We start from the raw sequence: 144,179 nt of genomic DNA, 5'->3' as shown, positions 1-144,179 counted from the left end.
TACCGAGAGGGTGCCCTGTTCTGTGTTGTATTGCACTGCATTTTTTTTTGGCAAGCTTAAATTCAAAGTTTTGTATTTTTAGATTTGGACAGGTGGGTCATCTTGTGCTCAGCTCAACTTGTAGGCGGTCGGGCAGGTTCAGATGTGATTTTTTGTTATTCCTACACTATAGTATATTTACTTCATGCTGTCATTTACAAAGGAGTAATGGCCCAAGTAGCCCTTGTCTTGTGGAAGGTTTGTAACATTTCTCTGCACCTACTTGTTTTAGCTTGAATTCTTTTCAGTTGATCATTTTAAAGAGAAAAACAAAGACAGCATATTTGGTACTTGCTTACATCCATACTATGCATTCATCTCTTTAGTAACCCCACTTTCTCAAAAATAATTATATTAATAATAATTACCACCATTCTCATTAGCATAATGGACAGGAAAATTTTTTGGAAGTGATGTGATCAAACTATGTTTAGTTTTCACATGTAAAATAAAAAAACAAAGTTTATATTAAAAGCATAAATATATTGTGTGTTGATTTTACAATTTTTCTGTTATGTATTACCCAAAAATATGAGTGTTATAAAAATGAAAACTAACGATTCAGCTGCTGTCAAGTATTGGATGCCTGATACTGTTAGTGCATATTTTTCGTACGCCTGGAGGTTAATGCTGATTTGAGTCAAATATGAAGCATAAATCTGAGCACAGGATTTCTTGAAGTAATGTGTCTGGGTTCATAACTGGTATGTATTTAATTGGTTATGTGAAATCAATTCATGTAATCTCTATTAAAAAATCCCTCTGAAGAAATTATTACTAGGATTCTGGTGAAGAGCGCCTGTGTTGAGACTACTGTTATTTCCCAGGCACTGCTTAGAGTTTCAAATATTTGTCTTTAGGCTGCAGAACAGCAAACGTGTTTAAATAACACGAAGCTCTAGAAGGATCAATTGCATTCAGCAACTGATATACATAGTTGAGCCATGAAACACTGAAAATTGTGCAAAAGTAACTTGTTTTGTTTGTGCCACACGAGGTTGCCTGATACAATAAGCGTTTAAGTGATCCTTTGAAAATCTGTTTTTTTCCTTGGTGTATTTTTCCGATTTACCTTAATCATCTTTTTCGGGATACTTTGCCGACCTCCCCGGTAACAATTGTCTTCTATTTCCACTTTAAGCACCTTAAAATTCCTTTTTTTTTTTTTTGCGAGTTTCAATTTGCCTGACCCCCATCTCCGTCCCTTGCGATAGACTAACGTGTTGTTTGTGTTTTCAGCCTGCTCGATTTGGTATCGTTAGCCGCTGTCTTCTCTTTTTGATTCCCCTGTCTGCTTTATCAGAATTTTCATGCCGGGCTTTTTTTTTACTCTTTGATCTCCCTGCTCATTCGTCTTCTACCCAAGCTTTCCACTCTCCTCTGTGCCAATCATTGCCCCTTACGTTCTCTCGTTCCCCTGTTTCTGCCCCATCCGACCCGCCTTGTAACCGATTACCAGTGATGATCGTGTCGTTAGGCGCTCAGCAGCTGACTGACCTACTTTCGCGAAGCATTTCTGTGGCTCTCAGTGAGATTGTCTACTACAGCGAGGACAGTCGATCCATATGGAGATATAAGCGAAATCCTCAAAATGCACAAGGGGAATAAAGCCGGATACTGAACAACCCAATCTGCGGTATTACTACTTTCATTATTACTATGATTACTATATTAGCCCGCGACCAAATCATCTAAACCGAGTCATCAGCGACCGAAGCAGTTTATCAGTTTATGACACTGGGAGAAGAAACGTTGGCTTGAACATCAGGCAGAAAGCTGCGGGCTGTCATATATGCAGTGCCTCACTCACAGTAAGTGTCCCGCTTCTTACAGCTCCTGATCAGAAGGGGCGATCTGCCAGCGGCGGTCACTTCGGAGGTCTGTCACTGACTTTAATTGTGGAACACGGAATTTGTTATCTGTGCATTACAGTTATATGTAATGTCTGTTGCAGTCAAATTAATAAGATGTATTACATTTTGCGTTAATTAATTGTTTATCTTATTGGAGATTATTTTTGCTGTTGCTTGTATTAAGAATCATATACTTGGCTAAATTAGCAGTTTTTAGAGCTGATTATACTGTATTATGTACTGTGGGTTTGATAGGATTCAGGCTGAAGTCTCTGGATGTGATCAGCTTTGATGTGTTGATATACGATTCTTAATAAAATATACTATATTGTTCTTGTGAATCAAAATAATCACATTTTTTTTCTGGTTGTAAGTTGTAACTAAAATTCTTAGAAAAATGCTTCAGTACGATATGCTGTATATATTTACAGTATATATTTGCTTAGCACACATATATAGCAGAACATTCACACACCTATACTGTATAAACACATATTGTATAAACTACAGATAGAGACATACTGCACATATACTGTATGCATATGTATATTGTGCATGTACTTAAATATATTGTACGTATATATTTACACGTACATATACTGTACACTTTATAATTAGTTTATGTATATATGCATATATATTATTTATAGGCAGAAGCAGAAGTGTTACACAATGAACACTATCCCAAATGTGCAATTAAAATAATTTAACCTTCTGAAAACTTTCTCAAAATGCTGCGTATCATATATTCTTTTCTTCAAAAGCAGTGTGTGTTAAAATTTTAAAATGTGTTTCCCAACGGCATTTTTTTGCATTTGTTGTAATGTGAAAGATAATTTTCTTCTTTGCTGTTCCCATAATCTTGTTACTTTTTCCTCATTTGTCCTCACTTGGATCATTTTCAGCAGTGCAGATATTTGAATGAGACAGTGAGAGAGTCTCTGTAGTGTAATTTTGTATGCAAAGGCAGCCTACTTATTGAATGGAGCAAACTTCTGCGTCCTTTGCTTCAATTTAAAACTGCGCCTAGACAACTGGAGATCAGTCCTGATCGGATATTAACTGTGGGCCAGTTTTAAACGGGAGAGTCTCAATCAGCGTAGAATAGGAGTATTCCAGCTTCACATCAGTTTAGGAGATAGTAGCTTTAATATTGGTTGAACTGTATACAGAAGTATGATAAGATATAAGTATCAATTTAATTATTTAAGATAAGGCACATAAACAAATCTTTACACCAGTTGAAAATCATCTTAACAGTATTGCAGTGGTAAGTCTAAAGGCTTTGATCTTTAGTCATTCAAGAGACATGCAATGATTCCTTTCATTTACTGCTCCTTATTAGTTGATCCATTTATTTCCTCTGCCCACTTACCCCGTACAGTGTGGTGGGCAGCCAGAGCCTTGTCCCTTCATCAAGATTAAAGCAGACCATTGATGGGATGCCAGCGATCAATATCTCTTAAACACATAATATTTTCAAACCGGTTTCATCTGATTCAGAGCCGTTGGGGGGGAAAAAGGCAGAAAAAAGGCCCTGGACAGAGTAGAAGTCCTCACAGGGCCCATGCTCACACACTCACTGGCCCACACTTGTACTCACACAGGGTTAATCATGAAATTGCTATTTAAATAACCAGCATGTCTTTGGGAATTTGAGCAGAAAAACTTTAGCAGACATGGAGACAACATGCAAACTCCACATGAACAGTGAGTGCACACGGGATCAGAACCCATTTATCCTTTGCAAATTTTCACATTTTTATTGAGTCCATAATCTGAATTATTTAATTGTAGTTTATTGCCATAAACAGCATAATACTGAATATATCCACTCGAAAAAAATTATACATAGAAGTCAGTTAATTAACTAATTCCTTAAGTTTCCTCAAGTTGTGTGTGAATTTTGATTAACAGCCATTTTCAGTTCTTGACACTTACTTGTGAAACAAATGATCTGTGGACTTTAACTTTTAAAGTCACTTTGTTCTGTTTTATATCTTTATTCTGCTCCATTATGAACCATTTCAGATCTTTCTGGTCTAATGAAGAAACCCCCTAGATTTCTCAGTATCTTTTGACTGAATTTGACCTTTTAAGTTTTTAAGTCTTCCAAGTCCTACACAAACATGCATTCCCATAACATTATGCTACCTGCCACCAACCTGATTCAAGATGGGAATATGTGGTGTAAGGACAAAGTGTGCTGTTACACTTCTGTCAAGTCTAGTGTTTGTCACTTCTGCCACTTAATGTCAAAGTCTCCCACAAGTCAAATTTACTTGAAAAGTGAATGAAGATTTTTCAGACCTTATAAAAACCAGTGCATAAAGCATCTGGATTATCATCATGATCATAGTTGGTCTCATCAGAGAAATGGAAGACTGCAATTAGCTAAGAAGCAACCATACATTTCTTTGTTTCCTCTCTGACTAATCACCTGTATTATTTTTTTCGATGGCACAGATTAACTTTACTGTTTTTGGAAGAATTGTCAATACCTTGGACATCTTCTTCTACTTTTGCTTACTCTCACTCATTATCAGGAACCTCGAGCTCCTACATATCTTGATTTGGTGCATTTGGCAATTTGGTGCATGTTGAACTGGAGATGGATCTCAAATTTGTATAACACTCAGACTTTTGTGCCAGTTAGGATCATTTTTCCACTCTGAGACGCTTAATAAATACAGGCCTTGGTGACCTTCTTTGGCACCTTCTTCTGTTGGGACATCCAGTCCTTTTTCAGAAAGAGAGAACATGATTTGAGAAGCCCGAAAAGTTCCTCATCCTTTCCCTGAGGGATCTCCTAGGCTCCTGACTTGGACTTTGTGTAAGGGCTGAGCAAACTGTAAATGAATTTCCTGCTTAAATTATATTATAATATTCTAATTAACTCTGGTAATCTCAAGCAGTTTTCTTCATAAGGAGAAAACAGGAGAATTTCTGGGACTTCTCCTCCTAATTAATGTTAAGATGTATCAATTAAACATATGTTCACAAAACCTCTGTTTGTAATAGTAAATGCCCACAAAAACAATATGCTGTATATGTTGGATACACTACAGATTTATGATATACGTAAACCAGGATACTCTTGTGTACATTAGAAAAACAACAGAACTTGAAGGACCTAAATTAATTTAGAGAAGTATTTTTGTTCTTTTTCAGGACTCCTCATAAGAATAGTCAACATCTTGGGAAAGATCTGAACATAGTGATCAGCATGTAACCTTACATTAAATCCAAAATGTTATTCGCTATTATAAGTCATAGTGAATTAAAACATTCAAAAAGTAAGACTTGTGAAATAAAAGTGACAATAACTCTAATACTGAGTAAAAGTAAGAAAATCTAACAAAACATATTAGCAAATATGCCAGTGGACTCCTGACAGTTAATCATTTATGCACACTGTAGATATTTTATTGTTATTAATATTATAATACGACATTCTCATTCCGGCTTAATCCGAGGAACTGGAGCTTATCAATGTGCATCAGGATCAATTCAGGAACCAACCTGAACAGAGCACCATTCTGTCACAGGGTCTACACTCACACAGAGCCAAATAACCTAACCTTCATGTCACTAACAATGTCCATCCATCCTTTATCCAACCTGCTATATCCTAACTACAGGGTCACGGGGGTCTGCTGGAGCAAATCCCAGCCAACACAGGGTGCAAGGCAAGAAACAAACTCCAGGCAGGGCGCCAGCCCACCGTAGGTCACTGACAATGTGTGAGTGAAAATGGACAACCTGGACTGGAGGAAAAATCATGCAGACGATGGGGGTCATGTAAAGACTCTAGTGACTTTGACTAACCAGGTTTAGGATCTAAGCCATCCCTGAGGATCCTTAAGAGACAGCAGCACTAACCATTGTGCCACCTTGTTTATTATTATTCTCTTTCTATTATTAATTGCTCTTTTTTATTTTACTTTTGTGTATGTTTACTTCACAGACCTAGCTAAACATGTTGACCTTTTACCTTTTTCTACTTAAAGAAACATAAAATGGTTATTGCATTTAGACTGGGCATGTAATGAATGGTTTCTCTTTGCTTTGGTCAAAGACAGCTATTCTCTTTGTATATTTTGTAATGAATTATATGAGACCATTTTTATTTTGAAACTCTCTGTGTGTGAGCCATAATGTATGTAGTTCTGCTAATGTGTGATACAGTGACACTGGGCCTCCTTGTGTTCTCAATGCCAGCTGTGTTATTGAGCATACTGATACTGTAATAGTAACTCTTCTGTTTTTAAAACATTGTCATACCAAGGACATTACACATTTGACTGTAACTTTAATTAAAGGGTTTACTAGGTTATTTTGATGCAGACTAATAATTAGTAACAACTGCGTCAAAAGCTATCAAAAGCTTTTAAACATTTACAAAACAGAGTTTTTAATTTATGAGACATGGACCCATATTTCTGGCATTTGGTGCATTCATTTAGAAATTGTAGCTACGTGGAAGAGGATATCCTAAAATGGATGCCTATTACTTAGTTAACACACGCTTTTCTGTTCTGTTTTCACCAGTACTTTAGTAAAATTTACAATAATTCATGATAGATAGATAGATAGATAGATAGATAGATAGATAGATAGATAGATAGATAGATAGATAGATAGATAGATAGATAATGTCACCAAATCTGACAGACACAGGTGCAAATGCTGGAATACCTGCCTGGTAATCCCTGATAATTTTGAGAACAAAAAAGAAAATAAAGTTACTATCAAACAGAATAGTAGTTACCACTATGTTCTCTTGCATTTCACAAATGAGCTGGAGCAGAGGAGTTCCATCTCTCTCTCAAGTAGGTTCTACTATGAACACCCATTTTTTTCACAGTCCGAATAAACAGGAATGCATGAGGCTTCTGGAAAGCTTCAGAGTATAGTCACCTCTTTGCACTTGCCCTATGAAACTGTGGAGGAAAAGGAACAGGTAGTTAGTGACAGTGCCCCCCTCTCATTCCAGGGTAGTATTGCATACTTCAGCAGATCCTTGAAGATGCCTCCTATGTGTATGTGTGTAAGATAGATAGATAGATAGATAGATAGATAGATAGATAGATAGATAGATCTTTAGTATTTAGTAAATATGGAAGCCGATATTCATAGACAGATAGATAAATAATACTTTAGTAGACAGAGAGAGGAGGTTGGGAGCATGCAGTGATTACAGCACATTGCTGCACCCACCACTTGATGAACCATCTGGACTGGGACCTGAGTACAGCGGGTGACACCTCAACACCACACTGAAACAGTGTGAGGTTTTTACATCTAACTGAAGTGCCAATCCTGCCACCAACCTCTAAGTGTTCCCTGTAAATCAGAGGACCTGCTTGCAGGACTAAATGCAGATTAATGTCATACCCAGGACGAAGCAAGTGCAGGTTAAGGGCTTTGCTCAGGGGCTCAAGAGTCACTTCTGGTGTTTACAGGATTCAACCTGGCAACTTTCTGATTGCCGGCGCAGATCCCTAGCCTTACAGCCATGACTCTGACACTTTAAAAATAACTTTATGGAGATTTCAAATGTGAAGCTAGAATTTAAATGAAAATCAATTTCAATGTATTAATCTGTTTGTCCAAAGTGATCTAATAAATTAATGATACAGCTAAAAGTGAAAAGTAATGAAGCTCAAATCATTTTATTGCTTTCAAAGCTTAACATTTTATAAAGCCAGCTTCAGAGAGCGCATTCTTTTTTGCAATAGGAAGAACTCATAAACTGTAACATGTAATTCAATTGCAGTGAATTGATTAATATATCAGTTTTATTTTCATTTCACAATACACTTTTTGTTCTCTTTTTTGCATTTTTGACTTTGTTAAAAGGTGTGCAGTTTAGTTTTTAGCAGTGCATAATATTTCAGTGTAATTGACATAAATGAAATCCAGTGGTGTGGTGGTGGCACAGTTACATTTTGGTTCTGTTCCAAGCTTGATTGCTGTTTATCTGGTATTTGCACTTTCTGCTCGTGCCACACTAGCATCTGTAAATTGAAAAATTGAATAACTGTCACTTTGTGTGTGTGTGTGTATGTGTGTGTTCCTGACTTGGGACAAATGCTGCTGAGTTTTAGTAATGGATTAGTGGGTTCAGGAAAAGGATGGGTGTGTGGGTGTATATCTTTAATTTGAAAGTTAAATTGAAAATATGCTCATGTATTTAAATTTCACTTTAAAATTCTAAAAAGTTAAAGCAAAATTACATATTTTTAAAATATAATATATCATGATGTATGTTACAGCCATATCTTTACAAATGTATAATTCTTTTTCTTCTAAGTTATTTTTAACATGGGTATCCTTAATTTCTGTATGGTCATTTGCTGGCACATTCTAAAAGGTTGAACTATTAAATTGTTATTAAGTATTAAAGTTTGGAGAAAAAACTTTCATAACCAATTAAAATGTTTTTAAGTCAGGGTCACATTCTTTTGGAAGATTTAGTGAATGATGGGTAGCTAAATTGTACTGAAGCAGACCCTGGTTTACCAAATTATTAACACTTTTTATAATTAGAGGGAATTTTTAAAAAGTATTGACAAGACACTCCTTATACTGGGATTGAGGGCATGGGGCAGTGGAGCACAATGAAACCCTTTCCTTAGTTTAATATTAAGATCTCATAAACCACTGTAGTGAATAAATAAAGACATGACCGTGACCATGAACAAATCCTTTAAAAACAAGAAGAAGGTTAATCAGAATGCCAAATGACAAAAGCACTACATCAAGTAGAGGAATGGCTGGCAAGCAAAAATGCAAGCTTTTTCGAGGTGAACACAGTGTGTTTACAGTGGCACTACAGTTATGGCAAAACTTTAAATGGAAAATAATTCTAATGTTCCCACAGCCATGTTTGTCTATTCCTGATTAATCCATCAGTTTGTAGCTTGGCCCTGACCTATGCCAGTCTGCAGACATTCTGTGCATCACACTTGTGTCATATTGTTGTTCAGAGGGGTCTGTCGTACATGTACTGTATCTAACTCATCTGTTTACAACCTGTTGCTGAAGATGGGTGGTCCAATGATCCTGTAGTAAGCTCTACTATCTCTCAGCACCAGGGATCTGTGTTCAGTTTCATTCCTGGTCACTGCCAAGTGGAATTTGTGTGTTCTGCAGATGGCCATATGAGTTGTCTCCAGGCACCTGAGCTTCCTCCAACATCTAAAGGTGGTTGTGTTGACCACATTTTTAAGTTAAAATGATCCTTCTCTGCATTGGTGTGTGTGTGAGACTTATGATGGACATTGGAATAGACCCTAGGTTTAGCTCCTTGTCTCCATGTAATGGAACAAATCAGTTCAGAAAATGGATGGATGCCTATCAGCTGTCTTCTTTTTCATAGGATAGAGAGCAGACACAGAGTTTATTTCAGTCCAGTGGAGGTTCACCCAGTTGATTTAATGTTCATATCACTATCACATCACAGCTCCAAGTCTCCTGAGGTTCAAATGCTGTGCCTGGGCACTATAGGTGCGGAATTGCAACATTGACTTGGTTAGTTTGTCCTCCAGAAGTTTGGGTTTTCCTTCCCTGTTTTCAAAGATGTGGGTGTTGAGTTAGGTGAGAACTCTACATTTGTCCTGTTTGAAAGAGTGAATGTGGGAGAGTACAAGAGTGTGCCATGAGGTGGTCTGGCTACCCTTGCACTGAGGACTGTTCAAAAAGCATCTGCAGCCCATGGCCTGGTTTAAATAACTGATGGATGATTCTTTAAAAACGTACTTCTACTTATAAGATACTGTAATCGTGTTATGCAGTTTTCTAAATAAAGCAATAAAATTAAAAAGTGCATACATCTCACACAAAAAGTACAATGTGAACACAAAGCAAATGTAGAAATTCACTGAAGACCCTGTCGTCTCTGCACCCTGAATAAGTAATGTTTCCTTGGGGTGCATTGATTCTTATTCAGTTCATTTATATTACAAATACTATATAGCTGCCTGTGCCTATAAGAAGTTTTCATGCCATTAGACATTTTCACATTATATTGTTATACAACATTGAATCACAGTGGATTTAATTTGGCAAAAGAAAAAAAACTCTTTAATGTCAAAATGAAAACAGATCTCCGCAAAGTGATCTAAATTAATTACAAACATAAAACACAAAATTATTACTTGCATAAGTGTTCTCGTCCCTTAATTTGACACCAATATCATCTCTCGTGCAGCCAATTGGTTTTAAAAGTCACATAATTAGTCCAATGGACATCACCTGACTGGGGTTTCAATTGATTGTTCTATAAATGAAGTTGTAACTAGAAAGTCCAACTTGTGGTGAGTCAGTATGGTTGACTAATCTACACAATGAAGACAAAAGAGCACTCCAAACAAGTCCATCAAAAAGTGGGTGAATAGCACAAGTCAAGGGATGGAGACAAGGAAATATCCAAGTCAATGAATATCCCTTGACCCCCAGTTAAATCAGTCATTAAGAAATGGGCAGTGTGGCACAGGTGCCTAGTGCAGGCTGCCTACAAAAACTGATTGCGCAAGACAAATAGGGAGGCCATGAGAGGCCTGCGACAACTCCGAAGGAGTCGTAAGCTACAGTGGCTGAGATTGGAGAGACTTGGCAGACAATTGCTCCCCAGGTGCATCACTAGTCACAGCTTTATGAAAGAATGGCAAAGAGAAAGAAACACATCCCAGCAGAGAGTTTGTCGCAAGGCCATGGGACAACCCGAAGTCAGCTGGAAGGAATTTCAATGGTCTAATCACAGCAAAGGTGATATTTTTGGCTATCAAACTAAACACCATATTTGGCATAAGCTCAACACTGCACATTATCAAAAACACATGATTCCCACTGTGAAGCATGATTGTGGCTGCATTGTGCCATGGGCGCAAGAAGGCTTGTGAGGGTTAAATGAATGCAACAAAATATAGGAAATCCTGGAAGAAAACCTGTTGCAGTCTGCAAGAAACCTGCACTTTGACTGGAGATTTATTGTACAACAGAACAACAACCCCAATCATAAAGCCAAAGCTTTGCAGAATGATTTTAAAACAAAAGTGTTCATACCTTGAATTGGCCAAGTCAGAGTCCAAATCTTAATCCACTAAAGAATTTGTGACTGCACTTGAAAAAGGCTGTTCACTCACGATTTCCTTCAAGCTAACAGTGCATGAGCAGTTTTGCAAAGATGAATAGGGAAAAATCACAATATTTAGGTGTGCAACGCTGATAGAGACCTTTGCACACAAACTCATAACTATCATGGCTGCCAAAGGTGCATCTACTAAATGCCTACTTACTTATGCAATCACTTATTTTGTGCTTTACGCTTGTAATTAATGCAGGGATCTGTTGTCACGTTGACATTAACGGATATTTTTCTGCTTATCAATGTCAAATAAGCCAAGTCAAATCTTCTGTGATTTATTGTTGTATAACAACAAAATCTGAAAACTTTCAAGGGGATGCCACTGTACATCATGGCCAAGATAAATGACATCACACACACATAAACTGACATAAACAGATACAGTTTTCATGGCATGGAAACCAATCATTTTCTTTCTCTTCATCTGAAACAAGCTGTTGTGGCCAGAGTTGCAGAGTTATTCTCCTACTTCACTTCATCATGGTCAGTGGTGGCTGGTCACCTGGCAGTAAAGGATTAATGGAAATGCTGAGGATATTTATGGAGAGGGGAGAGAATATACATGAAGGGTGTTTTGATTTTTTATGGCATGCTGTCATTGGGACAATTTAGTGGATAAAGTTGTTAAAATAATCTTTATTTTATATAGCTTCCTCAACCTTGGAGTTCAAAATGGCTGAATTAAACTGTTGTTAATTAATATGGTGATGACAAGTGTTGCAAGGGCCTTTATCTTTTCATGTGATAAATGGTAGATTATGGTTTCAAGGTCTGTGTAGTGTCTGCAAGAATGAGATAACAAACAAATATGGGAGGACCTCTGAACCACTGGTTCTCCAGATCGAGAGGGGTCATTTGAAGTAGTCTGGGAATGTTGATAGGATGCTGTCTGGGTGCCTCTTACAGAAGGTCTACCTGACATGACCCACTGTGTGAAGATCCATGGGAAGACCCAACATAACCTCAAAGGCTTTCTTCTGTCAACTAGCCTATGAATATCTAGGATTCCCCAAGAGGAGATGGAAGAATTTATTGACAGAGGGTTGTCCGGTTTGTCCAGCTGTGCAGGTTGTCACCTAACTCCTCAGCAAGATAAGGAGTAAAACACTCATCACTATTTATAAAGGTGTGAATAATTCTAATTAGGTTTGCCTATTCACACTCTGGGCCCATGCAGGCTGTTACAGTAAGAGGATATCTGTAACGATTTAAAATTATATCAATATGAAACGTTGAGCCCAGCAAGGTTTTTGATGCAATAAACCCTGAATCACTAAACCCCAGTGAATCAATAAATCTGCTGTCTTTCTAGTTACACAGTTACAGGTTTGTGCTTTATGTAAAGACTTTGGGTGGAAAGACGCCATATTAAACCAAACCATCAGACTTTGCTGTGTTCCTCTAAACACTATCATCCCCTTTTTTCTAACTAGTAGTTTTCATAACCAGAACCCCACTGCAAAGTGTTTTACAAAGAAAACAAAGTTGCAATAAGTTACAACCAAGAGTTTAAGAAGCTATTATAAATCTGGTAATGTGAATGAGGACCTATTTTGTGGAATAATTAGAGAGCAATGCAGGTATGCACCCTGAAGCCAATGTTTATTACACTCACTAGTGCCTGTCAAGTGACGAAAGCATCTGAACAATTATGCTCGACCAATGAGTAGGAATACTGTATACCAGGGTGCGGACAGTCCTGGAGCAAGTGATTTAGTCAGATGTTGTGAGGACTGAACCTGGAAGGAGATTACAGAATATGGTCTGGGTGAATGATTTGCCTTCATGATCTAATCATGATAGCTACTTGAGATCGCATCACCTTCTGTCAAGTTCATCTCACTCCTCCTGGAATCCTTCGTGAAAAATGAAACAGAAATACTCAAATTGTCCCTGTTAGTTTCTGTAGAAAAGTGCTTTGTTTTAAATCGGAGAGAAGACACAAATTCACTGTGAGCAGATGACAGAAATCTGTAAATCTGACCTGAGAAGAGAAATATATTTTAGTAGATCACATATTATACTTTTATTATTCTACTAGGGAGCTCCCCCCGCTCACTTCGCTTGCCAGCCACTTCGCAACTCTGCCACTCGCGTTGTGAAGAGGGGGGCTGAACGCACCCCAAGGAGAGCCGGTTGCTCCTTCGAAACCCCCTCTTAAATGGAGATACAATGGGAAACAAATAGTTTGTTTTTAACCTCCTCTTTGCTTGATCAACTGCTGCTGTTGCCGTACCACGTGATTTGCATCTTTATTTTAGGCATTTTAAAGCCTGTACAGCAGCTGTCCTACTGCTTGTGTTTTATTTCCGGCCCCAGGCGTGGTTAAATCGCTTGGCACAAAGTCCCGTATCGCATGATGTGAGTTCTTGAAATTTTTTGGTTTATAATTTAAAAATGGAATGAGAATATGGAAATCTAACAACATCACAATAAAGTTTGATAAATTATGAAAGGAATGATACCAAACATATATATGGAGGTTTTAAAATAAGCCCGATTTAAAGCGTGACAAAAAAAGTGACATGAAAACATCACCGTTGCACTTTTAGGCTTGGGATTTTATATTTAGAGAGTAGATAAATTTGACAGAAGTGCTTTAAGTATGGGAAAGGTGCTATAAAAATAAAATACAGTATTAATATAATTATTATTATTATATTTACAGCTGGAGCAAAGGCAGGTTAAATGACTTTTTCAGGGTTGTGCAACAAGTCATACATCTGAATTCAACCTTGTGGTTTAAAGTCAATTGCCTTAGGTGCTACATCTCACCAAAAGCTGCTATAGAAACCGATTTCTTTGAAACAAAGTTAATCATGATTAGCAGTTCATATTTAAATGTCCATTCTCCAACTCAATTGATGAGTTTTCCTTGCAGAGTTCTTTTCACAGTAAGCATTGTCACAAAGTACCATAGAAAGAAAGGATGCAGGTTGCCACCCATGAGGCAAGTGATCAGAGTACATTATTCTATACTATACTTATTCATCAAGAAAAGTTTCAATAATAATTTTAGCCCAAACTATAGAGTTTTATTCTCCACTGGGAGTCCTAATGGCTGTTAATACATAGTGATGCCCATGGCTCCACTCATCCCTCCATCATTATATGTGAGAGCACTTCTTACAGAATCCTTCTAATTGTGAATGATGGTCACCATTAACTTGTGAGTGTGCAAGTGGTTATTTACACTCAGGTAGAAGGTAGCCTAATAGACATTACCGTTCATGTCAAAGATATGCATAAGGTATCATTTTGAGGAAAGGAGTATTTCATGCCTACCACTTTCACAAAGTGCTTTGCAAGAAATATACACTATATACTTTATGACTATCTTTTTAGTTTTAAGCGTGACCTACCTTTCAACTATTTTTCTTTCATTCATTTAGCCTCTTTGCATCTCAGGTGCTATGCGTCTCACTTAGACAGAAAAAACAAATTCATGGTGAGCTAATGACAGAAATCTGTAAATCTGACCTGCAATCTTCACTCCTGTGCTGCTTCAGAGTTGTCTGGGAGTCACATTCTCTAAGTTTGTGTTTGATTTTTCTCCTTTGCATATCCCACAGTTGTTTAGATTAGTTCTTCGGCATCTTTAAATTGGCCTGGTGTAAGTGACTGTGAATGTTTGTGAAAGGACTGGCACTGTTTCCAGGAATAGTTGCATCATCTCAGTGGTCTTTGCCTTCATTTTGATATTTTCTCATGACATGGTTTAAAAGAAGTGTTACAGGACAGAGGACTAAGGTTATGTCCTTCTATAAATGATATCAAAATAATATATAGTCATTATTTTCAACATGCAAGAAAAACAAATTATCTGGAACACTGTATTAATCTGCAAGGTGAAATTGTCTTTTCACATGACCTTTGGGGGTCAGAGTGCAGTGTCAGACCTGGAGCAATTCTCAGGTTAAGGGCCTTGCTCAAGGGCCCATCAGAGTAGGATCCCTTCTGTCAATAAAGGGATTTGAACTGACATCCTTCCAGAATCCAGCACAGATCCTTAGCGTCAGAGCCACCACTATTACAAATAACCTTTTAGCATCCTTAAGATAATGCCAAAGCTATCAATATATGTTATAAATGATGAGATGTGCTCTCAAGCCATTTCAAACAAGAATGAATATAAAAGAGGCTATAGTACTAAAAATAAAATTAAATGTTGTGAACCTTACATTTTGGCCTACCAGGTTCTGGTTCTGAAATTATGTTTTCCATTTAATTGGCTTTTCAATATGTTATTTGTTTAGTGCTGTTTTTGTGACATCACTCTGGCGCCATTTTGTACTGAACTATGGGTTGCAGCCACCACCTTTTTAATTTTTTCTGCATCACTGTGGAGCTTTTTCTTAATGGGAGCAATTAATGGTTACTTCCATCTAACGATTGACAAGTAACATTAGTGTTTGTGTCCAAGTTTCTGAATATCAAAACAGATCTTTGTAGTGTGTGTAGTAATTTCAGAAATACTTTATAGAGAATTATGATATTTAACAATTATTTCCTGTTGGCATCTGTCTCCTTGGGGCGTGTTCTGTAACTTAGACTGTATTTTCGTCATTTTAACTTGTTTGTTTTGCTATTTTTGTTATTAATTATTTTGTTATTCTTCTTCTGAATATGTTTTAGTTCCATTATTTAATATTTAACTTTCCATTTTTTTAATGAATATAATCTTAGCTGCACTACCTGTCAAAGACAAGATAGAAAAATAGAATAGATTAAAAATATTTGGTACTTGATATCACGTGTAACCTCAGTGTCCCTCCTGCTCCTTTCTTCCATATACTCGTGTGTTTGAACCCCTCTGGTCTGGTACATCCATTGTCAGTGACATTCCTGTAAAGTCTTTAACTACCACTCGTGGTAGACGGCTCCCATTATCCACTGTGAAAATATCATTTGTATTCTCGAAAATAATTCCAGTGTTTGAAGGTGACTTTCAGCCTTCCTCCTACACTTTTTCACAGTCCCAATCAGATTGCTTGGAGGGACTGGACACTCACACACACACACCAATGCTAGGGTTTTATTATGTAAGAGGTTGTTAGGCCTGATAATTTAGTTTGTTACCTATTAATTCATTGCCCATGTGTTTTATATGTTGAGTCCCAATGGGGCAGGGCCCCCCCAACAATGTACCCATGGTGACTAGCTGCTGCTTGTGTTGCTTGGCACCTCTTCCTTGGATGCTCCTTTTGTAACCTCTAGTATGGTTTGTTTAGGTTTTTTGAAATCTGCTCCTGTTTGATTTTATATATTAGTTTATTAGATTTGGCTTTGTTAGTATCGAGTCTCCTTTCTTTTGTACTTGTTGCATTATTTCTTTAAATGTTTTTAAGTTTTGTAATATTCAGTTTATTTTGACTTTTGGTTTGTTTTTGGTCTACTTTTTTATTAAATCCTTTACAAAAGAAGCATTGTTTCAATTCTTTAGACCAGGAGATTTTATGGGCCAAGTTTTTTTTTCTGTTTCATTTTAACTTCTAGCTTTTGTTCCCCTTCATATTTATAAGCTTAAATTGTTCTTTCATTTACTGGTCCTGCTCTTCTTGCAGTTTGCCTTTATACTCCAGATATGTAATAAATATAATATGGATCTTATAATATATTACATATAATATGGGTTGCAGACTTTCTTATTTTGGGACTTTTTAGACTTGTTTTTGTATTTATTTATATTTTCGTTGTTTTCTGATTATACCATTATGTGCTTTCTTTTTTTAAATAGCCACAGCTATATTTTAACTATTTTTGCATGGCTTCACGTCCGTTGCCGACAACATGATCTGTGTGTCATCTGTAATATCACATCCTGCCTCTATAAGATGGTAGCACACAGTTTCTAGCATCTAAGAATTTGGATTTGCAAATTAAAACTAACATTACATATAGTGCAAGTTAGGGACAATAAATACAAGTTAGCGTTAGGATCTTTGAAAAGTTATTCTGATTATAATTCAGGTTTACTCTTTCTGAATTCTGACTATAATCAACTTATAAAAGACAGCAACATACTCAAAGGCAAAAGTAGTAAAAATGTGACCAGAAGACGAAAAAGGTTTTGTTTTTGGGAGGTAACAGAGACATAGTCAGTCGTAATACCAATGATAAGGTCAACATACTGAGAAGAAGTCGCAATACCAATGGTAAGAAATCAAAGAAGTATCATTCAACATCAAGGACCAAAACAAAGCTATAAGTTCAAAGAAACAGAAGATGTGTAAATTACAAAAAAATGCTCTAAGCACTACAATTGTTTTCAATGTGAAAATTGTTAACATCTTACTGCAAAGCCATCTTAAATATCTGTGATATGGTGACATCACAAGCAGCAAAGCAAGTCACACACCACTGCTGCTGCCCAAGAGTAGTGCAAATGAGAGTACAAAATGGTGACCTTATGATGTCACCGTAATAATGTTACAAATAATCAAGACATAAAAAATAAATTTGTATATAAGAAAAAAGAGCAGTGAGTTGCATACATAATCCTAGCATTGATATTTGCTTTTTTATGTCTTTTTTGCCATTCTGACCCCTGCTGTTTAAAGACTACATTCCTTGCCTGATCCTGTTGATCTAATTCTTTCATGCCCTGTTCATTGTCCCTCACTTGCTAACTCTCTAGACACCTGTCTTGTATAAGTGTTCATAACCATGCAGGTTTTTGTTGGGTGGGGTGCCTTACATACTAGCCCACCTAACACAATTAAGCCTTCCTTTATGATAACTGTGGCTTTCTTTTGATCATTCCGACTTCTTTTCCTCTGTCCATTCAGACTTTTGTCTAAGTTCATGCAGCTAAAACTCCACCAAGTTGTCCCAGGTTTCACTTGTACACATGCCTGATTATCCCTGTGCTGCCTACCCACCATAATAGGAACAATGGGTAGTAGGAAATTGTACGATATTCAGGGGCTCAGTTCTGTCTCTTGTCATAAACTGATGGTACCTATATATTAACGTATCCATATTGGTGGAACTGGACCTATTACCTCTGCCAAATGAACCCTTTGCCAATGCACTTTATGGTCAAACTCATATCCTCTACTGCTTTGTCTTTCTTGCTGTCTCAATCCTCACTGGATCCTGTTCAAAAATATTATCCTCAATGCATGCCAAAATGCAAATTATATGAATAGTGTAGTTTGCTAATGTATGTAATTAAACTGTTTAATGGCTATCCTTTCTCTTGACATCGGGCAGTTGAAGAGTTCTTTACTTATTGTATAACAAATCTACTGGAGATATACAGTATCATAAAGAATGAATGTGACAGAACTAAAAAATATAACAATGTGATCTCATGAATAAAAGAAGGCACTCAAAGTGAGCAGGAGTAGATATCAGTATGTCGTTACTAATTGTAGTACACATCTGATTCAAAACTTGCATGCACCTTCACCCTGGCAAACAATTGTTTAATTTATTTTTCCATCTTACATAAATATATTTTTATGGTTGGGTTCTAAAACACACTTTAGTGCAGTACATTTATCCAATTCAATCATCTCTCCTCTCAGATGAAATTGAAAGGAAAGCAAAGTGGATGGATGCACAGAAATACCTGAGAATATATAAGTAAGGAACCCAACTAGAGACCTGAAAGCTCTTGTGAACGATGAACATATAACACACTGTAGGCGTGTTGATCGAGGATGGTGTTGATAAGAGGCCGACAAATCCTGAAACAACTGGAGCAGTACCGTCCTATGTAAATCTGAATTTCTTTATCTAATTTTAAAATGTACAGTTACTCTTGTTTTAAATGTAAAATTGCAGATGGATTAAGGTATTTTCCAATATATTATGATAAGATCACAAGTAAGTATGGCAACATAGGTTGTCATGATCATATCACAATAATCATAAACAAGTAATAGATTTCCATCTGTTATTTAAAAATAGATGGCAATTAAACATGCAGTTGAACAAATCTCACCAATCCTATTCACCTAATTTCCAAAAAATAACATCAAGTAAAGTTTTGAAGATAATTTATTCCATGTAACTATGGTTTTCCAGTTGACCCAAAAGGTGTCGACACAGTCGAAACATGGGATGCAGTCTCTGGAAAAATATATCTCATTTGTAGAGTTATATCCTGGGTAGTGTTTGACTGAAATGAGAGAGGTGTGGTTGATGTTCAGTTTTGACCTGAATTAATACATACTGTATATGGCACAAATTGTCTTTAATTTTATGTAAAGCTAATATTTACTTAATTTCTGAAACCTGATTGTTAGATTCTGTTCTGCACTTTGTTTTATGTTATCCACATATATGTTTTAATGGAAGTATTAGTACAGTTATTTCATTTATCAGTGGTCTGGTTTTGCAGAAATATTGTTGTAACCAATAAAGAAGGACAGATCACAAATCCTCATAGGATTGTATGTAAATACAATTAATCCGTTCCGGGCCATACAAGCTGTATGTAAATATATATTTTTTAAAAGATTTTTAAGCACAAAAATAGTTAATTATACCATAGAATGCACAGTGTAATAGTAAACTAAATGTAAAAACATTGAATAACACTGAGAAAACCTTGAACAGAGAAAACTAACCTTGCAGTCTCTTTAAAAACAAGCCCGGTGCATTCTTTAACTGCCTTATTGGCCTTACTTCCTTCTTTAACTGCCTTCTCATGCTCTCTCTCTCTCTCTCTCTCTCGCTCTCTCTCTCTCTCTCTCTCTCTCTCTCTCTCTCTCGCTCGCTCTCTCACGCTCTCTCTCTCTGGTTGTAACATGACCAAGCTGTGCGCTGAGCTTACTCTTGAGCATGCAACTTACAGTTGGCCATGTGTACAGTAATCTTGTCTCAAATCTCACAGCTTGGATTGCTGCTGTCATAATCGGTTTGAGTTTCATGGTTTGTTTCAATTATGACAGTATTTGCAGGATTTGTTGTATTCAAGTGACATTTAGCATCTGTCAAGCGTTGTAAGCACACAACCGGTTTCATTGATAAAATCACATCCAGCTTTTGAGAGTTTAAACATTCATAAACATCAAAGTGTCCACTACTGAAATCGTCACCTGTGAATCTAAGATGTTTAAGAGGCATTGGCGGTTGTCGAAAGGTGTAAAATATTTGGCCATTTCGGTACACTTGAAAGCGACAACCGAACAATTCAGCGGCAGCCATCAACTCACATGCAGAACCATAGGTGAAGGGCTTAAGCTTTTCACTCTTATAGTGCTCCTGTGTAGTATAATTATCTCCTGTACCGTCATCAGTCCACACCTTGAACCTGTCCCAGTCATTCAATACATAAGACACAATGTTCCTCCGGATATCAAGAGTGAGCCTGATATGGCCATGCAATATGTAACAAAGAGAATGGAAAAGGTAGGTGGTATCTCCGGGCATGGAAACCACTCAGTAAGTGATAGTTCTTTGATCGATAGTGATCATCTCGATAGACATGGTAATGGGGGATTGAATGATAAAGGAAATGGGTACCTGAGCAATGTAAAGTAAGTGTAAAATACCTATACAATAACTATAATTGTAATAAACAAACAATAAAACAGCGGAGAAGCTGTGGATTAAACAAAAAGGCTGTAGTTATCAGTAGGGAGACGTGAATCCACATGGTGAAGCAAGGAAGTGAATGTAGAGATTGGAGCGACGGATGGCCTTATATAGGCAGGCAGTCAACAACGTGGGAGGCGTTGGGATGGGGGACCCAACGCCGCCTCACACGGTGACCGAGCTGCAGGCTATGGACGTATATATGTACGTAAGTAGGATTCAGTTAGCGTTGGGAACCCGTGTACCAAATTTCTTGAAGATGGGCCCATAAGTAACAAAGACTGTTGAAAAGTTCAATATGGCGGCCGACAGTGGCATCATACCACCGAAATAAGTACGTACATTGGTTTCGGTTAGTGCAGGGAAGCCGCCTACCAAATTTCGAGAAGATGGGGCCATAAATAAGAAAGTTCAACATGGCGGACATTGTTGACCGTTATGACCATTACGCGTAGAATTTCGAAATGAAACCTGCTTAACTTTTGTAAGTAAGCTGTAAGGAATGAGCCTGCCAAATTTCAGCCTTCTACCTATACAGGAAGTTGGAGAATTAGTGATGTTGGAAAATTCAATATGGCGGCTGACAGTGGTGTCATACCACCGAAATAAGTATGTACATTGGTTTCAGTTAGCTCAGGGAAACCACCTACCAAATTTCGTGAAGATGGGGCCGTAAATAAGAAAGTTCAACTTGGCGGACGTTGTTGACCATTATGACCATTACGCGTAGAATTTCGAAAATGAAACCTGCTTAATTGTTGTAAGTAAGCTGTAAAGAATGGGCCTGCCAAATTTCAGCCTTCTACCTACACGGGAAGTTGGAGAATTAGTGATGTTGGAAAGTTCAATATCGGGGCTGACAGTGGTGTCATACCAACAAAATAAGTATGGACATCGGTTTCCGTTAAAAGTTCAATATGGCGGCTGACAGTGGCATCATACCACCGAAATAAGTACCAAATTTCCTTTGCCTTTTATTATTATAGATTATGACACAAAGGCTATCTGATAGGCATTCAAAGATTTTTGTCCAAAACAATGTTAATTTGGTGCAGGCGCAAAACAAGTCACCCAATGAGGCTGGAACTAGATTGCAATGTTCACAGGTTGAATCTTGCCCTGGAAACATTTTGCATACTTTTAATCAAGATGAATGTGCTCAACAGAAAAGTTTGAGTTGAATAATTGAGTGCTTTGCGCATTTGGAGCTAGAGTGTGTTTTGTGCATGGCTGTCTTCCACTCCTTTTCTGAAATGTTAAGTGAAAGGGAGGGACTTTAAAATGTTTTTATAAGATGTGGAGATGCTATCTGAGTCTAGTCTGAAAGTAGTGGAAAGACTGTGTTGATGAGAAGTTAAATTTGAAGCTTAATTGTTCATAGGATGCAAAAACATTATCGATGTACAAGTCTCTAAATGTTTTAATCCCAGACATTTTCCAAGTATTAAATACTGTGTATGTTTGATAGGGTGAAGAAGAGTGGTTGTTGCGTAGAGGTGCAACAGATAAAAGCTTTTCTGTCTTAAAGTGCTTCCTACATTCTTTCCATATTCTGGGCGAATGAAAGTCAATTGGATTATTTGTGTATTGATGATAATTTGTATTTACTGGGCCACAGAGCAGGGAATATAAAGAAATACTGAAATATTTTATTTCTATTGCAGACCAAAGCTTGTGAATATTCATTGATTTGTGCTGATATCCAGGTCTTTATAGCCTGTATATTTGTCGGCACAGTAATAAAACTGAAAGTTAGGTAAAGCCATGACCCCTAGCCCCTTTGGATGTGTGGATGTTTAGAATCCAAATAAATAAGGTTATTATTGAATCTAATTTCTTAAAAAGATTTGTTAAGGTATATGGGGATGGCTTGAAATAGGAAAAGAAGCTTGGGAAGGATGTTTATCTTAACTTTGTTGATTCTACCTGCTAAAGTGAGATGGAGGGTGGACCATCTGTTCACATCTTGTTTAATTTTTTCCATGCAGACAGGAAAATTTTGTTGAAAAAGGGCTTTATATTTACTTGTAATATTTACACCTAGATGTTTAAACTGAGCTGCTAAGATAAATGGGAAGGTGTTCTTTTTAATATTGTTTGCTACAGAATTCATTGGAAAAGCACACTTTTATTCAAATTAATTTTGAGTCCAGATATCTTATGAAAATCTACTAGTGCTTTTAGGACTGCTGGCATGGAATTTTATGTGTCAGATATATATATAGTACCATTTCATCTGCAGATAATGATATTTTCTGTTCAAGGCCTTCTCTGAAAATCCCCTTTACCTCTGATGTGCAAAATAATGTTGTTAATACGAACTGAGGCTTCTGGGCTAGTATAAAGTAGTTTGATCCATGCACATATGGATAAACCTAAATTTGTGCAATGTGGTGAATAGGAAGTCCAATTAGACCATATCAAATGCTTTTTCTGTTTCCAAAGATAGTAAGATCTCTGGGATGTTAGATTTAATGGGTGAATATATTATATTAAACAAACTTTGAAGATTAGAAGCTAAGTGTCTGCCTTTAATAAATCCAGTTTGGTCCTATGATATTACAGAAGGAAGCACTATCTGAATCCTTCTAGCTAGAACTTTGGAGAGTATCTTAACATCATTATTCAGGAGTGAGATTGGTCTGTATGATGCACATTGTAGTAAGTCTTTCTTTTTCTTAAGAAAGATGGAAATTAAGACTTGGCAAAAAGTTTGAGGTTGAATTTTGTTATTTTTCACTTCTGCAAAAGTATTTGAAATTTATTTGTAAAATTCTATTGAATAGCCATCAAGATTGGCTGCCTTCCCACTTTGAAGTGAGTTTATAGCATCTAGTAATTCTGTGAGTGTCAGAGGTTTATCCAGTTCCACAAGATTTAATAGTACCTAGCTGTGGTATCTGTAATGAGTCAAAGCACTCATTAGATTGTGTCTTATCTTCTTTAGACTGAATGGAAGGATTTACAGTACTCTCTAAATGTATTTTTATGGTCTATGATTTTATCTCTGTCTGTGTTGGTAATTGCTGTTAATGCATTGCAGATTCCCCGATTGTGGATTTGTTGGGCTAAAATCTTATTGGCCTTCTCTCCGTGTTCATAATAATGTTGCAATTTAAAGATGAGCTGTTCCATTTCTTTAGTAGTCAAAAGGTTCAATTCTGACTGCTAAACTTGTCTTTTCCTTTAAAGTGCCACATTTGGAGACATGGTGTATTCTAGATCTATTTTAGTAACTTCAATAATTAGTTCAGATGCCTTCTGGGTTTCCAATTTATTTTTGTGACAAAAATATTAAATAATCTGTCCTCTTAAAAAATGCCTTCGGAGTTTCCCGAAATATACCTGGAGAGACCTCTGAGGATGCATTTTTCTCCAAAAAATAATCAGTTTGCTTGGATATGAATTCTGCCTAGAATTAAACTCCATGATCAGAGGGGCTTGGTCTGAGATAACAATAGCATTGTACTTGCATGATTTGATAATGGGCAAAAAATTATTGTGTATGAAGAAATAAGCAATACTTGAGTAAGAATGATGAATTTGTGAGAAGAAGGAATATGCTCTAAGGTTAGGATTTAAAAACCTCCATTGGTCTGATAAGTTCGGATTCATTAAAAACTATGTCATTATTTTTGCAGTATTATGTTATCACCACTGTAGTTGAAGACCTATCTAGGTCTGGATTTTAAACACACTTAATGTCTCTGGTCATTATCATTTTATGAGTGTTTGAATTAGGAATGGATGAAATCTTTATTATCCATGATAGGTGCATAAATATTTATCAGAAAAACTTTAGTGTTAAATAAATTGCCCATCACCATGACATATCGCTCTTCAGGATAATATATTACATCTGACGCTAGAAATGGAATAGTTCTGTTTATTAAGATTCCCACACTACTAGTTTTCTTTGTATAGCTGGAGCGAAAAATCTGGCCAATCCAGTCCCTTTGCAAATGAAACTGGTCCTTACTTATTATGTGAATCTCCCATAAAAATGCCAACTTGGCATTTAAACCTGTTAAATGAGTGAATGCTTTCTTTCTCTTTAGTTCATGATTGAGAAATTTGACATTCCAACTCATAAAGATCACTGTTTGGCCATAAAAAACATTGCTTGGAACTTTTGTTGACAGTTTGTAGCCTTAAGTTAAGGTAGTACATTTTAACATAGGATATCTTAGACCTAGATTTCATATTATTGCCAGGTTATGGCTATGAAGCCTATTGTTGTGTTGGGGTTTTCATTCTTGACTGGCCCTCCCAATCTATAACCATACCACCCCCATCCCCACCATTACTATACCGATCTGTAGTGGTGAAGAAGGAGCTGAGTCAGAAAGTGAAGCTCTCAGTTTACCAGTCAATTCACGTCCCTACCTTCACCTATGGTCATGAGCTTTGGGTACTGACCGAAAGACTAAATTCATAAGTAGAAATGACCGAAATGAGCTTTCTCTGTCATTGACACACCTCAATCTGACTGTCCATTGTCAGCAGTCATTCATGTTGCATTAACATGCTGTTGTACTCACTCATTAAAGCACACTGATGGATAACAATCAGCTTTCAAAGTCAATGGACAGTGTGAACAACATTATTGATGCCTTAGGACATTCAAAACTGTGAGTAATTTGGAATGCATGACCACAGAACCACAGGAAGAGGAGTGCTCAAATTTACTCTCCAGTTATGATGATGCTTGTAAAAGCCTTTTATCACGGACTGTCACAGGGGATGGAATATTAACTGACAGACAGACAGACAGATAGATAGATAGATAGATAGATTATGTGTATGCTTCAGTAGGTATTATCAGTAACATTCGTGAGAGGACTCTTCATCCAGCACATCATAATGCATAGACCTCCGATGATAGGGAAGAGTCATTCTGGTATTGCCATCCAGGACATTTTCACCATGTAGTTGCTAATTTCTTACTCTCAATTGCACAGGATTTTTTTGGGATGTAATTTTGGAGTTAAGAAAATACTGTAATAATAAAAGCCTAGTACATGAAATGTTGGATTTGAAATTAGAAACACAATGGTTTTGTTGCTTAGACAGGGCTCAAAGTCTTGGCAACCTCCTATCCTTCTCAGGCTTTCTTTATGTACTGTGAGGGGGTGGAAGTTAAGTGGCTGTCAGGTGCTGTCTGCATGCCGAAATATTCACACATAACAAAAGGTCTTTTGAGAAGCATTTCCTCTGTGTTAGTGCAAAATTACTCCATTCTTCTGGAAAATATAGTTCAACCTCTGGCACATTTAGAAAGAATTATTAATGGATAGAAGTATTTCCTTGGATATTAAGCTGGAGTTATATTTATTCTTTGACTAATGCTTTGCATGTAGGCTTATAAAATATGCATATGTTTTTAACATATCAGAACAGACTCTTTTTTAGTGAATTCCATCTATTGATCAGCCATCATGCTTCTTTGCAGTTATGTTTTCTTTCAATTATGTTTTGAAAGCTTCATCAAGTCTGCTCTACTCTGCCAAATCTGCATTTTCATAACTTTATCCAAGAACTGTTTTTAGAAAACCTTGGTTCTTCATGATAGTATTTCCTTTTGAATACATACAGTATGTTCTAGCTTTAGAGGAGCAAGGTAAAATTACAGAGTCCATTTTATCTCATTTTGGAACAAATTTCATGTTTTGGGGGTATCAATCCACATAGGTTTCAATTTAGTTCAGTTTAATTTATCATCACTAAATGTGATATGATAAATGGTCGGAGAGTTAAGTGGAGATGAACCAAAGATGATCCATACTTTATTGGAGACAGCTGCAGTTATGAAAGACAATCATTAGGGGTTCCAGATCTCATGTACTTACCAGAGGAAGGACCAATGATTATGGAGAGATGAGTTGGGAGGCACTAGAAAAATGTCCATCAGTCTTAGAAGGCCATGGGGTGTGGAAGCTTATAGACTGCCCAAGAAGTAATTATTCCAGTGGCATTAACCTATTTCATAGATAATTGGGAGAGTTCCACAAATGACCAGATGACAGCCAGAGTGCCCGTGTAGTATAAGTGCAGCTTTTTGCCCTACTATGGTGAACAGGCAATGCCAAGAACACTGAATTGAATCTGGTCTTTTGAGTAGATTTTGGCACTCAAGATCTGGCCAAACTGGGCCCACCAAAGGGAGCTGTAGGATGAAGGCCACTGGATTTTTGAGGGGTATCCCTGACCTCAGAAGTGGTTCCAGGCATTGCTATGAAAGTATGAGGTATAAAGCCATTACTTAGCCAAAGGCCCTTTAAAATTAAAGTCAAAAGGTGGACCAAATCAGGTACAGTAAGACATCTGGAGGTGAGTAAGAACTCGTGTGATGATTGCACTATGCTGTTTTGGGTAGTGGACAAGCAGACAAGCCATCCCACCTTATAGTTATAGTCTGGAGTCTGTATAGCCAAACGGGAGCAGACAGCTAGGCTTTACATTCTATCGGTTTTTTGTTACTGTATGCCTTTTCCATATTTTGTCCTTTTTTTATAAAAAAATAGTTTTTGGAAATATTAGATCCTGATAGAAGATTTCAGTTCTGTGAATCAGAAATGTGTTCACTCTTCTAGGTCCCAAACGCAACAGCTAGGCAACTGAAATGGGTCACATTCAATGCCCAGCATGCAGTGCATCCAAGGCTCAGCTCTCTGCCATTCTTAACGTGCATTAAATGGATCTGAACATTTAACCAACTGGTCTACAATATTACTGACAGAGTGAAACAGATGGGCTTTTCCACACTGGATAATTGTTTTCACACACTGACCAATTTATTACTCCATATAGATTTATGCTGCCATTGCAAATAAATGATAAATACATCTAAATGAAAGGATTTAATATAATCTGAAAAGTTCAGGAGGTCTTAGCACTTGTATTTCTTGTAGAAGCCAGGCTTTCAGTTATGAAGCATGGCACTTATGAACTTCAAAAACCTATTTATTCGTTAATTTGTATTTTATTAAAGTTGGCTTACAACATTTGAGATACAACTGGTTACATTTTTATTTATTTTCTTGGCAGACACTTTTATCCAAAGCAACGTACAAAAGAGGTAAGCATAATCAAGTAACATTAGACTAGGGCGTGTTTGTTCAGCAAGTGTAACAGGACAGATAACTAAAGTTGATTGCCACAAGTGAAGAGATGTAATAACTAATAATTTACTATCAATACCACAATCAAACTTAAACAACAACTTAAACACAAATTAACTGACAGATATTCACAGAACTTCAATTACTTCTTAAATAAATTGAGGGAGACAGCAGTTCAGATGGAGGGGGGCAGACCATTCCACCAACTAGGAACCTCACAGGAGAAGAGTCTGGATTGAAACTTGATACCATGCAGAGAGGACATCATTAGGTGCTGTTTCCTGGCAGACCTGAGTAGGCGGGCAGGTGTATCGCACTTCATCAGTGTCTCTATATACATAGGTGCTGACCCATTGACTACTCTGCAGGCAAGCATCAGGGATTTAAACTCAATGCGTTCTACTAGAGGGAGGCAGCATAGTGCCTGAATAAAGGAGAGACATGTGCCCATCTCGGCTGGTTAAATACAAGACAGGCTGCTGCATTCTGGATCATCAGTAGCAGTTTGATAGCACAGGTGGATACTCCTGACAGGAGCGAGTTGCAGTAGTCCAGACATGACAAGACCAAAGCCTGGACCACACATTTTGTTGTATGCTCTGTCAGATCAGGTCTGATCTTGTGGGTATTGTACAGCATGAACCTGTATGAATGAGAAAAAGTAGACATGTGGTCAGGAGAAGATAGCTGTTTATAAATCACCACACCAAGGTAGCATACTGACCTAGCAGGTGTTAATGACAGTGAGCCAAGCTGCACAGACATGACGAGTTGACAAGACTGGTTTGCCAAGATCACAAGAAGCTCTGTTCTTGCCAGGACGGTAGTCCTTCATCCAGGTTTAGATATCAGTAATACAAGCAGAGACTCTAGCCGATATCATGTTGTCCTCCGGAGGGAACAACAGGTACAGCTGTGTATCATCAGCATAGCACTGATGAGAGAAATCATGGAGTTGGATGACAGACCCCAGCGAGGTGGTGTACAGAGAGAAAAGTAGAGGACCCAGCACTGATGCTTGGGGCACCAATGTGCATTTCTGATGCGCCTTTGACAACTCTCCTCACCAAGACACACTGTAGGATCTGCCTGAGATGTAGGGCTCCAAACATCTGAGAGCAGTCCCAGTGATGCCAGTTTTAAAGAGTGTTGTGGTTGACCATGTCAGAAGCAGAAGAGAGATCTATCAGGATCTGGACTGATGACATGTTGGTAGCTCTAGCAAGTTGTAGCTGGTCAACCACAGTCAGTAGCACGGTCTTGATCAAGTAGTTCCTCTTGAAGCTGGACTGGTTGGTATCAAGCAATCCATTCTGTACAAGGAAGGTACAGTCATGGTTAAAAACAGCGTGTTCAAGTGTTTTGGAGAAAGAGGAAAGTAGAGTGACAGGCCTGTAATGTTACATTTCTTTTGTCTTTTCAAATGGAGCCTGGGCAGGTGAAGTGACTTGTTCATGTTCACACAGGGTCACTAGCAGGATCTGAACCCACAACCTTAGAGGCCTTAACCACTATGCCACACCATGTAATTATGCAACATTTTTTAAGGTTGTTGCTGTATTTCCAAAACAAAAAAGGCATCTTTAAAAATGTGATATATTTTATATTTTGGTTTTATTATTTTTACTTTCATTAATAATGTTGTCCAATAAAACAAGGTTATTCTTCAGGTCATTTTAGAGTACATTTAGTTTCATGTACAGTATTTCTTTAGCTTATTTATATTACGAATAATCAGTGATATTTTTGGCAATAAAATTCTAGGGGACCACACAAGCACAGGACTAAATCACCACTGCTTTGTGGCATTTCTTCAATGTAGGAAAGTTATTAATAAAATAAACTGAAAGTCCTCTGTACTGACAAAAGAGAAAATGTATTTATTTACTGATTTTTTTTTTATTGTCAGTTTATAAGTTAGTTAGAATTGAAGGAAAAGTTGCATGATAATTTTTTGATTTTTCTTTTATGTTTGTCTCTGCTATTTTTGTGGCTTTGAATTATGTTGTGTGAAACTGTAAAGTGAACAGTCAATAATTACTAAAGGCTGGCTTTAGGGATTGCTCAGAAAAATTGTTATTTGTTCCCTGCATGCTCAGCCCAGCAGGTGTTCATGATTGGTTAAAGCAGTTTTTGAAAATCAAAGCTACATGAATGGTCACACACTTCACACAGGTACATCAGAAAAGTCCACATTTAAACTTCTATCAGGAATTGAGCTTCCCGCACCTTTTTCATGTATGTTTTATTAACATCATGATATTAGAAAATAAAAAGCTGCATGTTATTCTAGAAAAATCTTTACTGTTTTGCTCCTGCCAGGGGAAATAACACAGACAGCAAAACGTAAATGTACTGACCTAGATAAAAAATATCAGCCACTATGTTGATTGAAATGATATTTGAAAATGTTGAGTCGATGTAATTACCTACAGTCAGATTTAGTCTTTTCAGGGAGATGAAAAAAAAATGAAATATCTTAATTTTAGCAGTCAAGAAGGAGAAGAAATGGGATCCTGCTGTAGTGAGTATCACAAAGGGCAAATTGTGGCTATGTACATTTTATAGTGCCATTAATTATTGGTCACAATGGCTCTGTGCTTCAGAGATCAAGGTGGAGTTCCATCTCACACTTACGGACATTTTATCCTGGTGCTTAGTTTGGTTCTCATAATTGTATGATGCAAAATTCTAAATTGTGCTGATATGAGTTAATATGGATGTGTAAGTAAACCCCTGCCTAATGTCGACCATTCCCAGAGTTGCCTCCAGCTCCCTGCAACCAACCACTTGATAAGAAATTGTTCAGAATTGCTTAGTAAATGAACAGAATGTTGAAGAGGATTATGAAACAGATACAAAGACATCTAATAAGTGTCCAGCTATTGTCAACAGCTCAAGACTCATTTAATATTTAAGAGGCAGCATCTAGATGAGCTGTTTGACAAAAAATATGACCGATATAAAGGTGCAAAGAAATAGAGTAGGCAAAATGTATTATTGAAATGAATGAAAAAAATAAAGAGTTTAACTTAAGTAGACAAAAGAGTGACAAAGTTCCTGGCATCATTAAGGAAGAAATATATTTGAAAAGAGACTTTAAAAGTTAAGAAATGTATTTCAAAAAGAGTCTCCCTGAAAATACTTATGTAGAAAATGAAGGTGATGGAAGGTGAGTCTTTCACAGTCTCGGTGCAGAGATGTTTCAGATTGGTGTCCAGTCTGCGGAGGTCCTTGTCAATTTCTTTGGGCTTTTCTCCTCCTCGGCTCTCCTTTCTTTTCTCTCTCCTCCACTGATCTGCCTTCCTGATCTGCCCAGCATGTACCCAAACTTAAAGGCCTAACTTCACGTTTAATTAACTCTGATTACAAGATTAATCAATCAGTGTTTGCCTTTCTCTGGCTGTTTGTCCTTTCAGATTCTAATTGCCCCAAGTCTAATAAATTAACAGTTTGTTGGAGGTTTTAAAAGAATGCCCTAAAACTACAAGTCTGAAGTCAGTAAAGATACAGAATTAAAAATCAGTCTATAGCAGTTTTTTTTTAATATACACAGAGTGTGTTTAACATGGGATAAAAGAGTCCAGAATTAAAAAGTCCAAGGAGTTCAAATAAAGTCAAAAGGAGCAAGTTTTCTCATTTCTGTCTGTTTGCTCAGGTATCCTTATTGCTGGCTGGTTAATCGGTGTTAGCTCACAACAGTTCACATTTCAAGTTCTTTTTTTCAGTCCATTTTCTTGTTTTATATATTGATATTTTTTGATTTCTTCAGTGAAAATGTGAAGCATTGGCCATCTTAAAAAGGAACTGAAATGCAGTTTCCATGTCATACTCAGTACATCTGAGGTTTAATATGTTTGTCATGTTAACACACATTATAATAATGTCTCAGTGATATGAATTATTATAATTCATATCACAGAGCCATTATTATATTACATTATAATTATAATATGTGTGAGTCATCATTTAGCTGATATGACTGCATTTCCCTATTTGATCAAGGGTCTTGTTATTTTCCAATTTTTCTGAAATGTTGCATATTCATGGGTCAGAGTTGCTGTAAATGTACGCATGTTCCCCTGTCGAGTTTTCTTTTATAAATCCTAGCATTTGCAGGGGAAGTTGCCTGTCTTTGTGAATATGCAGGCTTTATAAATGAGGTCGCTGAAGTGGCTTCAGGCTTTCATTCCAACTAATTCTTTGATTTGTGGCCTATCGTTGTAATGTGATCGCTGATCTCAAGTATGTGTAACAACCTTAGAAATTCAATAATGATTTTTATTTCACATTCAAATTAAGAAAGAATATTATTGTTGAGATTCCACCTGGCCCTGTTGACATCACTTCTGGGTCCGAGCCTACGGAGGAAGACCTTGTCGGCTCCGGACCCTTTGATGTCTCGTCCGGGCTCGAGCCTATGGCTGAAGACCCTTATGAGCCCGCCTCCTCTGACTTCACTTCCTGTCTTCCCCTTTAAAAGCCTCCACCTTTTCCTTATTCCCTCAGTTCTGTTTTGGACTCGGTTTTGTGCACATCAGTGCTGTATAACATTTTGCGACTTTGTAGCCAGGACACCTAATATACGGGTAGCTGCCCAAAACCTTGCTATGACTCTGTGTGGAGATTCTGACAAGGTGATACACCCATCCTCCTTAAAATGTAGTGTTAAACATTATGAAGGACAAGAAGTATATAATTTTTTGAATCAACTAATTTATATATTCCTTAGTGCAAATCTTATGACTCATACATTAGTTTTGCTTCCTACTTTATTATCAATTCAAAAGAAAAAACTTAAAAGTGATTACTAGATCCTTTTATATTATGAGACTCAAGTTTGTTTTAAAATGTGTAGGAACTAATTTCTTATTTCTTATTGATACATTAAAATACTCTGGTGGCATGTGATGAACAGATGCCTGCACTCACAACTGATAAGATTTGAATTCGGGACATCACAGGTTAATCATCCTGCTCCCTCCCCTCCACTAGCAATCAGAGTACTTAGGAGGAGGAGTACTTTACCCCTAAGAACAAAGCCACAGAGACAAGAAACGTTTTAGAAAAAGCTGTTAAATAATATATATTTTATGTATAAAGGCACATCTGTGTGATTCTTCGTTCACACAAGCATTCTGATCTCAACACCTTAAAAGAATCAAGCATTGAGTGAAACAGCATGGATTTAAGTTTTGATTGACATTTTTGCCAGGAGGGACAGGGGGTACTGAATCAGATACAACACCTGCAGCAAACCGTCACTTTTATTAAGTTCCAAGTCATGAAGTAGACTATGCGCATTCTCGTTTTGGAAGTGAGGAAGGAGGTGTACCTCATGATTGACTGGGTAGCATTGACTATTCCCATTGGCTAGAAGAATGATGACTCACCCATACCTTGCTGCTTTTGCTCTCATAATTTTGGCAGTAATGTAACTCACCCTTGTAAAATGTGCTCAAAATGTAACTTGCGCTTACAAAATATGATTAAAATGTAATCAAATTATAACTCGTGCTTACATAATGCACTCAAAATGTAACTCTTACTTGTAAAATGTGCTCAAAATGTAATTGTACTTACAAAATGAGTGGTACTCAGACACAGGATTTTGGTAGTAATCTTAACTCCATACTATGTTCACCAGTTAAACTAACATGGATGTTTGAGAAAGGAAATGTAATGAGAGAAGATAGTAATGATAACACATCCAGACAAGGCAGTGAATGGGTTGGAATTTGAACCCGTTATTCAGAAACTATAAGGTAGTAGTGCTAATCATCACATCATCTCATCTCCTTATGATTTATTTATTACCAATACGGTCAAATGTGCCCTGAAAGGTTTAGCATGACTCAAAAAGAGTAACACTGCTCCAGCACTCCAGTCACTTTGCAATTTAGCCTAGCAGATGCAGAAATGGGGATCTTCTCTGTCACCTTCATTTGTTCTCCTGTATAATGTCACTTTTCATTAGCAGGAGAGGTTTGAAAAAGAATGCCATATGACTCTTCTTGCTCTCTTATGTCTTGCATTTTTTCTTTAGGTTCTGGTTGGGTTTGTACAGCACCACCCTGAGTGCATCCCAAAGGAGGAGGAGGATTTCAACTTTAGGCCTTTGAGTGAGTTGAAAGCAAGGTGCCTGAATGGGAAAAATAGGACGAGAGAGAGGGCTCAGACGGGTGTGGGAGTGAGAATGGACAACCTGGCAGAGTTGGGGAGCCACAGCCTGGCCAGCAGGAGGGATTGGGAGTAAGTTGAAAACTGTGACTCTGCTTCATGTTATTACTATTTCCTGGACTGGCAGCATATCTGTCTTCTATGTATCTGTTACTACTAATATTGATGTTGTGAATGGTGGTACAGTATGTCTTTTGTGAGAGCATTCACCTTGGGTCACTGGCCTTGTTTCCACAGTAACAGGCGCAAGCTCTGTTTTTCTCTTTTTTACTACTTAACAAATTCTAACAGCCATTTCAGTTTTCAGGTGCATTACTATTATATTGTAAAAGAAAAGCTTCACTGGTAGTCACTCATGTCTGTCAAATTATATCAAAAAATGATCCGTCACATATTTTGTTGACTGTTAAAGTTACCACTGTTTGCTTGGGTTTGGTTTATTTTTCTGCCACCAGCAAGCTGATAAACAGTAGGTCTGTTAAATTAACCTAATGTGTGGGACCCTGCGTGACATCTAGTCTAGATCCATCCATCCTTGCAGACTAGAGTAGCTGTTTATAGGACTGCTTTCTTAATAGGCAGAGCCTAAATTAGCCATTGCACACATAATGCTAAATATGGCCTCTGGAGAGCTCTAATCTGTGTAAATAAAGCATAGTCTTTAGCAGAGCAGCTTACCATTGTGCCAATAAAGAAAGGTCAGGGGACAGACTGAACTACATCCATTTTAGGTCAGGTCCTTAAGGCTGATGTTTTTTTGTTTTTTTCTTTTGAAAGCAGCACTTGTGTTGAAGATCTTTTGGATGAAGATGAGAAGGACAGAGCAAAAAGGTATTGTGCACCTTTACATGGGGAGTCTTCATTGCTAAATTTATACCTGAGGACAATTAAAGATCTATCTATCTATCTATCTATCTATCTATCTATCTATCTATCTATCTATCTATCTATCTATCTATCTATCTATCTATCTATCTATCTATCTATCTATCTATCCACAGCACATATTAGATGTTCTTTCAGTACATTTGGGTCATAGCCATCAAGCACTGGTCCAAATGAGTATAATCATTTTTACTTGCTGGCCTTTACCGACTCCCACTTCAATAATTATATCATAAATTCTGCTTTTCTTTTTAAGAGGGTTAAGTAACAGCAAATAAAAGAGAAGACAGAGAGAAGGGGTATGATTAACCCTCAGCAAATTGCTTTATTTTACGAAATCAGCTATTTAGAACAGGGACCAGTTCAAATGAAAAGAGCCATGTTCGTTTACAGACGCCCAATTATGTGTCCTTCTGAAGCAGAGCAGCCATTGTTTAAAGAAATGAACTTAACACTGTGTCTCATAATATGATTCAGTTGTCTTGGGGTGATTACTTTTTCAAATGCAGGTAATGATTCCTTTTCATATACTTTTTTGTTTTCTCCCCCTTGCATAAGGTGGCAAATTGCCCTCTTTGCACTCATTTACTTTTTCTTTTAATTTCATGTTTTAAAAAGGGCTTCACGCAATAAATCAGAGAAGAAGAGAAGAGACCAGTTCAACATTCTTATTAAGGAGCTATGTACTATGCTGCAAGGGCACGGCCATCCCCGGAAAATGGACAAGTCCACCATACTACAGAGGACAATCGACTTCTTGCAGAAGCAGAAAGGTACCCTGCATAAAACTTGAGTTCTAGTTGGAGATGCTGTTGTTGTAATGTCTTATTCACTCTTAATGAATTAAACAGACCTTGTTCCACTTGGTGACCAGCGCATCACCCGTAGTTTAAATACAGGGTGTAATACTTACCCACTGTACTTGTGATAATACTGCTACCTCTACTAATAGTGTTACTGCTACTATACTCCAGGCAATGGCAGGTGCTATGATTTGCTCAGAGTCGTGCAATAAAACAAGATAGAAATATTGTGGTCCAAAATGGTAGCTCAGTGTTATTGTATTGGTGAAGGGTTACGCATGGGTGAACACTGTTTCCTTATAGTCCCAGTGCTTTGGGTTCAAGTCACAACAGTGTATGGGTCTTTCAACAGGGTTCTGCTTTTCCTCTGATATTCCAAAGATGTACATATTTAGTAAGCTGATGACTCCAATTTGACTAAGTGTGAGTGTGCATTTGAGTGTGATCTGGCACCCCTTGCAGGGCTGAAGTCTGCCTTATGACTTATGTTGCTGGGATAGGCTCCTCTTCCCAGAGATTCTAGAATTAGATTAAGTGGGTACAGAAAATTGTTGGATAAACTGGATAATGTGAAAGCTGACTATGCACTCTCTGTTACATCCCGATATGCACGTCACTCACTGCTCTTTGCATCTTTTTACATCACCTTGAGCCATATGGATTTTGTAAAACTTCCTTTAATTAAGGCTTAAATGGCCCAGTGCTCCATTGAGTACCTCAATCTTAAATCTTAATTTAATTTTTTTCATTTTACCTATTAGCTGACTTGCCAGCTGCTAACTTCTGTACTCTCAAAATGAACTTGTCTGTTCCGATGAAAAGCAACAAAAAGGAATGACAGTTTGAGGCAGGGCAGCGAGTGCAGTTGAGCTCAAAGGAGCCAGCATGCACACCAAAGAAAAATCAATGTGCATTTGTCCATCATGACTGCGAAGACCCCCACATCTTCATTCATGCTACAGTAATATAATTCTTTTATAAAACAAAATGAGCTATATTTTTTTCTGCTGTAACATCAGAAGGTCCCATTAGAATACAGATTGCTTAGAAGTGGTCTTCATCATCAAGAAAAACAATCCCTAAAATGTGTACTTTTTTTTGAGATATTAAATATTAAATTAGCCCTTTACTATACCAGATATGTAGTTTTGAGTTACAGGCAATTGGAGCCTCTTCCAGCTAATCTGCTTTCAATGCAGGAGCTTAACACCAGGGGCCTCATGCATAACGCTGTGTGTAGAACTCACACTATAACATGGCGTAAGGACAAAAGCAGAAATGTTCGTACGCACAAAAAAATCCAGATGCATAAATCTGTGCATTTGCCAAATTCCACGTTCTTCCGCTCCATAAATCCCGGTCAGCGTGAAAAGTAATGCTCGTGCATGCACCTGCTTCCACTCCCCAAACTCCTCCCATAATTATGCCTCTTTGAATATGCAAATCAATATACAGTAAATAGCCCTTAAGCTCAGCGTTCTGTAAAAAGGCAATGGCAAGAGCACGGGGGGAAATAAAGGAATTTCAGCGAATACCGAGTGGAAGCAAGGAAAACCGTACGATTTTTTGGTTTAAACAGTGGTATAAACAACAAAAGGAAGTTGATTAAGTGACATAGAGTGTCGGTGAAACTCGAAAGCTCAAGTTCACAAGTGCCCGAAATAAAAAGAAGTTGTCAGATATCAAAGTAGCTGTGAAAAGGTGAGTCGTAGCCCACCATCTGAGTGTCATATGAAAGCTTATTAGGGTACAGAGAAAAGAAAAAAAAATAGGGACACAGTGAGAAAAAAAATCGAAATGTCAACTTCAATCTATCTCGAAATTTTCACTTTAATCACGTAGTTTATTTTGTCATTAAAGTAAACTTCATCTTAAAACTAGTTTCTTAAATCCCATCGTAACTAAAGTAGCAAGTTAAATGTTTTGTTTTGTATTTAATCTTCTCTGTGCTCTGTGTGTGTGAATCACTACGTGCTTCCGGGCTTTCTCTTCCTCTGAAAGGACACAGAATCCATTACACTTGTGATATTACAGTGGTCTGAATAACTAAAATACTGAGATGTATACTTGAAATCATTTTCATAATGATAGGAGTTAAAGCATGTTATTAAACATGGGAACACAGTGGCGCAGTGATTGTTCCTGCCTCACACAAGATGATTGATGCGCGACCTTCGATGAAATAATTTATTGCAGCAGTACTGTCTCTTTCAAACGTACTAACCTCCAATTCCTGTCCTTACTTTTCTTTCTCCAAATACCCAGTCGCCACACAATCAGCTCTGTAGTAGACATTAAGCCATCTGTAAGCTTAGAACGCCGATTCTTCAAAACTTTTAAGAAATATTGAAATATCTTCGTAGTACATGTTTAATTATTCTATCCATTTATCCTTCCAGTGTCATGCCAGCCCCAGCAAGAATACAGCGCGAGGCAGGAACAATCTGTGGACAGAGTGCCAGCTCATCGCTAGCGCTGTGACACCGTGTCCTTACATGTTTAATCATTAACAATATAGATTATTTAAATGAAGTCAAAGTTTTATCTGTATAATATAATAAACATATTTTGCTGCATTTCATCTTAAAAATGATATCGTCATCATATGTAAATATGTTGTGCAATATTATAACTGTATCGCAAGTTTACAGTAAGGTGATAGTACTTATAAGTACAAACAGTACTACAAGGAGCACTTGATGGACTGATTGATTGCGTTTATAGTTCTTGGGATCAGATTGTTTTTGAACCACAATGTCCCTACAGGAAAGGCTCTGAAGCGTTTGCCGTATGAGAGCAGTTCAATAGACAGCATGGCTGAGGCAGCGTGTGCTAAATGCTGTATACCGATAATTCTCTTTCTGATCAGCTGCTGTATAGCTGTCATTCCCCACTCAAATACAGTGATATAAATACTCCGAGTGGTGCAGTGAGAGTAATACGGAAAAAGATGATCCGCTGTGACAACCCCTAACGGGAGCAGCTGAAAGAAGGAGAAGAAGGTGTAGTGAGAGTAACAACGCTAAAGCAGCTATAGTATTTAGAATAGTTTGACCATTCCGTGGACCTTTATATTGTGTGGCCCCCGGCCGGGGCTGGAGCCCCGCCGGGACGCCCAGGAGGACATGAGGAGGGCTTGTGCCTCCTCCAGACCGCGAGGGGGCGTCCGTCCTGGTTCTATTGGGAGCCACGGGTCGAGGGCATGGAAGCCCTACCCTGTAGGGGCCCGTGGTTGCCGCCAGGCGGCGCCCCGATGCCGGTTGATCCCATGCAGTCGCCGGCGGAGCTGGAGCCCGGCCGGGCGCTTGGAGGACGAGAGGAGGGCTTGTGCCTCCTCCACACCGCAGGGCGTCCGTCCTGGTTCTGTTGGGGGCCACGGGTTGAGGGCATGGAAGCCCTTCCCTGTAGGGGCCCGTGGCCAGGCGGCGCCCCTGTGCCTAATTATCCCGGGAGCCCGGCACTTCCGCCACCCCAGGAAGTGCGGGGGAAGACTTTATGTGGCGCCCGGAGAGCTGCCAGGAAGGCAGCCAGCACTTCCGCCACGCTGGGGCGTGGCCAAGGAACAGGTGCCGGAAACACCTGGGGCTCATCCGGGAGCCTTATTTAAGGGGCCGCCTCCCTCCAGTCGGTGGTGGAAGTCGGGAGGCAGAAGGACTGAGCTGGAGAGCGGACAGGAGGCGGCCAGGAAGAAAGGCACAGAGACTGTGGGCCCTGGACTTTGGGGGATTCGGTGCAAGAGGCACTGGGGTTCGTGAGTGCACGTGACTTTGTATATTTGATAATATTGTAAATAAACGGTGTGTGGGGAGCAAAATATGATGTCCGTCTGTCTGTGCCGGGGCCAGCGTTCACAATTGTTACAGGTTAATTACAATCAGATTCATTAAACTAATAAACAATATGCGGTTCATTTCAGTGTATTTATAAAGCCACGTCATGGATGTGGATCTAAAAAAGAAAGGGAAACAACACTGGAACAGTAACACTGCTTTGATGCTGGGTGCTGCCAGTTTACAAAACCGAGCGGAGAACTTGCGTACACCAGGGTTTTAGCTAGCGTGAAAATGTGCGTAGCTTTGCAGCAAGTTTAGGTTTTATACATCCAGATTTGAGCGTGTAAACGGGCTTACGCAGCATTTTTGTTCATATGCACCATTTATATATGAAGGCCCAGGTGGAACGCTCTCTCCTTGCTAGACACAAGCCAAACACATATTTGGCCAAAATAGACGTCACACCTCTAGCTACAAAGTAATGAATTAGAAGGTGTTGTTGCTTCAAATAACCTCACCAAAGACACCAGCAATCTCTATGGTGGCCATGAAGATTACGTACAATCTTCAGCCACCCAAAGCTCATGTGCCAATTAGTGTTAGATTGTAAAGCTATTATAATGTGCTAACTGTCAGACCATCACAGTTAATGCGATTCACATTCCTGCCCTCCAAAGACCTGGAATCTGTAGATGTTCATTAGCACATTTTCTTTAAATTACTATAAAGAAATAGTGACAAGCATTAAAATTAAGTTTACGAAAAAAATCAGTGGATTTCAGCTTTAGGCCAAATGTAATATATATTCCTAATTCACCCATCAAAAAGTGTTCACAGATAGGCTACATTATATAACCACAGGATCTGAACCCAAGTATCCAGATCAGTCGTGTGCAGAGATAGCATGACATCAGAATAATTAATCCTAGGATGATGCCAGGATATTACTGGAGTACGCACGCACACACACACACATCTGGATCTTTAAGATCAACCAATTTAATCTAACTTCCATGTCTTAGAGATGTGAGAGGATGCCAAATTAACAGAAAATTGACACAACAAAGAAACATGTGCAAATTTACCACAGACAGTTAAAAAGGAATTTGAGGAAGTTCCTGGAACTGTGAGGCAGTAGCGTTCCACCTTGTGCTGTCACACTTCCCTACCTTTTAAGCTGATAATCATATATCTCAACTAGGGGGTTCGCCCCCTGCTTGCTTCACTCGCCAACCAACCTGCACTATGCACCAGCCACTTCATGTCTCTTCCGCTCGTGTTGTGCTGAACGCACCCCAAGGAGAGGCAGTCGCTCCTCCCAAACCCCCTCTTAAATGGTGATACAATGGGAAACAAATACAGTTTTTTTTACCTCCTCTTTGCTCAATCAGCTGCTGGCTTGCTGCTGCTGCCGTGCCGTGTAAGCTTTATCTTGCATGTCACTTTGAACATTTAAAAGCCTGTACAGCAGCTATCCTACTCTTTATCCTTTGCTTCTAGCCCCGGGTGTGGTTAAATCTCTTGGTACAAAGTCTCATCTCACAGGACGTGAGTTCTTGATATTTTTAAGTTTATAATTTAAAACGGAATAAGAATCTGAAAATCTAACAACCTCACATTAAAGTTCAAAAAATTCTGAAAGGAATGATACCAAAAATATATATAGGTTTTAAAATAAGCCCCATTTAAAGCGTGACAAAAAAACATGGCATAAAAACGTCACATAAAATTGTTGCACAAAAATCTTGCACTTTTAATCTTAGGATTTTATATAGAGAGAGTAGATTACATTTTTGCTAGCAGCATCATGAGATAAAGTAGACCAGAATTTAAATCTACTATATTTATAGCATTTGATGAAACTCTTTGTCCATTGTGTCTGATCAATACATAGAAATACCAAGGCTGTAGATTAGGAACATTGTAGAGGTTCTTTAGCTTTTCTGCAAGTGTAGCCTATTATTACCAGAAATGTCTCTGGATAATCTGACACAGTAGACTAATTCAAAGAAAATTATCTTTATCACGGAGAGAAAAGTTAAAAGCTCTCGTGAGGCTGAAACTAGAGATCATTTTTAGTTAAGGAAAACAGAAATTTCAATGGAAGGTAATATTCAAAGTAATATTCATTAATCATGGTACCAGAGAGTGGATACATGTTGTATGTTGGTTAGCACATGTCATATGAATTTCACTGTACTCTGCGCATAAGACAATAATGACCCTAAAACACAAGTACCTACAGACAAAGTGTTCAGAAAATGGATATGATAATCAAAGGTGCCTTTACATCATTTGGCATCCTATCAAGGATTGGAGTCTAATTTTCACCCATTCCACCAGTCTCCCTTTGGCCCTTGTACTGCATAAAAAAGTCCTTGTTAGACAACCTACTTATGGTTCTTTCTATGACCATGCATTAAATACCAAATTTGTTAAAGAAAGGTGTGAAAATTATAAGATAAACTTCTCTGCTCACCATTTAGGCTATTCCCTATTATTCAAGCCTTCCTGTCTGTGCACTAAAATAGGTGGAGTATGTGAATCTTTTCCATGAAGGCTATATTTAAAAATGAAAACATCTTACATTTGAATCATTTGTATCATGGTAAATTGAAAACTCTGCCTTCTATTTAATATAGTCAAAAATGTATGATATTATTTTATTTATTTCAAGATAATATACAAAGTAATACTCAATATCTTAATCTAATTCAAGGTTGCAGGGGTCCAGAGCCAATCCAATTTAAAAAGAAAAATTCTGTAGTATAAAATTAGTACATTGAATAGGAAATCTATTAGCTAGAAATGATTTTGAAGTCTGTAATGAAATAATTTATGATGCCAGATCTGTATTATACATATGAGTTGTTGCTATAGAGAGTGTTTACATGTTGGCACATTGAATCAAGTATTAAGTATGAAGACAATAGCCTCTGTTCAATTTGGAGCAGAGTATCAGTGGATTCCCAGAATGTCCCGTGCACTGACAGATCTGACATTCTGACTACCTGCAAGATCCTATGCACTGCCATGGATGACAAGGAAAATGAGCTATTATCAGCCATTGTCCACTTCAAAAATGAATAAGGCAGCCCAACTACAAAGGGATTTACTTTATGTGAAAGGGGATATGTGGAATTGTGTTGTTTTCCCACTGTCCTATTGTTCCATCATCATCAATGGTACACAATCCTGAAAATACCGATCAATGACTGCTTTAGCCTGACACAACTCAAGATACAATTCCCAAAAGTGAAATACCACTGGTGAATGCTGTGAATGAAGTGTCATCTGTTGAAGTCATCAGCCAGTGCATTAAGGTGTTGCCCAGTGGTCCAAAGATGAGGTCTCATCTCTCAGATGGTGCAAATCATCGATACAGGAACTGTTGTGTTATCTGCTAATGTTGCCATAGGGCTCTTAGATCCTTTCCAATAGACATGAGGGCCTTCCAGCAGTTTCCTTCCAGCATTCAAGCAACAAATATCAGAATAACTACCCAGCCTCATAAAGATCTACAGTTCACTCTAGTTAAACTCACTTAGTTATTTGTGTAACTAACTTGTTGTTAAAGGCAACTGTCTAAAGGTTGCAATAAGTGTACTTCATCTGGATCCCACCCAACACATACTGTATGCTGTAGTGGTGGCTGTGCTACTAACTGCCACATTTATATATTCAAAGATGTATAACATTTAGATAATTACAAAATAATTAGTTTTAGATTAGATGAAATGATGAATTTAATTACGCATATTTTTTGGTTCTTAAATAGTATATTCTGACAACTTTTGTAAATGGAGGCTCTAATTGGCTATTATTCCAGAAATAACTGCACAGACACAATCATGTGAGACCAGACAGGACTGGAAGCCATCATTTCTCAGCAATGAGGAGTTCACACAGCTAATGTTAGAGGTAAGGCCCACTACTTCTTTCAGAAAAGTGCTAGACATTCTTCTCAGTAGGCTCTTGAACCCAATCTCTTGCTTGATGTTTTACAGGCTCTGGATGGTTTTCTCATCGTTCTCTCCATAGATGGAAACATCAACTACGTATCAGACAGTGTTGCTCCTCTCATTGGCCATTTACCGGTAAGGAAAAGTCTATCTGACATAAAATCTTTTGACCACAACCTCAAAGCAAAGCAGAACAATGTCATTCATTTTGCATTTTTAAGGAAGGTTTTTTGATTAAGATCTCTTAAGGGTCCATCTTTTTGCTGTAACTCATGTTTGAGTCTTTTAATCCACATGTACTACTGTATTGGTTTGGAGTTAACTCACTGTTATGTCCATGCCGTATCTTAGATACCAGCCAGACCTTCCACATGAATGCTTGTTTGCTCTCTTTTTCAATTTAGTTTTCTGGGAATCAGAATTATTTTGGTGTATATATTCAGTGCTTTTATTACATTACTTGTATTTTGTGCCTGTCACACTTCTTAAAAGTGATTAAATTAATAATCTAGTGCTCATTTTCAATAAGAATTGTGTTCCACTAAATAAAATGCTTTTCTGGCACAGTTAAGTAAATACACTCTGCATATGGTGCATTGGCTTATTACCAGTCACGGTGACTACAAAACATGTTATTAACTTTTATCAAATAGTCGTTAACAACCAATTTACAGTACACTATAATGCTTGTTTACATCTTTGCAAAACACTTATTCATTAATTTTTGCAATGCTTAAAGCTGAAACTGTTCATCAACAGTAAAGGTTTATTAATAAAAGTAATGAAATTTGCTCTTCCATCCTAAAATTGTATCAACATGAAATACTGTGGCATGGAAGAACGAAATCCTGTACACAGTGAGTTCAGAAATGTATCATTACACACTCATTACATGTTCTAGTGACTGGATGCTTACTATTCTTCAGCTCTCTGGTCATCATACATGGTTGTATACAGTAACAGCTCAGTGGTCATTGGATGGCTATTCTTTTCCAGATTATGATTTATGGTTTGTTGCAGTTGTAAGGTTAATGAGTATAGTTAGAGCCAATAACCGTGCTTTCAATTATTCATAATACAACATTCTCAAATCCACTTGATCCAGCAACAGGCACAATTATAGTTATTATAGTTATTATTATTTGGTGGCTTTATCCAAGTTCACTTAGAGTGCCTTCAAAAAGTATTCACCCCTTTAGAAGTATTGACTCTACTGGCCATGCTCTTTGTTTGCTCTGTTGTAGTTCAGAGCAATAAATCTCATTAGATCCTGACTCTTACAATCATTGAAGGGCTGTTGGGACCTGAATAGGCGGCAAATCTATGTGGTGATTTTCTTCATCATTCAATGCATTGTCTTAATGACCTAGTTATTCAGAGAAATCCAGTTTCAAAAATGTTATGTATTATGTTCTTTTGGTTAGGAAAATGAAGATAGTGGTCTCTGAGGAACCTGGTTAACACTTGCATTATAGATAGGGCCCACCTGCCTTTTTAGTTCTGACCTTACTGAAATGCCTGCTGACAAAAAGGGAATGTGATCAACCATGAGGATGACATTAACTAAACCAGGAGATGTACTTCCATTCAAGCAATTTCTAAAACTCAGAAAGGGCTCTGCAAAAAATTGAAGAGTTAAACTATAAATGAAGTCAAAGAAGAATTGCTAGGAATTTCTAATTAGAAGACATATTGTCACCAAAACTGAAATACAAAAGTCATAAATAAAAAACGAGAATAGAAATGCTTTGAGGCATAAAGAAGAAGACACAAATACTAAGAGCACAAAGTCTGAAGCTGTTATAGAGATCTATCCTTAAACCAGAGAAAATGTAGGCAAAATTGAAGTACAAAGCTGTATTTAATGCAAAAGAAAACTATAAGAAATCAACAATCAGAAGGCATACTGCCATCAAAATTCCAGGCTTGAAACTGTACAATAATCTGAAGGTGGGCTGCCACAAAAGTCTAGACTCAAAAATAACATGAACGCAAGCTGTCACAGAAATCTAATCACAAACCTATGACAGAAGCTGATAGAAGAATTGCTGTGATTCAGCAATCAAAGAAGGCATTTGCACTTGGGGACTTAGCAGAACGTTTTTGACTTCTGCATCCAGAATTTCGGACACCTCATTGAATGCTGTTATATAGGCATAGTAGTATGTTTGAGAATGCTTGTGAGCAGAGGAAGACCAATAGAAGATAAAGAGGCTGAAAGATAAGGTCAAAGCCAAGAAGCCAGTCATAACTGAATGAATTCAACCAAAGGGCAATGACAGAAATAAACAGAATCACAGCTTCGTTCAAAACCAAATTCCTCACTCTAGGACCTGCTTGGTAAAGAAATTACCTACCACTAAATCTTTTTGTTATAAAACAACAGAAGTTATATCAAACCTGACCACACCACCATATTTATAGTGGTGATAACATTGACATCACCAATCCAAAATTCAATGAGAACGCTAATAAGAATGCAACAATGCACAGACCAAATGGAGACTAATAAACAGAACAACTAGATGCAATAATGGAAAACAAAATCTTTAAAACAAGCAAAAAAAATTAATAATTTTCAATTAGGAAAAATAATGGCAAAATACTGCAAATGCTGTGTGAAATCAGGGTTGGTTTATACTTCACGCTCAGAATGCGTACACACACATCATGGCTGCCACACGTTCCCAACATTCATTTGATGTGTCGTCTGAGCACATCTTCAGAAATTAGCAGTGTGATCAAGTAGGAATGTGACATCAGAGTCTCTGTTTACTATCTGCATGTGGCAGAAAGCCGTTATGTGGATTCTCCGGTATCGATGTGCATACTTCAATGTTTTAGGAATGGTTCGATGTGGTGAAGCAAAATGCCCACATACAAATGCATTTGTGGTGCTGTTATATTCAAGCGTCGCATATTCCCTAATGTAATGACAAGATACATTTTAAAGGTTTCACATACCATCCTCTGTGCCATCTTTTTTTTTTTACACCTTCACAACAGCATCAGAATGTACAGCAGCATATTTGAGCCAGAGAGAACAAAATTAAGGACATAGTGAAAAGGTATATTTTGTGATTAAAGTGGAAATTTTGGCTTTAATCTTGAAATGTCCACTTTAATCTCATAGTTTATCATTAAAGTAGGCCGTCGTAAATGTCATCTTAAAACTGACCAAGGTGTTAATCTCTACTTGCTTCTGGGTCTTCCTCCTGAACTGACAGCAGCGGCAAGCAGCAATTGCCACACAGAATACAGTAAATTTAAGATATTCCAGCTTTCTGCACATTTAGAATCCTTAGATTTATAGTTGATATACCTTTCATGATGAAATGCATTAAAGTATGTTTATTATATTGTACAGATAAGTCATTAACTTCATTTAAATAATGAATACTTTTAATAATTACACATATGGGGTGACACAGTGGCAGAGCAGTAGCGCTGCTGCCTCGCAGGGAGTCACGTCCCTGGTGTTCCCTGCCTGGAGTTTGCATGTTTTCCTGGTGGGTTTCCACATTGTGCTCTGGTTTCCTTCCAAAGACTTAAACGTTTGGGGATTTGGTGGTGCTAAAATGCAAGCATAAACAGTACAACGTTTCCATAGCAGTATCATCCACAGATACACGCATCGCTTTGTGTGAAGTATAAACCCAGTCATAATGCAAACCAACCATAGTGAGGTGCATAGTGCCTACTGGAAGGCAGCACATCCTAGTTAAACAGTCACAAAATGCCATGACACAAAATGTCACCATGATGTACTTTAAATTAAATTATCATAGAATTTTCACTTATTCATAAGTACATTATACATACAAAGTACATATGTATTCATTAAGCTATGAAACCTTCAAGAATGCACAACAAAGCAGCAAAAACAAATTTTAAGAAGCAAAAACAATTAGGAGCAAACCGATTGAATCACTGGTGGGCGAGGAGATGGTAGAGAAGGAGGATGCTAATGGTGGAATAGGTTGGGACCTCCTATAGTACAGTGTGAAACAGGCATCTTAAAAGCAATAAATGTGAACATTTTTGGAAAAAAAAATGAAAATAATAATCGAGCATTAAAGAGTGTTCTTTTGTATCAGTCAGATATGGTGGACCAAAACATATTGAATTTTCTCCCTGAAAGAGAACATGGAGAAGTCTACAAGCTTCTTTCCTCACACATGCTCCTCACTGATTCTGTCTCTGCAGATTTCCTAGAAAGTGAGTACTGAATTTCTTTTTACTAGTCATGTAATTTATGTTTTGAAAAGCAGTAAAGCCAAGCCTACAGCTGTTCTTGGGATGGAAAATTTTTTGAAATTAGAAGTGGAAAAGGTGCCCACATGTAATATAACATAACTTTTCCAAGTCCATTTAATTCAGTTTAGAGTTAAAGGAGACCAGAGCCTGGTCTGGCATAATTGGATAAGGTATGAATCAGCCCTGGGCGATGTACCTGTCCATCGGAGGGTTCACTCATATGCCTACACTTACAGAGGGACAGTATTAAACCACAAAGTAGACTAATATGCACATCTTCTGAGATATAGAAGGGAAATGGGGCAAATCAGAAATCCATAAAGACAATAAATATTCCTTGTACACCTCTTGACTGTGTGGCCAGACATAGCTCCGACTACATCATTACATTTGCTATGACACCATCATCATATGCCTGATCACCAGCAATGATAAGCACCTAACAGATAAGAGGTCTGCTTAATGACTCATTGGTGCCAGGACAACAATCTCACCCTTAATGTAGATAAAACCCAGGAGATGGTCATAGATTTCAGTATGCAGAATGCATGCCACACATCCTTCTGCATTGAAGAAAATACTATTGGATAGTGAGAAGTTTTAAAGTTCTGGGATTGACTAACATTGATGAAGTGAAGTGGGCACAACACATTTAGACTCTTGTCAAGAAAGGGTCACCAGTGCCTCTAATTACTTATGTGATTAATTATGTGAAGACAGCTCACATTTCTCCATCTCTTCACATAAACTTCTACCAGTGCAGAGTGGAGTTTGTCCTCATTGGCTGCATCACATTCTGGTACAGCATTTGTTTAATTCAAGGATATAAAACACTACAGAGGGTGGTAAAAGGAGCCATATAATATTACCAGCACCCAGTTGTCTTCTACTCAAGATACATAACACTCACTGCCTTCAAAAGACAAACAGTATAATTAAACACCTAGTTGTCGTGCACTGCAGGACTTTGGCATTTGTACAAGTAAATTTAGGGAAATACAAATCAGTATGTGCAGATCCTCTCAAGCTCTGACACGTCAGATGGAGGCCATCAGTGGATAGCTATTTTCAGGTCTCTCCTGAGATGTTTGGTTGGGTTCAATTCTAGGCTATGGGTTAGCCACTCGAGAACATTCACAGTGTTGTCTCTAAGCCACTGCTGTGTTATCTGTGCTTTATGCTTAGGGTCATTGTCCTGTTGGAAGGTCCAATCTAAAGTCCACAGTTCTCTAGAGCAAGTTTCCATTAATGAAACTCTGCACTTTGCTCTGTTTAGCTTTCTCTCGACACTGACTAGTTTCCCAGACCCTGCCACTGAAAAACAACCCCACAGCCTGATGTTGCCACCACCATACTTCACGTGTGGAAGGTAACAAGAGCTGCCTGGTTTCCTCCAGCCATAACGTTTAGCACTGATGCAAAATAGTCCAATCTTGTTTTCATCAGACCAGAGTATCTTGTTTCTTATAGCCTGTGAGTCTTATAGGTGTCTTTTTGCAAACTCCAAGAGGAGTTTCATTTGTTGTCCAGCCATTGTGTCATAAAATGACACTGTTGGTTGTCCTTATTGTGGAAGTGGCATGTTCCAGTGGTAGTTGTCCTTCAGGAAGTTTCTCCAATCTCCACACAGATTATCTGGAGTTTAGTGAACGTGTCCATTGAGTCCTTGGTCACCCCTCTTACCAAGGCCTTTTTTCCCCAATTGCTTAGCTTGTCCAGGCAGCCAGCTCTAGGAAAACTCAGGGTTGTTCTAAACTTGCTACATTTAATCATTATGGAGGCCACAGTGCTTATCAGAACCTTCAATTCTAATGCTATAGCCTTCCTCAGATCTGCGCCTCAAAACAATCCTGTCTCTTAGTTCTGCAAGCAATTCCTTCAGCCTCAAGGCTTGTTTTTCCTCAGCTGGGTGACCTTATATATAGAAATGTGTGCCTATCTTAGTTATTTCCAATCAACTGAATTGACAATAGGTGGACTCCAAACAAGATGTTGAAACATCTCTTGATGATAATCAATAGAATTAAATGCACCTTAACTAAATTTCAAAAGTCTGAATACTTGTTTCAATGTGATATTTAACAATTTTTAAAAATAAAATGAAATGGGCTGAATTTGCTGGGCAGGCGAGAGTACTGGACAGATTAGCAGTTATTTGAAACCTATGCCACTTGTAGATAATTTTTCTTACTGTGGAATGATTTTAAAATGCTCAACCTTCTCACTGAGGGTCTTAGAGAGCTCTTCTGACTTTCACATGATGGCACCACACACAACAGTACAAAGAGGATTCCAGACCCTAGATATCTGTGGTTTAAATAAGACAGGTACTTCCTCCATACTCCTTAAGGACATTCTAATCATTGACACCAAATCCAGAATATCTGATTCTGATTTTATAGATTTTAAGTGGTGATAAATGCAGGGATATACTTTCTTTCTTTCTGCATTTGTGTTAATTTAGATTATGAGAATGAATACATCATGTTAGTTTTATATGTCATTTGTTTATGTGTATCACTTTTATATGTAGACACAGATGGCATAAAGATCTAATGTTTGCCTGTTCAAATATATTGAAAAAGTACATGATGTGTACTTACTGTACTTTTTATCATGACTGTATATGAAACTGGAATACATTTTGTAGGAAAGTTAAGATGGAGGGAACAAGCCAAATTCACACAGAAGACTGCCCAGTTCAAAACTGAACCCAAGACATACTGTACTTTTTAATTTACATCTCTGTTCTGTCTGCTATAACTCATAGCATTCATTTCACCCATTTTTTCAATGTAAAAGTCAATTGGAAATGGTGCCTGTCCTTAGCAGACCAACTTTATGCACACAACCACAATTACATTCATCAATTAAACTCACAAACTGAGCTTTTGAATGTATTCCGATAACTGGACGGAAGGGGGAGACACTGTACTACCAACCCACCAAGGTCACAACATAATAATAATTTTTAGCTTTTAAGTAAATGTCTGCGAATCAGGTGAAGAGGGTGACCTCCATATAGAACTGACATGTTTATCGTGTCCACAATACAAGAAAGGAATTGCACTGACCTTTTGTGGACTCCTTGATCTCTGTTTATGGCAGTTCCAGTCATGGATGTTTAGTTGTCATATTGAAAAAAGTGCCATTTATGAAACGACTCTTTCTCCATTTGTCTGATCTCATTATTAATATCATGCAATTTTTAATTGTGCCATGACAAAAGAAGTATCGAGTTGTTAGATGTCTGGGAAAACCAAACAAGGGAGCCTTTGATAGTCACAACCGCATCTAAGAGAAGTTCTAAGGAAGAGGAACATTTTGTTCATCGTGTGATTTCATTGAACCCACATCTGAGGCAGTGAGAGCTATTAGTGGTACTGAAGCATCTTAAGATTGTATCTATCATTCTGTTATTAAGTCTGTTGAATCTGTTTCAAAGTTTTGAAGGCCAAAGCCTATTTCTGCAGCAACTGGCATGAAGCAGAAACTAAATCTCTGCAGAGATCCTGTTTAAAAATTCAATACATTAATATTCTGACTGTCTAAAAATGTCTTCCACACCTGTGATGATGGTAAATGCGCAAAAACTGACAGTTACACTCACAGGACTTGTTGACACCAAATGTGGAAACTTCTAGTAAATGACCACCCAAGTATAGCAACTGGTCAGACAAATTCATTTACACCAAGATTTTTGCCAAATACAAATTTAAAAAAGTGTCTGTTAGATGATTGGCTACTTACATAGCCAGTGCAGTCATTACATGCTGCCTAAAGGAACTGAGCTGTATGTTGCTGTTTTGTCTTGGTAGAGTAATATTTTACTCTACTTTCCCCTTTTGTATTATTAATATGTAGCCTTTATCAGAATGCCACAAATCTCACAGACTTACCACTGTTTATAAAGTATTGTACCATATAACTTCTTCCCACCCTCTCCCTTCTACATTTATAATCTCAGGCAATTAGGTGTAGTAAAAGACAAGCAGGAGTTAAGTTACAATTTAAATAATGTATTACCGATAATATTCATAAATAGTAACAATATACAAAGTACAAGTGAACACTGTAGCGGTCAGGTGCCACTAAGATTCACACCGTCAACATGATGGTGATTTATTTATTTTTTATAGTGGATTCCAGGGACGTTCACAGCCTTGGCTCAACCTGCACACACTCACAACAGAGACAAAAATACAGCACACTGGGGAATAACAATAATTAAAGAATGTAATGAAATTAAATCATATAAATGAAACTAATAATACCACCTCAGAACCCCTACGGTGATATTACATTAAACATATAAACACAAACAACTCCACACAGCAAAGTCAATTGAAACAGCACCAGATGAAATGAAAGATGATGATAGTGAGTCCAAAAATTTGCACGCTGCAAGGGAATGAAAAACAGTTCTACCGGTAGCCACTGTAAGGGTGAAGAATGGATGGATGGTTCAGGAGTGCTTGCTCCTTTTCTTGCGTGAAAGCCAATGAATCCATAATCAGTCCTCAGGACACAGGTAGACAGAAGATAATCGAGACCCCAACAACAAATACAATCCAGGACACAAAACTAATAACGGCTTAAACAACAGAAGACAGTCTCACAGGTAAACGGAACCAAAATACAACAACAAAACACCCCTTTTTGCTTTGGTCGCCTGTCCTCCTTTTAAACTACTCTGACCACTTTTGACCCCAACAGCCCCTGCGGGAACTGCTGGGAGATGCAGTTCTCACTAATAGTAGCACTGTTACAACACTGGCAACCATACAACCTGATAAATGCTGATGAGTAGTATCAGGAGGCACACAAACTTGTTAGTTATTTAAAATGTCTCTAGTTAAGGCATCATTTGTGGTCAGCTTTCTTCAGAACAGGCCACATGCCTGTCTCAATATGGCTGCCGAGTTGTGCTCTTCATTGTGTTGTCCTTTTCAGTTCATGGTGTGTGAAATGCCCATTCATCAGTTGGTAAGAGAAAGAAGAGAGAGGAAGAGGTAAAGCAAGCAAGTTTATAGATTCTTTGTCCAAACCCTACAGCCAATAGGGCGTTGTGGTACTTAAAGGCTTCTGATGCAAGCCAATTCCAAACAGCGATACTTTAGATCAATGGGGCACAGAATACCTTCAGACCTGCCCCTAAAACCATGTGTTGAGCTGATGTTTGCCAGCTAGGCAGTCTGGCTTTCCTATGGGGGTTGACTGAGAGAGCCCTGCAGAGAATCACTTGCCATACTGGTTTGAGGTACTTCCCCCAACTTTGTCGTAAAATTACAAAGAGACTTAGTCCTAAAAGGGGGTAGGGGTACTTAACCATACAAATAAAGATATACAAAATATTTATCAACTTATATGCAAAATTTCACACCACAACACTCGCCACCATTTTTGTGATTATGAGCTGACATAACCTACATTGTCACTGTGCAGCATGTTGTGCTGTGGGACTTGCTGTGTTTGCTTTCTGTTATGTTACCAGTATGGGATGTAGTTCAGCATGCAGAATACTCACAGGGATAGCAGCATGTAGTTCTTTTCCTCTTTAGCAAGGTAACAACATTTAGAACATCACCAATTTCACAAAGAGCAATAGGCCATAAATGCCTGAGGTTTGTCTGGTTAGTTTATACAATAAAATACAATACAATACAGTTTATTTTTGTATAGCCCAAAATCATACAGGAAGTGCCACAATGGGCTTTAACAGGCCCTGCCTCTTGACAACCCCCCAGCCTTGACTCTCTGAGAAGACAAGAATAAAAAAAGGAAGAAACCTCGGGAAAGGCAGTTCTAAGACAGACAGACCCCTTTCCAGGTAGGTTGGGCGTGCAGTGGGTGTCAAAAGAAGGGGGTCAATACAATACAATACAATACAATACACAGAACAGAACAAATCCTCAATACAGCATAAAAATAAAACTTTTAGAAGTACGGAGCAAAATTTAACAGTAGATGATATCATATAATAAGATTTGGATATTTTTAGAGTCCTGGAGACCTCATCCATCAAGCTGTCTCCCCCATTTGGCCATTCCACGGCTAAAGATGGCAAAGATGTGCAGATGTTTTGTCCAGTTTGATAGCCATTAACTACTGGACTCAGGATTCATTGCTGCTACTACTTTTTAAGAAGAGCAAGTTACCAGATTCAATTGTGAATGTTTTCTAATGTAATTTCCACTAGTGTCCTCAAGTGCATGATTCGCTGAAAGAAAGGATTCTGCCAAACCAACTTTATAAAAAACTATGAGAATTAAAATAAACTAGAATTAGGCAGACACATATAATGATGTTCTGTACCTTTAGTCTGATGGAGCAGAGGATATCATTCAGTCAAGGAATTTTGGTGGTTATTCATAGCTTCACAGTTTCTACGCTGCTACACCAGAACTGTACACTGTATTTTTGATACAACCCAATCAAGTTTATTGTTGGGTTTGAGTAGACCTTCTGTTGATTTGCAGTCAACAGTTTTTAAAAATAGACCCCAACATTTTTATTAGCTGTTTTGATCACATCTACACATTACATCTAGGATGAGAATCCTGCATTAATGTATACTGTCAATATTTTAGAGTTTCTTTCTTCTGAATCAACATCAACAATAATGTATTATTGACATTTTGTTTCAACAGCATAGAGCAATTTGCACATATTTGTCATGTAAAAGTGTTTTTTAAAAGGTACATTTTACCTTTGTGGTTAATTTATATTAGTGGGCAAGTTAATACTGGAAATTCCTACATTATTAACCGTTATTTACATGCACACACCACCTCTTTAACATTCACTTATCACTGACAGCAGTGGCCAAGACTGGTTACCTCAGCTTCAATGTCTCAGCGAAGGCCTTGTCTGACTACTTCTTGCAAAGCCCAAGAGTCACTTCAGGAGCTGCTCTTCTGTCGAAATTCATGGATTTACAGATCACAACCTCTGAAAGGGCTACACAAATCCATCCCACTAATTTGGAACCCTTATAAGACCACCAAATGCTTGTCTGCATCTTCTCTCACCATCCCCTGATAGCATGATATCATATATCATATATCATACAATGCTTGTCAGCATTGCCCAAAATCTTTTTACTATTCCCTTGTTTACATACACACAATTAAAAGTAATGCTAGTTTTTCCCTTAATCTCGGTAATATTCTTATAGTCTTGGTCACACAGTTTATTCACTTAAAATCTACATCATATCTAAATTAATCTAAAATGAAACTCACAAGGTAAATTTGATGAATTTTATTTAATAAACTGAAAAACATACATTTTTATCTTCCATGACACATGTATTTATATAACATTTTGAAAGATTGCTCCAATTTTAAAGATAATTCAGGATTACTTGTATTGCTTCTGCTGACTTCTCCGTCACTGCTTTCCCACTCATCTTGATGCCATCTGGAGGTTTGCTCAGTATTTCTGAATCTATTAGTATAAGCAGGAGCAGAGACCAGTAGACAGCTTGAATTACTTTGCTCCAAGTGTTGCAGTCTATTCTTCCTCACACTCTTTGTCTCCTGCCTGTTAACCAACCTGATATCCACTTTGATATGTTGCTGCTGATGCCAATTATGGACACCAGGGGGCACACCAGCTCCCCAACCTGATACAGACAGACACAGACACAAGTTCCAGCACAACACAGGCTTTTATTTTTCTCCCACTCAGTAAGCACAGTACAATAAAGTAGCAGGCACAATAATAAAGTAGCACACATCCCTTTCTTCACCTTCTTCTCTCTGTCTCTGTTTCTGTCTCCTTCTTCTGCCTCCACTCCTCCACCAGCAAGCTTTGTCCTCTACCTCCCGACTCTGGCTCCCGGAGTAGTGGCAGGCAGCTACTTTTAAGTAATCCCCAAAAGTATTTCCGGTGTCCCAAAGGCTTGGCCCTGGAGCATTTCCAGGTAAGGGTGGAGGCCTGTGTGTGTGTTTTGCATATTTTACAGTTGGTTCTTGAAGGTGATGTGCTGGAAGTAGGACAAATGGGCAAGCGTTAAGGATCTGAGTGACTTTGACAATGGAAAAATTGTGATGACTAGAGAACTGCGTTTCCAAAACCACAGGCCTTGTGGGGTGTTCCCAGTATGCAGTGGTCAGTACCTACAAAAGGTGTTCCAATGTAGGACAACTGGTGACCTGGCAAAGGGGCATGAACATCCAAGGCTCATTTGATGCATGTGGGGAGCAAAGGCTGTCCCACCTGATCTGATTCCACAGAAGAGCTACTGTAGCTAAAATTGCTGAAAAACATACTGCTGCCCGTGAGGAAAAGGAGTAGGAAAAATAGTATTTCTTTGAATTTTAACAGTTAAACTGACTTTTACTAAGTTGGCTTTGTCTTACGTTCCTCTTAATTGGCTGTGCCACATCCATATCTTTCACACATTGGCTATGCCAATGAGACTTCATAGCACTCCAATGCAGAATGCATGTCTCTCGATAAACTAATAGATATATTGTTAGATATTAACACACTAGCAAGCCGCCATACTAAACGATACACAAAGATACAGGCAGGAAGTGAACTAAGACATCAGTCTGAATGAACAGACTTTCAACAAATTTGAGCCATTAGTCTCACTAAGGGTAGCATGTAATGAAAAGCATTGGAAGATCAGTTAGCAGAGATTCCCATCAGCTCATGAGTGGGCAGTGTGGTGCCATGGCTAAAGATTTAGATCATAGGAGTACGTTACTTGTTTGTAAGTTCATTTTCCAATGCTGATTCAATGTGTGACTTTATGAATGAACCCATTGTAAAACAAATGTATGTAGAAAATTATACTCCATCTTTACATTGGGGGTATGGAGCGGATTGGTGGCTCTGAGGCTAGAGATCGGTTGCCAGTTCTAATCCTATAAAACGGCAGTAGTGACTCTACTTTGTTGGGCCCTTGAGCAAGGCCATTAACCTGCAATTGTTCCGTCCTGGGTGTGACGTTAATCCACATCCAGCCCTGCAAGCAGGGCCTATATCAATCAATCAATCAATCAATCAACATTTATTTATATAGCACATATTCATACAAAAAAAATGTAGCTCAAAGTGCTTTACAAAATGAATAGAAAAATAGAAGACACAATAAAAGATAAGCATAAGTCAACATTAATTAACATAGAATAAGAGTAAGGTCCGATGGCCAGGGTGGACAGAAAAACAAAAAACTCCAAAGGCTGGAGAAAAAATAAAATCTGTAGGGGTTCCAGACCAAGAGACCGCCCAGTCCCCTCTGGGCAATCTACCTAACATTAGTCAAACAGTCCTCTTTGTATTTAGGGTTTTAATGGAAGGACCTGATGATGATGGTCACGTAAACTTCTGGCTTTCAGTCCATCAATGTTGGTGCATCATGATGCTTTGAGTAGGTGGTTGGGGCACAGGCCGCCACCACAAAGAAACCGGAAAAAGAAACAGAAGAGAGAGTTGGGGTCAGTATGGATTTTGGAGCCACTATGAATAGTTATTATGATGAATTGAACATACAGAGTATCAGGATTAAGTTAAAGTGAAGTTATAAGAAGGCCATGTTAAAGTAATGTGTTTTCAGCAGTGTTTTAAAGTGCTCTACTGTATTTGCCTGGCGAATTCCTATTGGCAGGCTATTCCAGATTTTAGGTGCAGATACTTGCAGGGTTGGTGGCAGGATTGGCACTCCATCCACTGTCAAAAACCTCAAACTGTTCACTGCTGAGGTGTCACCCATTGCATGGCTGCACTTGGATCTCAATCCGGGCGGTTTGCCGTGTGGTGGGTGCAGCAACGTGTTGAAATCAGTGCCTGCTCCCAACCTCTTACATTGGTAAGTTACCTTGGATAAATGCTTTACAAGTTAAAAACCCATACATACAGTAAATAACATTAAAGAAATATAAACTAAAACCACTTCAAATGATAAAGGCAGTCAGACAAAAAATATCCCTAGAAACAAGCAGTATCACATCCTTTTAGCCAAAGACTTTTAAACAAATACGCTTTTACCAGACACTTAAAATTGTCTACAGTGTCTACACATCACAGGGTCAGTGGAAGAGCAATGCAGAGGTTTGGTACAACAGCCTTAAAAGCTCAATCATCACAGGTCTTTAACTTAGTGTGTGGTGACAGTTAAAAGATCCTGACCAGAGGACCTAAGGGACCAATTCACAGAATGTGGTTGAAGTAGGTCCACAATATGTTCAGGACCCTGGCCATGCAGGGCTCTATATGTTAAAACCAGGATTTTAAAATGGACTCTAAAAGAAATGGGGAGCCAGTAGGCCAGTGAGGCTTAATAGGGGGCCTTCTTTAGGACTTTGGCATTTTGGGCAGTTTGCGATTGGTACAGCGATGCCTTGCTGGGACAAGTAAAAAAAAGTGCATTATAGTAGTCTATTCAACAATAAATAAAAGCCTAAATAAGCATTTCTATCTCATACTTAGAAAGAAGAGATGATGTCTATTCTGCCAAATAAGCAAAAATTGTTGATAAATTAGCTGTGTAAATTAGACTATGGCAAGAGTTATTTTCGTTTTGTTCAAGTATCTGGGTGGTAGACACTGTGTCTCATCTTGCAATTCAAATAGGCTTGCTACTTTCTTGCTCTCTAATTATTTAAAATTACCTGACATGAGTTAATTTTAAAGTCACGATTCAATCTTTTATACTTTTGTTGTTTTATTCATAATCAGCTTATAGGATATCAAATTTAGGATCAATCACATAATAACATCTTCTTTTAAAAAGCCAATTGAACAGAGAAGGTTTATTTTTGGGATGTTCTGTTCCAGAGTACCTAATGAGCTTCCGTGTATTTGACTCCATTGTTAGCAAGCTAATCTGTGGTGTGAATAAGGACAGTGGGGCAGCGTTGCTATTTCTGCCTATGCTGTTACATATCATGTTATAACACGTTCAACTGTGACCTTAATCCCCCAAGCAGAGAGGCTCCCACTCCGCTGTGAGATGTTTCTCCATTTAGCTGTTGGTGACAGAGCTTAGTATCAGTGAATTCCTTCTTTCCATGTGGCCAGTGGTCAGAAAGTCACTCATTGTGGCACATTTGGCAGACTGTTTAGAGAGAAAGGAGTCGTGTCTAAGCCTCGGAGTTAAGAGGATCATTAGCAATGTGCAGGTCTGAAGACAAACAGATTGTACAAGACTGTAATGTTTATGTATTAGTCTGAGGCATAAGGCTTAGCCAGAAATCTATTGGCTTCAGATTTTGGTCTAAGCAGTTTTATTAAGAACCTTCTGTTGAGAACAGAGTAGCTTCACTAAATCAGACTGCAGTGCGCTGACCACTCACTACTTCGGTAATACAAATTTAACAGGACATGGCCATTTACAACTATGGTTTTTGAGTGACATGCAACTTTAATTTGAAAACTGCACATGTATATCGTGACTGAGGAACTGACTGAGGGAAACAAAATAGAAATGTTGGGGCACCAACTGGTCTACCTTTTTGTACGGGCTCATACAAAACAACAAAAACAGTGCCCAGGGCTCAAATAAGTTAGACTCTTCTTGGCCATATTTCAAAAAGTAACATCAATGGGATGATACTTTGGGTTCAAATGAACAGGTGGAGTTAGGTGGAGTTAGTGACAGCGCCCACTCTCGTCCTGGAGTGGTATTACTTGTTATGACTGGGAGTTCCCAAAAACACACGACCCAAAAAGCACTTCCAATAATGCTCTCTAGGGGAGATTTACAGTTAAACCCTGGCTAGACACAAACAGGGACTGTATTTTAACAAAAATGCTCTGCAGCACAAGAAGCTGTGTAGAGCACATAAAGGAGGTAAGGCAATCCAAGGCAAACACACTGCCAATACAGAATTCAAAAACAGAGTACAAGTCCAAAAAAACAGTAATCACAAAAGGTACAAAGCACAGCCCAACACAAGTAAACACTCCACTCCCTGGCATATTTGAAATGAACCACTAGGAACGATGGAAGTCTCTCCCATGTTTATACAGAGGAGGGCAGTTCCTGGTGGTGACTGGCAGGTAGTCTCATCTCTTGGAGAACCACCCTCAAAACAAAAGGAACATAACACAGGCATTGGCAACAAAGCTGATGATAAACAAATGTAACATTAACATTAACATAGATAGATAGCACAAAAATGGACAAAAAAGACAAGAAACCCTGGCATAAACATGATATAACTTGTCATGAGCCATGAAGGTGGTCCCCAGGCACAAATGTGCGATGATACACTTATTAAAATGACAAACGTATAATCTAAAACAGCCGGTTTTGATTTTATAATGTACTTCAGCAGTAGTCAGCCAGCATACCGAGACTCCATTTGCCTTGGTAACACTTTTCCATGTTGGAAATATGATTGACTGCCCCAAGGTTTTCAAGGAAAAAGTCAAAATGAGTGTCCAAGAAATTAATCTTCTTTGTTTGGTATGACTTGAGAAGGTCACTCATTATTTCTGAATAGTTTTCAGTCTTATGAGTCTTCAAAAATTTTGTGAAGACATTTTTTAAACTTTGCCAAGGGCATCCCAAGCTTCATTGAGTTCCTCTTTAAATCTCTCATCTTTTAACACATCTCCAATCTGAGGCCTTCATTCATCTTAGCATCACTGATCCAGAGAAAATTTTACTTCTCAAGTACATGAATCCCATTTGTGTTTCAATAATTGCTTTAACAAAATTGTTCTTAAGTCCAAGTTTGATAAACAGAGGAGGAAGGCAAACTTTCTCAGGGTCACATCAGCACATTTTTTTTCCTGAAACAAGTGAGGAACATTGTGGGCGCTCTTTCCTAGTATGGTGGATCTTCTTGTCTTTATTGTCGTACTCACACACAAAAAAAACAAAATTAAGTATAATCACCTTTAGATCTCTTCAGATTTTCCACTTCTACTTCTGATATTGAATGTTTTCTAAAAGTACCCTTGTGTTCACATTTTATGTTAGTAGAATGTGCTATAAGTACAGAAGGAAATTCATTTCTGATATGGAGTAGGACAGCTTTCAAGCTTACATTGAAGGGCTCAATGAATAGGCACCGCTCATTCATGTTGTGTTCTTGGCCAGGAGTCTGAATAAGTGAACTAAACAACTGGTTTTTTTAATCTAATAGTGTTTAATATTTCAAAATATATATGCTTACTTATTAATATTTTTATCCTACAGTGACACAAAATAATGAAAATATGAAGGTGATGTCACAAGAAAACTAAGCCTGATAGAAAAATATATTACTTCATATTTGGATCCAGCTTTATAAAGTATGCTTAGAACATCTGTCAGAATATTAGGGACAAAATTTTTGTTGACCAGTAAATAATATCAAATAATTATTAGATGTTATTACACAATGGTGGTGTTGAGGCGTCCTAAAACTTATGGGAGTTCGTATGGAGTTTGGTGTTATATTGGACTCATCAATAATGTCTAGTGTTGGACAGAATACTCTGAACAGGTATTTAGATACTGAATACCAAAAATAAAGTCCTTAACATATTCAGATTTGTATTCTGATTGAAAAAGCAAACTTGTGTAACATATTGTGAATACTTTATGAATATGTTTTGAATACTTTCAGGAATTGATATTGTGCCCAAAATTTATATAAAAGTTAAACATGTTTAAATTAAATTGTGACGTGAAAAAGCAGTTCAATCTCACATTAAACAGAAAAGTTGTTTTAACTTTTCATCAAAAACAAGGTAAACCAACTGTTTCAGTAAACCTTTATTAATAAAATTTGAATATTTGAAAAGAAAAAATAAAGACTAGCACAGAGTGTGTTTCAGCCATTTAACATTCTTGAGTTATTCTTTTTTAAGAAACAAACTTAACAAGCTTTCATTAAAAAAACAAAATCAGGTTATGTATTTTTCACATGACATACACATTACGAATCTGCCAACTTACAGTAATTCACTAAAATATACATTTTTGCATATAACCTACACATATCCTCACATATATCCATCCATCCATTATCCAACCCGCTAAATCCTAACACAGGGTCACGGGGGTCTGCTGGATCCAATCCCAGCCAACACAGGGCACAAGGCAGGAAACAAACCCCAGGCAGGCTGCCAGCCCCCTGCAGTCCTCACATATACTTTACATCAAATCAAACGACACACCACTTTTCAAAAGATGTAAGATTTTTATTTTCTCATCAAGAGATAGCACTTTACACTTCCTCTTAGCCTTTTTTCACACACACAAAAAAGAACCAAGTACATGTAACCCCTCTTTTAAATGGTCCTTCAATTAATGGCATCTTCCGTAATAAGAGGCGAACACATCTGTGTGTGAACTGTAGATGGCAAGCTCTGCGTTGTGTGACTATGTCTTATCTGGTCAAATTAAGTCAACCAGAGATCCCTGTAGAAATCCTCATTTAACTACATGGCCTGTTTCAAGCTGCAATTAGACTGAAGAGACTAAAAAGCAAACACAATAGCCAGAATCAGCAGGGTGTCACAAACCATTTTACATTTCCTCTGCATCTATACCTCTGCTACTCAAAACATCAAATAATTACTTAACCGCTACTCGTTAAACCAAAAAATATATACAGCAACAACAAAAACTACTTGGTGCATGGCAAATTTAGGTTCTGCTTTTTGAAACTTTCTGGATTTTTTTTTATAGTTTTGATAATACAGTTGATTGAATTTGCAGAAACAGAGGGTAAAGTGTACGTGATTTTTTTTTTAGGAGATACAATTTAAAAGTATTCAGTATTAAATTTAATAAAAATAACTGTATTTTGGAATACATCTTTAGAAATTTGACACAAGTGAAATCCTGAATACTTCCTTTTGTATTCTGAATACGTAATGGCAGCTCTTGTATTCCGGTACAGTCCAATCCTATCAATGTCTACATCTAGACAGCATACAACAGCAATTAAAAACTAAGTTACATAACACAATATGTTTTCTTCTTCCTCTTCATCTTTTCCCAGTTCTATATGTGGTCAATGTTGCTGATCAAACCTCTCCATTCTGCACCTCCTCCTCAGTCAAACCTTTTCCTTCAAATTTTCCTTCACTTTATCCATCCACCTCCACTTTGGCCTCCCATAGTTTCTCTTCTCCTGTGCTTCCATTTCCATCACTGTTTTGCCCATATATCTACTGTCTCTCCTCATCACATGTCCATACCACTTCAGCCTACTTTCCTGCACTTTCTTAGATATCCCTCCCATATTTGTGTACCTCTGATTGTCTCATTTCGTATTCTGTCTTTTTTGTAACTCCATGATTCCATCTCAGCATTCTCATTTGTGCCACATCCAACTTCTTTTCTCGTTCTCCCTTTACCACACACATCTCTGTTCCATACAACATTATTGTTCTTACGACTGTATTAAATACCTTACCTTTACCTTTGCCTTAATTGTTTGATCACAGAATACTCCTAATCCATTCTTCCAATTGTTCCATCCACACTGCACTCTGTGGGTTATCTCTGCATCTAATTCTCCATCTTGGCCTACCTCTGATCCTAGATATTTAAACATATCCTCTCTTTTCAATAGCTCTCCCTGAAGGCTAATTTCTGAATCCTGATCATCATTAAACCTCATATATTCTGTCTTCTTCCTATTTGTCTTTAGTCGTCTATCTTCCAAAGCTCTTCTCCATTATTCCAGTTTCCTCTCCACTTCCTCATTTTGGTCCTACACAACAATGTCATCTGCAAAAATCATGTACCAGGGGAACTGAGCTTTTATTGCATGACTCTACACATCCATAACCATATCAAAGAGGTTAGAACTTAAAGAAGATCCCTGGAACAAACCGACTTTAACTGAGATCTTGTCTGTTATTTCAACACTGCTTTTAACCCAAGTCCTCACTTATTCACACATATCCGGGATAATCCTTATGTGCTACTTTGGTACTACTTTCTTTGTCATGCACCTCCAGACCTTTGGATATTAAACACTATCATAAGCCTTCTCCAAATCAGTAAACACCATATACAAACCTTTCTGTTTTTCCTCAGTGCTTCTGTGTGAGTGGTCTTAAATGCAAAGACCGCATCAGTTGTTCCTCTCCCTGGTATAAAAACAAATTTCTCCTCCCCTATGGTAGTCTTTTCCCTAAGCCTTTCCCTTGTAACCTTTTCCCAATTTTTCATTGTGTGTGACATCTGCTTTATCCCTGTATATGTTTATATGATCCTGAATATTACCCTGTTCCTTATAAATGCATATGATCACAATGTTCCTGTGCTCCTCTGTTATTCTCTCCTGCATTAGATCCCACAACACATGTACTCCCTCTTCCCCTAAACACTTCCACACTTCTGCTGGTATTTCATGTGTTCCTGTTGCCTTTCTGTTTTTCATTCTTTTCAGTGCCTCCTTTACTTCTTGATACTAGCCCATCTTTTGGGACTTGATCCCCAAATACTGCCTTTAGGTTTTCCTCATTCAACAGATTTTCAATGTACCTCTTCCATCTATTCTTGATCCAGTCATGCTCACCAGAGAACCTGTGTGGAGATGGAAAAATCTTTCAGAAGTACATCCATCACTGCAACACTCCACTAATGTGGGTTTTATGGCAGAGTGGCCAGATTACTTATGAAATCCCACTTGGATTTGCAAACAGGTACCTAAAGGACTCTTAGACCATGAGAAAAAAGATTCTCTGGTCTGTTGAAGCCAATATTGAATTGTTTAGCCTCAATTCTAAGCATCACATCTGGAGAAACCCTCTCACCACTCCTCACCTGTGGAATGGCATTCCATCAGTGAAACATGGTAGTGGCCGCATCAGTAAAACTAATTAGGATTGAATGAAAGCTGACCAGAGCCAAGAACAGAAATATGCTTAATGAAAACCTCTGACTGGGCCAATGGTTCACATTCCAACAGCGCAATGACCCTAAACACAAAACAAAGATGACTTTGGGTCAACTCTGAGAATGTTCTTGAGTGGCCCAGCCAGATCTAGGATTAACACCAAATCAAACATGTCTAGAGAGATCTGAAAATAGCTGTCTACCACTGCTCTTCATCCAGCCTGACAGAGTCTGAGAGGATCTGCAGAGAAGAATGGCAGTAAATCCCTAAACCCAGGTGTGTGAAGCTTATTGCATCATGATCAAGACAATTCCTGGCCATAATCACTTCCAAACGTGCTTCAACTAAGTGCTGAGGAAGTATGATATTTCAGTTTTTTATTATTAATACATTTGCCAAAATTCCAAAAAATCTGAAAGTGAAATGCAAACATTCTTCATAAGTTAAACTCTGACTTATCCATCTCATGTTTACTCAGGGCTTGTTGGCAGTAATACTTACAGAGTAATGGTGTAGGATTAGGCCACAAGAAAGAAAAACAGTGTGGGAATTGTTGTGGCTTTGAAGATTTGTTCTTTCATTCTTGTTTGGATTTATTCCCAGTTTCATCTTCAGTATGTTATATTGTGGCAAGCATATGGCTGTTAGGCTATATCTGTACAGAGCAACTCAAGTTCATGCTTGTTTTAGAAACAAAATAATGCCATTCATTAATGAACAGGGAGATTACACAAGTGACTGCTGAGACACATGGCAATATATAACTGTAACATTTTCAAAAATCAAAATACCAAGAAATTAATCCCTTTGCCTTCTCTTCCAAGCATAGAGAATCATTCATGTTCTCTCCTTTTAATTAAAGTTAAATAGAAAGCCTTCTTCTCCATCAACAGCTAGAAAAGAGTGTGCCTTTTGTCTTTTCCCACATTCTCTTTAATGTCACTCTGTAAAAGGTCTGCGCCCTACCCAGCAGCTTTTAAATAGAGATATTTTACCTTCTTCCAACATCTTACACTATCTTTCAAGTTTAAAAAGTATGTAGACCTGACAAAGATATTTATTAATTGCATCAGCAATGATACATTAATGACGGGCAATATTCACTAATACGTGTATATTTTTTGGCTGCTCTCTAAGTTATTGTAAAATACTGTAGAATATCTCAAAATATGGGACTCAATCAGTGTCAATACTCATCTGTCTGGTCTTTGTCATTTTTTCATCATGTCAGATGAAATTTTTAATTTTGACATCCAAGAAGCAAGGTACAGCAGGACAGTTTATATAATGGACAACCTTCTATTAATTTTTTTTCTTTAAGCTTTTTAGAAGTCTACACTGTCATGCACAGATGATGTTGGAGCTTCAAGTAACTCCCTTTGAAAATCATAAATCCTTCTTTGACCATCTAAGAAAAGCGTGCATTTTGCACATAGTGTGCCTCCTCTTTTGTGTATGACATTTTGTTTTGGTCTTGGACAGGATACTACTGGACACAAGCTGGTGTAACTCGGCACAGTGTTCTCCTGTTTCAGTAATCTGTCATCTCCAGAGAAATGCTCTGCAGAAATGCTTACTCCTCTTTCGTCAGCTTAGCTTCACAGTAAAAAAATGTAAATGCCCTCCGCACCAAGCTTTAAGAAGAGCAAAACATCAATTCTGCTCATCATCATATAGATCTGTCCATAAAGGGTACAGAGAATCTTTGTTTACAACTATTTTTACTTTTACTTTTCTGTTCTGGGCACCACGATTTTCTATGTAAATTTGCAGGGCTTTGTCTGTGTTGTCTATGGTTGTTGTGCCTATAGAGATGACATGACATGGAGATTGAGCACAGGACAGGAAGCAGTATTAGTGAGAGCTATGGGTCTATGGTTAGTTATGGTTAGTTTAATTTGCTAACAAATTTCTGGTGTGGATGCCACAGAGGACAGACATCTGGATAAAATGGAAGGTGCCAGGCGATGGAGAAGTACAAGCTGGTGGCCAGGAGCAGTTCCATCCTCCATGCATTAGGTGGCAGTGGTCCACAGAAGGATACCCACAGGGGTTCTTGGGACCTGAAGTGCAGCCCTGTCAGATATCCTGGGTTTCGCAAAGGGGACTACCCTGGTTCCCAACCAACCACGAAGTATTCCCCACAAGTCATGCCAAGTCACCAGAAGCTGTTCCCTGTCCAGCATTAAACAGCCCAATGCCTTACCTCGGATAGTAAGAGTTGGGAGGCAGCGAGCAACACTCAGCCGGAGGCAGAAGTAGAGGATACAGTTTCTTTATTTGTATGGTTATTGGTTGTGTTTCAGTGTATGGTATTTAGTGCTTGTTGGATTTAAAAATCCATTATTTGAACCCATGACTGGATTGGACATTGTTGAGTCTGGTGTGTTATCCTGGTTGAAAGTCTTTGCTTTGTGACATACTTGTTCTGATTTATTGACTATGGTTCTCACTACATGTTTTGGCTTAGATCTTAATTTTTATTTGATTCTCCAGCTTTGTCTCTTCTTATGGCTATTTTTCCTACTAAAGTTACTAGCAATCCATCTTTACCATTTATATAATTTGCAGCTTTTAAGTCTTTACTATTCCATTTTGTGGCATCTTCATGTACATATTTTTACAAGCCATTCAAAACACAATTTATGAATCCTTGTTTTAGCATTTGTGACCATTCATCATTTGTGATGTCATTTTTTTGTGTCCAGAGCTTTGGTGCACTTCCTGTAGTCCTAAGAGACTCTGTTGTTCCTAAGAGGCTGTCTGCAAGGTTGTGAAGTCATTAATTTCATGTGTTGTGTGTTTCTGAACACATTTGGCCAATCTGTTGTTATTTGTATAAGGTCCATCTAATTGACTGGGATTGTGTGGTTCCAGTTTGATGGCATGTTTTTGGTGTCTGACTCTGGTTATACTTCCTTTTTTCCCCTAAAGTTTTCCATTTTCCCTTCACTCTAAAAAGGTTCCCAATGGTCACCACTACACCATAAGGGACATTCTACTCTGGTGTTTATTGATTGAAAGTGGTGGAGGCAGCGACTTAAGCTAACACCAGGCAGGGTTGGGCATTCAAATATCACATCAATCTTCCAGACTAAAGAAGTAAAGCAAATGTTACTCAAAAAGTAATCAAAAAGGTCCAAAAATTCCTTAGGAAAAAGAAATTGTTCTGAAATTGATATCTTCACTAAGTTGTGGTGCAGTCACCCAATAATGATATTTTTCTCCAATGAGAACATCAATATCAACAAAGACTGCTGCACCTAATAATAAACAAAATAGTTTAATTAAAGATGACAATACAAAATATGGCTACACATCTGCAGAATTTGACAAGGAAAGAATATGTTTAGGTCTACCTGAATTTGAGAATGTATCACCTTATTTCCATTAAATAACCCCTTATCAGATTTAAGTTGTGTAAACATTGGTAATGGAGCTAAGTGGCAGCTGGGCTTAGACTGTGGTAATCCAAAGGTTGTGTCTTTCAGAACAGGATGGCATCTTTAGACAAAGACATTGCCAGCTCTGCACTTAACTTTACAAGTGCCTCAATATTGAAATGCTGGACTAGAAAGAATATTTTTGTAGCTACTGAACCCTGTTTATCTTTTGGTAGGTGAGAATCACATTGAATTCTGTTGTCATTTGGCAAGAGGAAGCATAAACCTCAGTGAGCCTCCTGTATATGAATGTGTGAAATTTACAGGAGATTTCAAATTTTATAACCATGGTAAGTGTGAAACCCAGCTAACACTGGTGGTGCTTTTCTCATGTGACTCATTTGGCCTTAATTGCCGTGTTATGAATTTGTTTCATGTCTTTTTCATTTTTAGAAATTTATAATCTTGTTTTATTCTTTGGATTCAGTGCCTACATCATCTTGCAATGGCTTTGAGTCAGCTTTGCCAAGAGCAATCCATCCAGCTAGTGAGGAACAGCTATGCCTCGTAGCTACTGTACGGTTGACTACACCACAGTTTTTAAAGGTAAGTAAAAATGTTGCCTCTTCATAGCATGGAATTCTCTTTACAATTCTGTCCGTAATAAGTTTGTAACGATTTGATCCACTACACTTTAATAAATTTAATTGAAGATTGCAGGCCAACCTCACCCTGCCTTTAACCCCTTCATACAACGCCGAAAGGTGATTTATAATAATAAAACGATATTAAAAAATCCACACAGAGAAAAGAAAATGCAAAAACAAAAAAACTATAATTAATACACTTTTAAAACACCCTCACTTCCAATATACACTATGAACACAAAACATGAAACTATAATTCCCAGGCTTTCCCCTCCGTCCTTTTGATTTAGTGTTTTTCTCGTTTTACTATTTCTCCATAGTCCAGTTCATCAGGCATGCCAATCCCAGAATAAAAAGATTTACCGCTCACACTGTTTCGATCCTTTTCCTGGTATCCTCAGTGTATCCTGAAAACTTCGAGGTGGCCACCCCAGACTGCAGTTGACTTGTGGTGCTCCCCGAAAAACAAATCTTTGTCCTGGACTTAGAATGGTCATGACCTTTCCCTCCTTTGCCATAAAACTCCGGCTGTCTTTTCCTTTTTTTCTCTCTCTCCCTTCTGCCTTTTCCCGCCTCTATTTAAATAGTGCGTCAGTTTCCATGGCAACCCGCGGAAATTGTAAAGAACAACCCTGTACCTCCCAAAAGGTCTTCTCTATTTAACCCGCCTATCTTCCGATATATATATATTTTTTTTTTTTGACAATGGGATTTTCCATAGAGAAAAGAAGAAAAGAAAAATATATACTTTATGTGGCAGTGCTACAAGTTTAAAGTACATTATGATTGTATTGTTATTAACTCTTCCATATCACAAGTAGATAAGTAAGTCATAATGTCCTTATATACTTGTTAAACCTCCACTGCGTATTTTTTTATTCTTACCTAACTAATTAACATCCTTATACTATATGTTCAAATATATCTGTAAGTGGATCAGACTTTCTTGAACATGGTATTTTTGATATTAACCCATATCCATGTCAAGTGCCAAAGAGCTGGTACTGATATAGCACCACAGTAAAGTATACTGTATTAAGAAGAACTAACATTTATTGTGGCTAGTCATGTCTTAGCACTTGCCACATTGTATGACTTGCCGCCACTGTAATGAACTGTATGTGATGCTGTGTGAGTGTGAGTGGTTCCACATGGCCTGGGGCCACAGCCAGGGTTAGCTCCTGTCTGAATACGACCCAGCTCTCTTTAGCTTTGAATTAGGTTTTGTGAATGTTTTGTTATGTATGCCATGTTGGGTGTTCTACATGTTATGATTTAGTGCACAAAAAAAAATCAAAAGGGTGCAAGTCCTTCAAAATACCTACAAAATCAGGCTAAAGTCTTCACTGATCTGCCAGAATTTAGGCCTCAACCCAGGCAACCTGAGCCCTAACTCTACTAGCACCCTTTAGCCTGTCCAGGCCCTAAAAATGGGAAACAGGCTTTTAAAGCTAAAATTATTGTTCATGTCCCAAAAATATAACAAAATGTGTCTCAATGGAAAAGAAAACAGCAGAAATGTTTAAGCAAACAGGGCCATAAAGAATCTTTATAAAAAGGAATTTATTAGAAAAATCTAAAGAACAACATTTATTTCAGTAGCATATTTGCATACAAATGATGTGGCTCAAAGTGCTTTACAAGACGTAAAAGAAGTAATTACATCCAAAGAAGATAAAAATAATACCTAAACAGTATATAAAAATAATTTTCACTTACATAAGACTGATATATAATTAAGAAAAATCCATCCATTATCCAACCTGCTATATCCTAACTACAGGGTCACGGGGGTCTGCTGGAGCCAATCCCAGCCAACACAGGGCGCAAGGCAGGAAACAAACCCTGGGCAGGGCACCAGTCCACTGCAGGGCACACACAGGACAATTTAGGACCACCAATGCACCTAACCTACATGTCTTTGGAAGGAAACCCCGCAGACACGGGGAGAACATGCAAACTCCACACAGGGAGGACCAGGGAAGTGAACCCGGGTCTCCTAACTGCGAGGCAGCAGCGCTACCACTGCGCCACCGTGCTGCCCATTAAGAAAAATAGACTCCTTAAATAAAGAATTGTACAAAAAATGGCAAAAAAATGCAATCCATAGTAAAGAAGTCTTTATCCGCAGTCCCAAAAAGAAGCAAAAAATCCATAAACCAGAAAACGGCTACTCACAATCGATTGCACAACACAAATAACTATAAACCATTAAAGCATCCGCTCCCTAGCCACATATTTACATAGGATGAGGGAGGTCCTTCAGTCGTGATGTCAGAGTGGCCCCGCCTCTTGGCATTCTACCCAAAAAAGCACAAGGAAAACTAGTCACACATAGGTAATAAATAATAAAGAGAAAATATTAACACAAAATGCATAAATACTTAAGAAATAATACTTTACAACAAACAAAGAAGATGTAGAAAAGAAAAATAGGCATAAGCCAGGGAACACACCCTGGCTAAACATGACACTTCATTTATTTTCTGTTGTTTACAATACTAAAGAATGAATGCGATATGAAACTCCAAGTGATATTTTCCATCCTTTCCAGCTGAAGTAAGTACATACGAGTAAATGGCACTTTCACACAGCCGTTTTTGTACCTGCCTCTTAAAAATAAATAAATGTTTCATTGTCACTGATGAGTGTTCACATTTATAATTTTTTTTTTTTTACTTTTCTTTTAGGATATGTGTATCATTGAAGAACCCTGTGATGAATTTACATCACGGCATAGTTTAGAGTGGAAATTTTTATTTTTAGACCACAGGTAAGAATCCTGTTACTTTTTAAATCGTGTCTGTAGCGGCCTTAATCATTCGGGTAGTGAGGCGTAATGATGCTTTAAGGTTATCGTCAATCACCCGTATTTACTTTTGACTGTACTTTCTGAGTATAAACAGTAATTTGCTTGTTTCATATAAAATGTTTAGTCTTGTGGTGATCTACTGCTGTGATCAGCTGACTGTAGATATGCATAATATTGACAAACTGAAGTGCAAATCTAACAATCATCCTAAATGTCATGTTTTGGGGCTGATAAGGGTTAGTCGGTTAAAATCCGAAGAGAGAACAAAGTGGTTCTGCCTTAGTGTTACTGGGATCCAGAACAAATAAAAATTAGACAAATAAAATCAGTTTGGTACTGGTAGATACAAAGCTTATTTTTTATTTGTGAAATGTGTGTCTTGTTCTTTTTGCACCTTTTAAACATGCACATCTTGGTGTGTTCTTGTTTTACAGTGTTATGGGCTCTCTTTGAGCAGTGTTGGGGGTAACACATTAAAATTAATGTGCATTACATAATCAGATTACTTTTTAAAGTAATGCGCAATCTAGCACAATACTTACTTTACTGTAGTGAAAATACCTGCATTACTTAAAAAAACAGTTATGCATAATTGTGTTACTACGGAAGTGTATTCCCAACACTGCAAAAAAAAAAATCAATAAATAGTGAGTTATTTTGCAGTAGTATTGTGTTTTTTCACAAAGACGTTGCCTGCTGATATTGGTAACTTATTGCACATTCATACTGTTGGCCATCTGATGACAGGTAGTGAGGAAGAGGTTAAGCACAAGCGTAGCATGCAGTCAAGTAAAAAGAACTGGGCAAAAGTTATGAGTATACCGTTAATGCTGCATTTGCTGAGAAGTAAATTTAATTTTGTAGATTAAGGTCACAGGAAGACAACAATCATTGCAGCACCACTGGGTCTAAAGCCAGAAACAAATGTAGCAGACGGTATGCTGGTCCTTGGCAGGGCTCAATCACACAGCCAATCAGAAAAGAGTCTGCTGTGTACAGTCTTGTAACAGAAACATATTAATAAAGCATCAGTTTAGTTTTCATTTAGATACAGTACCTGCTATAGATATGTGGAAACAGTGTGATCTGGTGGCTCAGCGGCCAGTGTTCATAAAGCAGATCTTCAGGGAATTGCTTTGGCATGAAGGAATGAACATACGGGTACTTATAAAACACTTGGAAATAATCAAATTTGCCTGTGTTTGTGGTCATGAAGGTTCATACGAGGTGTGGCAGAAAAGTAATGAGACTGGCAACACTGCAAGCGATCTGGCAACGCTGCGCTGTTGTCCTTGATAGAGCATGTGTATCAGTACCCTCCCATAGCTCAGTGCGAGTTTCAACTCCTTCCGTTAACTACATGATTTTTGTGACTGCTATTAGCGAAGTTGTGTTTTGGTTGTGCGTCACGCAAAATGGAACAGCAGAATTTGGAGCAACGTTGTGCCATTAAATTTTGTGTTAAGTTTGGAGAATTTTTATAAAGACGTCCTTGGAAGGCTCAGAAAAAGGGTCATTCGCGTGAGACCAGACATTGCAGACAAATGGATGCTCCATCATGACAACGCCCCATGTCACACTGCCCTCTCCATAACAGAATTTTTGACCTCAAAAGGCATTCCTGTGGTTCCCCAGCCCCCTTATTCACCTGAGCTCGGTCCGTGTCCTCAAAGGACGTCATTTCGGGACTTTAGAAAACATCCAAAAGAGTGTAACGGACATGCTGAAGACCATACCGGTTGAAGACTTCCAGTGCTGCTACCAACAGTGGGAACAACGTCTCCATCGGTGTGTAGCTGCCCAAGGGAACTACTTTGAAGGGGATAACATTGATGTTTGAAAAAAGTAAAAACTTTGGTAAATAAAAAATCAGTCTCATTACTTTTCTGCCACACCTCGTATATGAGCTTAGGATTTAATAAATGCTGCCCAGTGAAATGTGCCATTTTTCATACAAAAGAAGATAAAGTCATGTGAAAGTAACACATTACTTTGTTATAATAAGTACCTATCTAAGGTTTGTAGTTACTTTTTTGTAAGTAATGTGTAATGTAACACTGTCTCTGAGCTAGTTGATGTACTTAGATCTTCATTTCTAATAATATTGGATCAAATGAGCAAAGCAAGCCATTATGAATTCTACCTTAAGGGCTCTATCATTACTTTTTCCACAGTCTTGCAACAGGGATGTGCTTTTTATTCCTGGTGTCTCTGGTTTGTTTAATTAATTTAGTTTTATTTTTGCGTATGATTAGTTGGATTAACTGTGTTTAGTGTATAGAGGAACTGATGTTTGCAGGCCATGTCTAGCAGAATGGACAGAAAGTCTACTGTAACATAAGTTCAACCAAAAGGTGTATATTTGTAGCCCACCGTCTCTTCTAATGTATTGACTGTACCTAGATGGTATATATTGTGACACCAATCTATCTTGCATCATGATTTGCCTTCTCGGCCATATTTTGACAATAGCATTAATCTGTTCAGTTATTTTCAGACTGATGTAGGCACAGAAAGAGGGGATGTAAGCCAATCAATAAATACCAAAGCAGCATGCTGCCCACTTCTTTCCTACTTAGGATTTTCATTAATAACTGGCTAGATACCTGAAATATGATCCATATTATCACTATATTAGAGCCAGTCAATCCATTAAGTGACGTTGGTGGCTGAGGTGGGGCACCATTTATGAAAGTTAAGGGGCATGCACTCCACACACAATGGGAGAGCACCCCCCTTTACCATCCCACCCCCCCAAACCACTGGACATAGAAGTATGTTATTAATGTCTGCAGCATGTATACAAATAGATGCCATTTGTGTTTCTGAACTCCAGGGGGATATACACCACCTGATCCTCAAACTATGATTATAAAGAGTGGGACCCCACCCGTTCATCGAATTCTGATGAAACTGAGAGGGTGCTGTTAAAAGTACAAACACTGCAAAATTCAAGGGGCGTAGTCCTTAAAGTGCACTGTCTATGCACAAAGGGGCACCATTTGTATTATTGAAGGGTCACACTGTCTGGACACTGAGGGATACCCCCCTCCCCAACCTCGTCAGGCTCTAATAATACAGACTAGCTGCTATGGACGATGAGGGACGATGTCTGTCAACCCCACCTAAAGCTCCAAAATGGGTTTCAACCAGCGGTGCTCTAACTCTTCTCACTTTACTCTGCCAGTTAATGCATCTGTCACTTTCTGTTCAGTCTCAAATGATCAGTGGCTGTGATTCTGCACATGTCTGCTGTGTGAAGCACACATAACGCCATTTATGCATTTTTCCACAGTGACCTGTTGACATGAATTTACTAGTGTGTATGCTATGCCCAACAGAGCACATCAACACACAGTTAACTGTTGTAACTGTGCCACATAATATACAAATAGACACACTTGATGGGGTACAGGGTCCACATACCCATGTACCCACACTCACACTTACAAAATCCCAATGTGAAATTGCCAGTTAGCCAAACCAGCACATATTTGGAAATGTGGATGAGTTACCAGAGTATCTAAGAAAATCCCATGAGCGCATTGAGAATAGGTGTAAATGCCTCATGGACAGAGTAAGGGATTTAATGAATGAGGTAGGCACATTACCCACTGCACCACCACGCCACCCATATCTGTACATATAAATGACTCCCTTTTATTTCTGCAGAGCCTCCCCTATTATTGGCTACTTACCATTTGAGGTCCTGGGAACATCAGGCTATGATTATTATCACGTTGATGACTTGGAGCTTCTTGCCAAGTGCCACGAACAGTGTGAGTATGTTAAAATGCATCCTTAACACACACTTAAGATCTGAAGAGGTTTACTGGAGCATAAATCACACTTGCCTCACCAGATATAGTGAAGACATGACTTGGTAAAGCCCAGCTACAGCAAACATACTATGTATTTATTAACATATGTCTCTCTAAGGCTTGTGAATGAGTTAAGAAAACGTAATGTTATATAGTTATATAGTAAGCCACAATGAGAATAGGGAACACAGGAATCAGTAATGGTTATTGACTGGCTTTAGCTTTGTTGTTGTCGCCCTAACCATCTCCACAACTGATGAGTATGTTCAAGAATACATTGCACTTTATACAAATATATCCTGTGAATCAATATGCTGCACCAATGCTAAAGATGACTTCAGTCAGTAATATTCATTTAATGTTCTCAATGATGTTTCATGTTGATCGATTTCCAGCATCACGTCATTTATGGTATTCACAGCAGTTAACGTTCTGTTTGGTAAAGTTTATCTTAACTAATTTATCTTGAGCTCATATATTTTTTTCACCCATGTTTTCCCGTAGTAATGCAGTTTGGAAAAGGGAAGTCCTGTTGTTATCGATTCCTCACAAAAGGTCAGCAGTGGCTTTGGCTCCAGACTCATTATTACATCACATACCACCAGTGGAACTCCAAGCCTGAATTCATTGTCTGCACCCACACTGTGGTCAGGTAAAAGCAATTTTTATTGCATAACATTTCTTTTCTCTTACTTAACGTTTATTTAAAAAAATGGATAATCCGGAAATTGTAAAGTAACATAATGACTGTGATATGTTAATGTCTGTCAAAACATGCATTTCAGTGACAGGAATATATTCACCCTGGTGGCATGAAATCAGGAGGTGACTTTGCTGAATAAAATATTTTTAAAATGTTCATAGTGTCCACTACTTATACCACCTTATATGCAAAGGTAAATCAAAAAAGTAAAGGCAATTTGAAAATTATGCAGTAACTGCAACAGATAGAAGCTAACGCAATACAATACATTTGCAATGACTTATGGGTAGTTTGAACACACATGGCACAGCACTGTGCCATTACCCTAGTTAAAAGGTCAAATGAGTATGGATGCTTCGCTGTGGGATTGCACCATTGTTGAACAATGCGCTGTAGTGAGATTTCATTGGGCAGAGGGGGTGAAACCTGCTGAAATTCATTGACGGATGTTAGCTTGTAAAGATCGGGAAGCTATTTGAGTGCCCATCTTGCACAAACTTTACGGCACCCCAAGTCATCATGCACTATAGAATGTGAAGATCCATAGCTGATATCCAAATGTGTAGCCAAAGCACCTACAATATCTTGGTCAGGGAAAAAGTACTGATTGCATCAATTGTACTGAAAATAGGCAACTGCCTATAAGATTTAATGTGTGTGTGAAAGTAGGGCCACCTGTCCACTGACACCTCCCACCTTTACACGGCCATGACAACCCTTTCCCTAATCTCAGTCACCATGATTGTATAGAACCTGTCAAAAGGATCTGTTACAAGCCATCTTGGCCTAAAAGAATGTTCTTATCGATTCTTAAGTCTTCGACTTTTCCACACAATACAGGTCCTGGAAAACTCAAGATCCTAGATAAAGGTCCCAAAAGAGTGACAATATATAGGAGGTACAGCACAAACTTCTACCACTCTGTTCAAAATTCCATATTAGAACAAGCTAGATGAGAACAAGCCATTCACCCCAGCAAAACTCGCCAGTCCTATCCACTCAATTCCTCTAAAATAACATCAAATCTAGTTTTGAAAGTCCCTAAAGTCCTACTGTCTACCACACTACTTGGTAACTTATTCCAAGTGTTTGTAGTTCTCTGTGTAAAGAAAAAACTCCTACTGTTTGTGTGAAATTTACCCTTAACAAATTTACAATTGTGTCCCCGTGTTCTTGATGAACTCATTTTAAAGTAGCAGTCTAGATCCACTGAACTAATTCCTTTAATAATTTTAAACACTACAATCGTGTCTTCTCTTAATCTTCTTTTGCTTAAACTGAAAAGGCTCAGCTGTTTTAATCTTTCCTCATAATTTCTCCCCTATAGTCCTGGAATCTGCCTAGTCGCTCCTCTCTGGACATTTTCTAGCACTGCTATGTCCTTTTTGGAGCCTGGAGACCAAAACTATACACAGTACTCCAGATGAGGCCTCACCAGTGTGTTACAAAGCTTGAGTAGAACCTCCTTGGACTTGTACTCCACACATCAGGGTGCTACATAATCCACCATTCTGTTAGCCTTTTTAATGGCTTCTCAATACTGTCTGGTAATTGACAGTGTCGAGAAAGTCTTTCTCATTGGGTGTACTTCTGATTTTCAGACCTCCCATTTTGTATTCACACATAATATTTTTACTTCCTATGTGTAACACTTTACATTTGCTTACATTAAATATCATCTGCCACAAATTTACCCAAGCCTGTATATAATTTACACAATGCTTCTCTTTAGTTACTCTGAGGTCCAGGCCGAGCGAAGGCGTGAACTTGGTGTGGAGGAGAACTCTTCAGAAATGGCTTCTTCCACTATCAAGGTATTTATAATCCTAAAATATTAAATTGTTTACTCTTTCTGAAAAAAATTGAATTAGAATGAGGGTTTTAAATATGACCAAAACTGCAATTATTTCGTATTCTGCTTCTCTTATCTCTAAGACTTTGCTCTGGATAAGCAGGTTTGGAAAATAGATGGTTGAATGTTTCTCCTATTAGCAAATAATATACTCAGTTCATGCAAAATATGAAGAGCAGCTGGTTATATTTGATTTTTGGACTTATCATATTTTAGTTGAATCATAGGCAAGATTTTTTCCTTTGCCACTTGTGGATTTTCCATCCATCGTGTCTGTTTGAAATGGCTTGCAGAGATGTCATCCTAACTTTGATGTCACCATCCATTTGGATAGACAGAATATCATTATTTAATGATAAATCAGTGACATATTCAATGACACAAGCTGAGGAAATGGAAGATTTGTTGAGCATATTTAGGAGTACAGTTTGGCTTAATATCAAGGCCACCGGATCTTCAGATCCAAGGCCACTCGTTCAAATCCACATTGAAGAGGAAAGCTTGACAGTTCTTAAAATATATCCAATGCAAGTGAGCCATTAGCTTACCAAAACATTACCATGGAAAAAATGTTATCCTTTAATTAGTGCTTGTCTCAGACTTACTTTGTGACTTTGAGCCTGTCTGTGTTTTCTTCAGCTTTAAAATGTACACATGTACAGTAAATGAAAAATGAGATAACTGCTTACACAGGTTATCCTAACAAAATGTTAGTCAATGTTATTTTTTGTATAATGAACTGCATTGCAGGAATATGACACCATTGTTTCATCAGAAATGCTATTATTGGCAACTTTTTGATTTATGTTCCATAAATGCTCAGCCAGGCTCTTAATGAATGAATGGTCTTAATATTTACAAGCCATAGATAAATGTATGTAAAATGTGCTTTTTACTTATTTGTATTCCTTTATTCCCAAAGAGTCATGAGGTCTACTTGGACATGAGGCATCACAGCAAAGCTGAGGAGAGCAGTGGGAGAGAACAAGTGAATGACACACAGAACCGCTCCGTGTCCCTTCCCAGCTCTCGCAAGTCGTCTTACACGGCCCTCTCCGACTCTGCCTGTAAGTGATTCTGATCTTTTACAAAAGCCACTAAGGAGATGAGCTACAAGTCCTATGTCTTGAATGTTTTTTTCTTATTTTATTTTAATATTCCTTTCAAATTTCAGAATGCTAAATCTGGGCATACTCCTGAAAAATATGAGCTTTGAAAGTGCTTTTCACTGAGGATCGAGCTATTGCACAAATTTACAAATGTAATAAACAAATAACAGAAACATTCAAAGCCATACCTCATTTACAGACTTTATTAAAGGAATAGTAATGGAGATTTATTGTGTTAGGCCTTATCAATACAACTTCACTATATTTTTTCATATTACTGAATAAAATGAGATAATAATAAATCTGACATTTATAAATAAGTAAGTTCTTAGTAATATTGAATGAGTACCAGACATCTTGTCAAAACAATTATGATTTATGATCAATGCAGTACAAATCAGAAGAGATAAAAATGTGAAATTAGAATAAATAAAACATTATTATTATTGTTATTGTAGGGCAATGAGCTGGTGACCCATTTAGGCCTGGTTACTGCCAAGTACCTGGTCTTGTCAAAATCAGCCCCAGTTCCCGTGACTCTACTGGTTTTCTTTGCTTGTTTTATGACCTCTCACTTCACACACAGCTAGCTTCCATTCAGTGCTATTAAATTTTTTTTATCTATATTGCTAGTTTTTCACTAAGATTATTATCAACTCAGTAAGCATACCTACCTCATATGTACTGTAAGTCCAAGGTTCCCGACCATTTGTATGCCCCAAACTCCTACAAAATGTTTGCAGCCCATACAAAAATAAAATCACATTTGAAGATAAAGAAGTCAGTTTCAATGTGGGTGAACAAATAAAAAAAAAACTTTTCAAAATTAAAATATAAATTGAGCATTTTTATCTTTATAAATTTCAATAATCGTCTAAAGGTTTCCCCTGTGAAGCGTAGACACTCAATTGAAGACCCAGTGGTTGGGGCATCCCTCAAAGCATCAATCGCCAAAAGGAAATGACACATAACCAACAATCAAGGGGTTTGAGAGATTTGAGACCCTCATGAAGCACTGTGTGCTGGCGCGCTGCTAAACAGTGAAACACAGTCGATGAGCTTTGTCTTCCGATAACACCTACACTACAGTTCACAGTTAAAATTGCTGTGCTACTGCCAGGACCACCAGTAGTAGAGATGGTATGAGTGTAAGAAGCAGGCGTTGCATCTCAGTAATGTTTTCAGAATCAGGGCTTGCACAGAAACCTCACCCTTCTCTTCAGATTATTGTTTTTTCCAAATTCCATTCTCTAAAAAAAAATCATTTGCCTTTACGAACGCTCCAACCGCAGCAAGGAACTCTCAGGAATGTGCATTTGTACGGCTCATTCAATGAGTGCACAATGCTTGATTCTTTTCATATCATAGAACAGGAGCACAAACTAAAATATGACCTACAAATGACAGCACACTGCAAGACACTGACTGCACCACAATGAATTCAAACAACATACTTTGCTCAATATGGGCTAATTGCAATGCAGCCTTCCTCTTTGTCTCATCTCCTGAAATGCCATCTCAGGCACCCCAGGCTGAGAATCCCAGCTATAAACTAAAAAGGCCCCAGTGTGAAATGACATGCTATTTGGAAATTTACTTATTTGTGAAAATGTAACAAGCCCTATGGCTTGTCATGCTGATGTTCATGTATCCCATACAAGCTGAGGTCCTGTTCATATCAGGACAGCTAACCTGATCATAGGACCCCAAAAAGAGAAAGAGAGTTACAATGATTGCCTCGTCTATTAAAAAGGCATATGAACAGCCTTACGAGCAGCTCTAATGCTCACATGATGGCTCTTCTGGCTTCAACTGGACAGACAGACCATTCCAGAGGAGCTAAAGGCATATCACATTATCAGCACCCAAACTGATTTATTTAAGAGCTATCTTATTGATTACAGTCGAAACCATGTGGAGTTTTAAATTTAGAATCTCAGTTCTGTCTTTAAATATGAAAAGCAGCTGATTTTTATTTTTGTTCTTCTGGCAGCAAATTCCTCCATCATCTTTGCAGAAACGAGTAACCCTTCCCGCCAGTCGGTGCCTCTAGGACCAGAGAAGCCCTCATCCAGACAGTCGCAGGTGACTAATCGTTCATAGATATCACCCAGACACCATCACTTCATGTAAGCTGTAAACTAACTTCTACCTGTTTTTTTTTTTAGCCCCTCATGCCGTCCCAGACACCTGCAGAGCTCTTGTCCCAGTCACATCTCTCCCCGTCCTCAACTTCCAGCCAGCATTCAGTCATGGTATGTCATGCGAGTTAAATATATTTTACAAACTGGCAAAGGCCAGGCTTATTTGGTTAACACAAATCGGTCTCAATATGTCAGCTATGTTTTTGTTCCTAATTTTATGTTATTTTTTTCACTGTGCAGTAAACCTTTACATTATTGTTTTCACCTTGCCAATCTGTCAGTTAAAAATAATATTCATCAATCAAAAAAAGAAGGAGCATTTCATATATGGAGGTATTGTTTTTCATGAGGGTTTTAATGGACTAACGTGTTTTTATATCCATAGGACAGAATTTTTAGAAATATGCATGTCCGTGTGTTTGCTGTAAAAATTCTGTGGACACTTTGACTCGAGCTTGAACAGACCAATTCTTATTAAATATTGTGGATAAATTACGTTTGTTTTTCTAAAGCGCTGATTAAGGTTTGGAGTGAATTCCAAAATTTAATCAGGTGTCAGTTGACCAAGTTTAAAGTTTTAAAAGCCAATACCAACAACCGCCATATAACTGTACAAACATTTTTTTAAATATGGCATACACATTTAGGAGTCTGAAAGAAACAATTATTAGTTCATTCTAAAGTTAAAATTTTTTAAATACAGTTATCTTTGCAGCTAAATTATAATTAAAAAGAAAGATTCACTGCACTTTGTGCCTTTATTTAATTACTACAGGTTCTGTTCGTGGCTTTTTTTTTTTTCCTTAAAAAATTCCTGTCTGCCTCTGTCACCAGCAGGGGGTGCTTGCTTCCTGGAATTATGTTCTTTATTGAAATGCAGGACACACTTAAACCTGCATATATGCCCCTTCAGTAACCATGGTGGAAATAATCAGACAAGAGAGATATGGAACAAAAAGATATACTGTATTCTGCAAAAAAAAAGTAAAGGAACACTTTCTAATCAGAGTGTAGCATCAAGTCAATGAAACTTATGGAATATTAATCTGGTCAGTTAAGTAGCAGAGGGGGTTGTTAATCAGTTTCAGCTGCTGTGGTGTTAATGAAATTAACAGCAGATGCACTAGAGGGGCAACAATGAGATGACCCCCAAAACAGGAATAAATGGTTTAACAGGTGGAGGCCACTGACATTTTTCCCTCCTCATCTTTTCTGACTGTTCCTTCACTAGTTTTGCATTTGGCTACAGTCAGTGTCACTACTGGTAGCATGAGGCGATACCTGGACCCTACAGAGGTTGCACAGGTAGTCCAACTTCTCCAGGATGGCACATCAATACGTGTCATTGCCAGAAGGTTTGCTGTGTCTCCCTGCACAGTCTCAAGGGCATGGAGGAGATTCTAGGAGACAAGCAGTTACTCTAGGAGAGCTGGAGAGGGCCATAGAAGGTCCATAACCCATCAGCAGGACCAGTATCTGCTCCTTTGGGCAAGGAAGAACAGGATGAGCACTGCCAGAGCCCTACAAAATGACCTCCATCACGCCACTGGTGTGAATGTCTGTGACGAAACAATCAGAAACAGACTTCAAGAGGGTGGCCTGAGGGCCTGACGTCCTCTAGTGAGCCCTGTGCTCACTGCCCGGCACCATGGAGCTCGATTGGCATTTGCCATAGAATACCAGAATTGGCAGGTCCACCACTGGCGCCCTGTGCTTTCACAGATGAAAGCAGGTTCACCCAGAGCAAATGTGACAGACATGAAAGGGTCTGGAGAAGCTGTGGAGAACGTTATGCTGCCTGTAACATCGTTCAGCATAACTGGTTTGGTGGTGGGTCAGTGATGGTCTGGGGAGGCATATCATGGAGCAATGCACAGACCTTTACAGGCTAGACAACGGCACCTTGACTGCCATTAGGTATTGGGATGAAATCCTTGGACCCATTGTCAGACCCTTTGCTGCCTCATGTGGCGAGAGTATGCAGGCAGTTCCTGGAGGATAAAAAAATTGATACCATTGATTGACCCCCACTCTCGCCTAACCTAAATCTAATAGAACACCTCTGGGACATTTTGTTTCAGTCCATCTGACACTGCCAGGTTGCACCTCAGACTGTCCAGGAGATCCCCCAGGACACCATGTGTCATCTCATTAGGAGCATGCCCCCCCGATGCTGTCAGCCATGCATACAAGCACATGGAGGCCATACAAACTACTGAGTACAATTTTGATTTGCTGCAATGAAGTTTTGGAAAAACGGACTAGCCTGCCACATCATTTTTTTCACTTTCATTGTTGGGGTGTCTTTGCATTCAGCCCTATGTTGGTTGATAATTTTCATTTCTATCAAACGATGTGGCATCCTTTCATTCCTAACACATGACCCAGTCCATATCAGTATAGATATCCAGCAGGATTTCTTTCCCCATTGAGATCTGATGTGTTTTTTAAAGTGTTCCTTTAATTGTTTTGAGCAGTGTATATATATATAACTTACTTTAAAATGCAGCTTTTACTTACAATATAGTATAATTATTTATACATAAATATATCCAGGCCAAAGGAAGCCATTGGAACAGTACAATCATCATCCAGTTCTTCAGTGGCAAATTCTGATGAATGTACGTCCAGTTTGGTGGAGAGGAAGGAGGCATATTTCTTGCAGACGTCTTCTAGGTTCTAGATGGTTCCTCTCCGTTATAAATACTCACACATTTTGCATATTCAGTGACCTTTATGAAACTTGCCAGGTATGAGTAATTACCATCTGAGCTATGTTATTTGGGGACTGTGCTCCTGCCTGACAGAACTACCCCTTGGGATTTGTTCAGAGGGAGAACTCTAAATAGCAGACAAATGCACCAGTCCATATACTTTTAAATGGCATGCCTGAGTCATCTTTCTGTTGTTTCTTCCAATCTCTCTGTCAGTTTCTTTCTGTCAGCTGATTTGCGTGATTTGAGCTGTATTTATTTATGGCCTCAATTACCCATAAAATAATGTTTTGAAATAAACCTCACAGGTCACAGGCCACTTTGGCTACAGCATCGCAAGTTAGTTCATTTGTTTTGGGAATGTTCTACTGTCAAACTATTTTGGCCTTGAACCTAAGCACTTCTATTCACTTTAGCAGTATTTGGAGTAATAGCCTGCCAGGAAACAGCACCACAGATGCAATGTTTGCTCTGAGAGTGTTGATAGAGAAGTACAGAGAAGGCTAGAAACAGTTGCATTGCATCTTTGTGGACCTGGAGAAAGCATATGACAGCGAGGAGTTGTGGTATTTGTATGAGGAAGTCAGGAGTGGCAGAGAAGTATGTAAGAATTGTACAGGATATTTACGAGGGAAGTGTAACAGTGGTAAGGTCTGCGATAGGAGTGACGGATGCATTCAACGTGGAGGTGGGATTGCATCAGGGATCGGCTCTGAGCCCTTCCTTATTTGCCATGGTGTTGGACAGGTTGACAGACAAGATTAGACAGAAGTCCCCGTGGACTATGATGTTTGCTGATGACTTTGTGATCTGTAGCGAGAGTAGGGAGCAGGTCGAGGAGACCCTGGGGAGGTGGAGATATGCTCCTCTAGAGAGGAGAGGAATGAAGGTCAGTAAGAACAAGACAGAATATGTATGTGTAAGTGAGAGGGAGGTCAGAGGAATGGTGAGGATGCAGGGAGTAAAATTGGCGAAGGTGGATGAGTTTAAATCAAATCAAATCAAATCAAAATCTTTATTGTCATTGTAGCAATGATACATTAAATACTTGGGATCAGCAGTACAGAGTAACAGGTATTATGGAAGAGAGGTGAAGAAGAGAGTACAGGAAGGGTGGAATGGGTGGAGAAGAGTGTCAGGAGTAATTTGTGACAGACGGGTATCAGCAAGAGTGAAAGGGAAGGTCTACAGGACGGTAGTGAGACCAGCTATGTTTATAACATTTAACATCCTAAAAGAAACAAACAATGAGTAAAGGGATTAGCTGAATAATCCATAAACTACAGGTGAATCAATTCATTTATGAACTATTCAAATAAAGGCTCATGTATCTAAGTCTATTTCGTATTTTAGTTACTTATAAAAGTATACATTTATTTCTTTAAATAGTAAACTTCAGTGGTATTGTATTTTTCATATCAATTTAGGGAACATCATGTACTGGCCACATAAGAGTAAAAAACTACAAGTTTTCATTGATTTAAGACAGATTAATTGTAGTCAGAGTGGTGGCGCTGAGGCTAAGGATCAGCACTGGCAATCGGAAGGTTTTCGGTTCAAATCCCGTAAATACCAAAAGGGACTCAGCTTTGTTGGGCCCTTGAGCAAGACCCTTAACCTGCAGTTGCTGAGCGCTTTGAGTAGTGAGAAAAGCGCTATATAAATGCAAAGAATTTTAAGACCAGCCTCTAGATTGAACTGGCCGGTGATGAAAACCATTCAGAATGAGGGAGTAGTGACCACCATAACCCCACCTGAAAAAAAGAAAGGACAGTAAATACAACTTCAACAGCAAACAAACAAAAACAAATGGCAAATTTATGAAACTGTTAATGGATAGTTACAATTTATTAGATAAACTAAAAAAATAAAAGAGCAAATGTGACATTTGGACTCCCTTCAGTTGTAATGTCTTAGAACTCATTAGGTCCTTAGTCTGGTCAGGCTTAGCACTTTAGGTGTTCATTGGTCAGGAATTGTCATTTGGATACAAGCCTAATACATTCTTTGATTCTTCAAACATTGTGCAAGACGCAACAGCCAGAAGCCCTTCTAAGCAACTGACTATGGAGCTGAAAATTAAACTAACTGGCACCTACAAAGCGGAAGGTTATAAAAAAACAAAGCATTTTCAGCCAGCAATTTCCACAGTCCGAAATGTCATTAAGAAGTGGAGAACTGTGGAGGTCAAGATAAGATCAGGAAGACCATGTGGGTACCACCAGGGGGTGCTGCAGCTACAGCTGAACCCTTTGGGGCACCACTTCCACCGCACCCGGAAGTGCAACCAGAAGAAGGCCAAGAAACACCTGGAGCAATTCCGGGTGTACAATAAAAGGAGCTGCCTTACCACCAGCCAAAGAGGCAGGATCTGGTGGAGGTGGACAAATCTTACAGGAGAAAGAGTAGAGAATTAAGAAGAGAGAAAAAGAGAGAAGGAAGAAAGGATTGTGATATATTAGTTGGTGCTTTGTTTACTGTGTTGTGAAGTGGGGAGCAAGAGAAAGACGCTTCCCCACTTTAATAAAACGTGTGCTGTGTTGAACTTGTGTCTTAGCCTGAGGTTGAGGGAGCTGTATGCCATCTGGTGGACCACAAATGACTGAGCCACCCAGCTGTCTTGTGTTTTCTCCAGTGATCACATACTTAGAGTCTTAGCAAAAGTGCATGCACCACTTGTAATTCTAGATGGTTGGGATAAAACTATTGAATATGTGCTTCTCATGTCTTAGTGGTCTAACCTGAAGTGGTCGATTAACCCAAAAACTGGTTCAAAAACCTCTCGGTTAAAGTCAAAAAGTGGTCAATGTCCTTCAACAGCCTCAAAAGTTCCTCACTATCTCTTTATGATTTCTAGCAGCCAATGTACCAGTTCCCGGCCCAATTGGGAGTCATGCATCAGTTAAAAGAGCAGCTGGAAGAACGAACTCGCATCCTACAGGCTGACATTAAGACGCAGCAGCAGGAACTGCATGAAATCAAAGAGCAGCTACAGCTTGTGCAAGACTCCAACCTGCAGGTAACGTACAGGCTTATGTGAAAGGTCTCCTATCTCACAGTAATCACTGACGGCAGTGCAGTGCTATATCTTAAACTGCATGATTCAGAGGGTCGTGTGTGAGGCGTCTACAGATACTAAGTATTTACTTGCATCAAAGCATGAATACGCTCTAAACTGCTGGTTATAAAGGTCCACATGTAAGAGAACTACGTCTCCAAATAACCAGGGATGTAATGATTTTCAGTTTACTTGAAACTGTAGGGTAAAGTAGGCCATCAGTGTCAATGGTAGTTTGTACCCTAAACTGCCTCATGTCAGGCCCTAAAATTAATTTAAAATAATGGTATACTGCATGTAAAGGCAGCCTACGGCAGGACACTTGTAAGTGGTCTCCTCTTATATAATAATCACAGTGGTTAATAATAGACTGTACCCGTGCTTAAGACAGGCCAAATGTAACAATTTCCTGCCCACAAAATAATGCTGTGTGTTAATGCTAACGTGTACCCTAATCTCCAGATTTAGTAGCGACCCAGGATCCGAGAGACTCTGTCAACAAATCTTTATTTTGGCACTTTTATACCACACCATCTCAAGTCAAATGACAAAGCAATAACACTACACAATAAAGTAACAAGATAAAATTACACCGTAAAATCATAAATCAGATCAATTTACATTTACTTAATTGGCTAATGCCTTCACCCAAGGCGACTTACATTTATGATACAATCGGTCCCATTTCTTTTGGTTTTCCAATTGGAGCACAGACAGGTCAAGCGACTTGCCCCGCGTCACACAGTGTAAGTAGTGCCATTTGAACCCACCACCTCTGGGTTTGAAGTTCAAAGCCCCTCATCGACTGCACCACACTGCCTGCCTATAAATTAGAGACTAGTAAACTTTACAGAATCTATACAACTGAAGATAAACTTCTATTATTATCTTCATCACTGGTTTAAAGGCTATTTTCTTTTTTTCTCCATTCTCAGCAGTGATGGGGTGAGATCCATTCTTTTCATATCACCCTTCACCACCTCCAACCACATTTTCTTAGGCCTTCCTCTTGCCTTCATGTCTTCACATCAATCATGAAGCACCTCTTTACCTACTTTACATCCTTTACCTTTTACTCTGCAAGCCCCAACTGCTTTAGTCTCTTTCTCTTCAACACAACAGCTATTGCCACTACACCAAGTTGTTCCTCTTAGCCTTACATTCATCTTCCCTTCACTCTGCAACACTAGACACATCCATCTGGTCATTGCTCTCTCCGTTCTTTTCAGCTTTTCCTCAAGTCGCTCTTTCATCATCTACTGTATGTCTCACATCCATAGAACATACTCCTCCTCCTCCACCTTTCATAAATATTTCCTTTCACTGGCAGTGAGGCAGCTTTATAAGTGAGAATGGGAAACAACAGCCAGAAGTTCTTTGCTGTTCCTCTCACCCTGGCTACACCTGTTGTACCAACACCTCTGTTTGCATTCACCAAGTTGACTCAAGTTGAAGAACTTCCATACCTTCTTCAAATCAACTTCACTGCTGATATTTAAATACACTTACTATACCAGCGTTCTGTTCCCCTCTCTCACACTTTCCACAAATGAAGGTTGCACTTTTCACCTACAGACTATATTTCACACCACTACAACTTTTTTCTCCCGACATCCCATGTATTGGACTGAGTTTTTCCCAACACCCTCAACACACATACCATGTTCCTATGTACCTCATCAATGCCTTTTGCTTCTTTGCCTCCATCCATCACCTTGGTCTTTCCTGGATTTACCTTGAGGCCTTTTACATTCAGACTAGATTTCCATTTACAGTAATCCCTTGCTATATCACACTTCGACTTTCGCGGCTTCACTCCATCGTGGATTTTAAATGTATATCTAAATATATATCGCAGATTTTTCGCTGGTTCACGGATTTCTGCGGACAATGTGTCTTTTAATTTATGGTACATGCTTCCTCAGTTTGTTTGCCCAGTTGATTTCATACAAGGGACGCTATTGGCGGATGGCTGAGAAGCTACCCAATCAGAGCATGTATTACATATTAAATAAAACTCCTCAATGATATACGATATGCTTCCTGCGTGGTGCTTCGCACACTTAAACGCTCTAACAGTCTGTATTGATTTTTGATTGTTTGCTTTTCTCTTTCCCTGTCACTCTGACATTCTCTGCTCCTGACGTGCACTCCTTTGAAGAGGAAGATATGTTTGCATTCTTTTAATTGTGAGAAAGAACTGCCATCTCTGTCTTGTCATGGAGCACAGTTTAAACTTTTGACTAAAGGGTGTTATTTCATGTCTAGAGGGCTCTAATAATGTTAAAAAACGTATTTAGAAGGTCGAAAACAGGTTTTCTATGCTCTAACTGCAAAAATATTCGATTTATAAATAAAGAATCCTACTTCGCAGAAATGCATTTATCGTGGTAGAGTCTGGAACGGATTAACCGCGATAAACGAGGGTTTACTGTATAATCTTCTTTCACAGCATGGCAACAAATTGACAACATAAATTTAAAAATAAACAGGACCAGATTCTGTTCAGAAGTTACAGAAGGGTCTGAGGAAACAGTTCAAGGTATAGCCAGTTTAAATTTCTGATGGAGCTTTACACACAGAGAGCAGCAGTCATACGGCCACATGAGTGTTCACCAAATTTAGTCCTTGGGAAAGTGAATAGACCAGGACCTTTTGGACAGGGATCTGACAAGACAATATGAGACATGCATCGATAACAGGTGGTCTGGGGCCTGAAATGAACAAGTCTGTATGTCTCCAGATGGACTGTATACTGTAGATGAAGTGTAGTCAGCCATTTGAGAAATGACATGTTCATCGCACTTGGTCCATATCTTGATTTTGGCAATAACATTATGAATTTGTTATCTTTTAATATTTATTTAGATTAAACTATTGAAAAAAAATTATAGTATTTCCAACAAGAAATTATAGACATGTGATAAAGTATTTAAACATTAAAAAGGAGAGACAGGATCTGAATCTAGTAGTGTTTGATAGGAAGTAGAACATTAGAACATTACAAAAATGTTGACAAAGACAACCCATTTAACCCAACAAAGCTTGCCAGTCTTTTAGATTGCAAAGATGGTAGAGAGACTTTTGACTGCTTTAAGGAGTGCTGGTAAACTTGGTGATGGAACAATATCAGTAAACCAAGATCTTGTGGGAAAACATCCCATTTTTGAGAGGAGCTGAAGATCCTAGTAGAATCAGTCTGGTGTTATTTCTGTTAGGCTCTGGAAAGTTAAGTCATTCATGAAGTGTGGTCAGTGACTCCGCCAGTGAGTTTGTCTAGAGCTGAAGTGTATCTAGGAGAACTTAAATGGAGATAAGTGTCATCTCTTTGAAGTGAAGCAAGCAGGCAGAACCTGCAAAATATATCACTGAGTTCAATACTCCATACTATTGTAACAGCAAGGTAAGTATGAAAGTCAGATTGTCATGCAGCCAAAGCAACGGGCACAATGGTAATCAACAAGAAAGAATATGAAAGTTAGACAGTTTGTGTTGTTGACACGACCTGTCCCTGATTTTAAAATCAGGTATGAAAATGTTAACAAATAAATGTGAGACATTCTTCCCTAGTAAATCTCAGTGTACGGCTATTTAAGTCAACTGCTATGTTTGCTGGGTTACCATTAATGAACTTACTGAACAACTGAATGACTACGTTTATTTGGAATCATTTGTAGAGCTCTGTCATCAAATGTCAGTTTGAAGCATTTCAACTATTTCTGCATTTTTATTTTAGATGATGTTACAGCCCATCCCCTTGAGTTACAGCACAGGACAACACAAAGGTCTGAGTCGGTCCACTCAGCCATCACTGTCATCTGGGAGCCTTCAGTCAGCCACTGGCCTATCGAAGCAGACCCAGACCTTGTGCCCCTCAGAGCAGTACTGCGCGTCATCACATGTCCTGTTGAGGGAACCCCAGGTAAAGAGTTTGTGGGTTGCACAAAGTGACAAAGAAACACATGACTGCACTAACTCTTCGGGCTTGCTTTCTTTCTTTCTTTCTTTCTTTCTTTCTTTCTTTCTTTCTGTCTTTGATGTATTTTCTAAAAAGGAATAATTCCAAATGTGCCAAATAATAATAATAATGAAGAAGAAGACATATGCTATTTATGGGAAATGGACAAGGTGATTATTGTGCCCGTTGTTGTCATCCCACCTAAACTACACAAAAGCCGACAGACATTAGATATAAACCAATAGCATACACTTAAGTACAGATAGCAGCCATTTTAAATAGATAGATAGATAGATAGATAGATAGATAGATAGATAGATAGATAGATAGATAGATACTTTATTAATCCCAAGGGGAAATTCACATACTCCAGCAGCAGCATACTGACAAAATACATGTCAAGTAGTGAGGAGATTCCTCAACACAAACACAATCCCCTAAAACAAGGGTCTCCAACTCCAATCCTGGAGAGCTACTGTGGCTGCAAGTTTTCTTCTTAACTCTTTTCTTAATTAGTGGCCAGTTTTTGCTGTTAATTAACAATTTCTCTTTATTTTAATTGACTGTGACTGCTGAATTGATTCGTTTTTCCTTAAACGGCACCTAAACATAAATTTGATGTGAAGTGAGCCAACAGATGACCAACTAAGTTGGGGCCTCAAACTCCAACCTTCATTCAGTTTCTTAATTTGAAGCCAATTCTCTTTGCTAATTAAACCCGTTATTTAATTCCATGGCGCTTATTCTGCCATGGCAGACATTGCTAAAGCTGTTGATTTTCTCTTTTAACAGCTCTGTCAAAATGTTTTGTGTGACCTGAGCAGATCAACATTAATGAGGCCTTCACCTTTCTTTATTTTCAGTTATTATGTGATGGACGCAGATTGTTGTTTATGTGTTGGTTCATTTTGTGTCTTAATATTGTTTGGCGGCTAATTTAGGAAAAAAAGAAATAATTAAGGGGCCTGAGTCTTAAGTTGTGCATTATTTAAAATTAAGGCAAAGAGTTAATTAGCAGCAAACTAAAGTCATTAATTAAGAAAAGGGTTAGAATGAAAACCAGCAGCCACAGTAGCTCTCCAGAAGTGGAGTTGGAGACCCCTGCCCTAAAACATACACATGTCTACACTCCATGTCTTGGCCCCTTGTCCAATACAGGCAGTAGCAACAGAACTATCACAGGATATACTGAATAATAATAACAATGAGAGGAGAAGAAAAACAAAACGCTGCGCTAGCTTAAGGCCTGCCTTCACAGGATATGGACCCCTGGCCTGCCAGGTGAGGTGGATGGCCCAGTTGCCCACGTTTTCAGCTCTCTTTTTTGCCTACTGTTATGATCCTTTTGCACTTCTTTGGTATATTCACAGTTTAATGGATTAAAAAGAAGTGTATCAACATTTTGTTGTTAAACAGTTCCTTGTCAGTATTCATTGTCATTCATGTTATAATTGTAAAGCAGGTTCTCTGATGGTTCAGGGGCACAATTATTAATTTGTCCATGTAATTATTTTGATTATTTCTTTAAACATTTTTTAACGGATCCTTCTAGCTCTGGTCATCCAAAGGGATTTTGGATGTTTTCAGCTGTATGCTGTATGTAGCCTTTGTTAATTGTTTCTGCTTTGTGGTAGTATATAGATGGTTTTGAATCACATCTTATTTTAAATACATCTCTTTCTTCATCTTCTATCTTTGTTTGACCTCAGATAGTAGATGTTAGGTATATTTTAAGAATGAGTAGATCTGTCCTTTTCCTGCTACCAACAAGCCTCGGAGTTGACTTTGGTCCAACTCTAACCTCAATTTACCATCTTTTAATTGTAGCTTGGTAACTTCCAGCAATGCACTGGGCAAACAAGTAACAAATACTTCATAAACACATGAATTACAATTGAGAATGAAATCCAAACCTTCTGACCTGACTAGTAAAAAACGAGAAGTTACAGTGAGGCATTATAAAGGTGTATTGCCATTGGTTTTCAGGAGCCCCAATAGGGTTTCTTTACACACTTCATTTTGCTGCCTAAAAGTGCTCAGTGTTAATGTATCAGATAAAGGATGTGTAGCGTTGTTCATAAATGGCACGCAGTTTTGTTTTAATCCTCCCCTTTGCTACTCCCTCCAGGGGTGCATCCCATAACTGAGCCTGTCCTTTTAATTAGCTTGTTGATTTGTTGGGCCTTGGTTGAAGTGCTGTTATCAGCCCAAGATACCACAGTGTAGAAAATCGCACGGGCAATCGTAGAGTTGTAGAAGATGTGAAGGTTGTCACTTCTCACTTTAAAGGAGCACAGTATGCTAAGGAAAAACAGTACGCTGTGCCCTTTCTTATATTGTTCCTCAGTGTCATTAAGGTGGACTCCCAAGTACTTGTAGCGGTGCACCGTCTCCACATTCATTATTCCTGAATAGTGACTCGACATAGAAGCTCTTTGGTGAAGCAACAGTCAATAACCAGTTCCGTGCTAGTATTAAGTTGCAGACAATTCTCTTTGCACAAAGAATTGTCTACCTACACTGATTCTGATTATTCCTCCCCATTAGTGAGGAATCATCTAAGAATTTCTGCAAGTGACACGACCTGGTGTTATTTTTATAGTCTGAGATGTACAAAGCAAAGGAGACAGGACTGTTCCTTGTGGTGCTCCAGTGTTGCTCACAACTTCTCCAACGGTGGTCTGCCTGACAGATAGTCCAGGACACCATAGGCTCATCTACCTGCATATCTCTGAGTTTACCCCTTAACAGGGATGGCTGGATGGTTTTGAAGGCATTGGAGAAACCAAAAAACATCATCCTTATAGCGTTGCCAGCTTTGCTCAGGTAGGAATTAAACTTGTTTAGCAAAAGGATAACTGTATCCAGCATTCCAGTCTTCCATGTGGGTCCAAGTGGAGTTTCACAAGTGGACTCATCGTCCAGGATGAGGGACGTAAGCACCACCAGTCAACAAAACTTTTCCACGCTGTGACACTTTTTGGAGCCTTAGTGACAAACTGAACAGGTGACAGAGGATTCCACTGTTATGTGTCCTAAGTGGCCACTGTACGTCTATTTTTGTTGGTGCTCTCCATGTTTTTTTTCTTCCTTGGGGTGCCCCTGCCACTTGGATTCTGTTTCTTTTCTTTTGGATCAATCAACAGATTTGAACTACTGTACATCTCTTTATTACAAGAACAAGGTGATACTTCTCTTTCTCATAATACACAATACTTATTATCTTTGCCTTGACTTCTTTTCATCTGGAAAATGCCCGTATAACATGACATGTTCCACGTAACATGGACAATGCGGTTATTTTTTGATTTATGAATGAATGCCTCTGTATTTCAGAGACACCTATTGGTTTTGCCACAGCTGAAGTCAATGGCTGGTAGTTTTCTTTATCTGCACAGCTAGGTGAGGAGCTGAACATTGCGGATTTATGCCATCCAAGATGTATTCAATAATGGCCGTTTCCCATAGCAACTTGCGACATCAGGCCTTTTTATTCATTTGATTTCTGGTCGCATTTCCATGGCAGCTGTCAGTCTGAATCACCTTCATAAGTATGTTAATTAAAGAAATAAAACACCTGGCTCTAATAAAAAATAAGTGTCAGCCATAGTAAGCAATCAATTTGCCCCCTGAAGAGATTTTTAATTGCACTAGTCTTCTAGGTGCCATTTCTTGTAGTTAGATAAGAACAAACTCTTATTTTTAGATGGGGACATCCTTTTAATGAAAAGAAGCTGATGTCTAGAAGCCTGTAAGACAATCTTTGTAAAATGCCACTGTCTCAGGAAATTGCATTTCCAGGGTCATGTATCACGTAAGTAAGGCTGCTGGGAAGACTGCACTCGCCTGCGTGCTACTAGTGACGCACTTTGGGGACTGATGTAATTATCCTTTTAATTTTCAGTGCTGAAAGTTCAGCTGATTTGTTTTTCCTTTGAACATCCACAAAAAGTGAGAAAAAGAAGCCATTTATCACTGAAATGCTTTCAAGCAATAAACCCTCATACGTTAAAGCATTTTTCACTGTGTGCTCATTTAGAAGATGCTTGTCAAAGAAGGGTGTCAGGGTGTTTCCACTTGAGGACATAAATGCAACCAAAGTGCCAAGAATGGAACAACATTTAATGTGAACTTCCTTAACGTAATGGAGCTGGGGCAGATACTGACCACCAGGGGGCAGCAGCACAATTCTGTGCAGTAGAGTAGGATTGAACTTTAAGGTTACTCCTGCCTGCTTTCTTCAAAGATTTCTTGTCACTTCTGCCTGCTCCTTCAGAGAGCCAGCCTCATGAGGGGTATGGCTGGAGCCCCAGAGACCATCCTCCTTGTAGTCCTCACTTAGCATGGCTCTCTTGGTACAGCAGCACACTGTCTGCGAATGTGTCACACAGGCTATGATTTTCAGAATTGACATGAATATGATATTTACACAATATAACCATTGTGAGGGACGGCCGGCAGTGTAGTCCGGCTGGGATGTCCCTGAAGGAAAAGAAGGAGGAAGAGCAAGCTTTTCAGGGCACTGCATCCCCCGGGACGCTAGGTGGCAGCTCCCCTGGACGGCAACGGTTCCCCGGATTCCCGTAAAGCATCCTGGGACGTGGAGTCCGTTTCCTCAGCCCTGTTGGGTGCCGTGGGTGCCACCAGGGGGAGCTCACAAAGAACCTGGGAACTCCTACTATTACAACAACCCTGAAGTACTTTGGAGTCACGAGGTCGGAAGTCCACAGTACTTCCAGGATACTTAAGAACTGGACTGGTCAAGAACCAGCCAGGAGAGCCGGAGTTGGGTGGTAGAGTGACGGAGCTGCTGGGTGGAGGGGAGGATATTGATTATTGTTTGTTATTATTATTGATTGGAGAATTGTGGAGTGTGCCCTTTATTTATGAGAATTATTAAAGTTATTCTTGGTGCTTTTTATAATTGTGTCTTAGACGTCTGTCTGGTGGGTTCAACGTGGCAACAGCGCCTCTAGCGTCCACACCGTATAACCTACTACTGACTTAATTATCTTCAAAATAGAAAATCATTGCTAGTATTACATAAATAAAATCATTAATGGCATCACAAATAGTAGGGTGCAATGTCAATGAGTTAGCTATAGCAGTGGAGCTACAAACGAGCAAGAAATGTATCCTTACTCATGAAAAACACGACAAAAATCTCTGATCACATCTGCTATTCCTAGTTTACTTTTATTGTCTCAAGCATGCATCAGAAACACAGAAGGCATGATTTCTTAAATCAAAACCTTTGTTACTTCAAAATGAACATGCTGTATATGGTAAGTTTATAAAGAACAAGAATGAGCTAGTTATTTTGTAAAATGTATAAAATATCCTTCACTTTAGAACACAATTTCATGTGGCAAACTGACTGTGAAGAAATAACTTTGACTTCAAAAATACTGAACTCATCCTTTAAGTATCCTTTGAAGTGCATGCCTAAGATGTACATGGGGAAGGAACACGGGCTCAAGAGAAATGTGCTGCAGCAAAAAGCAGCTTTAGGCCCACAATAGTGGAAATGCCCGGCTAGTAGTAGAGTCTGCTGGGCTACAGAATATCTGCATTGCTGAAGGTTCAAAGATACTTATAGAGACATCCTTCCATTTACAGAATATACCTTTATGGCAGCAGCATCACTGAGTGCGGTTCTGGCCCGGACACCATTCTGTTACATTGCACAGTCACTCACACCACACCAGTTTTAAATAAAAAATAATGTTTGAAAATAAAACCATTTTTATGTTTTTATAACATGCAGACTTTTCAGGAATTTTTAACCTGTAATATGAAAAGTTGAGAAGAACAGGTCATGCTCATTTCACCCTCCCTGATTGTGTCTCACCCAAGTTATTGATGCACCTCTGTACTCTGAAAGGACTGTCAAAAGGTTTACTTACCTCAGCAGCACCATTCATGTCTCTGGTGACTCTTCCTATGAAGTCAGTAGATGGATTAGAAGAGCATGGGGGGTTATGAGGTCACTGGAGAGAGGTGTGTGGTGCTACTGATGTCTTTGCAAAAGGATGAAGGTCCAAGTGCTTCCTGTCTAGTTGTGAGACATGGACGCTATCCAGTGACCTGAGATGAAAACCTTTGGTACTGTGTCTCTCCAGAATATCCTTGGGTACCACCGGTTTGATTTTGTGTCGAACAAGCAGTTGCTCACAGAGTCCTGAATGAGACACATTACCTTCAGCTACTATGGCCATGTAGCTCAATTCCTCAAGGGTGATCTGGCTTGCAGGATCCTTATTATTGAGGACCCAAGTGGCTGGACCAGGCCAAAGGGACGCCCATGTAACAACTGGCTGTGGCAGATAGATGGTTATTTCCAGAGGGTGGGAGTGGACCGCGTGTCTGCCTGGGGGGTTGCTAACCAAGATTCTGTTTTTTGTCAAGTGGTAGGTATGGCAATGTGTTGTACCAGTGCATGCTCCCCAATGTCACCTGACCTTGCCTGTCATCTCTACATGGTGTCATCAAAATGAATGCAAATACCCTTAAATCACAGTCGGAAATGTTTATTTTAACAATGTCTGAATTGTCTAATTTGTTTTTTCAAACTGTAGAGCAAAAGAGTAAAATACAAAAAAGTTTGTTTGTCCTAAACATTATGGATGGCACTGTACCTTATTGGCAAGCCAAGTTAATATTATAATCAGGAGGTGATACTGTTGGTGTATTGGCTGAGACCAGAGCAAGGATGAGCCGCTCAGCAAAGCTATCTTTGGGTCATTATGTTTGTGTTTTTGCTTTTGTCAGTGCTCCTCCATTCATAGAAGTATTTATCTGCTGTCAACTGTAGGTTTTATTTGTCAGAGTTCATAAGTGGTGGCTGATGTTATCAATTACCTTTCAATATGAGTGAGCTATGAACAACAATTTACAATATCAAAGTGAATAATCTCCTTTTCTTTCTCTGTTCTCCACAGATCCAACAAAGAACAATGATTGGGACCCCTCTGCAGACCAGCAGCTTACCTACACAGACTCAAACCAGCGTCTCAGTGCCTCTCTACAGCAGTCCTGTCATGTTCTCCCAAACCAATCCTCAGATTCCAGCAACCCAGGCTGTAACTCAGAGACATCCAGAGAATGACTTCAGTCAAGACCGACAGTTACGGTACCGTATGCAGTCAACCTACCTTTTAATACTCACTTTTTACAGAGGTATCTTCTTTATGAAGAAAATGTTTCATTTCAAATTGACAAAACAACTAAATGAACATTTTGGCAAACTGAAGATTATGAAAATGTTGTCATGTTCAGGCTAGTAGTGACGTGAATGATAAGGAAGCTATATGGCATTTTTTAATAAGGCACACTTTTGCTATCGGCGCCACCTCTAAATTTTGAACCTTGTTAGGTTTGAGTCGATTCTCCTAATCAACATGCAATATGCATTGCTATACAGGATACATAATAAAATACTCCCACAATGCAGTTTACCATCAGAATAATGAGCAAAATAATAAATGAACACTCTTATTTTTGGAAAATAATGAACAAATTAAAAAAATAGCTTAAAATAAATATAAGACACAAAATAAGCATTATAAACAATGTAAATGTATTAATTCTTCACTGCTTCTGTTGGACCGAAATATGTGTTTTTATTCAGTTTTATGTTTAGAAAATTGAATGCCAGGTCTCTTCAGAGATATTCAATTGGGTTCAAGTCTGGGCTCTTGCAAGGCAACTCAAGAACATTCACATAGTCGTCCATAAGCCACTCCTGTGCGGTTTTTGCTCTGTGCTTAGGGGAAGTCAAGCAAAATCAAGGCAACTCAGGTGTAACATCTTGCCTAAAGATTGGACCCGAGTCTCCTCGAAAGCTTGCATGTTGTAATCTTTTTAGTTGGCCAATAAAAGGTGTCATTTTACTTGACTTCTCATTACGTCCATAATGGCTAATATGGTACAAGACCCTACTACTTTGTGCTTAGGATCATTGTTCTGTGAGAAGGTGAACCTTAGGCACAGTCTCAGGTGCAGGATGTTATAGAGCAGGTTTTTATTACGGATATCTCTTTATTTCACTCCATTCAGCTTTTCCTCAACCCTGTCTAGCCTCCCAGTCCCTGCCACTGAAGAACAATCCCACACCATGGTGCCACCACCACCACATTTCACCATAACTTTGGTATTGCACAGATAATGAGCAGTGACTGGTTTCCTCCAGACATGATGTTTAGAACTGAGGCCGAACAGTTCAATGTTGGCTCCATCAGATGAGAGACTCTTGTTTCTTATAGTCTGAGAGTCTTTTAGGTGCCTTTTTGCAAATTCCCAGATGGTGGAATGTTGTGGTAGTGGTTGTCCTCTCCATCTCCACAACAGGTTCTCTGGAGCTCAGCTACTGTATAGTGATCATCAAGTTCTTGGTCAATACTCTCTTACCATGGCCCTTCTCCCCCAACTGCTCTGTTTGGCCAGACACCAAGCTCAAGGAAGAGTCGTGGTTGATCCTAACATTTTCCATTTTAAGAATTGTGAAGGCCATTTTGCTTTCTGGTAACCTGCAGAATTTTTTTGTAACCTTCCCCTGATCTGTCCCTTGACATTATCCTTTCTCTAAACTCTGCAAGCAATTCCTTCAACCTCATGGCTTTGTTTTTGCTCTGCTACACATTGTCCCCTGTAGGACCTTCTATAGATAGTTGTGTGCCTCACCTAATCGTGTGCAATCAGTTGAATTGACTATAGGTGGACTCCAAACAAGGTATAGAAGCATCTGAACGATGATCAATAGAATGGGACGCACCTGAACCACATTTCTAGTGACTTAGCAAAAGGTCTGAACACTTGCATCAGTATTATATTTCAGTTTTTTATTTTTAATACATTTGAAAAAATTCCTAGAATCCTGTATGTGCTTTGCCATTGAGGTACTGTATATAGAGTGTTATTTGAATGATATAACACTCTATATACAGTACCTCAATGTTCTATATATAGTATAAATGAATTTAGCATAAGGGTCCAACATAAGAAAGTGCTGAAAAAGTGAAGGGATCTAAATAATTATATACTGTATATATATGATAATATTTATGAAAGTTTACTAGATGATTAAATATGTATGTAAGTTTGCTACAGGTCGCCCTTTTCACACTGATGCTTACAGTTGCTTTATATTTCACAGATTAACAATAAAAATGCCTTAAAACATTTATATTTATGTCTGTGTGCATTTGTGGAATCTGTAAGACGATAAAGTTCAGTGCAACCGGAAAAGAAAACTATAATACTGAGCTAAAAAAGCCTCTGCCAAGCCATTATTTGCATGCTTGTCCCTAGTGATAAATCCAGTGTCTCGCTGAAGCTCTTATTTGCTTTCAAGCAATACATATCCTCAGATTCAATCTATTGTGTTTGGCTTTCTGATTTGTTGTTGTGAAAGACAGAGTACTATGAAAAAGATTTTATACATTTTCACTTTCATATAACAAATCCGATATTTATTGATGTTGCCCATAGTGATGCACCTCCAGTGGCAGCCACCAGTAAAGCTTCCTCCCTGTAATTGTTGCCATTTCAGCTCCATTGGTATTCCAGTGGATGTATAAAATGGTGAAGGTTCTGTTTCCTGCACCCAGAAATAAGACACGGAGAGTGGGGCATCCACGTGTGTTACGTTTGAGTTTTATTTAATGTAAAAGGCATAGTGCCTCATCATTTTTCTGGGCTGAGTAGGCACAGTTAAAGGGGCACCATGGTTAGTGATGCCACCTCAAACTTGCAAGAGACTGGGTTCAAAACCAGGCTTTGCCACTGTCCTTGTAGAGCTTGCTAATTCTCGCTGCCTGGTGTTGATTTTTCTCCATGTACTATGGTTTTTCTCAGACATGTTAAAGACACTGGTGTTGGTTTAACTGGTGACTCTAAGCTTGTCCTGCATACCTTAGGTGAGTGTAGTTGAAGGTGTCCATTGGTGTACTGGTTGTCTTCTGCCTTGCTCCAAGTCCAGTCAAGCCAGGCAATGTCTTCTGATAGATTACAAGAGCTCATTAAATGGGTTAGTGGGAAACACTGTTAACAATGTCTGAACATAGTTATCAAAGTTGGGAATACAGACCTAGCTGCTGGCATAAGGAAGGAATCCTCTTTCAAAGGTATATGACGAATATGATATTTTCATCCTAATCAAAGAAAATGACAAACACTACTACAATTGATTACAAGATCTGTCCATATACTCCTTCCAAAGCTATCAAAAACACCATTCAAACCCTTTCGGTCTCCCAAACATTAATTGAAATAACTCATTCAATGTGACCCAGAAATATATTGATAGATATTGAGGTTCTCTGTTCAAACTGTACTTTCTAAACAACATGTTACTTAGTCAGCTCCTCCCTGATTGCAGAAATGAGCAGAAGTGCGAATTCATCCTTATGCTGCAAAGTACAAAGCAACTAAACTCAAACCCCGAGGATGTAGGTCCTCCTCAAGGACTGTGTCCCTCCTGCCTCACTGCATTCTCTCCATTAAGGCCTCTGAGAGACTCTGTTAGTGGTTAGGATTTCTTATTTACTTCTACAATGTGATTAAACTCTGAGAATGTATGTTGTATGTTTGTGATCAGTTTTTTTATTTAATCAAAAACAAATACTTTTACAGGAAATGTTTTATAACCTTGTGTCAGGATTTGAATCTCAGAAATTTAGAATATCAAACCCACAGCTGCTTATTTAAGGGTTGTTTGACATACAATGATTTACAAGGCCAGAGCTGCCTTATGGAGTTTCTTTTATGATTATAGCTAAGAGGTTAATAATAATTGCCTACAGTGTGAGCCCAAACTGAACCTATACTTGCTATTTTATAGTTGGCCTCTTTCTAAACTACACTTGGGACTTAACCAAATTCAACTTAAAGTATAAGTTCATCATTTTTCAAGTCAAACTGACTTGTTCAGAACTGCATACATTAATTTATCACATAAGATTGCATTCTATAGTTAAGTTTATTGTGTGAATTTTAAAACATACTTTGACTGCTGTTGTATTTTACAATGGAAGTAAGCAGGACCAAGGTACCAATAATAATAAGAAAAAACATTAAACCTTACTGAATGTATCCACTTTGAGGCATTGAAGATTTCAATGTAAGAACACGTGCTTTCCGTGTTTCTAAGGCATTCTTTTGAAAACCAAAGTTAACTGGAGATATTAAATTTGATCCCAGATTCTTGGTACTGTTTTCTCGATGTTAAAGATATGTTTCTTGCTCAGTTACCTGCTCGCACCAGCAGCCCCCTTTTCAGCCTTTGCCAAGCTACAGGGAGATTCACTTGAAAGAGGCCCTGAATATTCTGTTGCAACTCCTGTTAGGATGAAGATAGATAGATAGATAGATAGATAGATAGATAGATAGATAGATAGATAGATAGATAGATAGATAGATAGATAGATACTTTATTAATCTCAAGGGGAAATTCCCTTACTCCAGTAGCAGCATACTGATAAAAACCAATATTAATTTAAAGAGTGATAAAGCAATCTGAACCAAAAAATACACTATATACCTTGACGTATGTGTAATCGATTGCATTACATGCGATGCTGGAAGTGGTTTCCATTTTCTGGCAGACACATTTCAACACGGCGCTCCATGTTTCTGAACGTATTGGCAAGCGTCTCAGGGGGAATAGCAGAAATTTCACATTGGATGTTTTACTTTAAATCTTCCATAGTGCGAGGCTTGTTCCGATAGACTTTTCCTTTGAGCATACCCCAAAGGAAGAAGTCTGGTGGTGTCAGATCTGCCGACTCTGGTGGTCAAAGCCCCTTTGAAATTACGCTGTTGGTAAAAAAGGACTTAATTTCTGCCATGCTCCTTGATGATGTGTGACACGTTGCTCCATCTTGCTGGAAGTAACCTTCCGTTAACTCACGATCATCCAGTTGATTCTGACATCGCTTAAACGAATTGGTGACCCAATAGGTTCGCACCATGAAGACGCGCTTCTCAATACTGTACAACAACATCCTGATGAGAAGTTGAGTGACTGAGTGAAAGGATATGGCTGGTATGCACCCAGATGTTGCAAGCAGAGGTTAAATGTCGCAACAGCTGTTTGGCGCATACCTCATCGCTCTGACACAGGGGCATCCCAACTTGTTCAAAGCTCCATATACTGAGGAGCACATTGTACGTTGTTTTGTTGAGATTGCTTTTTCCTAGCGAGAGTTATTACAAAATATCCGGGGCCTATTTCGAGTGAATCTCCCTTTATTATCCTACTGTGCTTCTGCAGTTCTGTTTCTTCAGCAGTTATGTTCTGCCATGACTTGTAACAACAGATAGATGCACACTGAAATTATACTATTTTTTTTTCCTTTAACTACACCTGCTTTTCACCAGTTACAGTGCTTGATAGTTTGTGAAGCCTTTAGAATTTTTTATATTTCTGCATAAATATGACCTAAAGCATCATTAGATTTTCACTCAAGTCCTAAAAGTAGAAAAAAGAAACCAGTTAAACAAATGAGACAAAAATATTATACTTGGTAATTTTATTTATTAAGGAAAATGATCGAATATTACATATTTGTGTGTGGCAAAAGTATGTGAACCTTTGCTTCCAGTATCTGGTGTGACCAACCCCCCCCCATGCAGCAATAACTACAACTAAACACTTCCGGTAACTTTTGATCTTTCCTGCACACCAGCTTGGAGGAATTTTAGCCCATTCCTCCGTACAGAACTGCTTCAACTCTGGGATGTTGGTGGGATTCCTCACATTAACTACTCGCTTCAGGTCCTTCCAGAACATTTCGATTGGATTAAGGTCAGGACTTTGACTTGGCCATTTCAAAACATTAACTTTATTCTTCTTTAACCATTCTTTGGTAGAACGACTTGTGTGCTTAGGGTCGTTGTCTTGCTGCATGACCCACCTTCTCTTGAGATTCAGTTCATGGACAGATGTCCTGACATTTTCCTTTAGAATTCTCTGATATAATTAAGAATTCATTGTTCCATCAGTGAAGGCAAGCCATCCTGGTCCAGATGCAGCAAAACCACCATGTTTCACAGATGGGATAAGGTTCTTATGCTGGAATGCAGTGTTTTCCTTTCTCCAAACATAACGCTTTTCATTTAAACCAAAAAGTTCTATTTTGGTCTCATCCGTCCACAAAACATTCTTTCAATAGCCTTCTGGTATGTCCATGTGATTTTTAGCAAACTGCAGACGACAAGCAATGTTTTTTTTTGGAGAGCAGTGGCTTTCTCCTTGCATCCCTGCCATGCACACCATTGTTGTTCAGTTTTCTCCAGATGGTGGACTCATGAACATGAACATTAGCCAATGTGAGAGAGGCCTTCAGTTGCTTAGAAGTTACCCTGGGGTCCTTTGTGACCTCGCCAACTATTACACGCTTTGCTCTTGGAGTGATCTTTGTTGGTCGACCACTCCTGGGGAGGGTAACAATGGTCTTGAATTTCCTTCATTTGTACACAATCTGTCTGACTGTGGATTGGTGGAGTCCAAACCCTTTAGAGATGGTTGTGTAACCTTTTCCAGCCTGATGAGCAGCAACAACTCAGAAATCTCCTTTGCTCGTGCCATGATACACTTCCACAAACATGTGTTGTGAAGAGCAGACTTTGATAGATCCTGTTCTTTAAATAACACAGGGTGCCCACTCACACCTGATTGTCATCCCATTGATTGAAAACACCTGACTCGAATTTCACCTTCAAACTAACTGCTAATCCTAGAGGTTCACATACTTTTGCCACTCACAAATATGTAATATTTGATAATTTTCCTCAATAAATAAATGACCAAGTATACTATTTTTGTCTCATTTGTTTAACTGGTTTCTCTTTATCTACTTTTATGACTTGAGTGAAAATCTGATGATGTTTTAGGTCATATTTATGCAGAAATATAGAAAATTCTAAAGGGTTCACAAACTTTCAAGTACCACTGTACATTCTGTGATGTCAATTTACAAAGAATACATGCCAAGTCACAACATAGTGAACATAAAAGCGCAGAAGAGTTGTATTGTACTATCCACATAACAATAAAACTGACCAGAACTGATTACACTGCATTGTATTTTAATACAAGCCGTACACTTCTGAAAGAGACAAGCCACCTGCACATTGCACTTACCATGACCAGTCATTCGTACGCACGATAAACAAAATCCTTCAAAAATGAAATCAATTTTGTGATGGAGCTCAACTACGATGAAACCAATTGAAGCGCCACATTCCAAATATCAAATTTTGTAACGCATGTTCTGTTGACCTTGCTGAGGATATGATAATAAAAAAAACTGAGGGCATTGTTTTTGAGTAAATACTCACTGACACTCACTAATACTAATCAATCCATTAATACACAGGGAGTACATGCAAACTCTGTGCTGGTGCTGTGAGGCAGGAATAACAGCTCTGCACTACCACTCTGCCTATGCTAAAACATCTGTATTTGACTTTACTAAACGTCAACCTGAATTCAACTTTATATATTCTTATAATGTCCTTTCAATTCTTGTCACTTGAGTGCAGTCTTTCTCTTGTTGGCCACTGAAGCACATTTGTAAATTTTCATACAGGCATCAGCAGGCAATTTCTTTGCGAAATAATGAAATAAGTTTCCATGAAGTGAAAGAATTTGAGAGATTATAATTGAGTAATTTTTTTCAGTTATTATTGCCTGGTTGTCTATAGAACAGAGACAGTAATTTACATCTGCGCATCAACACTGAATAATGTCAATAATAAGCTTGACGATTACATAAATCTACACTCCAAGGGCCACAGCGAAGTGAAACACACAGCTAGTTTCCTTTAAAATGGTTAAATCTCACAAACATGGATCAATAACTCAGTAACATTTTTCGCGTGAAAAATTGATGTATTCAATAAGTTTAAATGCTTTTTTTCACATTTGGACCCCGGTACCCATTAGCTACATTATTAAAGGCAAGAACAGGGTAGTTTTTTTTTTAGTTTATGAAATAGGCTTTACTTTAAAAAACAATTTTATGAGGCAAATTACAATACGAGGGGGGACCCAAAAATAACCAGAAATATTTTTAAAACGTGTTTAATTTAATTTTCTGTACAAACTGCAATTAGTCTCCTTCAAAGTACTCTCCATTGGCGGAAATACACTTATCTAACCATTTGTTCCATTATTCAAAACATTTTTTAAATTCGTCTGAAGTAATGCCCATTAATGCTCTGGTCGTTTCTTGTTTGACCTCTTCGATGTCAGCAAAACGCCTTCCTTTCAAGTCTTTTTTCATCCGAGGGAACAAAAAGAAATCACACGGAGCTAAATCCGGTGAGTAGGGTGGGTGGTTCAGGGTTGTCATACCGTTACAATAACAATAGTTTCTGCAACACTTTTTTCAAGAAGAAAACAAAATTTCACTGCCGCGCGCTGCTCACGATAATCGGCCATCGTAAAAAAAACGATGCTTGCACAAAACTACTTTTACAAAATTCACTGATCACAAGCACAACCTTCCAGACTGATGGCACTTGGCAGATTGACTTGTGAGGAGTGTAACTAGATCGCCCTAGCGGCCCAACCACGTACTACAAGTACCAGCCTAACAACAACACAATTCCGGTTATTTTTGGGTCCCCCTTCGTATACCATGAGTAACTGACTTGAAAAATACTAAACTTGTCTATATAGAATCGTGAATCAGTATTAGTAGTGATGAAAGTGCAGCCCATGATTTGTGCCCTTCATTGTATATTAAAAGTGTACAGTAATATGAGTGGTAAATGGCTTCTGATCAGTGTGTTCTTACCCTGTAACGCCACTCACAAAAGAGCCAGAGTGTAGAATATTCTGTTTCATTTGGACGATCGCAGCCCATTTGAGTCCATCTGTCGGTAACTTGGCACCATTCTTCTACCGTGAAGTTAGGAAATTGTACTTGATATATGACCACACAGTGTGTGAAGGATATAAAAATAAGAGATAGTCACTGACCCCTTGTTTGTGTGGCTGTGCTATAGCACTAACTGCTATTACTAACTGATATGTAACGCTGAACATAGAAGGTTAGGTTTTCTTGTTATCTATGTATTTTTTTATTTTATATTTGCTATGTTTGTTGGTCTTTTATATAATACTAGCCAACCCGTGGCGTACCATACGCCGCATAATCAAGCCGGTTTTTTAGTGATTTTTAAGCACAGGGAGAAAATTAACATTTGAAAAATCGGTAATGTAATAAATCAGCAAGAAAAGCAACATTGTAATAATGCACGGAACGAACCAACACACAATCGTCCGTGACTGAAAACTGGCGGCCCGCCATCGCTCATGTGCCCACCACCAACTCGTCACTTGAGTCGTTGTCGTCTTTGCACAGCCCAGATGCACCTGTGACTCATGTAGACTTTCCGTGTTCCTGCAGGAGCATCTAAGAAGACGCACGTTTGTCGTGGATGCGAATTGCTGTATGTAGCGTGTAAAACAGTTTGCTGTGGTGCCCGCGGTCGTGCATCGTAACCGAAAACTCGGTTTTTAAAGACTGCTTACTTCATTGTGTTTTAACCTCAGTTATAAAGGATTGTTTTAAGGATCCCATGAGATACCCCTCGCAAACCATTTTACACGCTGCATATGGCGATTCACCTCCGCGAGAAACATGCCTCTATGAACAGTCAACGTAGCTCGGAGGTGCCAGGAGTTGGTGGCCGTGGCTCCTTCCTGCATGCGCCATCGGTGTCTTACTTGTCAGTGGCTCAGTGAATCCACGCCCCTTCCAGCGTGCTTTCCATGGTTGTCTTGCCTTAGTGAATTATATATATAGATATACAGATAACATTGTTATTAGTTTTTGTGTTGGTCAGCTCTGCATATAATGCTATTTAGTGCTTTTGGTTCTTCTGTTTGAAAATGCAGAAGCAGTAAATCATGGTTTTGCCTTTTTTAAGAATCATAAATTTGATGTATTGTCCCATTTAAAAATGATTTCTGTAACAAAACACAAATAAGCTATTTGTCCATTTATAAATAACTGTTCTTGAAGATATTTCTTAAATGTTCTTAGTAAATGTCTACCTAAACTGTTTAATGTCTTTTAATTTCATGTGGCTCACACACCTGAAGCTGATTTGGCCAGAGATGCCTTATGGAGTTTCTCCCAGCCTTTAAGATCTTTTCTGATTATAACTAGGAGGTTGATAAATAGTGTGTACAGTATATTCTCAGCCTGAGCCAATATTTGCTGTGTTATAGTTGGCTGGACTTTATCACGTGTTCATACTTGGCAGCAGGAGAGTTACAATCAGTTGTGTCCCTCATTCATTTCTCCTTTGTCTCTTCAGATATGTGCCATCTCAACAAGTGATGACGTCCTCACTGCCCATTCAGTCCATGAACTGCAGTGCTGTCATCGTCCCGTCACCAGTCTTCACATCCCCCATCATGATCCCTCAGAGCAGCTTCAGCACACATACGGCGCCACCCGTTTACCACCAGGCTCTGCAGCCTTCCCAGCACTCCATGCAACTCCAGCCACAGCACCACTTCTTTCAGGTATTTCTTTGTGAGAAAAGAGTGTGAGATAATAGGAAAAAAAGAAAAAACAATCTGCATCACTCTCTGTCATTATATTATACTACATTAAATTATATTATAGTCATGTAGTGTTTAGTACTGTTTGAGAGGCTGTCATGAGTTTGACTCTGAGCCCACATGATTGTCTAGGAGACCAAAAGATATAAAAGTATAATAATACAAAGGAATTTACTCATGGAGACCTAAAAAGAATCAAACACAAAAGGAAACAATAAACCTGTCACCCCCCTGTACCTAATAACACATGATATTAAACAACTAACCTATTTGGGTAAATAATACAACACCAAAATACACCCAGTGCTCTCTCTTATCGTTTCTCCAACCTTCTTAGAACCCCTGGCTTCTCCTCCTCTGCAAGTGCTTGTCATCTATTCCCTCAACTCCATCGTTCCGGTAATGCTGGCCTGACAGGGCTTTTAATTCTTGAACACATGCAGCAATACTGTGACATACAGGCCCTGCAGAAGCCTTGGGCCTTACATTTAGGGTTCTCTGCGGTGGCCCCAGGTGCTGCTCCACTTCTGAGCCTTATTACAAGGCCAGTCAAGACCCCAGTTGGCTGACCTTATCCGTAGGTCAGGGGAACATGCATAGCTCACAGTGACACAGAGTCATACCTTCTAAGTGATATAGTTTTTTATTTAATCAAACACAAGTTAACAGGAAATGTTGTATAACAATAAACAACAATGAAAGAAAGAACCCAATAGAGCTGCTTGTCCTTTCGTCCCTTCCTGTATGCTGCCCAACTAATGCCTTACCTGCGGTCAGAGGCATCCCATATGCCACACTATTCTCCAGGCTCTCTGTAAGCCAACCCAAGTCCAGGGTACAGTCTGAGGTTCACTTGCAGTGACCCATCTGAGCCAATGGGCTTCAGCAGCTGGGAGACACATGCGATCAAAGTGCTCTTCTACGTGCTATGTCCGCCAGTAATGCTGCTTATGGGCTACTTAATAGCTGGTTACTCCAGGTATTCACGCCCCCTCAGACAGTCCAAAGATGGATGAGTTTAAATACTTGGGATCAACAGTACCAAGTAATGGGGATTGTGGAAGAGAAGTGAAGAAGAGAGTGCAGGCAGGGTGGAGTGGGTAGAGAAGAGTGTCAGGAGTAATTTGTGACAGATGGGTATCAGCAAGAGTGAAAGGGAAGGTCTACAGGACGGTAGTAAGACCAGCTATGTTATATGGGTTGGAGACGGTGGCACTGACCAGAAAGCAGGAGACAGAGCAGGAGGTGGCAGAGTTAAAGATGCTAAGATTTGCATTGGGGGTGACGAGGGTGGATAGAATTAGAAATGAGTACATTAGAGGGTCAACTCAAGATGGACGGTTGGGAGACAAAGTCAGAGAGGCGCGATTGAATTGGTTTGGACATGTGCAGAGGAGAGATGCTGAGTATACAGTTTATATATATTTTTTTTTTTTGAGTAATCATTTTCCTCCTTACTTTCTTCAGATATCTCAGCCTGGAACATTACAGGGAACACAGACCCAAACTCTCCTCCATTCCCCTCATGTCCCAGTGCAAACCAACATGGGATACATCCAAACACAACAGCAACACCAGCATTGCCATTCCCAAACCCCAAGCAGCAGCTTGTCAGATGTGCACAGCATGCAGCCACCTCGATAACATGGACTTTAATGGCTGTGATCTGTAACTGTGTCAAAGCTTGGGGCAACTGGACCAGAGAGGCCTGTGAAAAGAAGCTAAGCTGTTGGCCATGGCTGCTGAACTCTGCCTGGAAAGCTCAGAAGATGGGAAAAGAGTCTGCTGGCCTTACAACTTGTGGAGAGGTTTCTGCCTTTTATTTTCAATGCACTTTTTAAATTTTTTTACAGAACATCATGAGTACCAGGCAGAAAAGATGACACTTCAGCAGGGCCCTGCAGCTTGGCCTATGTTTTGTAATGCAGCTACTGTATTCAAATAGTCAGACAGACATATAAAATGAATTTGGGTCCCAGAAATACATTGACTAGTCCAATATAATCGCAAACTTTGACGCAATCACATTCATCCATAAATCTTTTTTACTGTGTGCATGCCAACGTATGAGGAAAATGCAATGTCACCCTCCGCTCAAGGCAGGTAGAATTGTGAAACTTGCAGTGTGGAGACCTCAGGGATTGCACAAGTCACTAATTTCATTAGTCAAATCTGTCTGTGGCTTATTTATTTGTAAATGACAGAAGAAGGTATTGCTGAGGCAATGTCTAGACCAACTGACTAGCACAGAAATTGCAGGTTGGACAAAGAAATCAGTGCTTATGGCACTGTAATATGTTATTTTGTGGACTGATGTGTGTTGTAAAGGGAAAGTAATGTGGAGGTTACACAGGTATGAAAGATTTGCACGCAGCTCAACACAAGTCCTAACCCTAATTAGAGTCAGGTATCAAAATATTGGCCACCAGTATTACATTCTATTAACATTTTACACTGACTGACACAACACCTAGTCCACTCGCATATGAACGCCTCTGCTTGCTGATTTTGCACATTGCGGTTACACTTGATGGCCACTGGCTTGGGTTTGAATACCAGTGTGGCCTCTCAAGTGTGACCAAATAATTATTTGATTTATAGGCATGTGAAAAAGTAAGTACAGTACATCCCATGGAAATTCATGACGTTTTCAACATATTTGAACAAGGAAGCATTGCCTACAAGTAAAGGTGATATACTTGAATAAAAACAGAAGAAAAATTTGCCTTTTCAATCATTTATTCAAGAAAAAGATCAATAGATGTAATGGTCTACTGAGGAAAAAGTAAGTTCACCCTTGGCTTCAGAAGCTGTTATTGTCCCCTTTAGCAAAAATGGCATCTTATAAGTGTTTTGCATTACTGACCACCAGTATCTGACATCAACTCAGTGAATTTTTTGTCCACTCTCCATGCAAAATCCCTTCCTTCCTTTGACTAGGCCAATCCATGACCATCCATTTCTTCTTTCTAAGCATTCCTTTATTGGCTTGCTAGTGTGTTTCGAATCATTATCGTGTTGAATGCATACGCTTGGGCACCAAGTGCTACAAGAGTTACCTGAAGATCCTGCAATGAAATTTTGGAGTTGTTGTAAGACTTCTTTTAATATCAAATAGTCAGCTCTTGGGATGAATTTGCTGGGCAGGCCAGTCCAGGACAAATTAGTAGTCATTTGAAATCTACTCCACTTGTAAAAGATTTTCGTTACAGTGGAATGATTGATTTGAAATAATTTGGCTTTTTCAACCCCTTGCCAGACTCATAGGCATCCACTGACTTCTTTCTGAGGGTCTTAGAGAGCTCTTTTGACCTTGGCATGATGTTACCACACACGTCAATAGCAATGTGAAAACCAGACCCTAGATATTAGTGATGGGTCGTTCTTGAACGATTCGTTCATTTTGAACGAATCTTTAATGTGACTCGGGAAGAACGAGTCGTCTTGTGGGAGTGATTCGTTCAGTCACGCATGCGCATTTGCGCAACTTCCTATAGTTTCTATATTGGAATTGATTCACCTGTTTCGAGTCTTCGGGTTTTTCGAGTCGTTCGTTCATCACGTGACAGCACCATAAGCTTAACCAACTCAGTCTGAGCCAGAAACAGAATTGATTAGTTCATCTCTCGAGTCTTCGGGTTCGAGTCGTTCGTTCATCACGTGACAGCCCCATAAGCTTAACCTATGCAGTCTGAGCCGGAAAGAGAATTGAACGAAATGACTCGAAAAATGATTCGTTCATTTTGCTGAACGAGACTCAAAGATCCGAGTCAGTAAAATGATCCGAACTTCCCATCACTACTAGATATCTGTGGTTTAAATAAGACCTGTTTCAACAGCATACTCCCTAAGGAGTTTCTAACCATTGACACCTAATCTGGATCACCTGATCATACAATTTTATGGATTTAAAGTGCTAATAAACGTAGGGGTGAACTTACCTTTTCCATGTGACAAATCAGATTTTCTGTTAATTTAGATCAGGGGTGTCAAACTCTAGGCCTGGAGGGCTGCAGTGGCTGCAGGTTTTCAATCTAACCTTTTTCCTGATCAGTGACCAGTTTTCACTGCTAGTTCACTTCTTTTCCCTTTATTTTAATAGCCCTGTTTTTAAGGATGCCGTCCTCTGAATTGATCCTTTTCGTTAAATGACAGCCAAACAGAAATGAGACGTGAAATGAGCCAACAGATGACCGGCAAAACTGGAGCTTCAGACTCCAACCAATTTCACTCCAACCAGTTACTTAACAAGAAGCAGATTCTTGCTGTTAATTAAACCCGTTATTTAATTCCAGGGAGTATTGCTGTTCTCATTCTGCCACAGCAGATATTCCTAAAACTATTGATTTTCTGTTTTTTCTAAGAAAAGCGTCAAATTCTTTTGGTGACCTAAGAGATCAACCTTACTGAGACCATCACCTTTCTTTATTTTCAGATATTGTGTGATGGGGACAGGTGAGCTGGTCGTGTGGCAACTCATTTTGTGTCTCATTATTGTTTGGCTGCTAAATAAGGAAAAAGAAACAACTAAGGGGCCCGAGTCAAGTTAATTCGAATTAAGGCAAAAGCAGGATTAAGCAGCAAATTAATTAAGAAGAAGGTTAGAATGAAAACCTGCAACCAGGACTGGAGTTCGACACCCGTGGTTTAGATTATGAGATTGAATACATCATGTCAGTTGTATGTGCCATTTGTTTAAGTATATCACCGTTGTCTGTAGGCAGTGTTTGCATGAAGATCTACCGTTTTCCTGTTTAAATATGATGAAAAACTCAACAGTTTCCATGGGGTGTACTTACTTTTCACATGACTGAATAAACTGTGTGTCACCAAGGTCATAGAGATTAGGCATTGTTTTCTAAACACTAGGATTGTTATTTACGATTATAACCTGTGAAATAAGGAAACAATTGGTACATTTTTTTTTTTGGTGGATATTTAAATAATTTTTTTAAAATTTCAATTTAGCATTTAGGTAGGGCAAAGACCAGTCCAATACTTTTTGTGGTTTTGAGGTTAAACAAGCAGAAATGTTGATAATGTAAGAAAATCTAGGTCATGTACTATTTTTATGCCACTGTGGTCATATTTTAATCTGACCCGTCTCACCCTCTCAGTCTCTCACTGGCATTTAAAAGTTGCACTCTGCACAAGCAGCTTCTTTTCAGTCTACACTTTTTTCTTTATATCTGTTGTGAGAAGTGAGCCCGGACACAAACAGACGGACACCACCAGTTCTAAAAAAACACACACGTTTATTAAACAAGGTCCCAAAATCCAATTCCCGCACACACACAGTGCTCCAGCACCAAACACATTCAGTTCGGGGCCTCTCAATGGTCCTCCTTGGGCCGCCTTTCCTCCTCACTCCTGAGTGTTGCCTTCTTCCACCCGACTCTGGCTCTCTGATCGTAGGAAGGTGGTCCCCTTTTAATCTCCACCCGAATGTGATCCAGGTGCCCCCGATGAACTTCCGGTGGCACTTCCTGGTGTGGCGGAAGTGCTGCAAGAGCACTCAGAAGCACTCCGGATGACCCTGGAATTTCTTCTGCCAGCACCTCCTGGTGGGGCGGAAGTGCTGGTTTCCAGGACTCTAGGATCCTCTGAGCATCCTCTGGTGGTGGCCACAGGCCCCAATAGGGTTCAGCTTCCAAGCTCGGTTCCTGTGGCCCCCATACTAACCAGGGCAGCTGCCCTCTCGTGGCCCGGGGAAGGTATACTACCTCTCCTGGTCCTTCCATGCATTCCGGCTGGGTATGACGCCCAACCGCCCACCACACTGTTTAATTTGAGATCAGGATAATCCTATACAGCTCAAGCTATGGCCTTTGAACCAGAAGCTGTACTGGGGCATATTAATTTACTTCTGGCCAGCCTTATAGCACCACATTCTAAAATAGTACGTGGCAGTGAAACACCCAGAACATTTTTAATGGACATGGAAGATACTGAAGAAATGGAGGATTTACCCAGACAATTACACAGTTATATGCCATTGCCTCTTGATGCAATTTTCCAATATCTTGTTCACCTTTGAAGGAATACAGAGTGATTGAAAATAAAGCCTATATAATACTTGGATGGTATGCACTTTTACTGGGAATGCTACCTACACAGTCATACATTTCTGGAGCCCATAATGTTTGATTATCTATTCAAGGACAGTGCAGCATGTCATGTTCATCAATTTCAACGACGAAGAATATGAAAGGCAGGCAGGAAGACAATCATGGCAGGCTGCCATTTCCTTTCATGCATATTGCACTCAGATACCCACGGTGCACTAAAAATGAATGCCAACGTCTCACATAGCAAAGCTAACTTGACTTCTTGGTAAAACGTTAATTGAAGCCACAACTTGCATACAAAAATGTTTCAAGTTTAGGGGGTTCAATATTTGGGGGTTAGCATCAGAGATCATGGATCATTTTCTTTATCAAGCATGGGCATTAATATGGCTCCTCAACTGCATGCATTTGCTCAGGTTGAGTGGGAACAAGTTTGTAGTTTTGCACGTTTTTACACACACATTCCCGAACCTGATTAATCTAACCCAGGTTTGCAGCACTGGGCAAGAGACAAGTGTGCCTTGGGCACCAGCTCACTAGTAACTTAACTCGCTTGTTTTGGGGAATGTGGTAGAGAAACTTATACAGGCACAGGCAGAACATGCAGACTCTACACAGACTACCAGATGTTGGACTTGAACTCAAGTCTGGAGTTGTGAGACAGCAGTACTCTCCAATGTAAGAAAACAGATTTGTCCATCCATTTACTTAACCAGATTGGTCCACTTTTAGAATCACAGCAGGTACAGGCCCCTAAATAGGTCACCAGTCTAACACAGACTAGAGTAGGGATTGTACCCATTCTTTCACAGCTACGGTCGACTTCTGTCCATCCATCCATTATCCAACCCGCTATATCCGAACTACAGGGTCACAGGGGTCTGCTGGAGCCAATCCCAACTAACACAGGGCACAAGGCAGGAAACAAACCCTGGGCAGGGTGCCAGCCCACCACAGTACGGTCGTCTTGTAGGTAGCAAATGACCATAAAAACTAAAACTAAATTTTAGATTTGCTCACGTTGCCCTGTTACAAAGAGTAAATGACCATCTTATGTTTTATAGTGTCACTATAAAATTACTAAATACCAACACAATTTTTTTCAAGCTCATATTGAACTCATCCTAAGATTTTAAACTCCTTGAGACTTTTGAAATCTGTAGGCTATCAAGCCATCTTAATGCATATGAGGGTTGCTACAACACTTCACGCTGACCTGTACATTACCTTTGCGATGAAACAGAGAAAAAATGTGTTTGCCTTGTCCGTGGAGCTCAACATAGAGTAATACCTACAACCAAAAAGCAGCAGACTCAGTTCTTTTGCAAAATAAGGGAATACATGATACCTACAAGACAAAAATAACACCCAAAGAAGCCCAGCATGAAATGGTGCCTTAATTCCATTTACGTTTTGTTTGTTAGATTGCAACTGTGGGCCATGTTTGAAACAGTTGGGGTTGCATTAGTAAAGTAGCCAAATATAAGATAAGTTCAAGAGACAAAAGATGTTCCACAGTGGCAGCAGATGATCTGGCCCTGTCCAAACTGCTCTTGAGCCATTCGATCCACTCCATGGTTCGGTGTTTTGAGATATACTAACTATATATCCAGATATCTTAATCAGCTTCCAATACATTCTGAGAGATAATGAAATGACAAGAATTCAAATTAAAGCAGAACAGTCATGTTTTTGAATCTTTTAACTGTAAAAACTAATCTTCCACGTGTGAGTCTTGAAAACAATTGCAGCATGAAACGATGCTGCCGCTTCAGTGTAAATCGCCTGATGGTAGTGGACCCGTAACAACACTGGTTTAATACTGAGCTGGGGGAAGAACTGAAATTCCAAGGAGTAAAGCATCTGCATTAAAGAGTACTTTTCATTATTAAAAGATAGGAAAAACTGACTGTTCCCCTTTAAAAACAGAACATTTATCATTTTGGACATCTCAATGTGCATTTATATGGACGCCGAGAGAGGACGTGCAATATTGTTATTTTTTTTAAATTGTCTCCTCGAGATAACAGACTCATTTTATCAGGATCTTGAGAAAATGAACTTTGTTTTCTCAAGATAACAGAATTATTTTATCGAGATGTTGAGAAAGCGAAAATTTGTTTTCTTGAGATAACGGAATAATTTTATCGCAATCTCAAGAAAATGAAACTTAACCTTTGCTCCTGGCAACAGGCTCGCTTAGATTGAGACACCTATAAAGCTGAAGCCTTGCTAACCGTCTTCTTAAATGACGGACACTAATGTTATTATTTTCTAAACTAAGGTATAAGCATATTTCAGCCTGCATCAGCCCTTGATTGAACAAAAATGTGACGTGCTGATCAATACAGTTCTGCTCTTCTGCCATTTCAAACAGGATGTGGCTTCCTAGCTAAACATTAAACGTTAGATAAAATTACAGGTACTTCATAATTTCGAGAAAACAAGATCATTTGTTTTATCAAGATCTCGATAAAATTATTCTGTTATTCGAGGAAACAATTAAAACAAATAATGATATTGCACGTCCTCTCTCGACTTCTGTACATTTCAGATATCTCAAAATGACCAGGATATCATTTACACATAGGCCTATCCGTAAATATATTTGAGATGTCTGAAAAAGCATTGAAGTTATCTTGAAATAGATGTTTTATCAGATACTAATAATCCAGTTCAAGATATCCCACAATTTGTTTAGAAATATGACTACATTTAAATACATTAAAAGGGCCGGTCAGTTTTGGTTTGTTTTTGTTGTTGTTGTTGTTTTCCATATTTGGAGACTCAGGAGTAGCATTTCTCCTCTTCTCAGGCCCAATAACAAAAACACGTCTTCTCAGGTAACCTTAGGCAATTGTTTTAAATGTCTCAGTGTTTGTGTTTCTCCTCGGCGCTGCGCCGCTGCACTTGTAAATAGCTCAGCCTGCCATGTCCACTTTCATGCTTCATGATCCTAGGAAGATACATATCTGGGACGAGGAATTTTAGCAAATGGGACCCTGAGACAACATGGTAGACCCCTTCTAGTAATTCCAGCTATGCTCAAAAACTGGTCAATCAAAGAAATGAGGGCACCACAGGACTTAAAAGAAAAGGAAAAAAGAATAACAACAGAGATAAAAATGAAACCTTACCACTGCATGAATACTAGCAGGTCTGCAGCACGTCCACCATCGTCAAAACTAGACTAGCTGCAGGTAAATGAAACTGTACGGGAAGGTAATATAATAGTAAATTAAATAGAATTGAATTCTATCTGAAAAGGAATACATTAATTACCAGTTCCTTACAGATAAATATAAAACACTTTTACTTTAATCCAAGATAGAATTAGCTGAAGCCAGCTAAATGCAAACCACTTAAGTTTCAAATACAATCACTGCAAGGAGATCAGTAAATCATAAAAAAACAATCACTAATACACATTAGCACTCTTTTAAAACCTTAAACAATGAAAACAACACACATCCTGGAACAAGCAGCCAGTGTTTCCACATTTCTTTTCTTTTTAACCTCATTAGTACATCGAGTCTACACGTTTTGGGCTGCTGCAGCTGTATTTCTACTGAAAATGTGGCAGGATATTAATATCCAATATTTATCAACTCCAGTTATCCAATAGTGTTTATCTATTGTATAGAAAACTGGTTCTTACGTAGAAGTGTAACTCAGTGAATGCTGTTTTGGTTCTTTCCAGTAATAGATGTGAATGGAGGTGTTCAATTCAGTCAGTTCTTTATTCCTATACAGCAGGCATGTCGAACTCTAGGCCCGGTTGGCCTCAGTGGCTGCAGGTTTTCATTCTAACCCTTTTCCTAATCAGTGAGCAGTTTTCACTGCTAATTCACTTCTTTCCCCTTCATTTCAGTAGCCATGTTTTAAAGGATTCAGTCCTCTGAATTTACTTCTTTCTTCATTAAATGACAGCCAAATAGAAATGAGATGTGAAACGAACCAACAGATGACCAGCTAAACTGGGGTTTCAAACTCCAACCAATCTCTTTATAAGAAGATGATTCTTGCTGTTAATTAAATCCGTTATTTCATTCCATGGCTTGTTGCTGCTCTCATTCTGCCACAGCAGACATTTCCAAAACTATTGATTTTTCTGTTTTTTCTAAGAACACTGTGAAAATGTTTTGGTGACCTCAGAGATCAACCTTACCGAGACCATCACCTTTATTTTCAGATACTGTGTGATTGGCAAAGCTGGTCTTGTGGCGGCTTGTTTTGTGCCTCATTATTGTTTGGCTGCTAATTAAAGAAAAAGAGACAACTAAGGGGCCTGCGTCAAGTTAATTAAAACTAAGGCAAAAGAAGTTAATTAGCAGCAAAAACAGGTCACTAATTAAGAAAGTAGTTAGAATGAAAACCGGCAGCCACTGTGGCCCACCAGGATTGGAGTTTGACACCCGTGCTACACAGTAATATGTGCTAAGCGCTCCGTGTTAGGAGCTAAGATAGTGAAGGCAGGGTTAGACGTTGGGATGTTTTGTTTCTTTTCCTTCTCCCACTGCATAGAACATCTGTAAGAAAACAGCATTGACAATCTCCGTCTCTCAGGGGCCATTTTGATCTGAACACACTACAGAGTGTTGCACATTTTAAAAAATCCTTCAGGCTGTGCTTAAACAACTTTGTTTCTAATGGGATTTGAGGAAATGAAGGTGTAAATGTGCTAATAGAGACAAACGCATTCACAGTGATATTTAGGAATATTTCTAAAGCTTTTAAATATTACTGTGTACCACCCAAAGGGCTAGACATTTCACACATTTAAACAGACATGTTATTCCTAAACAAGAGAACTCCTTCAGTGGAAAAGGAACAAAACACATAGAATATAAAACCAAACAAAGAAGATTAGCCACAATAGGACACCACCAGAGACAGACAGGGTTAGGAAATGCAGTTTTCCAAAATTGGAGGGTTGTCTAATATGAGTCCAGTACATTTGTAAAACATTAAATTTGACAAATCTTGCATCTCTCTCACTACCAAAATACAGTGTTGTTAAATACTGCATTACTCTGCCAAGCTTTTGAAGTGAAATATCATAGGTAATCTGAGACTCGTGAAATGTGCAGTACTGACATACTGTGGGTGGATTCACCATACTTACAGTACAAAACTGAGATTAGCTCACTGGGATCTAACAGATCCCTAAAATGGACAGCCACTGGCCAGGGATCCGGTGAAACACAGACATAGATATAGAGATGAAGATGGATCTGAAAAACAGAAAATTGAGTGAATGGATAAGAATCTGCCACATACTATACCTGAAACAGCAAGCCACTGGCTCTCAAACTACTATTTTTTTTGTGAAAAGTGAGTAACTGGCCATAGATCCACAAGTAATACAAGTTAAAGGATAACTGGATGTGAATTTACTAGATATTTGCAACAAACAGCTACACTCTAATATACAGAAGGGGGCTACTGGCCATGGATCCAACGGATGTAAACTGACAACAGCGGAACCTTTATGAACCAATGAGATCTATGAGATCACTGAAATAGAAAGCTATTGGTCATCAAGCCTCCTTGCCATTCAGACAAAGAGTTACTGGCCATGAACACCAGACTTACATGGACAATGGTTAAATATGGATCTGCTGTACCTAATATCTGAAACAGTTATTTTATTAGAGTCCACAAGAGTCCATGTTGTTGTGTTCATATTCCTGAAAGAAACAACTACTGGCTATGAGTCCAACTGGCATGAAATTGAGAGTGGCTAGATATGGATCTACCAGGTCACTGAAATAGCAATCAGTCTAGAACACGACTGGAACAGAAAGCAACCAGCCACGTTCCCATCAGTCGTATGAGATGTGGAGGCAGCAGACTCCTGAATTAGAGCCAAGAAGTAAAAAGTGCTGAAGTGACAGATGTCTGAACTTGTCAATCGGTAAACAATTTTGTTTTCTAATTTAAACTCCTCGAGACTTTAAGTGATTACTTCATTTTTCCTGCTGTTATTCGGAAGGCACCTCAATTGTGAAGGATGTCAAATGCTCACGATTTGAAATGAACCTACTTGTTAATTTTAATGTAATCCAAAGATGTCTGCATTCCACTGTAGGATGAAGCATTCTTGAATGTCCATATTTTTAAGCAGACATGAGACACAGCAGTGAAAAGATTTTCTAGGCCAAGATGGTTTCTGTTTCTCATGTCTTTAGAACGTAGTGCCTCTTGAGGATGAGTTCATCACAGAATTAACAACTACTTGCTGTGTACAGGTGCTATAAAAACATTTTATAGTATATGACAAAGTAAAAAAAAAAATCTTTTTAGTCCCTCGGAAGAATGAATGGTTTTAACAATTTTCCTTTTGCACATGTAAAGTATTATGGAAAGTAAAATCAAGCTATTGGCAATTTGCAGCTTGAATGAATTAGACCAAAACTACACCACTGATCCAAGAAGAAGTCATCTGACAATATGCAGCTGTTTTGTCTTTGAAAAGGAGTCCCTGCTTTGATTTTAGGAAAAACAGCACAGGTTGATGTGGCATGGGGTGAAAATGGGGATTCTGCAAATGAAATGAGACACCTAATGTGTGTATTATAGAATTAGTGCTCAATGAGACCAGCATTGTCGTGGGCCAATCTGCAATGCTGGTCCTAGTGTTTGCTTCAAATGGCAGCCTCTACACTGTGAAAATCAGACATCTTTCTCCTTATGTAGTCTACTTCTAATATCATCACTCAGCCTACAGAGTCTCAGCCTAGCAAAGGATAATATACTGTACATCATATTCCAGATAATATGGCCGCTGTCTTTTACAGTATTGATCATCACCAGATATCGCAGCATTACAACCTCACTTCTCCATGCAGTCAGGTGTCTGTCTCTATTTCCTGTTTCCCTGTCTATATGAGAGACATCATTAAGCCAACAAGGACTTTTCACACTTTGCCATTCTCATTATAGTGAAGGTCATCATTGCCCTTGCATTGCTGGTCATCAGCCACATTATGTGGTGTCCCAGCCATCTTGTTACGCTCAGTCTACTGTGCATACCCAGGCACTCTCATTATGCTGGAAGTCATCATCGGCCCTGCCATCTCTTATGTTATTTGCCGTTACCAACAATGTAGTATTACAGCTATGTTGTTACATTCAGTCTACAGTATCAAGCCCTGTTTCTCACAATGTACTTGTGGTCCATCCATGATATCATGCGTTGTTGCTATCATTATAAAGGAGGTCATAATTAGCACCTCAAAGCTCAACCTATGGTATCTTGCCATGTTGTTGCAGGTCATTATTAAGTATTCTATAACTTTTATATTATTGGCCAAGATTAATTACACATAGCCTTCCTATTATATTGAGCCATATGTTGCTGCCAATATTAAAGTATCATTAAAGGATAAAGTTAGTGTTTTTTTAAACTGCTGTTATTTCTTCAAAAATATGGTTTATATCAACTTGCTATGTGAAACTGTGCTCTAATCTTTAGCATTTTCTATAAATTTTTAAAAATACAGCACCTGAATTGGCATTTTATAATGGAAGCCATGGGGCAGGGGGCCTGACCAGAAAACAAAAGACCAAAAACTTACTGAATATGCCATCTTTGCAGCGGCAAATATTTCAATATAAGAAAGGGAGGGAGGTGGGAGGAGTTCTTACGGAAATAATGGAGTAAATCAACACAATACCAAGCACGTGGCAGGAAGAGTTTACTATGATTCTGTCTTTCGCGAGGAAAACACACTCCTGGGGATCAAAGTTTGTTGTGAAGGAAGACAAAGCACTGAGGTAGTGTGCACAGCTGGTATTCTTTTAAAATGACAGAATCATATAATATTTGCATTTTTTGTTCAAAAATTACACATATAAGCTATTTTACAATTAAAAATGATGCGGATCAATGCTTAATAACTTTCTTGGCTACAAAAATTAATGAACTTGGCAAGTTTTTACGCAATTTGTTTTCTGGTCATGTTCTGTGCCCCATGAATTCCATTATAAAACACTAGAAGAGATTCTATATTTTTTTAAAATGTATAGAAAATACTTAACTTTAGGATTCAATTTCATGTGGCAAATGCATATATATATATGTATGTTTGTGAAGATACAACTTCCAACTTGAAAAAAAAAAAAACAAACTTGTGCTATAAACCTAAAAGTTTGCCAGTTCTTAGATTTGTTGGCCATTCCACACATTACAGTATTACACACTGATTGTGATGTTCAGTGTTATTACCTGTTAGGTCATCAATGAGGCTACGACCCCATTTAAATTGTCACACAGACTGTAGTATTACAGCCTCCCTGTTTGACTCAACTGTCAATTTTATCACGTTGTATGTCTCACATGATACTGGCAGCCATCATTTCACCAGCAATACAGTATTACAGTCTTATTGTGACATTCAAGCTCTTTCTAACTCTATAGTGGAAGTCATTATTGAGCTTGCACCTTTCAAAGTACTTCATTCTCCATAACTTACAATGTACCAGAGGTCATCATTAAGCCTAATGAACAGTGTCTATTAAATTATTGGTCATCACCAAAGCTGCAGTAATGCAGCCTCATTGTTAAATTTAGTACATGTCATCACACTCTGTCACTCACATTATACCGGACGTCACTCTCAAACTTGCCGTGCTACCACTACCTATTAGTTCATCCTCTAGACCAGTGTTTCGACCTTTTTGGTGTCACCACCCACTTTTTTTAAGAGATGTAGTCCCTCTTGGTTGAATTGAGAGAGATTATTAGACCTGAAGCTGCATCGATCATTGGAGAAGCGACCCACCACAACCCACTACCAATATAATAAATAGAAACCTGCAACCCACCGGCGGCAGCCCATGACGACCCAGTGATTGAAAAACAGCCTAGGGTATAAAATAACAAATTGTTTTATTCAATCAAAAAAATTATTTAAAATATTTCACACACTGTACAGTTTGGTCTAAAGCTGGAGTGGCCAACTCAGACCCTGAAAGGCCACAGTGCCTGCAGGTTTTCCCTTTAGATGCTTTCTACTTTAGTAATCGATTAGCTCTGCTAATGGAGTATCCTTCTTTTCCTTTAATTTTAATTGACTACCTTTTTAGGATTCTAAACCTTTAATTGCATTTTGTTTTTGTTAACCAAAAAATAATGACATGCAAGGCGAGAAAACAAGCTAACACTGGGGTCTCAAACTCAGTTCCTGGGCCACCATTTTGGCTGTAAACAGTTTTTTTTTTTAAATTAAAAGTCACTTTTACTGTTATCTGTATGGCTTGTTAGTGCTCTCATTCTGCCACATAAGACAATGCCAAAACGGTTAATTTTCTTTCTCTTTTTTTTGTGAGGACAATCAACTTTTATGGAAAGGAGGAGATCTATATTTCTTATTTTATCCTTTCAAATATTTTATTGAAACAAATATTGCGTGATGGACACACAATAGCAAGTGAAATGCTCATCTAATTGTTTATTTTGAATCACATTATTGTTTGGCTATTGGAAACACAAGGTTTCTAAATCTTAAAAGCAAGTATGTTAAAATTAAACACAAAGTTTTATTAGCAACATTGCATGGTTCCTAATTAAGAAAATGATCAGAACAAATACCTGCAGCCACCCTGGCCCCCAGGAACTGAGTGTGTCACCTTTGGTTTAAAGTGTCCTCATTGCAGATGTTGAGACTTCAGCCCCCCGGGTGAATGACTTTTCCCTATTAAGCCCCTGCCATTCTGCCTATAGTATAGTATAGCCTATATTATGGGGTTTGACTTCAGCTGACTGGTCTTTGGTAACTGCCCATCCACCTCTAGTGTCACCATGACACCGTTTGATTGCAGTGTCTAACTTTTTGCATGTGCAATAACAAGGAATGGTGGAAGTCAAGGTTGACGCACTGCAGATGTAAAGGCGTGTGTGTGTGTAAAGAGACAATCATTTCACATTATTTCTATGAAGAATGTTGTAAAGTCAAAATATACAATCATCTAAAGCAAATATGAGAAAGTGGGATTATATATTTTTATACTGTATCAGGCAGGGAGCATTTCATAAACTATAAAAAACTGAGAGAACAGTTTCTCAGTGTCCAGAATGACAAGCAAGTGTGTAAAAAATGTGCATGTATTATTTTTGCTTTAGGTTGTCTTTTTTGTACTTTGCAGACACAATACCATCACTGTGGAATTTGTTTATGATCAGGAAACTAAAAATGCATATTTTTTGACAAATCAAAATGCACAGAAAAACCAGGGCAAATAGAAGAGAGGAAAAAATCTTTATTTTTGCTGAAATATTGTCAATTCTTTGTACCTTGAGCTGTATTCACTTTATTGTAATGTTAAATAGTTTATGTGGCACAGAATTTTGCTTGGTCTTGTGATGTGTCCATAATTGTAGAATAAGCACCTTTTTATTTTGAAGCTGTTTGTATAGTTTTTATGACAAAAGCAAACCTGATACAAACTTACAGCTATTTCTGCCAAAATAACAGCAGAATATCTTGTAGATAATGTAATATAAGATGTACAAAATTATTTACTTAGATTGTTAGTTTATTTTATATGACATTGAACAGATTTAAGTACATTTATAAATGTTAAATGATTTAAATTTGTTTTATAAGAGAAAATATTTAAGTGTCTTAGAAGGCAACCTGTTATTATTATTAAATTTCACAAATTGTTGATGCACATACAAAAAATAAATAAAAGTTGAAGATGGCAGCCTTTGATCCAGGGAAAAGGGTTTGTTGTACCTGAGTAAGCTTTAAAAATAAAAAAAACTAAGTTTACATTCAAACAGAAAACAAAATAGTAAAGTCTACTGTTTGAACCCGCATTGACATTGGTTAAAATGTTTGGCACTCAATTCACAAAACTGTGGTTACCAACAATAAACTGCTAAAGAGAATTTGTGTCTTTGTTTTTACCCAAAACCCACCTCCAGGTATTCAGGGGATGGCAACTTTGCTAAATTTACAAAAGAAGATTAACAGGGTAAGAAAATATGTCATACTTGGGACTTTATAAAATTGTCTTGCATTTAAATCATTAAAAAAAGCAACGCAGTGAAGGAATGGAAAAAGGTCTGGTGGTTTATGTATGAAGTGTAACAAGGAGTGCAGTGTTTCATTTCCAAACAAGAGACTTGCCTCATTTTCGATGATCAAATTTTTATCAATATAAAATGCTGAAGAAAGTACAGAACAAGATAAACTAATTTAATGAAAACCACCCAAACTTTACTTTCTCAGTATCACTGTGATGGCAGAGATCAACTTTTAATTTCACGTTTTCATACAGAACAGAGATAATACTATTCTTGAAGCAATGACCTTCATTAGGGATCCATTCTGAACAACAGCAAACAATATCAAAGTGTCCATGAAAAACTCTCAAATTACTCATGTTACATAAGCCATATGTCAGGTAGTCATTTCCTCAATGTGTGCATTGGTCACTACATTTATGTTCATTGTGGTAAGCCATAAGCCGTAACGATAAGCAGTACTTTGTGAAACTGCTCAGTAAATTGGGCGTCTATGTGTGGAAGCAGTTTGTATAATAATTCTTTGCATTTATATAGTGCTTTTCTCGCTACTCAAAGTGCTCAGCAATTGTAGGTTAAGGGCCTTGCTCAAGGGCCCAACAGAGCAGAGTCCCTCTTGGCATTTACTAGATTCGAACCGGCAAGGCATACTTTGCACTTGATAATATTCTGTCACAGACCACACTTTGCAATGTTGATATCCCAAGAAGATAGCAAATGAATAAGACTGGACTTAAGTAAGTAATGTAAAACATAAATGGATGAGCAACCCAGTGAACCCCCGGCCAAGCCCTGCGTTGAGAGAAATTGAACAGTGGCAGTCAAAGGACGCCTGAGCCTGTTGGAGGAGGAGGTATGAACATCCACAGCAGGTCCTCGAGAGATATGCAGAGTCACGTTTCCATGCTTAAGCTACATGACCTATCAATCTGTTCTACAGAATGATAAAGAAAAACTAAATTAATTAAGAAGACAGGATTTCTATAAACTAAATTAGACACTGTCTGAAGATTTCCAACATAAACCAATGAAAGCTTTTGCTACTATTGTTGATAAACAGAAGAAACTCTCTTGGAAACAAGAAAGAGAAGATTGTCTAGAAAGAGACAAAATACTGATAAGAGGGGAAGGTTAAATAGCAAAACAGGGGACAGAAAACTGGAAACTGCAGTCCAGAAGGTGAGCAACTGAAGGTGTACCAATAATACATGTATAAATGTCTCAAGGGCTGACAGAGCACATAAGTGACAGTAGAGATCCTTAGCCTGTCCCAGAGGGTGCCTTTGCAGGGAATAACATGTATAAATGTATTGAACTGAATGTGCTAGAAGTTTGGGGTTTTTTGAGGACTGAAAACATTTTTAAATACAGAATTTCAAAAAAAGGAGGGTGCCGAGGGTAGGTTAGACTATTGGTAAAAGTTTCGATGCTGTCTTGTGGAGAATCAGTCAGAACCTGTTTTGTTTCCTCTCTACTGAGCTGGAATGTGCTTAATAATGAATCGTATGGCGAGCAAAAGCAAAAAGAAATCAATGGGAGAAGATAAAATGAAGCTTAAGCCATCATAAACACACTAGGAAGAATGCTGCAGATATAGGTGTTAAAAAATGAACAATAAAGATTAGTTGAATCAGGCAAATATCTAAAATCCAAACCATTTGTGCACCTAAATAATGCAGACATTGGTCTGGGAAATAGTACAAGAAGAACTGTTTGCATTTGAGTGTTTCATTTGCCTTCTAGAAGTCAATACCATAACATAACATCATTTTTAAACTGCCAGTAAGATAATGTGATTCTGGGTTGGATCAACAAACATATCAGGATGTTTCAAATATCAGCAGCATAATAATCACAGCTGAAAATTTCTAAACTACTCACCTCCAAACAGTGAAAGAAGACGTACTGCAGGACGAACTGTGCACTGTTGGGCTGGAACTGAATGTTATTTTAGAAGACACAGAAGAAGGGAGCAGTTTGCCTCAGGAGTGACATGTGTTTGTAACAAATTCTTCAGGGCAGAAAGTAGAAAGTTCTTAAGTCTTTGTCAGGTTTGTGAGTGATAATAATATCCTGTTGCAAAACATTCTCCAAAACATTTCAAATGACCTCCAGTCCCCTGCAAGTCTAATTGTTTTATGCCAAGTTAAAAGATACAAAAAAACAGATTAATAAATATTAGACAAATGAAACACAAAATTAATGCCAGGAAGATTTTGAACAGTGTCAGTTTATTAATTCTTTTACACTAATAGATGAAAGGTACTGTATATATAAATATACATTCAAAGAGAAATTACTTCATAATAAAAATAATATATAAACAAAAAAGACAATCAAAAACATTTCCAAACATAAGCAAATTAAAACATTTTAATGTATTTTTTAACTTCTACAAATGGCCATTGACTAGTTTTATCCTTTCAGATACAACCAAAACATAAAATAATATAGATGAGATTTGGCTTATGTCTCGACTAACAACAATAGCAGGAGAATAACACTATTAAGTGTTAGGGTGCTTTTAAAGAATCCTTCGAAACGGAGAAGAAAATGTTGATAGACTTGAACCAGAAAACTGGTGAAGGAGACAACAACAAACACGAAACCATACAGAACATTCAAATTGTCTTGCCAGCCTACCAACAGATTAAGGGGCCATTGCTCACAGTAGCCACACTATAACCCGCGCTAAGCAGACTTTGTCATGAATGTCTTCATAAATTTATTTACACATATATGTTAATATGTTTAACTCATCCATACTGAATAGTTTACTAAATGTAAGGTTTCCTGTTTAGCTAATGTTATGCTAATGTCATATAAATGCCTCCATTTGCCTGGTGCTATTGTCACACAATGACTTGCTTGTCTAATTGTAATCTAGAAAATAATTCCATTAATCACAGTTTACATGTTTTTGGCATATTTTACTTGCACTATCGAAATTACTGTTATACACTTAAAACATTTATATGACTTTACAAACACACATTGATCATTGGCTTTTTAATTTCTATCAAAAGGGGAGTAAAATGATGAAATACACAAGAATAGAAATACATTATTACCTGTGTATTAGACTTTAGGTTTTTAAGGTTAAATAACTTTATGGTCAGAAGCTAAGCTTTCTTTTCCAATCCTTCAAGACTGAGATGGATGATACTGTACCTATGTGCCCTTGCAGGCAAAGTTTTCAAAGACTTCAAATCAACATCAACCAGTAACAGAAACCTATCGAGGAAGTCTCTCGCACCATTCAATATGGCGCCAAATGCTCATACACCAGGCACAACCCAGTTCTCCAAATATTTCCTAATGCTTTTATTTAGAAAGTAGTTTACACATCAAGTCCTTCTGTGAGAACCCTAAATCCAAAGAGGACTGTTTCATTTATGTTAGGTAGAATGCCCAGAGGGGACTGGGCAGTCTAACGGCCTGGAATCCCTACAGATTTTATTTTTTTCTCCAGCCGTCTGGAGTTTTTTTTTTGTTTTTTCTGTCCCTCTGGCCATTGGACCTTACTCTTATTCTATGTTAATTAATGTTGACTTATTTTGTTTTTTTATTGTGTCTTTTATTTTTCTATTCTTTATTATGTAAAGCACTTTGAGCTACTGTTTGTGTGAAAATGTGCTATATAAATAAAAGTTGCTGTTGTAAAATAAGGGACTTTTCTAATGGAAAAATCATGATTTATTCTTAGAATCATCTTTGTTTTTGACAAAAACTGCAGAAGTGCAAAAGATTTTATGTGTGTGATTTGTTTGGTTTAGTCAGTTTATGGTTCAATATAACAGTTTTTTTGTAATGCATGCTTTATATTTAAAATCAAGCTGAAAGAAATTGTATTCTAAGGGCAAAATGTACTGTATGCAAGACTGAGGTATTTATTTTAAGATCCAATACATAAATACATTTTCCACATAATTAATAACAGCTGAGCTATAGAAATGTATTCTATCATGATCATGTGAAAAATCTGTATGGAGATATCACAGCTTCAGGGATTTGGGCTTAATTTGTGTCTTGTCTGCAGTTGGCACTTGCTTCTCATGCACTCTTCTTTCTTTACACCCAAAAAGATGTTCTGGATATGTTAGGTAAAGTTGGCTAACATGGTGGTGTGCATCAGTGTACAGTACTGATTGCTGCCTTCCACTTCTTGCTAGTGTGAGAGGCCAGATGAGGCAGATACAGAACATAGGTCATTTTGTCTTTCTGATACCTGACACACAAAATGATACAATTAAGATGATCTTTGCATACATTGGATAAAAAGTTATAAACATTAAACATTAAATAAGCCCACTTCTAAATGACTACAGTATAAACAGGCTAATTAATTAACAAGCTTAAGATTTTGATGACCTATCTAAGTGCTGTGTTATATGCTCATATTACTGTATGTTATTATAGTCTAATTCTCTATATATACATATACATTAGATAAAACAGTTACAGGTGTTTTTTCCCTTATATTTTATTTTAGATTCTGTTTATTTTTTATGAGGCCAGCTGAAATCTCAAGTGGAACAAGTACCTATAGTGTAGTACACATAATAAACTCTGTACAGCCTTCATGTATTGAAGAAGCACCAATATTCTTTTGCATATGACAAAAAAACATTTGAAGGCATTGTGTTGCTTCCTTAAAAGTGCCATATATCATAGTTCCTTTCACTCTGTGGTTTGGTTTCTTATTGTGACCCTTAGTACTATAAATTCATGGCTTCATTAGATACATTGTGTATCATTCACTTTATAAACAGACTGCAACTCATTTCTGCAATCTGGTACAGTTTCAGTTTGTTTCTTGTGAATTATGGACCTTACATTTACATAATCTAGCACTTGTCCGTTTATCTTTGAATTAATTTATTATTTTTTACAACAAATTCCCAATACTCTTGAGCAAAACTGTTCATCTTAATTAAGGAGATTATTAAAGCATGTACATTTCATTCTTACGTGACAAAGCAAGAAAATCTGGAAGACACAGAAATGACCCTGAAGCTATTTCCCTACCTGTTTAATTTCTATGGCCCTTTGTTAGATCCTTACTGGAGTTTGCAGGAATATTATAAGAATGCATTGGTCAGCCCCACCTACAAATTGGCACTTCTTCTAAACTGTTGAATCAGTTTATTTCACTAACAATTTTTCTTTGTTCTCTCTTCCAATGGTAGAAAATGCAGTCTAAAAAACTGTGGTCATGTGTATGCCTCCTTTGTGTACAGTAATTGAAACCAACTCATTAGCCAATGGGACATACTATCTGCTTGAGATTTTTAGGAAGTGCTGCAGGAACATTTGTACTCACATGTTCTTGAAACATTCAGGACCCCTTTAAAGTGCCTAGCGTGTATTTATTGTACTACTTCTGCCAAGTCTCATCAGTGAAAAAATAAATAAAAAGGTATAACTGGGTTGGCAAAAACTACATAAGCCAGTGTGAGAAAGCCCTAAGAGGTGGGCTAACTCTTTACACCTAATTGCATTCCTCATGCAGGAGACAGCGCAGACTGTAGCACAAATGTAAACTGCCAGTTAATTTACTGCCACAAATTAATAAATCTAATAAATATACATTTAAGTTTACCTGACACCAAGAATGGGCAATGGAAACATTTAGGAATGGTAAGTAAGATGCCTCCTGCTGTCTATAAACAAAAAAGATGCATGGTTTTCTTCAGGAACCACCTAATGGAAAATATGAATTAGAGATACAAATTACACTAAACCTTTATTGTTGATTAGTTGATGGTCAAAATGAGTGACGTTAATTTATTTCTTCTTTGCATTTTTTGAAAAGCAACCACTAATAGGTAAATGTATTAAGATCAAATTGGTGTATATTTTCACAAAAATCAAGCCTATATAAACATAAAGATACTCTTAAGTATAACATGGCAGTATTTATGCTGTAATCTGGCAAAGGTTCCTGATCTTAGTTTAACCTAAACAACTTTCTATGAAGCAAAGCCTTTATAATTATTTTAATACACTATATGAAGGCTACTATACGTAATAAAAGTGATGAAAAAAGTTGACAAAATGAGCATGTATACCTATCCAGAGAGAAGCTGGATGCATAACATGGTGGAAATACCTTCTCATCAAGCATAGACATGGTGGAAACATGCAGGTAGGTTTTATCAATTCTTGTACCCCCTTCACAATCTCAATGCTACTAGCTCACTAATTTCTCTACTAATAGTATGTGTAGTAATATTTAATAATATTTAAGCATTGGTTTTAAGATAAAATAAAATAATGATGAAATTTTTCATTAATGGCTGTTTCTGTTAAAGGAAATTCATGAGTTTCCCCACTCTATCACATACATGTCTTGATCCTCAAAACAAACTCAAAATATCTTTGACCCTTGCAACATAATGAAAAGAATTACCCTAAAAGAGATAAAAACTCAAATATGCTTGTTGAGAGATAGATGCAAAAGAATGCAGCATTTAAATTAGCAGACTATTCAAAAATATAGAATGAATTAAAGCATTATAGTTGAAATCTCTCCCCTTTTAAAGGAGTAACAGTGTTCAACATAACATTTACAATTTTATACAGAATATAATTTTTAATTACTGTAAAAATTAAATTGCTGTTTATGCAGCAGCTAGACACTCTGATCTCCCGGGACCAAAATAAAGACTATGTAACAAGATAGACAGAAATGGAATTATACAAGATGGAATCGAAAAGCCCTGAATGCTACACTAAGACATAAAGTCGAACCCTTTCTATGTCCTAAGGTCATACTTTTGTATGTGTTTCAGTGCATTTTAAAAATGGTCTGTGCTTGTTACTAATTAAAACAATTTGGTCTGGGCGTAATATAGGAGAGGGAACATTGTTTACTTTGACAATCGGACTGGATATGGAAGTGCTTTCATTCAAATTTCAGTGGAAATAAATCAATAGTCATCCAAAAATAAGTAAGACTAGTGAAGCAGCAAAAACATTTCAACTAAGAAAAGACCTAACATATGTGCAAGGATTAAAATATTATACATAAGTCCAGATATTACATATGAACAATATAAATTTAGATAATTTTACTCTAGAACGCAGAACAAGACAAGGCGGTCCATTATCACCAATAATTTTTGTAACTGATATTCAATGCCTGCCTATCCGCCTATCTATATGGTTGTGCAATATGCACTTACAATATGATGCCAATATCTGAAACACAATAAAGCTGGGACAAAATTCTCATTTGTTTCCATATATCATGATTACTTCTTCCAGACCCCCTTAACCTGTAATAAGCTCATAGAAATTACATGGTACTTAGATTGTTAGACACCTCTCTGCTAACAATGGTATTGTATTCTTTGAACAATTACACTTCAAATACAATCTCCCGGTAGCACAGTACTCTCACTATGTGCAAGTTTGAAACTATCCAAGACAAAGCAAAACACTATTAAGTGCCTGCCTCGTATGTTTTGCAAATGACTTGCACTAAGATCAATCTTTGCTTAATTGACAAACAATTCTGGGTTTATATTTTCCTTATTTTCTGATAGAATCATTCAGAGTAAAACCAGATTGGACAATATTCTGTCAAGAAAAATCTGCTGTTAGGGTTATATCTCTAGACTGCTCACTTGTATTCAATTGGATGACTCCTATTCCATTACATTGCTTAGTGGGAAAAAGAAATGTTATTTTACATTAAAATTAGAAAACATGAAATTTTCTCTGCATGGTATCTTTTTTTAGATATGGCAATAATTTACTAATGTTGTATTAAAATAAACAACTCAGGCCTCTGTTAAACTTACTGATGTCCCAGCATATTAAGAAAACTATCAAATGTTGGGGTATTTGTTCACATTTTGTAGTTCTAAATATTGGGTAGGGAAGGGTTGATAATACTGCCTTGATGTGGAATGTATATGCTTTACAGTAATGTGATTAAAAAAATTAATAAAATATTTAAAAAAAGCATAACAGTGCCACAATGATCTATGCATAGTACCTTCAGAGTACAAATGAGCCATTAACGTTTTGGTAAACCATTAAAATAAACAACATATGTTTAACTTATTGGAAGAAGTTACAAGGAATGAAAATTGTTATTAAGTATCTTTTGTTTAACTAACTGAAATTTGGTCCCTTTTTTCATCTCTTAGGCCATTTCAAATTCATGTTGTATGAATGCACTTTAAAAAAGCTGTTATCAAACATCGGCTTCTGAAAAGAGAGGAGCTCTAAGGCAGTTTTATTTCAATGTGAAAATATAAGAAAATCAGTAGTTCTGATAAACAAAGTTTCTGAGACTACGCAGATAACAATACTGCATAGTACAGGCATGAAATAAAAGATATTTTTTGCAGATGTCATCACTGCTTATTGGAAAAGTGTATAAGCAGTTCTCTAAATGTGCAAAAATCACACCCAGCCATCCACTCTGGGCTCTTGCTGTGTCATATTTTTATTAAGAATACCCATCAGCTGATGTTTTCTGTTCCTCAAATTCTCTTTTTGTGCAAGCTACACATTTAAAGAATCAATTACAGGTAAAATTCAATTACAACGAATATCTAAATTTTCATTACAAAGAAGTATTTTTATGGTCCCGACAGCTTCCCTATATGACACGAGTCTATAGAAATCTTGTTACTACGAAGTACATTCAGCAGATACTTTCATTACAACAATGTGGACAAAAGACCTTGAAATGCCTGAATGAATCAGCCACAGAGCAGTTAGTTCTGTGGCCGCAGCTCAGTTGTGCACAACGATCCCCAAACAGAAACACTGAAATTTTTTTTTCTTTCTTCGAACTTTCCCTGTACTGTTTTTTTTTTGCCTTTTTGTTTCCTGTAGTTTTCAGTGATACCTTTTGCTTATTGCTCGTCAACATTTGAAAAACATCCATTGAAATTTAACTCATTGTCACCCTCCTATAGAAATGGCAGACACGAAAAAACGATAACAGGTCATATTAGAAAAAAAAACATTTTTTTGCAGCTCTCGATTGCGACAAAAAGAAAAAAGATGTTTAGCCATGGACACTGTCAACTTTCTTGAAAGACAGAGCAAAAAAAGAAAAATCTCGGGTTGCAAACGTATGTGAACTGCTGCATTTGAAGACATCGAAAAAGCAGTTTTTATATGGTTCAGTGATGCTCGTTCAAGAAACATTACTATTAATGCGGCACTCATTCAAGAAAATGCGAGGTTTGTAAACTCTCTTGGGACTTCCCCCAATCAGACAGCACGCCAAAGTGCGATCTCCGCGTCTGTACGGGGGAATAGCAGGCTCACAGCTATGCTGCGTCTCTCCGCCAAAGTAAACAGAAAAGCTCTTGATGGGTGATGCAAGTTTAGGATAGGAGCACTTACATTGTAAATGCAGATAACAGGATTACTTGGCCACTAACCTGGCCATGACCCAGCCTGACTACTGTGTCTGTGTATAGCAGATTGGCAGATCATGCTACAATAAATAACTGTGCTGTTGTTGTTTCAAGCTGAATAAAGCTGGTTTTGCTAAAGTACTAAGACTAAGCCTCGCGTTTTGGGGTGCAAGACAGGAACTTATAGCGCGACCCTGATCTTTTATGATTTGCTTCTATGGGGTTTCACTGCACCTCTGTGAGCCTGCTATTGCCCTGCCCCAGCAACAGACAATCATCCACAGATGCTGCAATCATGCTTCGGGACGCACTTCAGCATGTCATTCCCGTTGGGTTGGGAGTGGTGGGGATCCCAAAAGTGTTTAGAAACCTCACTATATGAAGAAGAAGAAAAGGATGATTCAGCTTCTGATTGATAACTGTGCTGCACACAACATGCTTCCACATTTAGATAATGTTTGCATTGAATTCCTCCCACCAAATTGCACAGCAGTGCTTCAGCCATTGCATTTGGGCATCACACCCTGAATGTGTATTAGGGCAAGGAAATGCTGAGAAAAATTCTCTTCAGCATAACTTGTAGGCAGGAGGAGATTAAAATTAACGCAAAAGAAGCTATTGAAATGATTGCAAATGACTGGACACAAGTTAAAAAAGCACTATAGTAACAAACACAGAATCTCATTACAATGAAATATTTTTTAGGTCCCTGGGAGTTCATTGTAACAGAATTTTACCTGTAGTTGCAAAATGTCAAGGAAATACAAATCTTACACATTAAGCAAATATAATGACACAACGTAAGTTTGAGCTTTCCTAAAAATCCATAAGACAGCTAACAGCAACTTTCTTAGCACACAGAAAATAAAATAAAAATGCTTCACTTTCTTTAAACACTAAGAAGGAAAAGGTAGCTCTATGTAGTTTTTCTAAAGTTAAGGAAAAATAAATACAACTGAAGCAATGCCCAATAAAAAGTTGAGCTTTAGTCAGATAAATTCACCTTCTAACAAAATCTAAGTAATAACATAAAATAAATTTTGCAGGCATTTTTGTTTTAACTCAATGCATACTTTCGTTATAATTATTTATTTTAAATGAGAAAATACATGTCACTTTCTGACCAATCCTGAAATAATTTTGCATAAAACCATAAAAATAACAATAACCCCATCTGCTGGTTGGTTACATTTTCATATAATATTGCAACTAAATGCATTGCATTTAGCATCCAAAAAAATGACCTTATTGTTAAACTTAAAGCTTAAAATGCTTCTGATTCCTTCCATATTAGAAATTTATTAGCAAAAAATGTAAATTTCCAAAAACTAAATTACATTTTCTTCCGGTTTCCCATTTATAGTGCTTTTGCATGACACCTTCCCTTACTACCTCCAAACATGGAGGACCTACACTGAAATGTAGTACACTGTACATCATCAAAATATGAATGTTAATATTCATAAAAATCACTTTATGAATAATCATGCAACAGACTAAGTATGACCACCCTATCATCTGAAAGGCTATATTTCACTTCTAGAAGTAGAACTTTTCATTATTTATGATTCTTGAACTCTCACTTTTAAGGCTTATAAATAGGCAGTTAGCACATGAGTATATCTCTATAGCATAGAAAATGGCAAAATTGCTGCAGAAAAATATCTACAGAGAAACAAAATCATGTGCAAGCAGTAAACCCATCTAAAACACACAGCTGCCCACAGGTCAACAAAGCAAATGGCTTCTAGCAACTCTTAAATTATATCTCCTATTTAACAACCAGCCCTAAGAGGTGGAAATTACTGAAACCTATTGCTCGGCAATTCTTAAAACTTTGAGTTTGAAAAAACAAAAGATTTATTAATTTATTTGGGATTTGAACTGGTTCTTTTTTGCAAATTCTAGTTTGGCTGCAAAGTCTTCTGGCTTTTCAAAAAAACGGACAAGGACAGGTTCATTTAGTAAGGAGGCAAGAATCTGTTCAAAAGCAAAGGACCACTCGATCTGCTCTTTTTTGACCTGGTTGGCTGGAGAGCTGTCTTTTAACTTGGATACCTCATCAACATTTGTTGATTCTCCTTCACCTTGAGTGGTAGACTCAGGCTGGCCAGTCAGTATAGGTGCTTTGCTAGTTTCAGCAGGAGAACTAGGCTTTTGCAGTCTACGACCCACTTCCTCCATTTTAAGGAGGAGACTTGTAACTGTCGCGATGGCTCTGTACAGAGATTCTTCCTCTGGATGTCCATGAAAGAGATTATAAAGTGTTTTGGAGAACTGAATAAATTGAGCCTAGAAAAAAAGCAAAGAGAGGTTGGTAGGGCTGTGAATAATACATCATAACATTGCATGAAATCATAACTTTCTCAAATCTAATTAATTCATTCAGAGTCATGGGCATTCTGAGTGTTGCCTGACAATACTGGGCAAAAGATAGAAACCAGCCCTGGATGAGACACCAGTTCATCGTGTGGTCCTCTCTCACACTCATCCACAAATAAAATAGAATACAATGAATAAGTAAAAATTGCATATCATATGAAAACACTAAGAATGTTATACTCAATGGTTTAAGTTCAATTTAAGAGATAATAAGAGTTCAATAAAGAGATTTACATATTCAATAGAGAATACATATTCAATATTTTTTAAGTAATATTAATACATTTGTACTGATTTGCTTGCTATTTAGTGTTGAGAATTGCCATATCATGGCTTCAAAAGGCTTCAGGAGACATTCATTTGGCAGATGTGTAGGCAGGACAAACAAAAACAGATAGATATCTTATGCACAGAATATGGCTTTAAAAAGGCTGTTAAAAGGTGATATTAGATTAGATTTGACAAACTTTATTAATCAAGGGGATATTAAATGCATTCACCAGCAGAAGTATAAAAAACAAAGATACAGGCTCACTGGACAAATAATAAAATCGATCAATAGCCTGACAGGTTACTAAACAAATACATAAATAAATGTATATTGTACATAAATTTAACAGTTAATTGACATCACTACCAAAAGCCCTCAACCAGTTAAACCACTTTACATACCCCAGCAATATGATTTTGTTGTTCACAGTTTTACCTGGTCCATTCTTGGTAAATCTTTAATACTTTCTTCCTTTTTGAGGAGCTCATCTTGCCATTGCTTGAGGTATGCTTGAAGGTCAATCTTCCCTTTCCCTGGTTAAGGACACAAAATTTATTTAGATGACACAATACTGCTATCACCTCAGATGATTGATCACTTGTCTTTTCTATAAACTTTCAGACAAAATATTTTGCAGTAATTCACAAAGAAATTACTCTAAACAGGATACATATTGTCAAACACACTTCACAGCAAAGTGGTTTAGGTTGACAAAAAGAATCTGAGCACTGTGTTTCCAAACTTTTCTGAATTAGAACTCATTACATCACACTTATGATGTAACACATAACTTATTTTGATACCCCCAACCATTACTAGATAATTTATTTCAACATAAGATGTAATAATGTTATTGATAAAAATACATGACTTCTATTATGGTCTTATAATCTAGAAACGAAGAACCTGTTGGATTACATTGAAGTGTTCTATTTCTTATGTTACATTTTAAGCATTAATAGTAAAATGGCACTTATTTGCCCCATATTATGTGAACATGAAAGATGACTGTTAAAGGAGATATGGTTGACTTGGGCTGTTAGAAATCAAGTCTTTATTTTGACATTTAAACATGTCAATATTTGAAACTGTTATTAACATGGTAAATCACTGAAATGTTAAGGTCCTTTTAAGCAACTTTTGAAATAATTTTTTACATGAAAAATTATTTAAGATACAAACACCTTTCACGACAAGGCTATTGAAATTGGTGAATGCACTATATTTTTTGCTGTGGGTATATAAAGTTATTAGTACAGTTGTGGATGTTTTTGAGGACTCAGGACTTGGAACATTTCAGTCAATAATGTTCAGGATTTGCGTAATAACCCCCCTCTGTTTTTCTTCTTTTACCTTCAACTGAGGTCTGTCCTTAATACACGTAGAGTCCTTCTATCTATTCCTCTTCTATCTCACCACCTTTTTAAATATCCCTTGTTCCCTATCTCAACCTATGGCAGTTTGGACAACAAATAAATTATATCATTTGGCTCATATATATTATTGGTGTCTGAAGTATTTAAACTGGACAGCTTCTTCATTTTAAATTATTTTCGTAATAGGACATTCAGTCTGCTTTATTCAACTTACTAGGTGAACTAGAGACATACAGACCAGCATTACATCGTATGTGGTGTTTCTTCTTGTAATTACTTTTACCATAGTGCAATACATCTGATTCCTAGCCCACCTGTTTTAGTGTAGCTGTTTTATTTTTTTGTGTGTTATTTACCTGTATCACCTTACACCATAAATACATCACACTCATCAAAGGGCAGTATTTGCAAATTTCAACATTCTGGAGTACTGCATTTATTTGGAGTGCATGGGCCAAAAGTGCATGCCCTACCACTTACAGCAGGTAAGGGGAGAAAAGGAAATATAAAGAAAATAGCAACTAAAGCAAACTATAAAACAATTCCTTTCAGTGTTAGGAAGACACTTACTGTGAGTTTGAGTACAACAGCAAAATTCTTCAGAAATATAACCTTAGTGCTAAACAAACCTGAATTTGAGAGGAGTGTTTTAGCTTATTGACTTTTTGTCAAATCATTATATACTGAAAACAGTAATTATTGAGGAGGAGCAACCTTGTTATTACAAATAGGCAAATTAGACTCTTAAGTACTTCATCACCAGAAGATCAAAAAATTCAGGCAAATATAAAATTCCTCTAAATCAAAACAAATACCTTTTTCTGGGCTTTTTCGAATTACTCCATCTTCAGCAATATCTGACAAAGGCACTGAAAAAAACAAATGCTCATGTTAATGACATAAACTTGTACCTAAAAGCTGATGAAAAACTATAAAACAATGCAACACTGCACAGTAAAGAACAGCATAGAGCAAAGATAAATAAATAAGCTGACCAGTGAAGCGACTCAGGTGGGTCAGATCTTCTTTAGTAAGACTGTTGCCCTTTGTAACATTAGGATTTTCTGTCTCTACTTCTGTGAAAGCTGTGAAAGCTAGAAGAAATTGTTGAAAGACATACAGAAAGAGAAAGAAAACTAGAATGAAGCAAAAAGCAAGACTGCAACAAGACTGGAAAAAGGAAAAGTCTTGACGGTTAAGAGAAGAATGAAAATATCCTGGGCAGGATGAAGAAAAGTGGGGGAACAAAACAGTCTCAAGCCAACTAAATTCATTTCAGCATCAGCAATCTTGTGAGTAGGAGAAAGAAAGAAAGAAAGAAAGAAAGAAAGAAAGAAAGAAAGAAAGAAAGAAAGAAAGAAAGAAAGAAAGAAATTCAAAATAAATGGCAAGAAGCAAAAAGATGAGCAAGAACAAATTGAACAAATGTTTATGGAAAAAGATGCAGATGTGTTCAAAAAAGATTTCAAAGGACTGACAAGAGGACTTTAGGACCTAGTATATATGGAATCAGAAAGACAGGAAAAACCTGAGAATTACATTTTTTTTATCATCTATTATAGTGCACATCTCAAACTTGCTTAAATGATATCACATTTCAAACCAATTGAGAAATGCAATTTCTTTATTTACAATAAAAATAAGTTATACAGAAAAGGCAAAAAATGAAAATAAAAACAAGGTATACTTCAAGGGATCAAATATATAATATTTAAATTACAGAAGGGAATGTAAGACTCTTCAGTTAAGATCTGAAAGAACAAAGTGAAGGAAATTTTCAAAAATAGATTGTTTATATACTTTGTATATATTTTATCAAGACTCTACATTTCTTAGCAAATGTATTACTATACCTTGATTTAAATGTAGTTTGAATAATAGCTTGAGCTTTTCTGTGAAGTTTCCATTATACAGAACATCTACAAATGTAAAAAATATATTATTACAATTGGCACAGAACTTAGAAGAGTGTTTAGGTTAACTTTCTGTTATTTTGAAATTTATTGATAACACCTCTAAAAACAAAGTGTATTCAGTTTACTCAATAATCAATGTGGTTTATTTATAAGTAATAATAAAATAAATTAAAAATGAAATGTCTCCTACAGGGCTGTCAGTGAGATGAAAAATGAGTCAGCTACACTGTTGTTTGCATAATAAACTCATAACTAGTTTGTATTAAATGAAACCAAAACAAAATCTAAACAGAAATCTCCTACAAATGTGAAAAATTATGCAAGACATTTCTGTTTGACAACTGGGCAAAATAACAATAATACTGATAATTTCAATGATTATTAGAGGTGCTGCAGTGTTAGTCCTTGAAACTTATTTTAGTTTATAGATGATCCTAATTGGACCTGATGAGTCCTTTACAATGCATCTTCATCCTAAGCGTGGAACAGGGGAGAGTCCCGAGGCTTTGGAAAACATCTTCCATCACCCCAGTCCCAAAGGTACCACGTCCTAGTGAGCTGAATGACTTCTGGCCTGACGCTCTGACGTAACATGTGATGAAGGCCATGGAGCGGCTGCTGCTTCACCACCTGAGGGCACAGGTCCGCCACGCCCTCGCCCCTCTGCAGTTTGCATACCAGGTGAAGGTGGGACTGGAGGATGCCATCATCTACAGTATATGCTATACCGATCCCTCTCCCACTTGGACAGAGGAAGTGGTGCTGTAAGAATTATGTTTCTGGACTTCTCTAGCGCCTTAAACACTATCCAACCTCTGCTCCTTAGGGACAAGCTGACAGAGATGGGAGAAGATTCATACCTGGTGGCATGGATCGTAGACTATCTTACAGACAGACCCCAGTATGTGCGTCTCAGGAACTGCAGGTTTGACATTGTGGTCAGCAGGACAGGAGCGCCGCAGGGGACTGCATTTTCTCCGTTCCTGTTCAGCCTATATACATCGGACTTTCAATACAACTCGGTGTCCTACCACATGCAAAAGTTCGCTGATAATGCTGCTATCGTAGGCTGCAACAGGCGTGGGCAGGATGAGGAGTATAGGAACCTAATTAAGGACTTTGTTAAATGGTGCGACTCAAACCACCTACAACTGAACACCAGCAACACCAAGGAGCTGGTGGTGGATTTTAGGAGGACCAGGCCCCTCATTGACCCCATGATTATCAGAGGCAACTGTGTGCAGAGGGTACAGACCTATAAATACCTGGGAGTGCAGCTGGATGATAAATTGGATTGGACTGCCAATACTGATGCTCTGTGCAAGAGTGGACAGATCCGACTATACTTCCTTAGAAGGCTGATGTCTTTCAACATCTGCAATAAGATGGTGCAGATGTTCTATCAGACGGTTGTGGCGAGTGGTGTGCTGGGGAGGCAGCATAAAGAAGAGGGACACCTCACGCCTGGACAAACTGGTGAGGAAGACAGGCTCTATTGTAGGCATGGAGCTGGACAGTTTGACATCCGTGGCAGAGCGACGGGCGCTGAGCAGGCTCCTGTCAATCATGAAGAATCTACTTAATCCACTGAACAGTATCATCTCCAGACAGAGGAGCAGCTTCAACACACACTGCTGTCAACATCCTGCTCCACTGACAGACTGAGGAGATCGTTCCTCCCCCACACTATGTGACTCTTATTGTCTGTTATACCACCATTTTTATCACTCTTTTTTTTTTTGTGTGTGTTTTTTCTGTCCTCCCAGCCATTTGGACCTTCTGTGTCACTTAGTATTGCCTAATTTTATTTTTTAGAAACTTTTCTTTCTTCATCTTGTAAAACACTTTGCACTATACAATTTGTATGAAAATGTGCTATATAAATAAATGTTCTGAATGCAGAGAGCTGTTGTAAGAATACTGTTCCTATCACAGTATATTTTCCTACTATTAGTACTCAAATCTGGGGAAGGTTACAGAAAAATTTCTGCTGCTTTGAAGGTCCCAATGAGCACAGTGGCCTCCATCATCTGTAAGTGGAAGAAGTTCGAAACCACCAGGACTCATTCCTAGAGCTGGCCGGCCATCTACACTGAGCGATCGTGGGGAGAAGGGCCTTAATCAGGGAGGTGACCAAGAACCCGATGGTCACTCTGTCAGAGCTCTAGAGGTCCTCTGTGGAGAGAGGAGAACCTTCCAGAAGGACAACCATCTCTGCAGCAATCCACCAATCAGGCCTATATGGTAGAGTGGCCAGACGGAAGACACTCCTTAGTAAAAGGCACATGGCAGTCTGCCTGGAGTTTGCCAAAAGGCACCTGAAGGACTCTCAGACCATGAGCAACAAAATTCTCTGGTCTGATGAGACAAAGATTGAACTCTTTGGTGTGAATGCCAGGCGTCACGTCACTCTTGACCTCAGACTGGGGCGACAGTTCATCTTTCAGTAGGACAACGACCCAAAGCACACAGCCAAGATATCAAAGGAGTGACTTCAGGACAACTCTGTGAATGTCCTTGAGTGGCCCAGCCAGAGCCCAGACTTGAATCCAATTGAACATCTCTGGAGAGATCTTAAAATGGCTGTGCACCGATGCTTCCCATCAAACCTGATGGAGCTTGAGAGGTGCCGCGAAGAGGAATGGGCGAAACTGGCCAAGGATAGGCGTGCCAAGCTTGTGGCATCATATTCAAAAAGACTTGAGACTGTAATTGCTGCCAAAGGTGCATCGACAAAGTATTGAGCAAAGGCTGTGAACACTTATGTACATGTGATTTCTCAGTTTTTTTCTTTTTAATAAATTTGTAAAAACCTCAAGTAAACTTTTTTCACGTTGTCATTATGGGGTTTTGTGTGTAGAATTCTGAGGAAAAAAATTAATTTAATCCATTTTGGAATAAGGCTGTAACATAACAAAATGTGGAAAAAGTGATGTGCTGTGAATAGTTTCCGGATGCATTGTAAATAGAAGTGAGGAAAATCACAAGTGGAACCTATACTGTATTATTTACTTTAATTTTGAATGTTCTGTAAATGAAATGGTGCATGCCATTAAAGATATTAGGATATATTCTTAAAGATATTTAAAAAATTAATTACATCATCCTTTCATTGTAAAGGACAGATGAGTAAATATTTATTCATTTTGATCATTTTTGTGTAGAATGTAAGAAAACAGTCAGTGATTTCATTAGAGGTGGTATAATTAAAGTGAAGACTAAACTTGCCAAAGACAAAACTTACCAAATCCACAGCAGAACTCCCTGAAGTTAATGAGGCCATCTTGATTTTCATCTTGAAGGTAGAACATTCTCAAGCCAAGATCGTCACCATTGGCTTTACAAGACCAGGGACTCAAAAGACAATAGAGTGCTAGGAACTGCTGGCAATCTAACTGGTATTGCTCCAGATATGGTAAGCTGGGGTCATGATGCTTCAGAGATGGGCTGGCTGCAGTCCAATAGCAACTCAAGAAATGCTGCTTCTACAAATATGAGAGGACAAGGAGACTGCTTAACCTAACCTTTAAAGTGTGTAGATAAAACACTTAAAAATATTGTGTCTTAAAAGATACA

General features: G+C 38.2%; 2 protein-coding genes across 3 annotated transcripts in view; one reads left to right on the top strand and one right to left on the bottom strand.

Annotated features, from left to right (window-relative positions):
* The first annotated feature begins 33,845 nt into the window (after positions 1-33,845).
* Positions 33,846-110,178, top strand: npas2 (neuronal PAS domain protein 2). Its single transcript, XM_039766288.1, has 20 exons — positions 33,846-33,965; positions 34,671-34,724; positions 35,397-35,551; positions 43,184-43,275; positions 43,362-43,451; positions 47,414-47,534; positions 68,001-68,114; positions 68,252-68,370; positions 71,102-71,184; positions 74,896-75,002; positions 75,549-75,696; positions 77,480-77,561; positions 78,522-78,666; positions 80,702-80,793; positions 80,877-80,963; positions 86,427-86,585; positions 90,361-90,546; positions 97,524-97,714; positions 107,917-108,127; positions 109,634-110,178. Exons 1-20 carry the CDS (start codon positions 33,910-33,912, stop codon positions 109,808-109,810), a joined length of 2,469 nt encoding a protein of 822 aa, XP_039622222.1. The 5' UTR covers positions 33,846-33,909; the 3' UTR covers positions 109,811-110,178.
* A 25,446-nt stretch (positions 110,179-135,624) lies between these two features.
* The window catches only part of tbc1d8b (TBC1 domain family member 8B), a 48,582-nt gene continuing 40,027 nt past the window's right edge, over positions 135,625-144,179 (bottom strand). The window contains exons 16-21 of one of the 2 annotated variants that reach the window (XM_039766286.1): positions 143,848-144,088; positions 140,541-140,606; positions 139,683-139,781; positions 139,503-139,556; positions 137,747-137,844; positions 135,625-136,950 (exon numbers count right to left, since the gene is read on the bottom strand). In XM_039766286.1, the coding sequence (XP_039622220.1) occupies positions 136,522-136,950; positions 137,747-137,844; positions 139,503-139,556; positions 139,683-139,781; positions 140,541-140,606; positions 143,848-144,088 (987 nt within the window). In that variant the 3' untranslated portion in view covers positions 135,625-136,521. The remainder of the gene's footprint in view (positions 136,951-137,746; positions 137,845-139,502; positions 139,557-139,682; positions 139,782-140,540; positions 140,607-143,847; positions 144,089-144,179) is intronic. The other variant, XM_039766287.1, reaches the window with a different exon arrangement.

Source organism: Polypterus senegalus, chromosome 10, assembly GCF_016835505.1.
Source record: "Polypterus senegalus isolate Bchr_013 chromosome 10, ASM1683550v1, whole genome shotgun sequence".
Taxonomy (NCBI): domain Eukaryota; kingdom Metazoa; phylum Chordata; class Cladistia; order Polypteriformes; family Polypteridae; genus Polypterus; species Polypterus senegalus.
Note: the sequence above shows the minus strand (reverse complement) of the source record. Positions and strands in the feature narration are given on the sequence as shown.

What these genes read in the sequence shown, in the direction of transcription:
- npas2 (XM_039766288.1), top strand. Translation starts at nt 33,910, where the DNA reads ATGGACAACCTGGCAGAGTTGGGGAGCCACAGCCTGGCCAGCAGGAGG. An exon ending in CCAGCCAGCATTCAGTCATG is followed by an intron (nt 80,964 to 86,426) that starts GTATGTCATGCG and finishes GATTTCTAGCAG; the next exon opens with CCAATGTACCAGTTCCCGGC. An exon ending in AGTCAAGACCGACAGTTACG is followed by an intron (nt 97,715 to 107,916) that starts GTACCGTATGCA and finishes TTGTCTCTTCAG; the next exon opens with ATATGTGCCATCTCAACAAG.